The following is a 112,866-nucleotide window of genomic DNA, read 5'->3' as shown; positions in this document are numbered from 1 at the left end:
TACCGTCACAATTTCACAAGAATTTTTTTCCAAAACTTGAGGAACCTTGATGTCACAGCAAGAAATCTATTAATTTGGAAATAGATCAGATTGATGATGATCAATCCAGCTCTGATCAAAGTCTAGACGTGTGAAGTACTGTACATGGTTTCTCTTCGGCACTCTACCATCACAATTTCCCAAGAATTTGTTTTGAAACTTGAGGACCCTTGACGTCACAGCAAGAAATCTATTCATTTGGAAATAGATCAGATTGATGATGATCAATCTAGCTCTGATCAAAGTTTAGACGTGTTAAGTACTGTACACGTTTTCTCTTCGGCGCTCTACCGTCACAATTTCCCCCAATTTTTTTCCTAAACTTGAGGACCCTTGATGTCACAGCAATCATTTCTAAAGAGATCAGTCCATCTGAGGTCAAAGTTTAGACATTACAGGTACATGTTTTCTCTTCGGTGCTCTACCCGTCACAATTTTCCTAGGATCTTCAGGAGATAGGGAAGATCTGGGTTTGAATTTCTGGTTGGGAATCTCTGTGAGGAGTTTGCATGTTCTACCAGTGCATGTGTGGGTTTTCTCCGGGTACTCCGGTTTCGTCCCACATTCCAAAAACATGCTAGGTTAATTGGCGACTCCAAATTGTGCCCTGTGATTGGCTGGCCACCAGTCCGCCTCTTGCATGCATGGCTGGACAATCATGGCAGCTGAAGTCAATAGTTAGACAAGACAGGTACATGTTTTCTCTACGGCGCTTTACCAGTGTCAAAGCGTCTTCATGAAAAATGGATGTCATGTCACTTTATGTCACAGTAAGAATTCTATTGATTTTTGAAGAGATTAGACCCGTTAAGATCAAGGCAGCTTAGTGTTTTCTCTCAGCCATCACAACTCTTCCACATTGTATGTCTTTATGAAAAATTGCAGACCATTATTGATGTATAATGACCTCAAACCTGACAGCGGAGAAACTGTATAGTGTTTGTTTTGTTGCAGATGCTCAGACAAAGACAGGAATAACACTGTAAGGATTGAGGTGACATTTCAGCTATGCTAACTTTTCATAAAAAAAAATAATATCACCCACCTCACACACAAATATGAAATATTTTCCGAGACGCATGCTTTTCAAAGGTCAGCAGCAGCAAGGCTAGATGCATTAGCTTGTGCAGGGGCAGCACGGTGGCACAGTCTAGAGACCCATTTTCAAAACTCTGTTGGAACATCTCTATGTGGGCGTTGCATGTCCCCCCCCCCCACCCCACATCCTAAAAATATGCATGTTAGACATTATATCATTGTTCTGTGTACTAGTTTCCTGTACTGTACCAACATTATTACTGTATCGTTACTAATCACTAAGCACTTTTCCTGCAAAGACATGCAACACAAAGTGCTTTACAGAATTAAAAACAATTACCACAATTAAAAGAAAAAACAAATACAGTAAACCTCGGATATATCGGACTCGGATATATCGGAAATTCGCTCACAACGGACAGATAAAAAAGAACCAATTTTTCTGTAATGCATTTCCAATAAAAATTCATTGCATATATCGGATTTTTTATAACGGATTTCGCCTATTTCGGACAAAATCTCCAGTCCCGTTCCAATGCATTTCCATTAAATTTCCCTCGCATATATCGGATGGCCGCATCGTGGCGCTCCGATTCGCCGAATCGTGACAGGCCGCTATACGATGTCATTTGCAGCGTTTGCAGCGTTGCCTGCGCGTCCAGGTACATTGGAAACATAGTCAAGGAAGTGCCTTTTTATAACGGATAAAATCCCATTTACGCATATACCGGATATAAATCCGATATATGCGTAAAACGGACATTTTCCGGTATACGCATATAACGGATTTCGCTTATATTGGAAAAAAAACAGTGGGAACAATTGAATCCGATATATCCGAGGTTTACTGTACTAAGAAAGCCCCTCCCTCCCACCCTCCATACTAGACACCCCCCCCCCACACACACACAATCGTAGTAGTAGTACTATGTCAAACATACTTTATAATGGTATCTTAAAAATAACAGTTTACCAGTACATATATTTACTAAGAAACTGAAGTTAACAGGCTGTTTGTCCCCCCCAAAAAAGACATCACAATCATGTACACAGAGACCAGACCAGTGACATGACGCCCCTCATTTGGCCCCAGTCTGACCTCCACTCGCTGACATTTCTCTTTCTCATTAGCACAAATGACATTTTGACTTTTTTGGGGGTTGGCGTGTCTCTGGTGGCGCCGCATGCATCAATAATTCAGCAGCAGAATGGAAAATCTATCTTGAAATCGTCAGCCCACGGTGATGAAATTCAGTTCTTATCATGACTTGATTTGATAATATTGTTTATGTTTTTTAATGCACTGTTGCTTTCAAGGTCGCTGTAAAGCTGCCTTTTATTGTGTGGTAGCTTGGATGCATTCATTCATTCATTTTCTACCGCTTTTTCCTCACAAGGGTCGCGGGGGGTGCTGGAGCCTATCTCAGCTGTCTTCGGGACTTGTGGCACAGTCAGTCCCGTTATAAATACGGAAAAACTGCAGAATGGACATCCACCCACCAGGATTATCATAGATACCAGGCTTATCCTTTGTTTTTAAAAGTTTTAAAAATTAGGCATGTTTGATAATTATTGATACCGATAATTATCGGCCCAATATCAGCATAAAAATGCAGATGATATCAGTATCATATTTTTTCCAGATCATGAAAACCGATATAAAAAATGCTGTATACAAAACATAGACGATATGTCATGTTACACATATCGGTATCAGCTGATATCGGTATCGGAAATTGAGAGTATCGGAAATTTTTCAGCGAAAAAGCCAAATAATAAAAATACGTACAAAAATATGCAAAATTAAAAAAATATATGAATTTAAGCCACAAAGATTAATTTCACTCAATAACTAATTATTCATTCATTAATTTTCTACCGCTTATCCTCGCGAGGGTCGAGGGCGGTGCTGGAGCCTATCCCAGCTGTCTTCCGGAAAGAGGCGGGGTACACTTGGACTGGTGGCCAGCCAATCCCAGGGCACATATAGACAAACAACCATTCACACTCACATTCATACCTATGGACAATTTGGAGTGGCCAATTAACCTAGCATGTTTTTGGAATGTGGGAGGAAACCGGAGTACCCTAGCTGTGAGGTCTGCGCGCTAACCACTCGACCGCCGTGCCGCCCACCTGCGGGGATTTGAATAAATAATTCACAGTAAGGGACGTCACAGATCCACATCCTGGGGGACAAAACTTGTCAGAACTGGGGGGAGGCAGCACCAAAACAGTAGAAATAACCAGAATGACTCTAAACGAGCAAAAGTCAAGGACAGTAAAGGAGTCATAGCACGAATACTTCAGTGTGAGTACAAGCCAGCAGTGACCCAAAGGGACCCCAAAGTCCAGCACGGTACGAATACCTAGCGTGAGTACGCCCTGTATGCCCTGATGAGGACATTGACACTTTTGATACGTTCAAGTGTCTGACGCGTTGAACCCATTTGCTATGATTAAAGTTAGCACTCCCCCCCTCCGTAGAGACCCCCGAGGCCCCCGGAGGTGCAGTCCAATCACGGCTGCTTTAACTCCATTACCCTGCTGATGGACTGCCAGCGGCAACGTCTGCTCAGCCAACACTCAGGAGTCCATGAGAGAGTGCCCGGTGTTAAAATCAATAGCATTCTGACAGCTGTGCTTTAGTTTGTGGTCATGTGTCAGTCACATGATAGCTGCTTTAACGGCTTACACCACCCGTTAATTAAGTTTAAGTATGTGGAATCAAACTATGGAATGGATTGGATGGACATTGGATTGGATGTGCTATACATATATATCACTATATTGACAGTTACTATGGTACCCATTATGTCATTGGATGCTCATATCACCTTAAATAAATTAATTAAAAATAAATAAAAAACTTAAACTACATTAGGAAAGCAGGAAGTGAACAAATGTAACAGTTACTGATTGTAAAAGTACCAGTTGGAGGGGTAGGATTTAATAAGCTTTGCTTCTTCCTACTCCTTTTGGACATGTGGAACTGTGAACTGATTATGGGATGCATTCAATTGTAATCTGATGCATCATGTACCCAGAAAAATGATTACGTTTGATTAATGTTCATGTTAAAGGTTAAATAACTGTTAATAGTTATCCTCCCTATCCGTGTGGAAGTGGTAAGTTTTTGGCTATTTAAGTTTAAAGGAAATAACTTGAATGCTACCGTTTAGGTCGCTAGCTCTCTAGTTTGCGAGTTAGCATGTGTCTCAAGACCCTGCAGTTGCGCAATATGTTGTAAATAAAAAGAGTATAAATGTGACTATAGTCGTGTTTTGTCATGTCTACAGGGCTCTAATAATGCTTTGTTCATTTTAATCTGAAAAAAATCATTTGTCTACCCACCAACTATATGTGCTTTCTTAAGTTTTTTTATTATTTGCTGTTTTATTATTATTATGACATTTATTTATTTCTGATTGATTGATTTTCTTTATTCTTGATTTGTTTATTTATTTTTCGTCTTATTTTGTGTAGAAAAATAAAAATGAAGATATTTGAGAACAGTGGAATGTTTTAACAGAGCTTTTATTGTAGAAAATCGGAACCAAAGCACTGAAAAAGTTTGTATATTTTTCTGTTTTTAATAAACGTGTTTTTTTTTTTTTTGGAAAACCTGATGCGGCCCAGCCTTGCCCAGACCCTAGCTCCAGTGGCCCCCAGGTAAATTGAGTTTGAGACCCCTGAGCTTATGTAAGTAAAACATTTGTTTCTTCGACGCAATGGACAATATGTAAAGTATTTGTGATGACAAATGTTACTTTCTTACATGGAAAAATCGTTTTTTGGGCTCTGGAATGGAGGCTTGGGGCGTGGTCTGTATTGATGACATCACCACAGCTTGTTTCTCATTGGTCAAACTGAGAGTGTTACAACTATCACTTTTTTGTTCCGGGTCTGCCTGAATAGTTCTTTATGTTATAGTTTTCAAACAAAATGGCTGTCTCCGACCCAAAAACTCTCCAAAATCCACTGCTCAACACGACTTTTGACCTCATCCACCATCTTGTGTTGGATACAAATGAATGGTCCATCCATGGTACAGTATGACTATGACCAGTGGCGCCCGGCGAGCATGTTAAGCAGCGCCACGGGAAACGTATGCGAAGCTAATGTGCCGCTTCATTAAGGCGATTGTTTTGAAAGGTCACCATGATGATGAAGTCTAGTGAAGATCATATGTTCACCTTTGTTCCTTACTGTGAACACCCGCCATGTCGCATCAAAACATCAGCTCCATCCGTGGAGGAAAATAAAACAGGCCTTGAAATTAGGGAAACCAAAATAATCTGTTCCAGGGTCAAACTGTGGCCTCGATAAAAACTTTTTAACTGTGCTTTTTAACAATGCTTTAAGTGACATTTGAATATTCTTATTGAGGCTGCTTTAAAACCCACAGCATGGGAGCACCATGAAAAGATGGATGTCCCATGTGACCCCGCCCCCAAATTGCCTTCCATATTTACAAATTTGTTACCTTGTCTCCATTAATTGATTCAATTGAAGATATCATTGATATATTTATTTAATAGTATTTTTATTGGGCTGCACGGTGGACGAGTGGTTCACGTGCAGACCTCACAGCTAGCAGACTTGAGTTCAATTCCACTTGTTGATACACTCCGGTTTCCGCCCACATTCCAAAAACATGCTAGGTTAATTGGCGACTCCAAATTGTCCATAGGTATGAATGTGAGTGTGAATGGTTGTTTGTCTATATGTGCCCTGTGATTGGCTGGCCACCAGTCCAGGGTGTACCCCGCCTCTCGCCTGAAGACAGCTGGGATAGGCTCCAGCACCCCCGTGACCCTCATGAGGAAAAAGCCGTAGAAAATGAATGAATGAATGAATTGATATATTTATTTAATAGTATTTTTATTGGGCGCACGGCGGTCGAGTGGTTAGACCTCACAGCTAGGAGACCCGAGTTCAATTCCACTTGTTGATACACTCCGGTTTCCTCCCGCATTCCAAAAACATGCTAGGTTAATTGGCCACTCCAAATTGTCCATAGGTATGAATGTGAGTGTGAATGGTTGTTTGTCTATATGTGCCCTGTGATTGGCTGGCCACCAGTCCAGGGTGTACCCCGCCTCTCGCCCAAAGACAGCTGGGATAGGCTCCAGCACCCCCGCGACCCTTGTGAGGATAAGAGGTAAAAAATTAATGAGTATTTTTATTTAATTACATTTATATTTATTTTATTAAACACAGACTTTCTAAAAATAGAAGTCTTTCACATTGGTGGACCAGCCTGGACCCACCCTTAATTGCAAGTTCCGCCCCCTGTTCATGTATTGAACCTTACTTTGAGAAGTGCCAGCCAACTCCCGAACCATGCCAGAATTCAACCAACTGGTTTTAACAAGAACAACTTTTTCTGACTGTTGCTTTAACACGAGCGCGGCATGATGATGTGCTGCTGAGAGCAGGGGTGTCCAGCCCTGACACTAAAGCTCCTGCTCCTCTCGTTGTGAGCCATCGGAGTCGACACAGCGTCCGCTAAATGTCATACAATTTTCATGCAAATAAAAGACAGCAATTACAGCCGAGTGTATCAACAAGTGGGGATGAAATGTCAGCTTCCTGTTGTCGTATAAATCTTTTAAAAAGACATCAGTCGTCACATGCTGGCTTCAGTGTCATTACAATGTGTGTGTGTGTGTGTGTGAGAGATGACGCCACTGACTGACCTTTCAACATTTGCAGGAGTCCTTTGGTGACATGATGAAGATGGGAGGCTCCCACAAGGAAAAGGCAAGCTGATGCAAATCAACTCCCAAGAGGCCAGTGACAGTTAATAGTTGGCACAGTAGCTATCTGCACGCCATCTTCACTGCTTGGTACGTACTTCGGTTTTGACATCGTGGAATGGTCCATTTTGGGTACAGACTGCTTAGCTTTTCTGTGAAAAACTTCTGTGTGTTTTTTTAAAATATATATAATTCTCAAACAATGCAGAAACATAAATATGCAATAATATACTGTATAGCAGAAGGGTCCGGTTTCCTCTCACATTCCAAAAACATGCTAGGTTATTTAGCGACTCCATATTGTCCATAGGTATGAATGTGAGTGTGAATGGTTGTTTGTCTATATGTGCCCTGTGATTGGCTGGCCACCAGTCCAGGGTGTACCCCGCCTCTCGTTCGAAGACAGCTGGGATAGGCTCCAGCACCCCTGCGACCCTTGTCAGGATAAGCGGTAGAAAATGAATGAATTAATGAAATTTAATAAGCAAAAAAAAAAAACAATAGTTTGAGGCCCCCGCCTTGATATGAAGTTTTAATGTTAGTGCGGCCCGCACAAGTTTGATATGGATGCTGTATGGTATCATGTACCCAGAAAAAATTATTAAGTTTGATTAATGTTCATGTTAAAAGTTAAATAACTGTTAATAGTTATCCTCCCTATCCGTGTGGAAGTGGTAAGTTTTTGGCTATTTAAGTTTAAAGGAAATAACTTGAAGGCTACCGTTTAGGTCGCTAGCTCTCTAGTTTGCGAGTTAGCATGTGTCTCAAGACCCTGCAGTTGCGCAATATGTTGTAAATAAAAAGAGTATAAATGTGACTATAGTCGTGTTTTGTCATGTCTACAGGGCTCTAATAATGCTTTGTTCATTTTAATCTGAAAAAAATCATTTGTCTACCCACCAACTATATGTGCTTTCTTAAGTTTTTATTATTTGCCGTTTTATTATTATTATGATATTTATTTATTTATTACTGATTGATTGATTTTCTTTATTCTTGATTTGTTTATTTATTTTTCATCTTATTTTGTGCAGAAAAATAAATTTTTTAATAAATGCGTTTTTTTGTTTTTTTTTTTGCAAACCTGATGCGGCCCAGCCTTGCCCAGACCCTAGCTCCAGTGGCCCCCAAGTAAATTGAGTTTGAGACCCCTGATGTATGCATGATGGAAATATTCAAGGAAAATTTTGAAAATTAGGTTAAGTGAAAAAAATATAAAAAATAAAGTCAAATATTTTAGAAATACATTCGAAGCGTTTTGATTATTAATTTAAAAAAAAAACAGCAAAAATGGAGGGGGAAAAAACACCAAAGTTCATATTAATAATATCCATTTTCACCTTCTATATCCCAAAGCTGAGATGCTGTTTTTTGGACGGTGAAGCTTAAAGAAGGCAGCAAATGCAAGTTTGCTGTAATAGCTGACTTTTGCCTCCACGGTGTTAATAGTTTGACTTTGTGGTCTTAAGGAACATTAAATGAATTAATGAGCTGCCCAAAGAGGGATGTAGCCTTTCACCTCTGCAGTCTTATTTCTTCATTACGGAGTGCTGATAGTTCACTGTAATGTGGGACAAGTCAACCTGGGCTTTACTTATCCTATATCATCCATCCATCCAGATAATCCATCTTCTAGACGTGGGGTACACCCTGGACTGGTTGTATGTTTTAAAAAAATCCTTCCATTTAGTGAAGCTGGTTCTGATATCTGAAAAATAATAACCCAAGCAATCCCATGGTTCAGGAACAGAAGAGTGACAACACAGGGTTGCCTTCATGTTTCCACATGGCTGTAGCCGCTCGTCGCAGGAGATGATTCACCTGACAGCATAAAGGTTATAAAAACCTGACATTTGTGTTGCTGACATTGAGAAATGCCACGGCGACACAGCGCAGGCGTCTTGTGCCGCCACCGCCTGTGACACTTTTATTCGCGGACAGCTGAAGTTTTGTGGCTATGACAGCACATACGTTATGCTCGAAAAAACAAAGACGCCATCATTACGTTTTTTGTTTCTCAGTGGTCTCGATACTTCATCTTCCTGACAGAGACAATGACATGACCAGATTAATCTCTACTAATAACTCCCTAAAGCAGGGGTCTCAAACTCAATTTACCTGGGGGCCACTGGAGCTAGGGTCTGGGCAAGGCTGGGCCGCATCAGGTTTAAAAAAACAAAAAACAAAAACGCATTTATTAAAAACAGAAAAATATACAAACTTTTTCAATGCTTTGGTTCCGATTTTCTACAATAAAAGCTCTGATAAAACATTCCACTGTTCTCAAATAGTTCAAATGAACTTAAATAGCCAAAAACTTACCATTTCCACACGGATAGGGAGGATAACTATTAACAGTTATTTAACCTTTAACATGAACATGAATCAAACGTAATAATTTTTTCTGGGTACATGATACCATACAGCATCCATATCAAACTTGCGCGGACCGCACTAACATTAAACTTTCATATCAAGGCGGGGGCCTCAAACTAATGTCCTGCGGGCCACATTTCGCGTGTTTGAGACCCCTCCCCTAAAGGATTTCCAGAGATCTTCAGCAACTAAGAGCTGCTTCATGGTCATGACAGGCCATGATGCGCTAATGTTATCTGCCCAGATTGGCTCCACAGCTTCGGCGTCCGTGCATTCCTTCATTCCCGCCTCGACGGGAAGGTCGCACATCAATCTGAGTCTGTGGAGTCTGTCTCACTATCTACTGATATCTTTTGGGGTGAGAAGGTGACCTTTTCATGAAGTTCAACAAAGTCATCATCTATTGTTAAGTCTGCCAAGCGCAGCGTTTCTTTGTTTTCAAAATAATTTGAAAAGTTATGAATGGATTTGGGTGAAATTTTCAGGAAATGTCAGCAATGGAATATGGAAGAACTGATTACATTTTGGGGTTGATCCGAATCACTGTATGGATCTAGGATGTTTTTTTAAGGGATTCTTTTCTTACGTTTTTTGTATTTACGCATATTTGTAACTCCACAAAAAATGGTGAGAGCACTTGGAACAAAAACCAACAAAAAAAAAATCAAAGACTGATCAAAAAATGTATGGTAATTATTTTAAAATGACAACGGTCTTGTCTTTATAGCTTCAAAATTTGGATGCAAAAAAAGCGGGAGAACGTAAGCAAAGGCAAAATATTTTGCAAAAATTTGGGTTCTTAACCAAAACGTGTGTTAACTGGGGCAGACAATAACCAAGGTACCACTGTATATCGAACTATCGCGATAATAAACGCTAATAATTATCGATACCTTTCAACGTGTATTCATTCATTCATTCATTTTCTACCGCTTTTCCTTACAAGGGTCGCGGGGGTGCTGGAGCCTATCCCAGCTGTCTTCGGGCGAGTTCAAAACCCGAGTTCGATTCCACCCTCGGCCATCTCTGTGTGGAGTTTGCATGTTCTCCCCGTGCATGCGTGGGTTTTCTCCGGGTACTCCGGTTTCCTCCCACATTCCAAAAACATGCTAGGTTAATTAGCGACTCCAAATTGTCCATAGGTATGAATGTGAGTGTGAATGGTTGTTTGTCTATATGTGCCCTGTGATTGGCTGGCCACCAGCTGGGATAGGCTCCAGCACCACCCACCACCCACCAACCCTTGCAAGGATAAGCGGTACAAAATTAATCAATGAATAATTAGTTATTGGCACGGTGGTCGAGTGGTTAGCGCGCAGACCTCACAGCTAGGGTACTCCGGTTTCCTCCCACATTCCAAAAACATGCTATGTTAATTGGCCACTCCAAATTGTCCATAGGTATGAATGTGAGTGTGAATGGTTGTTTGTCTATATGTGCCCTGTGATTGGCTGGCCACCAGTCCAGGGTGTACCCCGCCTCTTGCCGGAAGACAGCTGGGATAGGCTCCAGCACCGCCCTCGACCCTCGCGAGGATAAGTGGTAGAAAATTAATGAATGAATAATTAGTTATTGAGTGAAATTAATCTTTGTGGCTTAAATTCATATATGTTTTTAATTTTGCATATTTTTGTATTTTTATTATTTGGCTTTTTCGCTGAAAACCGATATACTCAATTTCCGATACTGATATCAGCTGATACCGATATGTGTAACATTACATATCATCTATGTTTTGTATACAGCATTTTTTTTATATCGGTTTTCATGATCTGGAAAAAATATGATACTGATATCATCTGCATTTTTATGCTGATATTGGGCCGATAATTATCGGTATCAATAATTATCAAACATGCCTAATTTTTATGACATTAGAAACAAAGGAGAAGCCTGGTATCTACGATAATCCTGGTGGGTGGATGTCCATTCTGCAGTATTTCCCATGACCGTCGGAGCGAGTCATCTTCGCTCCTAAACACATTATAACGGGACTGACTGTGAATGGGGCTGCAAATGGGGCCATCTCTGTGTGGAGTTTGCATGTTCACGTTGCATGTTCTCCACGGTTTCCTCCCACATTCCAAAAACATGCTAGGTTAATTAGCGACTCCAAATCGTCCATAGGTATGAATGTGAGTGTGAATGGTTGTTTGTACACTCGGTGATCACAATGTGGAGCGCTGAGGTTAAAAATAAACTCGGCGTGGCCGAATATGCACACGGCATACTGAAAAATGTAGACGAGGCATGACGTCGGAGGCCATGTGTGGCGAGTACCATTCATTTATTTAACACGTATCAGCATGAGGGCACGTTTGCCTCCCACGGCCTCCATGTTGAGCCAGTTTGGTTGGTGCCGACGTGGACGTGAAAGTTCACTGCGAAAGAAGAGCGGGCTTGACGGCACCCTGCCATTCAGGAGAAAGAAGATCCCACATATCAAAAGGTGTGACAGGCTGTCTGTCATCGCTGCAACGAGACAGCAGAGAACACGCGTCACTTCTCTTAACGTGGACCATCGAGGTGCAGCCACACTGCTGTTTCCGCTCTTGCCCACCTGAAATATGGACGAATGAATAAATCATACCACTTTCCACAAATAGAACCCATTCCGCAGACACAGTTGTGGAATCTGATTGATGCTAGGCCATACTATATTCTGTAGTATATTGAGGATGGTAAGTATGCAGCATTGTGTACTTATCACTTTCAGTGCAATATCTGGGTACTGACAGTGCACTCAAAATATCTTCAAACAGCTAAAATAATGTATAAGGCTAAAAATAAGCAATTAGCTAAAAATGTCATCCAATACTTCTCTACAAGAGAGGAGAAATATGATCTCAGGGAAGAAGTACATTTGAAACACTTCTATGCTAGGACTACGTTAAAAAGCCATAGCATTTCAGTATGTGGAATCAAACTATGGAAAATTAAAATTAAAATTAAAATTAAAATTAAAATTAAAATTAAAATTAAAATTAAAATTAAAATTAAAATTAAAATTAAAATTCATTCATTCATTTTCTACTGCTTTTCCTCACAAGGGATAGCTGGAGCCTATCCCAGCTGTCTTTGGGCGAGAGGTGGGGTACACCCTGGACTGGTGGCCAGCCAATCACAGGGCACATAACCATTCACACTCACATTCATACCTATGGACAATTTGGAGTCACCAATTAACCTAGCATGTTTTTGGAATGTGGGAGGAAACCGGAGTACCCGGAGAAAACCCACGCATGCACGGGGAGAACATGCAAACTCCACACAGAGATGGCCGAGGGTGGAATTGAACCCTGGTCTCCTAGCTGTGAGGTCTGCGCGCTAACCACTCTAATTAACACCACACTAATTAAAATTAAAATTAAAATTAAAATTAAAATTAAAATTAAAATTAAAATTAAAATTAAAATTAAAATTAAAATTAAAATTAAAATTAAAATTAAAATTAAAATTAAAATTAAAATTAAAATTAATTAGGAAAGCAGGAAGTGAACAAATGTAACAGTTACTGATTGTAAAAGTACCAGATGGAGGGGTAGGATTTAATAAGCTTTGCTTCTTCCTACTCCTTTTGGACATGTGGAACTGTGAACTGATTATGTGATGCATTCAATTGTAATCTGATGCATGTTCAAATGAAATAAAACCATTACCATTACCAAAAGACAGTGTACCAAAGTGCTGACACAGGGCTAGTGTTTTTGGGTCATCATGTATAGCACGCTGGGTATCCTCCTATATGTTATCAGACCACATATTTAGTCATCCGCAATGCAAAGCTTTTATTATGCAAATCTTAAATAAGGCCCTTCCGTCATCCAAATGAAATAACAGAGACGTCTGCAGGCGTCTTTTATGAGAAGCCCTTCAAGCAGCCAATGGGCTCCATTATGCCATCATTAGAATGGATGAATGAGAATGAATTTGCCTTATCTTCCCTCGCCCTCCAGCGTCATGCTAATGCACGGATATGACCATACTCAGAGAAGAGTCGGCCTGTCTGCTTCTTCCATCTAGATTGCTCTTTGAATACCATCGCTGTAACCACTCTTACACCCAAGTGCGTACATAGAACCTGATGTTCAAACACAACCATTTGTCTTAGCACTGTTGTGATGGAACAAGCAGCAATCAAAGGTTTTTTTTTATTGCAAAAGGAAAACAGCGTGCTCTCCGCGCTGTGTATGAAAACAGCACAACGATGCACGCGAGAATCGTGTTACACTCGTGCTGACAGTCGCAAACGCTGCCACTATTACTGCACGGAACGATGAGGAAATCCATTAAAAGCGAGCGTGTGGTGTGAAATGACAGAAGGCGTTATTGTGCCGCTGTTTGCATAGCGTACCAGATGAGCAGCCCTCAGCCGTCTCCACGCCGACGTGCACGCCCGCGCACCTTTGTGCTGAGGCCAGCCACTTCATTTTGCAACAAATCATTGTGGAGGATTACTACACCACAGCAATAAATCTCTGCAATAAAAAAAGGCTTCACCATGCTAGAATTTAAAGCTCACACTGAAACCTTTGCTCCCACGTGTTGGAAACAAATCAGTACTATTCATGCCTAGAATCGTCACTATCCATTCCACTTCAACACATACCATAAATTCAAATAAATACACACATTTATGCAAGAACTGTTAAAGCCACATATTTTAAAGAGGATCTATTATGCTGCTTCCACTTTTCTGACCTATAAATGTAGTTAGAATGTTGTATTCTCGTGTTAAACCATGCCATAGTTTCAGATAATGACGTTTGCACATTTTGAAGTGAACCCTGAAAGAAGTTTGGGATGGCTCAAAACGCTCAGTTTCAGAGGGCGTTGCAAAACTGTTCCTTTGTGATGTCACAGAGGAGCGGGCTTCCTTATCTGCGTGGCTGTAGGCGCCATACGCTCCCTGCTTTTCCCCAAGCTCTGTTTTTGTGGACATGAACGTGAAATATGCAACATGCTCTCTCTCGTCGGGATCACAGCTCAATGTCTGGAAGTACAGGTAGTGCCCGCAAAAAAAGTGTAATGACCACATTTCCGCTACCGATGTTGTGCCAAGATTGTCTGCAGTTCGTATACGCGGCGCAATCCCGTTTGGCTTCTGAGCTCCACGCCACCAGGGATGCCTCTGACAAAGTGTGTCTGACAATGAGCTGCCAGTAGCTCCTAAACACTTTTTCAATTAGCCCTCCAAATACTTTATTAATTTATTATCAACTCCTATACCCCACTCAATAAACACGGACCCACAGTATCCAGAAGTCCTCGGGAGCGCTTGGGAGTGTAACCAATCACAGCAGAGTGGGCGTACCTAGCCGAGTGCAGGGAGTGGACTACATTAAACAGACGGTTTGGGTTGGAAGCATAAAGTCAATTGAAATACTGCAGGAATAGGTGCAGAATCTGGAAGATCTAGAAAGCTTTCTGTATTATATTGTGTGTAGCTACTCTACAGGAGTCTATAACTCAATACAAAGCGCTAAAAATGAGCATAGTGGGTTCTCTTTAAGAAGGTCTGGTTTGTTGCACTTGTGTACGCAATGCCTCGTGGGTAATGCAGTGTGACGCGTTCAAGCACAACAGTGGTTGTCAGCTAATGATAGCAATTTGGCAAAGTGTAGCTACTAATGCTTCGCTATTATTGAATGTATAGCCTATCACAACAATAACAGGCCAAGGTCATGCACATGCATACCCCCTCCATAAAGGGTTGGGGGTGTACCACTGTGACAATATAGCGTGTGACACTACACTTAATGTCTCCTCCAGCCAATCACCTACCTGTGACCTTCTCCATGATTCCCATTCAGAGTGAGCTTCACCTTCATTAGTGGCCTCAATGTTGTGTCTGACTTCCTGCCAAGTGCGGCGTCCTCGTGTATGTTCTGGGCTGATCTTTGTCCTACAAGCCGGGACAGAAACTGTCAGCCAGATCGGGACATCAAGCTGGTCTAGAGGTGCTGCTCATTAAAATAAAGAAATTTCACCTCTCTGAGGGAGCTTCAGGTCGCTAATGAAGCTGACAGCACTGATGCCCCCAGCACATAAAGCCAAATAAGATCTATTTGAGATATATATAGTTTGATATATTCAAGCCATATTCACATCTAGTCATGGTTACGGCATACATTCATGAATAACTGCCATTTATTTCCAATCATACCCCCATTACAGGAGGCTACGCAGCCTTTCCTCATCAGTATGGATGACATCCACAGCCGCTTGTGGAAAGAAAGAACGAGACCACCCGCAGTTGAAATGTCAAGCAGAGAAGTGGTAATGTCTTCACGCGTCTCACCTTTGGAGAAATAATGAATAATACACTGCAACTTTTAATGTTTAATGTTAATATTTAAATGGTATTCTCTCAAAGCCCAGGGCGTCCAAACGTTTACTAGAATATTCACTACAAAAATGTAGATATTTAAATTTTTTTTAAACAGGTTAAAAAAAATGGCCTCAACCTTATTTTGACATTTATTCATTGATTGATTTAAATTAAGTACATTTTTTATTGTTTTTAATTGTCATATTTTTAACATTAATACACATAATTACATGTCCACAGTGCATTCATGAGCATGGGCATGAATACAAATAAAAAGTACAATTAAATATCAAAATTGCGTCATGAGTACGACAGTTTAGTTCGTTTCCCCTTTTAAGCATTAGTTCCTGTTTTATGCCCTTATTTTGGTAGCACTTCCTGTTTTTCCTGGGTTGTGTCCGTGAGTTTTGCGTTTCCTGTTTCACTCGCACCTGTTGCTAATTTGTGTTCTCCTTCTATTTAGTTCAGGTGCGTTGTTTGTTGTACCTTCCCCTGCTGCTGTAGCCATCTTTGCTGGTGTCCTGCCGCTGCATATCGGCTATCGTTATTAAAAAGGGAACTTTGTACCTGCCTACTGGTGTCCCATCTCAATGCCGAAACACCGCAAAAATCAGGTATTTCACTTGTAACTGTCACGTCCTGGCTGTTTGTCTCCATGACAACTTGCTTATGTTTATCTTCTATGCATTAGTTCCGGTTGTATGCTCTTATTTTGTTAGTATTTCCTATTCTACTTTCCCGCTCCTTTGTACCTGCGTCTCATTTCTTGGTTGATTATTTAGTTCAGCCTTTGGTGTCTTCAAGTTGTCGGTGCTTTGTGCTTCGTATGTGCTTTACAGTATGCCAGTCTGTTAATATACATATACATTTCACATAGTCAATATAGATGAGGAACCTACGTCAGTTTTTAAATATATCAGATACTGACTGTGTCAGACGTTGATATTTTATGAGCAAGTTCCCGGCTTATGTTTATCTTCTATGCATTAGTTCCGGTTGTATGCTCTTATTTTGTTATTACTTTCTAGTCTACTTTCCCGCTCTTTTGCACTCATTTGTCTCATTTCCTGTTTGATTATTTAGTTCAGCCTTTGGTGTCTGCGAGTTGTTGGTGCTTTGTGCTTCATATGTGCTTTACATGTACAGTATGCCAGTCTGTTAATATACATATACATTTCACACAGTCAATATAGATGAGCAACCTAAGTCAGTTTTTAAATATCTCATATTCTGACTGTGTCAGACGTTGATATTTCATGAGTAAGTTCCCAAAATGCCACCCAAGCTGCCTTGAAGTGTTCATCTTTGTCTACCAGTTAAAGAACATGAAGGCCGGGCATACGAACCTCCGCTGTGTTCCAGATTGATCAATTTAATTAAACTGGCTCAGGGACAAGTGGGCCTCCATGAATCACTCACGAGCCAACTCGTTATTTATCACCGAGGCGGATACTTTAGGAAAACCTTTTTATTATCTAGCATTTTAAGACAAATCCAGTAATAAATAATGTTGCCTCAAGATTATAGCATTTAAGGGGCTGATGTCATGCTGCTCACAGCCACTAGGGGTCGTCTTCATGCCGGATGAGTCCAATCCAATAATTGCCAAACATTGTGCCTCGACAAATTTTTTTTTTTTTTTTTTTTTGTCCCGTCCAGCCATTGGGGCAGATAGTATTGTTGATCTAAATGCCCTTACATGCTAGACAGATTTGCTCTGTGTCAGGAAAGGTGTTGGCTACAACTTCCTTGTACCATGAAATTTTATTTGCCGTTATTTGATGTCTTTGTTATGCCATTTGGGACGACCGGACCGGAGCAAGAAGAAGAACAGAAAAGAAGAAGAGAGAGGAGAAAGGTGGGGTCGGGGGGGGGGGGGGGCAGTAGAGGGAGAGACAAAAACAGCAGCAACAAGAATTCCCAAAACAACAACAGTGACAAACAGAACAGTTAAATGTCAATGATGGCTAAGGGTCACACTGGAGATGATATCAGTGGAATGAAACAGTCCAACTTACCAATAGCAATAGTAACAATGAGGACATGACCCATGATAGTAAACACAATTGCAACCATACAGTTACAGTAATTAAAATCTCATTGCTTGACATCATTATTACTGTAATAATAGCATACCAATACTATATAAACATCAGGGATAAGAGAGTAGATTGTATAGAGAAGCACCCATGTGCTGTGAGTGCCCATATGGAGGTGTGTTGTGTATGTGAATGCGAGTGTGTGAATGTGTAATTGTCACTGAGAATGACAAAAGGAGAGAGACTGCCTTCTACCAGCCAGCAAACCCCGCCCCGCGCAGCCAGGTCAAGCCCCCACCGCCAGAGATCCTCCGGCCTCGTGGGTGTGGGCAAAGCCAGGGCCGACTCCCCAAGACCCGCCCCCGAAGCAACTCCCCGAAGAGACCAGCAAGAGGCCATGGAGGAGCAATCCCAACCGGCAACAGGGCGCCAGCAGGCCGGAGGAGAGCCGCACCCCCGAGACCAGCGGGAGACCATACCCTACTAGGGCAGAAGGGCATCGAAGGCCACACACCCGTGGGCACAGGGGCGCCCCTGCCGGCCGGAAGGGAGCCCGTCCACGGCCGGAGGCACCGCCTCCCGCCCCCCACACACCCCCAGGAAGCAGAACCCGGCCCGCCCCAGGTAACCCCAGGCCCGACCACCGACATAGGACCGCCCCGGCCAGGACAGAAGAGGCCCGGGCACACTGCCCCATGGAGGACCGGGCGGTTGAGATGGAACACCCTACGCCAGACCCCCGCAGAGCCCCCCCCCCCCCCCCCCCCCCCCCCCGTATATCTACATGGCCATATACCCACATACACATCCACACATATACATATATATATACATATATATATATAATTATAATAAAACTAATCATTAATTATCTAAGTATTTAAAACACTAAATACATAAAATAAACTCAGACACATGCACACCCCATCCACTCAATACACACACATGCTGTGGACGTCCCCGGGTGGGGCGTCCGGGGCATCACAGGGTGGGGGACCCAGGGGTCCCAGACCCACAACCAGGCCCCGAGCCCAGGGAGGTACGGACCGCCAAGGCATAGCACCCCCAGACTCCCCTCGACCACGGCATCAGGGCTACTGCAGTGTGGCAGACAAAGGAGCGGGCGAGGGGAGGAGGCCCGCACATGAGCAAGCGGAGGGGGCGAGCAGGCGAGTGGTGAGGCGCTCCACTGCGCCGGCCGACATCCACCGGGCAGCTCACCCCCGTGAGGGAGAGCCATAGCTCCAAGTCACGGGGAGGCCACGCACCAGAGCCGAGGAGTTAAGACCAGCGCAAGGCCCCCGAAGGACCCCACCATCCACCGGGAGGGCCAGCCCCCCCCCGCCCCCAGAACCAGCAGCGCTCCGCCCACGTACCGGAGAACCATCCCCAAGACTGGGGATGGGCAAAGACAGGGACAGCGATGCGGCAGAGCATAGGACCAGTGGCAGCAGACACCCAAACGCCCGAAAGAGCACCGCCCCCCCCAGCAGGCCCCACCCCGAGGAGCATGCTCCCCATCCCCACACGCCACCCCGGCCCCCGTACCCACGAGCAGGATCAGGTCCCCTCCCAACACACAGCCCGGTCCCCGCAGCAGCCACCACAGCGCAACAACCCCAAGCCACCACCGTAGACTTCAGGCCACCAGCAGCGCGGACCCCACTGCCTGGAGGCCGGTGAACGCCCCCCCAAGGGCACGTTGGCGCCCGCGACCCAGGACAGATCCAGGGAGGTAGCGCCAACCATGACACCAGGGCAAGCCCCGGCGTCAGCTGGTTCCAGCGGGACCCCCAGGAAGGCCAGGCAGACCAGACCAAAATATCCTGCAGCCCAGGACAAAATTAAAAAAATATTTACTCCAAATAATCACCAGCGACGTATTGAGATGGGTATCACCAGTAAACAGTAGTAACCACACCGTGTGGTTAGCCGTGAAGTAGAATTCTTTATAAATCGAATCTTTTCTTAGTTAGAGCATACATCCATTTTCAATACCGCTTATCCTCAATAGGGTTGCAGTGGTATGCTGGAGCCTATCCCAGCTGTCTTTTGAGCGTGACCAGTGTAGAATACTACATATAATCACAAAGTCTTTGAATGCAACCTTACGTTTGTACATTTGTATGTAGGGCACATAGAAAAGAAAATACAATTTCGAGAATAGTCTGAAATTTATGAGGAAAAAAGTCTGAATATTACGAGAAGTCATAAATTCAGAAGAAAAAAAAAGTCTAAAATTCACAAGAATAAAGTCGTAATATTACGGGTATTACTTTTCCTGGCACCATTCTCACAATACCAGTGTGGCACCGGTATCGGATAATGAAACATGAGTGACGAATAGTGATTTAGGCCAATTAAACGCTCAGAAGGTACATTATTAGCCTGTAAATCCACTTGTTGCTATTCATATATTATGTGTTGGTGTGCTGTGATATTTTTCCTCATGCGCCATAAATGTAAATACTGCTCTAGTCTAGTCCAGATAGTCCGGTTTAGTAGCATAATAACCTCAAAGTCCAGCGGTAATATTCTGTATCTACACTTTATGGCAGCCAGTAAAGATGATGCAACCCCACAGGCCACAAGGAGATGTGGAAAAAACGTTTTGTGGTATGAATATACCTATAAATATTTATATTTCAATATATTTCTTTCAGCAGTTTCTACAATGTGTCATGAGTCGCTAAAACAAATGCCAACTCGGCGCTTTCTGACACAGGCGTCTGTGTGAAAGCCTGCTTGGAATATTAAAAAGCCACTGCAGGCAAGCATCAACATTTATAAGCCAGCATCAGACAAGAGTCAGTAGCTGATTTTCTTTTTTGTTTTGTTTATTCTTTTATGGGAGTTTTCTTTGTGATGGTTAGTTGCCCTCCGCCATCACATGTTTGTCCCGGTGAACTCGACGTCAACCTCCTACCTTCTATTGTTGGTGTACATGCAAAAAACTTAAGGCCAAGAGGGCGTGTGGGTCACATGCTGATTTTTGAGCTTTTTTGAGATTGTTTGTCATGACAGGTTTAGGCAAAATGTCAATTTTTCCGATGTGTGTGTTTTTAGACCACACGTGCACCCCACAGTTGTGACCCAGTCTTGAGACTAACTCACAATACACAAACAGTAAATAACACTTTGTGATGGAAAAAGGCTGTTAAAGACAAATGAGGCCCATTAGGAGACTCGGAAAGTATGTATAGTGTACATTAACCACTTTCAGTTATAACTGCATGATGTTATGATTCATTGTGTGTGTGTGTGTCGTCAGGCTTGAAATGGCTGCCGCAAACTGGCGTGTGGCATGAACGAGGCCTCTGGTTGGCCCACTTGGACCGTTTTGTGCACCAAAGTGCTACTTTGTAATGTGTTACTTAATGAGTCAGCCGTGTGAATGCACACATGACACCTGTAGGTGCAAAACAATTAGCATGCACACACACACACACACACACACACATAAGGGACATGAAATGATTACTGGTCTCTATAGGGTTTTTTTTTTCCTATTGATTTTTGCCTGTGTTGGCCGACTCCCCTAACTTGCATCCCTGTAATTGATCAATTTGAATTAATATTGACCCTGTGTGTGTGTGTGTTCTCCACTCAAATAATACGCTTCAGCAAGCAACACAACAGTTGATATTTTAAGTGTGTTTTACAGTTGCTGCAGCAGAAGCACACAGAAGTACAGAAGTACACAATGCGACGCTTTCAAGACGACTAATGAGGACAAAATTGAAAATGACTTTGCTGCCTTTTTAATCTCACCCGTTTTGATTGTAATCCTTGCAAGCTAGTGTCTGTAAAACCGTCCGTCCCCCTTGAGAGACTTCTGATGTGGGCTCAGCCCTCAAATTTCCCCTGAGGATGAAATGTTTGACCTTCAGGCTGGACAACCTCACGATTATTTGCTACTGTGTGTGAGTAACATGAGTAACACACATCATGCTCGTGGCCATTTAAAACAATGACTGAAAAGTCAATGGAGTTAATGCATGTCCATTTCCACAAAGCACATTAGACCAGTTGGGCAACTCCTATGTAGGGTCCAGGAAACTTGTAAGGGTGTAGAGCTGGTCCAGTGTACCGCGACTGGGACGAAAACCACATTTTGGTTCCACCAACAGTCATACCCTTCTCTCATCACCCTGGAATAGACTTTCCCAGAGAGGATCATTGGAAGAATAGAGGGACCACGACCCCATCTCCCAATGCAGAGGTACTATTCCCAACTTCCACGCAATGTTGAAGAGAGACAGTCCGTCAACATCCAGAGCCTTGCCGAATTCAGGGCAAAACCTGTACACCCCCAGAGCCTTGCCACTGGGGAGCATTATGACCACCCCAGATACCTCAGCCATGGTATATTGCCGTGTGCATGTGTGTCTGTTTTTCTCAGGTCTCCAAAAAGGCAGGAAGAGGTTCACTCTGTGCATTGGTTCAAAACCTAGACCAGTACTTCTTAACCTGGGTTCAATCTAACCCTTGGGAATTAAAAAAAAATTGTTTCATTTTTCCACTAAAGGAGGATTTGGTGAATATGAATATGAAACTGGAGGGGTTCAGTACCTCCAGCAAGGTGAAGAACCACCGATCTCGATGCTTCATGTGTGTATTCAACGGCAAACAGAATGATGCCTCTTTTCGGTCATACAGTCGATTTGTCTCTGCGGGGGGCGGGGCCGCTAGCATACACACAGCAAAAGACTAGTGCTTCAGGAGGAGCAGTGCAAGCTAACGAGAGAAGGACTCCTGCATGCGCTGAGAAGTCAGTGTTACACCCGCAAACGTAATAACTGCCCACAAACGTAATACAAATCTGCAGCTTTGAATGTAATAATCCCGCAAATGTAATACATTTCCCACAAACATAATAAAATTTGCCCACTGCAAACGTAATACTGAAATTATTACATAATTTGTTTGTGGGCGTACATGTGCGTTTTAGTTACAGTATATTATTGTATGTGTGATTTTGTGCGTATATTAGGAAGAAATAATCAAAAGAAATAATAAAATATAATAGTAATAATAATTTTATTAAAACAATTGCAATTATCAAAATTATCTTTTTTAATTGAAAATAAATTATAATTTAATAATTAAAGATTCCTTTAATGTATTCAAATGATACTCTGAATAATATTTTTTCCACAAAAAAAGAATTATCTTGTTAAAATCATCATCCTTCAAATCTACACCTTCTCCCTAATTAAAAGAATAGAACAAATAACAACCACAAAAATCATTATTTTGTCTCATATTACATTTGTGGGAAGTTATAACATTTACAGATTTTCACTTTCCCACATATGTAATAATAGTTATTACAAATGTAATAACTATTACATTTGCAGTAGGTAAATTGTATTACATTTGTGGGAAATTTATTACATTTGCGGGATTATTACATTCAAAGCTGCAGATTTGTATTACGTTTGTGGGCAGTTATTACATTTGCGGGTGTAACAGTCAGCATTTCAAGAAAGGCTGCAAATGTTTGACAGTACAAATTGCCTTTGAGAAAACACATTTATGCAAACAAGTTGTTACTTGTAGAAAAAAAAATGGTCTATTTTCTGAGAAAAAATGATCATTTTATGACCAAAAACCCCCAAATTTGCGTGGATGTGAACTGCATTGTCTCTGCAAATCACCGCTTTTTAAAATAATTTTTCAATGTAATCCAAGTCAAAGAATATTGTGCAGTCGTCTGAATGCAGTGAAGTTATCTGTCTGAATGCTCAGGAGGAAGTTCTAGTGGTTTGTGTTGTGGTTCCAGCAGTGAGATCGCTCTAATAAGTAACAGCACTATGGCGGCATCACCGCCCTGCACCAGCTTCCATACAGGAAGTGGTAATTACTATATTATCTGGCACGGAGGGAAATAACCATGGTCATTGTGTAGGAGAAGATTGTGGTTTTCGCAGGAGGAGCCGGCGTTAATTAGTGAGTCACAGTCACAATGGAGGATCATAAGGGTTTCTCGTATATTGTGCCATGTTTCAGTCAATATTATCCGCCACGGTTCTTAGTATGTTGTGGTGCAGTCGGACACGCCTGTAATAATAATAAACATGCTGTTGAAATTAAATCTGATCATTCTTATCTTTGCAGTGTGTCATCTTGTTGGATGTTGATCAGGCTTTCACGGAGCAGTGTGGTGCCTTCCAGGACCCGTTGCAGTCTTGAGACTACTCGTGTGAAAAGCTTCTTCACATGTTGCAGGTTTATTTCAGCTTCAGTGGACATTGACGCTTTTTTTTTCCTTCTTCTCCATCATGTTCCCAAGGTTCCCTGCGGCCTCCATTGGCCTCTTAGATGACTATTGATGAGAGGCAGGGATCGATACCAATTCACATTAAGTGATTTTTAGGGCGCTTTCAGGCACGGCGGCGAGGAGCAGTCATACCATCAGCATTATGTCCTACAATCAATCATATTGATAAACAGGTTGCCATGTGTGCATTGAGCATGACACGGGTTAGCGTGTGGTATACGAGCTCATGGCCTCATAGGGCGCTTTTATTTATGATATCAATGGATGCTGTATATATAAACAAAATGGAAGAATGTAGAATGCAGGCAGACACTATTTGTGTTAATATGACCATAAATTGGTTAGCGCGCAGGCCTCACAGCTAGGAGATCAGAGTTCAATTCCACCCTCGGCCATCTCTGTGCAGAGTTACCAGTGCATGCGTGGGTTTTCCCACATTCCAAAAACATGCTAGGTTAATTGGCGACTCCAAATTGTCCATAGGTATGAATGTGAGTGTGAATGGTTGTTTGTCTATGTGTCCTGTGATTGGCTGGCCACCAGTCCAGGGTGTACCCCGCCTCTCGCCTGAAGACAGCTGGGATAGGCTCCAGCACCCCCACCACACTTGTGAGGATAAGCAGTAGAAAACGAATGAATGAATGAATAAATATAATTCCTTTAAAATCTATAATAATCCATTTTGGGCCACATGGTGGATGAGTGTTAGCATGTTGGCCACACAGTCAGGAGATGGGGAAGAACTGTGTTCGAATCTCCGCTTAGGCATCTCTGTGTTTCTGAGTTTGCCTGTTGTCCCCTTGTATGAGTGGGTTTCCTCCCACATACCACATTCCCACATTCAAAAACATGCTAGGTTAATTAGCGACTCCAAATTGTCCATAGGTATGAATGTGAGTGTGAATGGTTGTTTGTCTATATGTGCCCTGTGATTGGCTGGCCACCAGTCCAGGGTGTACAACGCCTCTCGCCCGAAGACAGCTGGGATAGGCTCCAGCACCCCGCGACCCTCGTGAGGATAAGCGGTAGAAAATGAATGAATGTTATTAATGACTGCATGGTGTTTGAGTGGTTAGCGCACAGGCCACACAGCTAGGGGACCCAAGTTCGATTCCACCCTCGGCCATCTCTTTGTTTGCATGTTCTCCCCGTGCATGCGTGGGTTTTCTCCGGGTACTCCGGTTTCCTCCCACATTCCAAAAACATGCTAGGTTAATTGGCCACTCCAAATTGTCCATAGGTATGAATGTGAGTGTGAATGGTTGTTTGTCTGTATGTGCCCTGTGATTGGCTGGCCACCAGTCCAGGGTGTACCCCGCCTCTCGTCCGAAGACAGCTGGAATAGGCTCCAGCACCCCCCAGCTTCATCTACTGTAATATAATAATTGCGACAGCCACTTTCATTGCAAATGTTGACATAGTTTCTCCATCCAACATTGCCCCACATGCTGTTGTTAATTAAAGGCCTTCATTAACAGTGATGATATTGCTTCAGATGTTTGCTATTTTGTACGAAGTTGTACAAAGTGGGTGCTAACACCTGCCCTAATGCAAGCGGACTGTAACGTCCGGAAGTGGACCTGAATTGTTCAGTATGCACGTTGAACTGGATCTGCACTCAGCCGTGAACGCCCTGATAAACTGAAAGGTCTGCGCTTCCTGTATCAAACATTTGATCTCCATCATGTTGGGAGGGGGCGGGGCCACAGATGATGGGTCGTTAGTGGGACGTTTCCCTCCTCTTCCCGCCATGCGATCCAGTCTCTCCATCCTGTCACGGTGAGAACCAGCACCATCTCACCCTCTTCCTACACTCCTCCTCCTCCTCGCTCTCTCCGTGCGTGCAGGAAGCAGCAAGGACGTCCTCCTCCTCCTCCTCCTTCATCTTTTTCTCCTGCAGACGATGCGAAGGACGAGCTGCTAGGACAACTTCGACCAGGCTCTCTCTGACCGCGTGAGGCTCGCAGGTAAACCGTTGTTCGATGCCGCTTTTGTGGATGTGCGTGCGGTCAAGTGGAGCTGTCCACTCGCGGCGGTGCTGAAAGCGTCGAGACGAGGAAGTGCACGAGGCTGTTTTTTTTTCTTCTTTTTTTCTCTCCTCTTTCCAAACCGATACAACGCTCGATCGCGTGCACGACGAGTGACAACCACTGTCGTCACGCACGCGCACGGACGCCCAAAGGTGTCTGTCTGCCCCTCAACGACGTGCACGAGCCCGGCTGTGCGCTTTGAGAGGCTGCTCCGATGCAAAGTTTGATCCGCACACACCAGAAGCGTAGGCGCGCGCGGTCCGCGTGCACGACGAGGACTCCCGACGTGCACTTTCCCCCCTTTTCAAGTTAATGCGTGTTGACCTGTGCACGCGTCCACGCACGCAGAGGTCAACACGCACATTGACGAGCACATCTTTTTGGTCTGGTTGTGTGCTAGTTGTGTGCTACAGCATGTGTAACTTATGTGGGCTCATTATGCGTTGGTGTGTGCAGGTTGTGCACTAGTGTGTGTGATTCGGGGGGGGGGGGGTGTACTGATTGTGTGCAATGTGGAAAACAGGTTGTATTTAAGTTGTGTGCATGTTCATCCCAGTTGTGAGGTGGTTGTGTGGGCAGATTGTGTGTGGGTGTGTGCTGTACTGTGCTAGTGTGTGCAGGTGGTGTGTGTGTGTGTGTGTGTGAATTGTTGAGATTGTGTAGTGTGCTGTGTTGCGTTCCCGATGTGTCGCTGTGATTGTTGCTTAGAGTTGTGTCATTGTTGGTAATAATAATTATAATTATTATTAAGTATTATTACACAAGATCATGTGAGGGCACTTTGGTTATCACACGTGAATTATAATTCTAATCCATTATTATTAATATTTATTAAGATAAGATATGCCTTTATTCGTCCCTCGGTGGGGAAATTTGTATTGCACAGCAGCAAGAGTACAGAATCAGTTAAGCAGTACAAAATACACAATATAGAAAAATAAACAATATAAACAACCCAAGTATTAACAAAAATCATTTATTACATATAACTATTTTATTATGCCACTTTCAATATAGTAGACAATTAATTTCAATTAATTTCTCTTCCAGATCTCATCACCTCTTCTTGTCCCTAACCTGTGAATGTGACATCGCTTCGACTAGGCAGGGAATAAAAAAGCCATCATCATGAATTTCGTAATGAAACAAGCTTTGGGAGGTAAGATTTCCCTTCTTTGTGGTGTGCAAAAAAAATGGTGTTTGTCAGCTTTTCCTTGAAAGATATTCCTGCTACTTAAATGATTTTGGTACCTTCCGGGACCTTGACACTCGCTTTAGTACTGCTTGCATGAGCACCTCGCTCATGTGTTGCTGGGGCTTCCCTGGGTGGACTTTAGACCAGAACTGGCCACCTGTTCCAGGGTTTCTGAAATGGACTGGTGCAGGTGTTCTTATCTGCACTTGCTGAGCGCACATTTCCCACCTGAAGGGAAACAAAGATAATAACCACGGCTTGTAATTTGCTGTCTTTTCATTCTAGAACAGGAACTGCAATCACTCCCTGGACGTGGCGTTATTATCATAGCGGATCCTCCAATAAAATCAACCTGTTATCATGTATGAATATGTAGATGGATGGGTTCAAGTACTTTGTGTGTCTTTAGAGAGTGTTTATGTAGAGTACAGTGGAGTCAGCCTCCTTAGCTCTGTATTAACATTAAATGAGACGCAGTTAGAAGTAGCGTTTGGGGAATAAACCATAATTTATTTAACTCCTTTACCAGTAGCTGACCTCAGTGCTTTTAGTTTGGTCTCATCTCATGAACGTAAACCACCGACTGACATGACCAAGGCGACATGCTACTGAGCAGTTAGCATTTGATAAACTGAAAGGGTCTAATACAGTGGTTCTGAAATGGTTTGGCAGACATTTTTCAACTTCTTTAAATTTTATATTTAAAGGGACTCTTTGCAACACAACATGAGCTGCAGAGGTGAGACGCCATCTTTCTCTTTTTTGGGGAAATTTAGCCCATCATTCACAATCCTTATATGAAACATGAACATCTCTTTCCCTTTTCTGTGCGTTCTAGTGTGAGAAAACTAGTTAATATAAGCTAGCTAACAACGAAAGTCATGGGAAATACCTATTTTAAAGGTAAAGCCCTCACAAAAAAATCACCAACAGTGTTCCATTTACATAAATGACTCGTATATTAACCAAGCTACAGCGATATTACCATAAAAACTCTATCTAGCAGACTAACACGACGCCGACACTAGCCTCTGTGTCATTCACACGCTGAAGATTGGACACCTAGCTCTCAATTTCGTGACAAAGACTCAACAACGTGCTCGTTTGTCATCGGCATTTTTTACCTGAGGACTGGAGCACACGTCTTGTGCTGGAAGACACAGCCATTACTAGTACAGCGGCCATTGTAAGAGTTTTCGCTGTATTTATGCTGCTGTTGCTGATGGAATTAGCATAAGTATGTGTATCAATACGCTTAGAAAAGATGCAGTATCTTGACACATTTTCATACTGTAACTATTACATGTTATCATCAGTGTACGTGTTAATGCTTAATCACAACATGTATATCAAACCATGCAATGTTGTTAGTTTTTCTTAAGAGGGCTTCATAGTCAAAATGGGTGTATCCCAATGATGTGTGCATTGTTAGCTAGCTTATATTAACAAATTTTCTCATGTCGCTGTATTTATGCTGCTGTTGCTGATGGAATTAGCATAAGTATATGTATCAATGCGCTTAGAAAAGATGCAGTATCTTGACGCATTTTCATACTGTAACTATTACATGCTATCAGTGTACATGTTAATGCTTAATCACAACATGTATATCAAACCATGCAATGTTGTTAGTTTTTCTTAAGAGGGCTTCATAGTCAAAATAGGTGTATCCCAATGACGTGCATTGTTAGCTAGCTCATTTTCTCGTGTTATAATGCACAGAAAAATGAAATAAATGTGTTTCACATAAGGATTGTGAATGACAAAAAGTGCCCCTTTTAAGGCATATTCTTGTCCAGCAGATATCTGCAGCTGTGTGTCAGACGGACGGCACGTTAAGTCAGCCATAAACATGGTGTAACAAGTGAACAGCACAAACGTGAGGTGCATTCACGGACAAGTTTGTGATAATGCTCCATCGAGTGGTTGCAGTTCACCGCTAAAAAGATGAGAAGAAGAAGAACGGGATTTAGGACACTGGCAAAATGTGCACACTCAGGACAGTGTACTGATTGAAGTGCACTGACGGACGTGTTCCATTTGAGACACAGCGACGGTGTCACATTTGTGACGGTAATAACAACAGTGACATTCCAGTGTTGCTGTGTAAGAATACACCATAAAACATGTCGGCGTGAGTGCAATGTGATGTTTATGTTACAGCTCAAATCTGGAAGGTCTTTGTGCGTGCAGCGTGGCGTTCTTTGTCTCACATTTTGTGTATCGTGTGTGTCTACGGATCGGTACAGGCAGTTGTGTGGTCGAAGGCGTTGTGTGTGAAAGACTCACAAAGAGAAACAGGCCGATTGATGCAAAGTTCAAGCTTAGGAAGAGTATTTGTGGAGAAGTTCACTTCCCTTTCGTCTAACTAACGAGTTCCGAGTGTGCCGTGGATTAACTGTCAGGCAATTATCTCACCCTCTTGTGAGCTACCGAGCACAGTCACACTCCATCTGCTCCCACCCGGCCCGACATTTGTATTCCATTGGTCGTGTCTGTGACGGGCAAGGTCGCCTCCCCTCCGCGACTCGGGGACCCTCCCCGGCCCGCAGTGCAGCTCTTCGGGTCCTGAAAGTGCAGAAGTGTTTTATGTCAAGGGAGGCTGGGAGAGCGTCGGTAGTGTGTGTGTGTGTGTGTGTGCACGTGAACAAACAGCTTGTGTATCTGCGACTGCAGTGCTGCGACACTATGCGGCTGACAACTAGGTGATGTTCACCTGTGGGGGAAAAAAAAAACGGTTTCAAAGGATGCGTGCTATGTTGCATCTTCTGGTAAACTTTCATATTTAGGTTTTTGATAAAAATGTCAACGTGAGAAGCAGATGCCTCATCAAACGTTATGAGGTCCCCTGTGCATAAAAAATATAAGAAAGTGGAGCTGCATAGCGATATAATGTCACACTGCAGAGGCACAGTACTTTTGGAGTTTCTGGTCGTATGAAAAGGTAATATAATAATATAATAGGGTGGCACGCAGACCTCACAGCTAGGAGACCAGGGTTCAATTCCACCCTCTGTCATCTCTGTGTGGAGTTTGCATGTTCTCCCCGTGCATGCGTGTGTTTTCTCCGGGTACTCTGGTTTCCTCCCACATTCCAAAAACATGCTAGGTTAATTGGCCACTCCAAATTGTCCATAGGTATGAATGTGAGTGTGAATGGTTGTTTGTCTATATGTGCCCTGTGATTGGCTGGCCACCAGTCCAGGGTGTACCCCGCCTCTCGCCCGAAGACAGCTGGGATAGGCTCCAGCACCCCCGACCCTTGTGAAGAAAAACGGTAAAAAAGGAATGAATGAATAATATAATAATAATAATAATAATAATAATAATAATAATAAAATACGACAGCTATCTTACAGGTGAAAGCTAATTGACTGGCGTTTCTCGTAGCCAATCAGATATTCTAGTGGGCAGAGCTAGTTGACGTCATCTGCAGCTAGCCACATACAAGTAGATTTTCTAAAGTGAAGGATTTGTTTAATTTCCTTTTCAACAACAGGATGGATACGTTCCATTTGGTGAGTAAAATGCATTCTACATCGTTGCTGATTGGGCTGGGAATGATGTGAAGCATTTGTGGAATTGGGTTCATTTTAAAACCTGACTTGTGTCATTTATCGTAGCTACTAAATAAATATCTGATGTAATGTAATGTGCCGTATTACTCCATTTCCTGTGTATTGTGTATTATGATGTATTGATGGCTGAGGCATCATAGTGACAGCACTAAGATGTTTGGTAATTAAGGTCGGACACCAGCAAAGTGTGAAATTCACGACTTGCCGCTGTTGTAAACAACCCGTGCGTGCATGCATAAAACGTTAATGAGGTTTGGGCCTGTATTTTTTGTGTACTTAGGTGTCCTCCCCCAAGACTACTGCTGCATGCTTGTAAAGCCTTGGGCTGTATAGCTCATTGGAAGAAAAGTGGACAAATGACAAATTGATTCAATCTGCAAGGCAGGAAGAATGATGAGTACAGTGTGTGTGTGTGTGTGTGTGTATATGTGTGTGTGTTTCTGGCCCTCATGGCCTCCATGCTGGTGAGAATTTATCACCCATGGCATCAAATGTACTCGTAAAAGCCGCCTGCATCCGTAACCCACAGCTCCTCCTCCTCGCCAGGCCCCGGGAGGAAAAGGATGATGAGGATGAGATGAAACGGGACAAACTGCTTTTTAAAAATGTGCGGCACGTCGTCAGCCGAGGTTGTAATGTTAACGCTGTTAACGGAGCATGTTTTTTTTCCTCCTCGGACTTTCTCTGGCATCCTCGATCCGTCACTCACTCTTGCTTCTAAGCGCCTCATCATGGCTGGTGCTCCCCCATCCCTCACTTCTGTGCCTTTCTTCTATCCCGGCACAACCCCACCCCCCTCCCTCCCTCCCATCCCTCCCACTGCCACCATTACTGTAAATCTGAAGGGCGAGGCGAGGAAACCTCAATCAGAGAGGCACCAGGGAAAAGTGTGTGTGTGTGTGTGTGTCATCAGGCCTTGTACAAAAACGAAGAAAAAGGGGATGAAAGCACACACTGAAACACTCAAGACTGACCGTTATATTTACGTATATATACACGTATAGTCACATACGGCATCAAATGCAGACACTACCATTTGTATGGCAATCCGCAGCAGTATCGGGCATGCTGGGGGTTGTGGTCCTCAGCAGCCTGTGACACAACAACAAACACAAACTTGTGTTTTTACACCTCGTATACCGTCTGTTCTCCAGAATGTTCACATTCAATAAATAGAAACTCTTGTTATGTGGAGACAGTCTCTCATTGATCGCAGTTAACTGGTTCCAGACCGAACCGTGAAAAGTCAATTTTTCAATATTCATAAATTGAATAGTTTTGTAGTAGAAGAGCATGAAGTACATTTTTTTAAATGCATTTAATAATACATTTTATTTGTATAGCGCTAACGTATTCAAAATACTCAGACACTTTACAGAAAAATGGAGTTGAATAAAAACAAGTAACAGTGTATAAAAGATACGTTAAAATACAACATTCGTTCATTTATACACGGTTAAAATATGAGTAAAAGCGAGGCGGGGCACATGATTACCATGATTAGAGCCCCGTAGACATGAGGATGAAGGACCAAGTAAGAAGCTCAAAACCACTTCCACACTGAATGAGAACTATCAATTACACTATGTCATGTCGTACTTTGCAACTATGGCCGCAGTGCAAGTTGAGTTCATATAATGTAAGTCTATGTCTCATCAGTGCAATATTGCTGATGTCGAGTGTCTGGAATACTATGTAAGACTTGTCTTTCAATATTTTTTGACTAATAGTCCATTGTCAACCACGAAACAGTGATCCTTTTATTCGTTAATTTTTGAGAAAACGCAATCGAGAACTGTGGCAGTCAGCTTACAAACTATTTGTGCCTTCATTCATACTCACGTCTGCTTGCATTAACTGCTAGCACTCGTGCAGCCCCGCTACTAGCACAAAGACGCTTAATAGCCAAGAAGATGCTCACTCTCTTCTTCTGTGTTCATTTCATATATAGCCAATGCGTTCAGACACGTGCAGAGTGAACCCTCTTGTCATCCATCCTGTGTAGCAAAGAGAGATTAAAACATGGCACTGTTCGATAAATCGCTATACCTTATACATTATTGTTACAGACCCATTTACAGCTAATCAAAGTAGTTGAAATCCATCCATTTTCTGTACCGCTTATCCTCACCAGGCAGAGTTGCAATCATAATATTCATTATGGCAGTAAAGATAATTACATATAATTTCTCAATAGTTGTTTACATAACCTGAGTACCAGTAATATTTGAGTTGAAATAGCTATGTAGCGTTCATTATGACACACAGTTCATGTAGCATTTGCTATCAAACATTATCTGTATACAAATAATGATCATGTAAAAGACAATGCATCCCAAGTCAAGGCAACATATTGAAAATGTTTCAGCAATGGGCACATTTTCCAAATCATGAAATAATAGTTCTAGAAATGGAAGTGTGTAAAACATGCATTTCTACAGTGGAGTTCACGACACAAAGCAAAGTCGTCGAACAATTGACTGTTTTTCTACATAAAACTTAGCCATAATACCTATAGTCTCACCATTATTAAAATCTGTTTAAATGAATGTACCACATGCTGTATTATTGTGCATGCTATGTTTTATTAGCATTTATGACTTATGTCCGATTTATGGTGGAAAAAAACTTTTATTTTGGAGGAAAAAATGCACAAATTGACATTTTCCTGAGAGTAAAAAGACGTAGAAACGTAGAAATCCACAAATATGCGGGGTTCTACTGTGTAACCAGAGCAATATTAATATTTTGAAGAGTTTATGTGTTAAGCATGAACTCAGTGTAGTAGTTTCACTTTTTGCTAAGTGTGATGTGCTGGCTTTAGCAGAAATAATTAATTGGTAGGTTTTGTATTTTTAAATTTTGTGAGAGAGGCTAAAAATCAATTCAAAGTAGATATGCAAATAAGTCATACATAAAGTATTATCTGTAAAAAAAAAAAAGAAGCTTATTCGTATTCATCTTATTATTATAATTAGTTGGGCTATTAGCTTCAACATGTCAACGTTTTCTTACTTTCACATTTTTTGCAGTTTTTTTATAGCTGTTTTGCTAAATTTAACAATAAAAAAAAATAGCAGTACCGTACTTAAGCATCAACTGGGGTAGCTAACGTAAATGCAGCTTACCACAGTGAAGGTCCTAATTAGCCATGGGACATCCCCATCCATGTGGCTGAAGGACACTTTGTGTTCTATACGTGAAGGTCACAGAACCAGTGTGGGATTTCAGTCGTCCTTGAGGCCAAGCGTGTCCTTTGACTGAGTCGAAGTCCCCTCAGCTTCTGGATGGTGAAGCTGAGGGGATCGGCATTAAAGCTAATTACGGGCCAATATCGATACCGTCAATGGGCGATCGATGGAAGTATGGAAGTCAAAGGGTAAATACAACCGTTTGTTATGCCCAATATTGTACAATAACAAGACTGTGTATCATACAGAAATGAGGGTCCCACTGCATTGATTTGTTTTATCGTGTTTACTGCACAGAATGTATAAAAAGCCAAGGCCTTCCTGGAAAAAGCATTGATATGAAGATAATATAAAGGATATCACTGCAGCTGAATGGGCTTTCAGGCTTGTTTTAACACGGTTAGTTTTCTAACGCACATATAATACAACAAACTCACCCATTTAATCGAATTCTCCCTCCTCTTTCTCTTCTGGCTGCCTTTCGAAGAGCAGAGACCGGGGTCTCATACGCGCGCAATCACTGGTTTTTGTCATATTTGATTTAAAGAAGGTAAACATGAGATTTGTGTGCAGCGTTGCAGGGCAAGGAGTGAAACATCCCGCTTGTTATTTATCCCTGTCACTTCTGCACGTGCTCAGACTCTTCCAAGCAATTTTCCACCGTTTCGGCCAGTGCTCTTTAGATTCCCAGCAGCAGCAGCAGCACACGGGAAGGCGGCCTACCTTACACGCTTAGATAACATGACATCGGCTTTAAATAACACACGCTTCCTGCCGCCTTTCGTGGAGAGAGCCTTTTGCGCATGGGTGGCCAGCCAGGCCGACAAAGTCAAATGAGATTCTTCACACTTTGCTGGCTTTGGAGCCGACGCAGTTCACTAGAATAAATGTTTCACGGCCAGTATCAGCCCATTTTAATCGCCTTCAGAAGAGGGGAGGCCGTAAAATCCTGATGAATCGATACGCAGTAATGATAGCTGCCGCTTTTTTGACGCCCCCACATTGCACAGCATGATGCCACAGTGCGTCGACCAAAGCCCACCCTTGGAGAATCTTTAAATGTTTCACTGAAGGCTGAAGAAGAAAACGTCAGCCTGCCAATATACGAATTGCTCTTTAGCAGCGATGACATCATTGTTGGGAGCTTGGCCTTTTTCCATTGGTTTCTTCCGAACAGGCTTTCAATCATCATGCTAGTAATGCATAGAACACAATGAGTGAGGGATAGGAAGTGTGTTGACCAATTAGAACGGTCACAATAATTTAATCAACTAACCGCATAATAAATACAAAACAAACTGGATAATTGTGTCTTCCACTATATATTGATATGTGCATGCGTGTTAGTTTTTTTCTCCTCTCTCTTTCTACCAAACAGGCTGGATGACAAGAGGGTTCACTCTGTGCATCTGTCTCAACAGTGTGTTGATTCTATAGTAGCATGAATGGAGTGAATTGAACCCTCCTCTCATAGCCAAATGAAAATTGAATAAACGGGAACGCGATCTGATGTCAATTGCCAACAAAGACCAGTAAAAACAAACAGTATATTAAAAAAAGGGGAAAAAAATGGTTGCGCGAGTGGTTAGCATGCAGTCCACACAGTTAGACCCGGGTTCGATTCCACCCTCAGCCATATCTGTGTGGAGTTTGCGTGAGTGTACCCCACCCCTCGCCCGAAGACAGCTGGGATAGGCTCCAGCACCCCCGCAACCCTTGTGAGGATAAGCGGTAGAAAATGAATGCATTTATTAAATATTTATATTTATTAATGTATAATATAAATTAATACATGATAAATTATTAATATTATACTATTATATATTATATTAATATTATTCTATATTATTATTATTATATAATTTATACTAAATTCATAATATTATGAGAATAAAGTTCTATGCCGCTTATCCTTACGAGGGTCGCAGGGGTATGCTGGAGCCTATCCCAGCTATCGTCGGGCAAGAGGCGGGGTACACCCTGGACTGGTGGCCAGCCAATCACAGGGCACATATAGACAAACAACCATTCACACTCACATTCATACCTATGGACAATTTGGAGTCGCCAATTAACCTAGCATGTTTTTGGAATGTGGGAGGAAACCCACTCATAGAAGGGAACAACAGGCAAACACAGAGATGCCTAAGCGGAGATTCGAACACAGTTCTTCCCCATCTCCTGACTGTGTGGCCAACATGCTAACACTCATCCACCATGTGGCCCAAAATGAATTATTATAGATTTTAAAGGAATTATATTTATTCATTCATTCATTTGTTTTCTACTGCTTATCCTCACAAAGGTTGCGGGGGGTGCTGGGGGCTATCCCAGCTGTCTTCGGGCGAGACTGGTGGCCAGCCAATCACAGGGCACATATAGACAAACAACCATTCACACTCACATTCATACCTATGGACAATTTGGAGTCGCCAATGAACCTAGCATGTTTTTGATAGCATGGACGTGTGCTGTGTTGCCAAAAGTCGAGCATAGATACAGTGCAGCCGCTCTGTTGGTGTCGTCGTTGATTGACATATTCCTCACATCAAGAGTTATCACATCGAGAGTCAGAATTAGACAGGAGTGGAGCATAAGTGATAAAAACCGTTTACCCTCCACTGAACAACAAGCAACAACCACTCAACGTCTCCGTCACTAATACAATCCTGACCTGGAAACTGAAGTTTGTGGAAAAGTGGAACCTGCGCATTCACCACTATGAAATAACGTGAAGAACATTCAGAGTTGTTATTAATATTAATTAATATTTTATACTAATATCCATCCATCCATCCATTTTCCTCCGCTTATCCGGGTCCGGGTCGCGGGGGCAGCAGTCTTAGAAGGGAAGCCCAGACTTCCAGATCACCGGCCACCTCCTCCAGCTCCACCGGGAGGACACCAAGGCGTTCCCAGGCAAGCTGTGAGACATAGTCCCTCCAGCGTGTCCTAGGTCTGCCCCGGGGCATTTTCCCGACTGGGCATGCCCGGAACACCTCACCAGGGAGGCGTCCGGGAGGCATCCGGACTAGATGCCCGAGCCACCTCAACTGACTCCTCTCGATGTGAAGGAGAAGCGGCTCTACTCTGAGCCCCTCCCGGATGGCTGAGCTCCTCACCCTATCTCTTAGGGTGAGTCCAGCTACCCTACGGAGGAAACTCATTTCAGCCGCCTGTATCCGCCATCTCACTCTTTCGGTCATGACCCAAAGCTCATGACCATAGGTGAGGGTGGGAACATAGATCCACCGGTAATTGAGAGCTTTGCCCTCCGGCTCAGCTCTCTTTTCACCACGACGGTCCGGTACAGCGACCGCATTACTGCCGAGGCTGCACCGATCCGTCTGTCGACCTCACGCTCCCACTTTCCCTCACTCGTGAACAAGACCCCGAGATACTTAAACTCCTCCACCTGGGGCAGGACCTCATTCCCAACCTGGAGGGAGCACTCCACCCTTTTCCGACCATGAGAGAACCATGGCCTCTGATTTGGAGGTACTGAGTCTCATCCCAGACGCTTCACACTCAGATGCAAACCGTCCCAGTAAACGCTGAAGGTCGCAGCCCGAAGAAGCCATAAGAACCACATCATCTGCAAATAGCAAAGATGAGATTTTAAGGCCCCCGAACTGGACTAACTATACTAATATTAATATAATAAAATATAATATAATATATGAATGTGAGTGTGAATGGTTGTTTGTCTATATGTGCCCTGTGATTGGCTGGCCACCAGTCCAGGGTGTACCCCACCTCTCACCTGAAGACAGCTGGGATAGGCTCCCGCACCCCCGCGAGCGACCCTCGTCAGGATAAGTGGTAGAAAATGAATGAATGAATGAATATAATATATATATTAATAATGTTAATATTTATAGCGTTGTGAATAAAGACACTGGGTAAAAACAGTCGTGGCAGAGTTCCATAACGAAAAACAAACATTAAGGCATCTTGATGATTTCAAAGGCCTTTGGGAAAAATACTTTGTGGCCTAACGAGACAAAAGTTAAACTTTTTAGAAGGTGTGTGTCCCATTAGATGTGCCGTTAAAGTCACGCCGCATTTTAGGAAAAGAACATCATACCCACAGTAAAATATGGCGGAGGTAGTGTGGTGGTCTGGGTCTGTTTGGAGCAGGGCAATGACCCACAACACTCCCGCAAGTCCACCTCTGAATGGCTGAACTAAATCAAGGCTAGGAGTGACCTAGTGACCTGTAGACAAAGTTTGCAAAAGTCTTTGGACAAATAGGAGCGAAATGCTGGTGTCATGTGATGGACGCTTCTGTTGTGTATTGTCATTCCTGCGTGTTACTATGTAGTCAATCATAATGAATCCCATTCTCTTTGCTCATTTGTACTACCAGCGTGTACAAATGAAAAAGAAACATTATTCCGCTTCACCTGCCTTTTTAGAAACCGCGTCAATGTGAAGATGATGGATGAACTGATGATGCACTTCTTCATCTCGCCCCGAAGGCCTCGCTGTCTCACTTTCTTCTAAAAACATGACAGATGACAGCAGCCAACCTGAAAACCAACTCCCTGACCACATCAAAACACGTCTCTAAGATAAAGTGCAGCAAAGGATTGTACCCCGTTGTTAAACGTCATTGTCTGCAGTTAAACTGTGACTCATAGTCTAGACCAGACCTGGATAAAGTACGACCCGTGGGACACGTCTGGAACTGTGTTAATGGAAAATTAATTTATGTGTGGGGCGGCACGGCGGTCGAGTGGTTAGCGTGCAGACCTCACAGCTAGGAGACCAGGGTTCAATTCCACCCTCGGCCATCTTTATGTGGAGTTTGCATGTTCTCCCCGTGCATGCGTGGGTTTTCTCCGGGTACTCCGGTTTCCTCCCACATTCAAAAACATGCTAGGTTAATTGGCCACTCCAAATTGTCCATAGGTATGAATGTGAGTGTGAATGGTTGTTTGTCTATATGTGCCCTGTGATTGGCTGGCCACCAGTCCAGGGTGTACCCCGCCTCTCGCCTGAAGACAGCTGGGATAGGCTCCAGCACCCCCGTGACCCTCATGAGGAAAAAGCGGTAGAAAATGAATGAATGAATAATCTGGGGGGCCTTTTTTTTTCCTTTTGAATGCACATATTGTTTTTGAGAAATTTGGATCAATAAATAATGTTTTTGCTAAGCTTCTCCATCATATTTAGTTTTACCAGTTGTTCTCAAAACAATAGATTTCCTGCTTCTCATATTTGTGGCCCCTTGGGGAACCTCATTGCCCACCGCTGGTCGATACGCATCCGAACAATCCAGCAAGGTTCAAAATTCAGCTTGTTCCATCGTGGGAATTCCTCCCAGCAAAAATCTAAAGCCTATGGCAGCATTAGTTAAAAGTGTGCATTAATGTCTTTGTCTTTTTGTATTGTGTATTCCTCACCCGAGTTCAATCCCACCCTCGGCCATCTCTGTGTGGAGTTTGCATGTTCTCCCCGTGCATGCGTGGGTTTTCTCCGGGTACTCCGGTTTCCTCCCACATTCCAAAAACATGCTAGGTTAATTAGCGACTCCAAATTGTCCATAGGTATGAATGTGAGTGTGAATGGTTGTTTGTCTATATGTGCCCTGTGATTGGCTGGCCACCAGTCCAGGGTGTACGAAGACAGCTGGGATAGGCTCCAGCACCCTAATGAGGATAAGCAATAAAAAATGAATGAATAATGTCATTTTAGTAGCATGTAGTGGAAATATTCAAGGAAAATTTGAAAATTAGGTTAAGGAAAAAAATTATAAAAAAATAAAGTCAAAATATTTTAAAAATACATTGGAAACGTTTTGATTATTAAATTTTAAAAAAAACAGCAAAAATGGGGAGGGGAGACACACCAAAGTTCATATTAATAATATCCATTTTCACCTTCTATATCCCAAAGCTGAGATGCTGTTTTTTGGACGGTGAAGCTTAAAGAAGGCAGCAAATGCAAGTTTGCTGTAATAGCTGACTTTTGCCTCCACGGTGTTAATAGTTTGACTTTGTGGTCTTAAGGAACATTAAATGAATTAATGAGAATTAGTTAAGTGTGCATTAATATCTTTGTGTTTTTGTATTGTGTTTTCCTCACCCGAGTTCAATCCCACCCTCGGCTATCTCTGTGCGGAGTTTGCATGTTTTTCCCATGCAAGTCCCGTGACGTCTACTTCTAGTTCAGTGTATCTCCAAGCTGCTATTAAGACACTTTTATATTAGAACAATCTCAGGGCACACCGCCATTCAAAGATGTTGTATGAATGGCAACAGGTGGGTTATTTATTTATGTATTTTCTCTCATGCTTTCTGTCAGCTCCGGCCCGAGGCAAATCAGCCCCCAAGCCCGTAGGAGTCCAGACCCCTGAAACCTTCCAGCTAGATCGATTGCATTCAGCCTGAATTCATTCTCCATGATGAGTAGCGATGATACTAAAATATCCATACCTCCTATACCAGATCTTTATGCTCTTAAATCGATTCTGAAATCAAAATATTGACAGTCTGATACATTAAGTCGTTTGAGGTTGTGTATATCATGAACAGGAGCATAGTGACTTGCTGGGGTGTTGTGGATCTTCTGCAGAATCCAAGTAGGTTTCAGTTTGAGGTCACAAACAGACGGGCGGAGACATTTTCCTTCGGGATTTTTTGGGAGACGGCAGAATTCATGGCTCCATTTATCACAGTCTTCTAGGTCCTGAAGCAACAAAATAGCCCCAGACCATCACACTACCACCATCATATTTTACTGTTGTATGATGTTCTTTTTCTATTAGGACATACACCTTCCACAAAGTTCAACTTTTATCTCCTCAGACCGCAGAGTATTTTCCACTCTGTTGAACACTGACCTGAGGCAAATGAGGCCTGCATTTCTTTGGATGTTGTTGTGGGGTCTTTTGTGACCTTTTGGATGAGTCGTCGCTGCGCTTTTAGGGTAATTGTTTTGGCGGGCCACTCTTGGGCAGGTTCACCAATGTTCCATGGTTTCGGCCATTTGTGGATAATTGCTCTCACTGCGGTGTGCTAGAGTCCCAGAGCTCTAGAAATGGCTTTTTCAACCTTCTCCACACCGATAGATCTCCATTTTGGGCAACCACTTTTGTGTTGCATTGTGTTGCCATTGACTAATATGGAAGTTTGTTTGAAGATCTGAAACGGTGTGACACACGTGAAACAAAAACCACTGTAGATGAACAAAGATACTAGAAATAGATCATATTTTAGATATGATCTCCCACAGCAGACAAGACTAGTTTGACAGAGTTTAGCAGTGCACCTCAGGTCAGGTAATTTGTATTTTTTCGAGCGAACATCCTCTCTCTCATATGCATGTGCACGGACGGATGAGCTGGCGGCGTAGTTCCACGAACGTGCACAGACGTTCACGCTTGACTCGCTGTTCTCGCAGGTGTTATTGATTCATGATCCAATTTGGAGCGCAGACGTTCTCTAAGAGCATAAAAATCTGGGTGGCGTGGCGACGACTAGCCATCTGTCATGGAGTTGTTTCTCCAATAAAGTAAGACCGTTATGTATTTGTTGTGTGATTACACGAGCACATGATCGATGGCGTGAGTGTACAACAACAACAGCTGGCGCCCTTTCAACTGCACCCAGCAGGCGATGGGGGCAGGGGGTGCGATGTAGGCGAGAAACATCAAGTAGTTATTAGCTGGTCTGGTTTCACAACACCTAATCACATCAGGGAGACGGTCTTTTCTTTACTTTTTCATTTATTTGCTCTCATTGTGCCAATGTTGGTGCCAACACTAAAGTTAATGTGTGTTATGGTTCCTCTTATTTTCATTTCAAGGATGCTATGAAAGCGCAAAATTAATCAACAAGTTCTTTCATTTTCACAGATGAAACATGAATGCATGGGTGGTTTCCCACCAAGGGTGGCATAGAGAAAATGTAAAAACATTAAAGCTGTGGCGTGTGTGTGTGTCTGGGTAGATTTGATACCTTTTAAAACGGGTCTCAAACTCAATTTACCTGGGGGCCACTGGAGCTAGGGTCTGGGCAAGGCTGGGCTGCATCAGGTTTTCCAAAAAAAAAAAAAAACGCATTTATTAAAAACAGAAAAATATACAAACTTTTTCAGTGCTTTGGTTCCGATTTTCTACAATAAAAGCTCTGATAAAACATTCCACTGTTCTCAAATATCTTAATTTTTATTTTTCTGCACAAAATAAGATGAAAAATAAACAAATCAAGAATAAAGAAAATCAATCAATCAGTAATAAATAAATATAATTAAATAATAAGGCAAATAATAAAAACTTATAGTTGGTGGGTAGACAAATGATTTTTTTCAGATTAAAATGAACAAAGCATTATTAGAGCCCTGTAGACATGACAAAACACGACTATAGTCACATTTATACTCTTTTTATTTACAACATATTGCGCAACTGCAGGGTCTTGAGACACATGCTAACTCGCAAACTAGAGAGCTAGCGACCTAAACGGTAGCCTTCAAGTTATTTCCTTTAAACTTAAATAGCCAAAAACTTACCACTTCCACACGTATAGGGAGGATAACTATTAACAGTTATTTAACCTTTAACATGAACATTAATCATTCATTCATTCGTTTTCTACCGCTTTTTCCTCACGAGGGTTGCGGGGGGTGCTGGAGCCTATCCCAGTTGTCTTCGGGCGAGAGGCGGGGTACACCCTGGACTGGTCGCCAGCCAATCACAGGGCGAACATTAATCAAATGTAATAATTTTTTCTGGGTACATGATACCATACAGCATCCATATCAAACCGCACTAACATTAAACTTTCATATCAAGGTGGGGGCCTCAAACTCGTGTCCTGCGGGCCACATTTGGCCGCGTGTTTGAGACCCCTGCTTTAGAGTATTCTTTCACCATAACGTGTCCGCAAAGACTGTATACAGCAGTAATACAGCTATACTGTATATCCGAGTTTCAAGCAAAGTATCGACTGTGCCTGCGGGAGCTGTCACAGTTTATTTGCTCATACACATTTCAGTGTAGACCTGAAAGTTGGATGCCAAGAAATGGCTGAGTCACAAGTGCTGCTCTTGAACCCTTACAGACGTACCGGGGGACGTTTATGTCATCAGGCTGGAAAAACATGACTTAGAGCTATATAGTTCACGGTAGTTAACATATGTTTGTTTGCAAAAAGATTGCATGCAACAGAATGGCCCGACTAACGCCTTCGTGCACGTTGATTGCATGAAAAGTCCCACAGTATGGTATTTTTCGTTTGTGGAAGCGTTGGAAGCGTGTTGTCCAAAATCAAGCCTCGCTTTTGTAGGTCCTGCTGTAAACGTGTCATTTGTAATTCTACAATTCACGCACTAGACACCGAACAGTCGACCCTCGCTACATTGCATCGCTGTTTAGTGGTTGACTATAGCCTATTAGCCAAAAAACACAAGTCATATGTAGTGTTCTGGTCACTACACATCAGTAATGTTGCATTGGAGAGACACTAAGTTACGTCACATTACCTTAACACTGCCATGGCAGGTCTGAAATATCATCGTAAAAAAGAGTTCTCCCATTTCATGTGGAAGTGGTAAGTTTTTAGCTTGTCAATTTGGTGTAAACAAACAAAGAGAATATAAAGACATTACATATTACATATAACATAAAATTAAGGAGCGTTGCAGGAGGACAAAAATGTTGGCAACACTAGCAAAGCAATGTGATGCTAAAATGCTAACATCTCTAAGACACTCACATGGTAACAGGGACATCATGCTAGGTTAACTTATTTTTTTAAGGAAACTTGCATCTCCCACATCTGTAGCTAATTGACGGATAGTCGGAAAAGCTCAAAATGTAATTTTAGGATGTGTAGTGAAGATTTAAAAATCTTAATTTAAGTGATAATCACATCCTTGATATTTTTCCTTCATGATGTCATGAAGAGAAGTTGGTGCTAAGACGGACTCAAAGGACATACATTACTGTTAGAACATTATTAAAAAGTATATTTTGCATATTAAGGGACTTTTTTAAAGATACTTTTGACACCAGGAGACAAGAACATTTAACGGGGTCTTCATTGGCTGGCTTCCTACGCCCCCAACTAAATCTCACAGAAAGAGCTTTAGCAGTGTTTGCGTAATCCTGCTAACTAACAGACAAACGGCTATTAAACATTTAAACATGACCTCCCACAAGAGCTCTAGCAAATGATAGTGCTTAATACCTCTTACCCTCTCGTTGCAAAGGCAGAATTATGCACGGTGCTCCATCACCATGTGCGAGCACCGTCAACCACGCTGGTGACGGATGCTAAAAATGAACAGATTGACAAACGTTCATTCATCTCACTACAGACGGGCTCCCAGCAGCCACCTCTGCAGTGGCTCTGCTGGGATGAGTCATCTGTTTGCACTGAATATTTGCACCTGCGTTACGCAACGTTGCCTGTTTGAAGGGATTTGACGCGTTTAGCGGCCAGAAACTCTGCCAGAACCGAAAGGACCTCTGTGCCGACAGCCTCTCTAATTGGAGGTCATTCAACATCAGAGGGGTTCTTGGTAAATTGTTGTAGATCTCGCTTGATGACAGAGGTGGCAAGGAACATGGAGGGCAAGACCATTCATTCATTCATTTTCTACCGCTTTTCCTCACGAGGGTCGCAGGGGTGCTGGAGCCTATCCCAGCTGTCTTCGGGCGAGAGGCAGGGTACACCCTGGACTGGTGGCCAGCCAATCACAGGGCACATATAGACAAACAACCATTCACACTCACATTCATACCTATGGACAATTTGGAGTGGCCAATTAACCTAGCATGTTTTTGGAATGTGGGAGGAAACCGGAGTTCCCGGAGAAAACCCACGCATGCACGGGGAGAACATGCAAACTCCACACAGAGATGGCCGAGGGTGGAATTGAACCCTGGTCTCCTAGCTGTGAGGTCTGCGCGGTAACCACTCGATCGTCGTGCCGCCCGAGGGCAAGACCAAAGCTATGTATTTGGTTTAGAGCAGGGGTGGGCAAACTTTTTGACTCGCGGGCCGTTTTGATTTAACAAAATTGACGGACGGGGGTGGGGGGGCAGACTATATATTTTACACCCATAATTCATGCCCCATTCACTCCGTGGTTGCCCTGACCTTCCCAGTTTCAAAAAACAACTAAAACCCCACCTGTTTAAATCTGTTTTTGATGTCTAACTTTTTAGACCTGACTGCTGTGCCCCGCCCTGCTTTTTCTTGTGTTTTGACTGTGTATTGACGAATGAATGTTGTATTTTGGTGTATCTTTTGCTCTGTTTGCTTTCTTTTGTTCAACTCCATTCTTCTGTGAAGTGTCTTTTAGTATTTTGAAAAGCACTATACAAATAAAATGTATTATTATTATTTATTATAATTCTAACAGTCCACCTGGAATTATTGTATCTGTAAAAGTGTCATGCAACCTGCTAGATGTGTTTGTGTCCCTTTTTTTCAGGAGCACTTTGTAAACAGCAGACCACATCAAATAAATGAAAAAAGCTACCTAAACCATCAAAAGGTTGGCTCAAGTCGTGATGCCAGGTTGTATGTTAAGTTTCAATGGAATACTTTGGAAAGTACGGGCGACCCGTATTTAAGCAGTTGGCGGACCGAATGTGGCCCCCGGGCCGTAGTTTGCCCACCTCTGGTCTTGAGACACTCCGACTGTCAGTCAGAGGAAAAGACAGGAAGCACAACTGGAGGTTGCAGAGATGAGGATGCTGAGGTTCTCATTGGGAGTGACCAGGGTGGATAGGATCAGGAATGAATCCATCACAGGGACATTGCATGTTAGAGAGGCCAGACTGAGATGGTTGGGATTTGGTTTATGGATGTAGTGAAGATGGACGTGAGGGTAGTTGCTGTGAGAGAGACAACCTCCATGTTTGAGAGTAAGGATGGTGGCACTGGGCTCATATTCTCCATCTCTCTGCCTAAACACATTGAGTCGATTTGATGCCAAAGAGCTCAATTTTGGTCTCATCCGAGCGTATCGCATTCTCCCAAGCCTCGCCTGAGTCATCCAGATAAAGTATTATATGGATCGTTTACTAACCTGAGAGATTAACTGTTGTCCGTCTGCATACAAAAGGTCCATTTTGGAACCACTGTTGCCTAAAATAACAGCGGTGACGTCGCCAGTTTTGGCTCTCGCTCCCAGTTTGATGACTGCTGGATGCCTTTTTCCCTGGCGAGGGTGCAACCCGACATCTGAGACTTGCCACCTGTTCTTGAACAGCCTCCAAAATGGCCGCCCTCCTCAATATGTCAGCTTCCAGCGTGTCGTCATGGATGCGGAGTGTCTCCCCCAACCACTCCACAGAGAGGAGTAAATGATCCAACCTCCCCTCCCGTGTTCTCCCACACCCTCCCGGTCTTGATTGTCTTTTTTTTTTTTAAGAGACTTGATGGACTCGCATGCTTGTATCTTTACCATCACACAGCAGAAGATATGTAAGATGAAAGCAAGCCGGAATGATGTCCTTTATCTCACAGTCATCATCTCCACGCTGGTTCTCTCCTGACTGGTAAACATTGCTTTTTCTGGCACCTTCTGACCCACTTGGTACACTGTCGCCAATAGCAAAGCCATTTCCTGGCCTGATAACGTTCTACGACAGTCCATAAGTGAAGTGTCATCTAATGTGATCCAGTACAAGCACTCTTATGAAAGATTATGCACGATACAAAGTAGTAATAGTGACTTTTGATTGCTACTGTGAGAGAGGTATTCATTTAACGATGGGGGCGGGTAGAGTGACTTCACCCTTCATTTGCATAATTGGCCGTGACAAGGCTCCGTGTTTGTGTGTGAACAGACAAAAGAAAGCTTTTTTTTGTTTGTGTTATCAAAAATGTGCTGTTTTCAAATATTTGACAGTGATGTTATTGTGTACATTGAATATCTCACTGTATTGTAGTGTGGTGTACCCAGCATGCCTTGCGAACACTTTGTTTAAGTTTGTATTTTTGTTTCTGCTGGGTACGTGTTGTGCTGGTTGTTTGTTGGTTTGCGATGTGAGTAATAATGTGCAATAATAGTAATAACATGCATCCATCCATTTTCTATGCCGCTTATTCTCACGAAGGTCACGGGGGTATTGGAGCCTATCCCAGCTGTCTTTGGGCGAGAGGCGGGGTACACCCTGGACTGGACCTCGCCAGCCAATCACAGGGCACATATAGACAAACAACCATTCACACTCACATTCATACCTATGGACAATTTGGAGTGGCCAATTAACCTAGCATGTTTTTGGAATGTGGGAGGAAACCGGAGTACCCGGAGAAAACCCACGCATGCACGGGGAGAACATGCAAACTCCACACAGAGATAGCCGAGGGTGGAATCGAACTCGGGTCTCCTAGATGTGTGGCCTGTGCACTAACCACTCGATCACCATGCAGCCCTTAATAATAACATAATAATCATAATAACACGGGCTACTGTTGAAGCCATAACCCATCATGGCCAGCTAAAGCTCAACTCTGAACCGCCGAACCTCGTTTCCTGTTTTCCACACACATCTGTCCACCCGCCACTAAGGCCCTTTTAGGGAACACATTTACTGTGACACACGTTGGCAGGACTTTTATTCACGTCTTATTTGCCATTGTTATGTATACTGTATTGGCTAATATAAGTGTAAAGCCGCCTTTTTCGCCATTGATGAAACAAAAAACAAGGAACAAGTCTGTTATCTTATTTATGTCTGTCTTATTTGTCTTATTTTTCTTATTTTTGTGGGTGATATTTGTCTTATTTTCTTTGATTATATCTATTATGTTGGCTAATACAAAAGTAAAGGTAACTACATGGGTGTTATTTCATATGTAGAGGGCTGTTAAAATGTATGTAAATTTTTTTGATGTCATAGCTATGAAAATTAATCCTATGGCCGGAAATTCACTTGTTGTGGTTGAGTCAGCAACTAATTAACCACAATAAACAAGGGACGACTGAGTGCACAAATGATGCGAGTTTATGGCCAAATATGACAAATAGTATTTGATCTTCACCTCTTTTTGCACCTTCATGCTTATTGTCGAGTGTGGTGCTGTGATGTCAATGCAGGACAACTGCAGTCCACCATCCCGCCTGTTAAAAGGCTTTAACTGGTTCCTGGGTTCATGGTTTAACCCACGGTTACTTTGGCAGAGAAACGCTACGCAGATGAGGAATTCTATCAGCGTAGAGGTCGGATGCTAACACGCGCTGGGCCGTCCTGTGCTGAGCTAATGAACGTGTTGTCCTTCCTGCTCCTAATCCTCTGCGCATCCCGCTGCTCATCATATGCCGAGTGCCGTGGAGCGCCGAGTCACACACCCCTTGAATTTCTGTGCTTTGATCCCTGCCGGGCCCAGCCATGCTGAAATAGTTTGGGAGGGGAGACACGCCCGGGCCATGTGGACGAGGGGAGGTGGCCAAAGCAGGGGGTCCGGGACCCACGATGCCGGTGGTAGGATTGGAGCGATGTCAGTTGCCATCTGTCTCGTGAAGATAGTACCTCCACGGTGCGGAATGCAACAGGATGGAGATGTAACATGACCACAAAGGCTGTGCTCCCAGCAAGGCGGAATAAGGCTAGCAAATGCGTCACGTTCAAAGTGACACTAACAACGTTTTTCAAATATCCCATCTCATATCTGATTTATGTTAGTCATTGATGCGCGTACATTGCTTGTGTTGGGAAAGTTCTCATGTAAACATCAAAGATTTATGTCACTGCCTCCTCACCTGATTTGATTTCTGGCTTTATTTGATTAAGGAGGATATTTGTTGGTCGGATGGAGATTGCCTGCTGCTTCCCAGGTCACTGATGATGGGAGCGTTTGATGTCGATGACATTCATTCATTCATTTTCTAGTGCTTATCCTTGTGAGGGTCGTGAGGTGCTGGAGCCTATCCCAGCTGTCTTCAGGCAAGAGGCGGGGTACAACCTGGACTGGTGGCCAGCCAATCACAGGGCACATATAGACAAACAACCATTCACACTCACATTCATACCTATGGACAATTTGGAGTCGCCAATTAACCTAGCATGTTTTTGGAATGTGGGAGGAAACCGGAGTACCCGGAGAAAACCCACGCATGCACGGGGAGAACATGCAAACTCCACACAGAGATGGCAGAGGGTGGAATTGAACCCTGGTCTCCTAGCTATGAGGTCAGCGCACTAACCACTCGACCGGAGTCGCCAATTAACCTTCCGAAAGAACATGCAAACTCCACACAGAGATGGCTGAGGGTGGAATCGAACATGGGTCTTCTAACTGTGTGGCGTGCACGCTACCCCCATGCAGGCCATTTTTAGTAAAATCACCTTTTTTGTTTTGAAATGAAATCCAATCCAGGACGCTCGAGTTGGCTGCAGTTGAAGGTCACATATGAAATATGAATATGAAAACGTGCACACACATGTAGCCGAGCCAACTGTTATGTGATCACTCCTCTATAGTTAGGTTTGGTGTGCACACGCCGATTATTATTGCAGTGGCTCATCTGCAGTTACATTGAACAAACTTTCATAATAGAAAGATTCTAAAATAATTCACAAAAAAAAATCACTGAATCCGATCACTCCTCTGTCATCAGCTTGGGGGAGGAGCTATAACATTAATTTATTTTATTTTATTTCAACTTGAATTTCATTCATTCATTCATTCATTCATTTTCTACCGCTTTTCCTCACGAGGGTCGCGGGGGTGCTGGAGCCTATCCCAGCTGTCTTCGGGCGAGAGGGTACACCCTGGACTGGTGGCCAGCCAATCACAGGGCACATATAGACAAACAACCATTCACACTCACATTCATACCTATGGATAATTTGGAGTCGCTAATTAACCTAGCATGTTTTTGGAATGTGGGAGGAAACCGGAGTACCCGGAGAAAACCTACGCATGCACGGGGAGAACATGCAAACTCCACACAGAGATGGCCGAGGGTGGAATTGAACCCTGGTCTCCTAGCTGTGAGGTCTGCGCTCTAACCACACGACCGCCGTGCCGCCCGACTTGAATTTATTATATGCAATAATGTACTTCCAAAGCTGGTCAGGCTTCCAAAGCAGTGCACACACACCGGGCTTGTGGAGGTGCCGTCCAGCCATTCTTCTTGATGAGTAAATAAATGCATGATGAAAAAAATATTCCTCGCTTTTTTTTTTCTAATGCGCACCGCGTAGGATTTCGGCGCAGCCTTACAATGTATGCAAATGGAAAACAAAAGTATTTTTAGCGCATGAGTGGGACCGTACTTGCGTCACAGTCATATTTCCAGTATCGATCTGATAACATAGCTAGTTAGCTCAATGTCGCCGAGTGCAGTTACGCTCCGGACTAATGCAGAGCATTTAAGGTTTCATTTAGGGTCGGATTTGTTAGTCTGCCTTGATTTTGGGTTGTCTCCCTGACCGGCAAGCTGAGGGAGGGATGACTCATTCAGTCCCGAGGCTGATTCTAAGCTTTCAAAGGATGAATATGCTGCCCACAGCCTGCTCCAGTCTGGGCTTTCTATACGGCTCTGGTGGCACTGCCAGAACACACACACACACACACACACACATGCACACATATCTTGCGGCAGTTATCTTTGTAGTGTTTTTCTTTCTAAGAGTTGCGTTTGTAAAGTCGGGTAGCCAAACATCAGTAGGAAGGCAAAATGAAGTCAACTTCAAAGTGTTTGTTTATAGCTGCCTTAGCTTGCTGCATTTTTGCTACACGGCCATCCTGCATACACTTTCTTCAGTGCCACACTTTTTAAAACAAAACGGGTCTCACTTAAGATGGAGGCAGGTTTGTTCCAGAACACACGTACAAAACATTTGGTTACTTAAGTTTGCTTGTTCTATCACGATTCTGCTATTTTACTGGTTTATTTGTTTGTTTTGTTTTTCACTTTAGACCAGGGGTCTCAAACACGCGGCCCGTGGGCCAAATGTGGCCCGCAGGACACTAGTTTGAGGCCCCCGCCTTGATATGAAAGTTTAATGTTAGTGCGGCCTGCACAAGTTTGATATGGATGCTGTATGGTATCATGTACCCAGAAAAAATTATTACGTTTGATTAATGTTCATGTTAAAGGTTAAATAACTGTTAATAGTTATCCTCCCTATCCGTGTGGAAGTGGTAAGTTTTTGGCTATTTAAGTTTAAAGGAAATGACTTTAAGGCTACCGTTTAGGTTGCTAGCTCTCTAGTTTGCGAGTTAGCATGTGTCTCAAGACCCTGCAGTTGCGCAATATGTTGTAAATAAAAAGAGTATAAATGTGACTATAGTCGTGTTTTGTCATGTCTACAGGGCTCTAATAATGCTTTGTTCATTTTAATCTGAAAAAAATCATTTGTCTACCCACCAACTATATGTGGTTTCTTAAGTTTTTATTATTTGCCCTTTTATTATTATTATTATATTTATTTATTACTGATTGATTGATTTTCTTTATTCTTGATTTGTTTATTTATTTTTCATCTTATTTTGTGTAGAAAAATAAAAAGTAAGATATTTGAGAACAGTGGAATGTTTTATCAGAGCTTTTATTGTAGAAAATTGAAACCAAAGCAAAGTTTATTCATTTTTCTGTTTTTTTTTTTGAAAACCTGATGCGGCCCAGTCTCGTCCAGACCCGAGCTCCAGTGGCCCCCAAGTAAATTGAGTTTGAGACCCCAGGTTTACACTAATGTTGGACATCCAACCAATATTATTGGCATAAAATTAGATTTTTAATTGTGAGTGAGACATTATCAAATCCCACCGTTCACCCGAGTGACAAGCAGAGTGAGGTCTAATTTACTGTTACACAACCAAGTATACCTAGCGAGTTGGCAAGTACGCCCTTGTCCTAATACTTGTGTATTGTGTATTAACTAAAGCTTTGTTCCGGTGTGCGTCCATGCCATGTAGATGGCTTCAGACCAATCCACAGCTCAGTCACTGAAGTCCGACTCAGACAACAGCACGTCGTGTCCTTTGCACGATGCCAACTCCTGCAAAGGAGAGCAACAGTGGGAATAAAACAGACGTGGAAATGATGCCAGCCGACACAATGGCGCTCTAATTAGTTTGCAGATGTGAACTGAATGGCGAGCGCCTCGATTTTGGGGGACGGCTAAATGTGTCTGCGGCCGCAGGAGAGGCGCACGAAATGAGTCTGCTTAGTCCCGCATTGCCGGTAAATCACTGCGAACGAGCACGAGGATTAAAATAAAGCATCTTTCTCACATTTGCAAACACCTCAACAACACTAGCAACATCTCATCAGCACATCAGACAGAATGTGCAATGAGGCCGTGCACATTAAAGCAACCAAGAAAGTTATTTTTTGTAGGTGACGAATCCCAAGCTTCATTTAGCATCCAACATTCTGTTTGATGAACGCGGACCTTCTTGATTGCCAACGTGAATTACGACACGGCAACCGCCAGAGATTCCCGCCTCACGCTGTGCTTCATTCACATCTGGAAGGAAGACTCAAATCAAAAACATTCCAATCAGCTCTTTTTCCGTATTCAGCGAGACTGAAGTAGCTGTACATTGTAATGTTTGGCCTATTGTGACACTTTCTGTTGTGATTTTTATGAACAATGCACTTTAATAAAGAGCCGTGTTGTAGTCACGCTGCCTTGCAGCCATCTACCAGAATGTCAATTGGCTTTTGGGATTTCACCCAGCATTTTGACAACAGGCTACAGTAGTACTCTGTGTATTTTTAAATAGTGCATTTAAGCACATGGCCTACTATGATATTTAGGGGCTTGCACTATGCAATTTAGAAAGCGCTTGGGCGTGCTTGACACCTCAAGTAGTCATAACACAAATAACCGGAATGAAAAATATACGACGAGTGTACTCTACATGAGGCCAAGAGGTATAATTACATCTGGGATGGCTCAAAACGCTCGGTTTCAGAGAGTGTTCAAACACTGGCGATTTGTGATGTCACAGATTGTCTGGCTTCCTTATACGTATGGACATGTGATTGGAATTGTATATAATATAGCCGAGTCATACAATGACCATAATGTGGGGATGTGTGATAATATCACTAAGCATAGAAAACCTGTTTAGGACCTTAACATCATTAGAGACCTCCAGACATAAAATAACACCTCCATAGTCATCTTTACACTCATATTACCCAATATACTAGACACAATAAGAGTAAATAAGCCATTTGTGTTGCTGTAAATGTGTTCCGGTGCTAGGGAGCTGAGTGAGGGGAGCACAGGAAGTGACGCCAAGAGGTTAGTATATCATGTATATTATCATGTTTGGGATTTTTGTGCCTGTTGTGAGATAATTCAAACCTCACCGGACATTACAGTAACATTATAGACACCTAGTGACCAGTGTGGAATCCAGTCCTCCTGATTGGTTAATTAGTTCCAGACCCAACCAGTATGCTTGGTCCTCTGCAACTACATTGGGGTGTGTAATAAAGACATGTCATATATCTAATGGCCTGAGTCAGGAAATGATGGTGAAAGCTAACCTGTAGCATAGAGCTATCTGCAGTAGCTCACAACTAAGACCTTTCAAGTCCTACTGTGGACAAATAAGTACACTGGGGAGAGAGGCCTGTTGAAGTGCACTGAACCCCAATCTGGTCTCTCGTGCACAGTGGTAGTTGTTACAGCTGCAAAAAGGCGGCACAACACGTCTCACTTCCTGTAAGTCATGTGTCCCAATATTAAAAAAAAACAATGGAGTCAGTGGTAGCCAGAAAGACAGGACTGCACTTTCAGTGACCGTGCAACTCCAGAGAGAGAACAGTCAGCTTTGTTATCACGTCGGTGCACACTTCCGACATCAATGGCCGTCTCTGTGCTGCAAGACAAAGGGAGAGGGGCTGTGTTATCGGTGAGCATCTACAGTTGGCACAATAGTGGACGACATGTTGAATTTGTGTCTATTGTGGAGGCGACAGCAGGTTAACAGTATAAAATATGTGATGTGTACGGCAGTAAACGGCGTATTAAATCTTACTCGCCGTCATTCTGTTGACCGCTCGTTGCTTAGTGAGTCATTTGTGGAAAACATTGGTAGAAAATGAATCTGGAAATGAATGAGTGAATTCTAACATTGTACATTTTCGTCAAGATTTTGGCTTTCAAAGGCTGCGGTCTTTCCTTGATAGCCTTTGACAGCGTATTTTGCATTAATGCTTGCTTTTTATATCCCACCCCCATTTCTTCTTTTTGCATTTTGAAGCTCTACTTAGGACCTTCTGAGGATCCAACATTGCACAGGATAAATTCTTGCTATGATTTTTCCACTTTTCTGACCTATAAATGTAGTTAGAATGTAATATTCTTGTGTTAACCGATGCCAAAGTTTCAGATAACAAGGTTTGCGCTTTTGGAAGTGACCCCTGAAAGAAGTTTTGGGATGGCTCAAAACGCTCAGTTTCAGAAGGCGTTCAAACACTGGTGATTTGTGATGTCACAGATTGCTGGGCTTCCTTATGTGGATGTGCGCTTTAGTCCAGGTATGCTCTCTGTTGGGTTTGGCAGTTAGTAGCGCAAAACTGGACAAAATTCCTAAGCACTTGGGAGTGGGCGTGCCTGGAGGCGGGCTTTATTTGTCGGAAAGTCGGAAAGAAGATCTAGGAAGCTTTCTGTGCTGGTTATTGTGTTTAGCTGCTCTATAGCAGTCCACAACTCTGTATAAATGGCTGAAAAATGAGCCATTTGTGGAAAACAGTTGTAGAAAGCATCAACATAAATCTGGAAATCCGTTTCAGAAGGCGTTCAAACACTGGTGATTTGTGATGTCACAGATTGCTGGGTTTCTTTATGTGGATGTGCGCTTTAGTCCAGGTATGCTGTCTGTTGGATTTGGCAGCTAGTAGCACAAAACTCCTAAGCATTTGGGAGTGTGGCCAACCACATCGGAGTGGGCGTGCCTGGAGGCGGGCTTTATTTTTGTCGGAAAGCATGAAATACAGCTGGGATAGGTGCGGATTCTGGAAGATCTAGGAAGGTTTCTGTGCTGGTTATTGTGTGTAGCTGCTCTTTCGGAGTCCACAACTCTGTACAAATGGCTGAAAAATGAGCCATTTGTAGAAAACATCAACATAAATCTGGAAATCAGTTTCAGAAGGCGTTCAAACACTGGCGATTTGTGATGTCACAGATGGGCTGGGCTTCTTTATGTGGACGTGCGCTTTAGTCCAGGTATGCTCTCTGTTGGGTTCAGCAGCTAGTAGCACAAAACTCCTAAGCACTTGGGAGTGGGCGTGCCTGGAGACGGGCTGTATTTGGCGGGAAGCACAAAATCCAAAGAAATACAGCTGGAATAGGTGCGGATTCTGGAAGATCTAGGAAGGTTTCTGTGCTGGTTATTGTGTGTAGCTGCTTTATAGCAGTCCACAACTCTGTACAAATGGCTGAAAAATGAGCCATTTGTGGAAAACATTTGTAGAAAACATCAACATAAATCTGGAAATCAGTTTCAGAAGGCGTTCAAACACTGGCGATTTGTGATGTCACAGATGGGCTGGGCCTCTTTATGTGGATGTGCGCTTTAGTCCAGGTATGCTGTCTGTTGGGTTTGGCAGCTAGTAGCGCAAAACTCCTAAGCACTTGGGAGTGGGCGTGCCTGGAGACGGGCTGTATTTGGCGGGAAGCATGAAATCCAAAGAAATACAGCTGGAATAGGTGCAGATTCTGGAAGATCTAGGAAGGTTTCTGTGCTGGTTATTGTGTGTAGCTGCTCTATAGCAGTCCACAGCTCGGTACAAGGGCCTGAAAAATTAGCAAAACAGTTGTGGATTAATTGGATAATCGATTAATCACTAATTAATTGCTGCATCTCTCATAAATACAATATTTGTGCTATTTCTTTGACTGGCATCTCTACTCAATATGTTGTATAATTTGAATTCACATACAGATATGCTGAAAGTTTTTATGCATATTTTACTGTAGCATCCGTCCAGATACAAAATGGACATTAGCATTTAGAAAATGCAAATGGAGGAAGAAGAGGTCTTGATGAGGAGATTGCAGATGGCAATGAGTCTAATTTACAATTCAGTGACAAAGTCGTGCTAATAGTTGAGAAGTGTCGATGAGTTGGTTTCCCGTTCCTTGCCAGCCTTTTGTCCGCTAAATGATGTCGGTGTGCTGTTGAACCTTCATCCAAAGTGACATCACTTCCCCGACACACTCCGGCCCGGGTTAGCCTCTTAAAATCTCCGCACGCGCAGCTCTTCCCACCTTTTCCCCATTCAGCCCTGACCGAAGAACGAGGCTTTATTTTCCGACTGAGCTGCTCTTGTCATGTGCAATAACGTCCGGGAGTGGCACACACAGTGTAGGAGTTGGTGTGAAGATGAGGCCAGGCACTGAATGCATCACCCTGGCAGAGTCTAGTTGGTGTGAGCATTTGAGAAAGTGAACACGCAGCTGGAGGCGGGATCATAAGAAGTGTTAGAAAGCACAAGCGGTCCTTCTTGGAGCTAGAACTTGCACTTGAGCTGAACTTGTGGAAAGCCCTCAACTGTGGTGATATGGAAATATGATGGTGGCCCAATGGGATGGATGGAACTCGTAGTTCTGGTTCTAGGTCTGCTGTGTGTGGGCAACAATTAAAAACTAACATAATGCTTTTTGAGCCATGGTTCTTCTTGGGGTTGGGAGTGAGGTCTTGCCTCATGTGGAGGATTTCAAGTATCTCTGAATCTTGTTAATGGTTAATGGTGAAGAGCAGTCCTCACCGATGGTGGATGAGCTTTGGGGAAGAACCAAAAGAGCAAGATCGCGGGTACAAGCAGCTGAAAGAGAGGGTGAGGAGCTCACAGTGGACGCATGGAATCCGCCATTTGAGGTGGCTTGGGTATCTAGTCCAGATGCCTTCCTGGTGAGGCGTTCAAGGCATTCCAGGTGCCTTGGTGTCCCCCAGGAGAAATGATGGCCGGTGCATACCTGTCAGCATTTCATTCATTCATTTTCTACCGCTTATCCTCATGAGGGTTGCTGGGAGTGCTGGAACCTATCCCAGCTGTCTTAAGGCGAGAGGCGGGGTACACCCTGGACTGGTGGCCAGCCAATCACAGGGCACATATAGACAAACAACCATTCACACTCACATTCATACCTATGGACAATTTGGAGTGGCCAATTAACCTAGCATGTTTTTGGAATGTGGGAGGAAACCGGATTACCCGGAGAACAGGGAGAACATGCAAACTCCACGCAGAGATGGTGGAGGGTGGAATTGAACCCTGGTCTCCTAGCTGTGAGGTCTGCGCGCAAACCACTCGACCACCGTGTCAGCATTTGTATTTCAAAATAAGGGACATTTTCCGCAAAATATGGGATCAATCTTGCGAATATCTGTCCTGTATTTGATTGACAAATGCGTAAATTTAGCAATTTTTATGGATTTTATTTATAACGGTGGAGAATATTCATGATTATTTTGATATGATTATCACTAGTAAAATGACACTTCCAGGCGAGGTAGAGTAACTACACTGAAATGATGCAGTGATTCACTTGTTTGTTCCACAGTTTGCATGTTGTTGTCCCCCCTGCTTGTGTGGGTTTTCTTCTGCTACTTCTGCTGTTGGGCTAATTGGAGACTGTAAATTGTCCATAGGTGTGAATGGAAGTGTGAATAGTTGTTTGCAGTACAGAACATGGAGCAGCCCAGGGGCCATTTTCAGCCTGCAGCTTGATATTCATTATTCCTTGGCATATTGTATTGTTATTAATGAGATGTTATATGCTTTGTCATCTGGAAAAACAACAACAAAGTTTGGACACCCATGGTCTATACCAGGGGTCTCAAACACACGGCCCGCGGGCCAAATGTGGCCCGCAGGACACTAGTTTGTGGCCCCCGCCTTGATATGAAAGTTTAATGTTAGTGCGGCCCGCGCAAGTTTGATATGGATGCTGTATGGTATCATGTACCCAGAAAAAATTATTACGTTTGATTCATGTTCATGTTAAAGGTTAAATAACTGTTAATAGTTATCCTCCCTATCCGTGTGGAAGTGGTAAGTTTTTGGCTATTTAAGTTTAAAGGAAATAACTTGGAGGCTACCGTTTAGGTCGCTAGCTCTCTAGTTTGCGAGTTAGCATGTGTCTCAAGACCCTGCAGTTGCGCAATATGTTGTAAATAAAAAGAGTATACGACTATAGTCGTGTTTTGTCATGTCTACAGGGCTCTAATAATGCTTTGTTCATTTTAATCTGAAAAAAATCATTTGTCTACCCACCAACTATAAGTTTTTATTATTTGCCTTATTATTTTATTATATTTATTTATTACTGATTGATTGATTTTCTTGATTTGTTTATTTATTTTTCATCTTATTTTGTGTAGGAAAATAAAAATTAAGTTATTTGAGAACAGTGGAATGTTTTATCAGAGCTTTTATTGTAGAAAATCGGAACCAAAGCACTGAAAAAGTTTGTATATTTTTCTGTTTTTAATAAATGCGTTTTTTGGGGGGGGGTTTTCTGGGAAAACCTGATGCAGCCCAACCTTGCCCAGACCCTAGTTCCAGTGGCCCCCAGGTAAATTGAGTTTGAGACCCCTGGTCTATACTCAAAGTATGCGGCCCTTAGTGGAAAAAGTTTGGACACCCCTGATTTATACTTAAACTACTTGTCGTCAGGTGCAATGGATGCTAACATGGCTGCCCCCGCAGACCTCAGGTTCCAACTGTAGTGTTGTTTCTACGTGATGTAAAATTAGAACCTCTTAGCCAGCCACAAGCTTGTTTGAACAGCAGACAGTTGTTAAAGTGTCAGAGTGAGACATCTGTTGCTCGACTGAGAACAAAGACGGGCTGTGTTACCGTAGTAATCCCTCGCCCTGATTACAGGATCATTTTTTTTCCCCGACTATTGCGCTATCCATCACTCCTGCACCACCCTTACATTTTATGTTATTACTTTAACCCTTAAAGGTAGTATAGATAGCATCAAGAGGCTGCAGTTTTATTAGCTGTGGTGCATGTATAGTAGCTTTGTTGTGCGAGCACGTCCAGATCTTTTCCACAGGGGACCGCATAAAGGTACATGAATGTGAGAAACATGGTTTTATTTCATTTGAACATGCATCAGATTACAATTGAATGCATCACATAATCAGTTCACAGTTCCACATGTCCAAAAGGAGTAGGAAGAAGCAAAGCTTATTAAATCCTACCCCTCCATCTGGTACTTTTACAATCAGTAACTGTTACATTTGTTCACTTCCTGCTTTCCTAATATAGTTTTAAGTTTTTAAAAAAATTTTAATAATTTTTTTTATTTTTGTCATGTACCTAAAAATGTCATCCAATACTTCTCTACAAGAGAGGAGAAATATGATCTCAGGGAAGAAGTACGTTTGAAACACTTCTATGCTAGGACTACGTTATGCTAGCCATAGCATTTCAGTATGTGGAATCAAACTATGGAATGGATTGAGTAAGGAAATCAAACAATGCACAACGATGAGCCAATTCAAGAAACAATACAAGCAGTTGATGTTTGCTAAATACAAGGATGAAGAGTCTTGAACCAGTCATGATGTGCTATACATATCACTATATTGACACGCACTATGGTACCCATTATGGCATTGGATGCTCATATCACCGAGTACTTTGGTACGTGATAAAAGAAAATACAAAAAATATATAATATAATACCATTACCAATGTTGTGGTCTGGGAGGGTTTCATTGTCACTATAAATGTGCTGCTTTGAAATCGAGCATCAAACTTGATAATGGTTTTATTTCATTTGAACATGCATCAGATTACAATTGAATGCATCACATAATCAGTTCACAGTTCCACATGTCCAAAAGGAGTAGGAAGAAGCAAAGCTTATTAAATCCTACCCCTCCATCTGGTAATTTTACAATCAGTAACTGTTACATTTGTTCACTTCCTGCTTTCCTAATGTAGTTTGAGGTTTTTTTTTTTATTTTTTTTGTATTATTTTTTTTATTTATTTTAGTCCCGTACCAAAGTAGGAGGTGATATGAGCATCCAATGCCATAATGGGTACCATAGTGCGTGTCAATATAGTGATATGTATAGCACATCATGACTGGTTCAAGACTCTTCATCCTTGTATTTAGCAAACATCAACTGCTTGTATTGTTTCTTGAATTGGCTCATCGTTGTGCATTGTTTGATTGTTGTGCGAGCACATCCAGATCTTTTCCACAAGGGACCGCATAAAGGTACATGAATGTGTGAAACACGCTAGGGTTTTGTTGGAGCCTATACAAGCTGACTTCGGGCGAGAGTACACCCTGAGTTACATGGATGTTAAAATAAGGCAGCCATGTCACATTTACTTTTATTTTTGAATACTCAAAGCTTTACTGAATTACGCTATGGAAAGCTTTCTCTGTAATTGCATTTGCCGCTGATAACTTCGTATTTGCATTAGTGATTCTCCTCACACTCATGGCTTCCACCATTAGAGGCTCCGTGTGTGCTTTGGCTCTAATAATACCTGGCGGCGTCCTGGCTGACCTCACCTTGACAGCCTCCCTTTATAGTCGCACAGCCTTCAGATGTGTTTCCGTGCAGATGTTTGCTCAGCTCCATCGTTTGGATGTACGCTCACTGACTTGTTTGAAGGCAAGACCGCAGATAACTAATAACAGGAAGCCGATTCTACTTCTCCGTCTCGGAGGTGGAATGAGGACAAATTGCATGTAGCTCAACTCCATCCTCAGCTTCTGGTCTAACTCCGTCATACTGTGGTTGGAGAAAGACTGCACTTATTCACCGTTTAATTCGCTTTCATCTTTAGCTTCATATTCAGGAATTCATCTTTTTTTTTTAATTCCAAAAGCTGACCTGGATTCGCACTTTATTTTTGAACGCCGTTTCTCCGCAAGAAGCCTTTCAAATTGGTGCGGAGGCAGGGGGAGTCTCTGCTCGCCCGATGAACATCACAGGTCTATCTAGCAATGCAACGCTGTTGCTATGTGGGCCACGCCGTGCTGCTCTTATGGAATCAGTGATGAGAACCCAGTGATGATTTTTCATCTGCGCCTCAGCCTCCACAAAGGAGGAAGCGCTGAAACATAACAAGGCTATCCTCTTCCTAACAACAATTCTCCTAACTTCGATCTCTTTTTTTTTATAATACATCAACACTTGAAGAGGAGACTAAAAAACATGTTTGGTGCCCAAAGTCCACCTGAGTTGTATTCAAGTACGCCCACCAAAGTACATCACTAACCATGACTCCCGCTAGCCTAAGGCTGGGCTGCACTGTTTTTGTTTCCAGAGTACATGTTGCGACTATATTACACTTCCTGTCCCTCGCTTAACTCGGTAGGCATCTGTTCTGTACCAAACTTTTCTATTTTATTAGAAGTACACCCACCTAAAGTTGTTTTCAAGTATGAACTAAGGCACTCCATGCACTTTTTAACAAAGTAGTACATTGTTATCAAGTATGCCCTTATTGACCGACTTCTGTAAAAAAAAGCATATGTCAGTAAACACTAGAGATAATTATCGGTATCGATAAAAGCCAATATCGGACATCCCTATTAAACACCTTTTTTGAATCAATCACAAATAATGATCAGTGTTCGACAACAAATCCAACATGTCTGCTGTGTTACATAAGGTTGTTAACAAAGTGACCCAGGCTACATGGATTGATGCCATCGTGTTTGATCACACTTATTGCTAATTAATTACTAATTATTACTAATTATTACTTATTTCTACACATTTTGCCTAGCTATGCCTGGTTGAACTTTGCATTGACTTGACGGCAGCTCTCTGCTTGCTGGAGTTATCTGCCTAGCTTCTGGTGACTTAGTCCTTGAAGCACAGTGACATTTTGTTTTTAAAAGAGATAACCAATGTGATAGGGCTGCATGGTGATCGAGTGGTCAGCGCCCAGGCTTCACAGCTCGGAGACCCGAGTTCGATTCCACCCTCGGCCATCTCTGTGTGGAGTTTGCACGTTATCCCCGTGCATGCGTGGGTTTTCTCCGGGTACTCCGGTTTCCTCCCACATTCCAAAAACATTCAAAATTGTCCATAGGTATAAATGTGAGTGTGAATGGTTGTTTGTCTATATGTGCCCTGTGATTGGCTGGCCACCAGTCCAGGGTGTACCCCACCTCTGGCTCGAAGACAGCTGGGATAGGCTCCAGCACCCCCCACGACCCTTGTGAGGATAAGCTGTAGAAAATGGTAATGGTTTTATTTCATTTGAACATGCATCAGATTACAATTGAATGCATCACATAATCAGTTCACAGTTCCACATGTCCAAAAGGAGTAGGAAGAAGCAAAGCTTATTAAATCCTACCCCTCCATCTGGTACTTTTACAATCAGTAACTGTTACATTTGTTCACTTCCTGCTTTCCATAATACAGTTGAAGGTTTTTTGTTTTTTAATAATGTACCTGGTACTGAAGTACTCGGTGATATGAGCATCCAATGCCATAATGGGTACCATAGTAAGTGTCAATATAGTGATATGTATAGCACATCATGACTGGTTCTCTTCATTTACTGTTTTATTCTGAAGAGTATATTATTTAACAGTTTATTTCCCATGTATTGATATTACACCGAAACATGCATCAAATTCAATTCAGGTTTGTGTCAAATTGGGGCCCCACATGGAATCATGGAAATAGAAATGATCTGCTCCATTTTCCTACTTTCTGCAGATAACTTCCTGTCCAAAAGGATTGTGTCCAAAAAGCCAAAGAAAAAGGGATATTGATCCATTGATCTGCTGTTAATTCCGGAGAATTAACTTGGTCATATTATACTAGTACTGGCATCATTCCGTTTTTGAAATCTTTGTTTGAACCCTTCAGAACAGCCTGCTCGCCACCAATTAGCTTTCGTTCACGTACGTAGTGTCGGCATTTCTTCAAAGTAACCAAATAAAAACATCACCACGCCCAAAAAACAAAGCGATGCAAATGAAATCAGGTTGCCTGGGTGACAAACACCAAAAGAAGTTGGTAATAAGGCAGAGAGGTCACAGGTCATCTGGAATACCTGGAATAAGCAACGCCGCTGATTAAATCGACCAAAATAAAAAAACAAAACAACAAAGCAAAGAATCAATAACAATGCGCTGCATGTTTGATAATGAGAATAAATGTACCCCACTCCCCACGAGGTGGCATGGCAAATGTTTTATTACACGCCATTACATCATTACAACGGAGAAGGAGACGGGCTGCAATTATTGGAGAGGAACTGACGCACAGCGTGAATCATGTGTTATTTTTACTAATAACTGTCGTGCTGCGTCCAGGCGGGACGGTGCGGAATAAATCACATCCGTGCAGTCGCTCCGCTTTAAGAAACATTGTGATGCTTTCAGCTCGTCTTCTCCTCACGTTTCTGCATACAAGGACAAAGTCGTGGAAATCTACCAATCTTTTATTGGCTGCCGTGGGTCCCATTGGCCACAACTTTAAGTACATCTCCTGTTGCGGTATGCTAACCTGACTGAGCAACAAGGTTGTGTCTGTTTTCCTCTTCTTTCGCCTCCAAGTAGTCAGGAAGAGAGTTCACTCTGTGCATTGGTTTTAGCACCTTGGCGTGTTTGTGCCATAGGTCATATAAGCGGGGGGAGGCTGGGCAGATAGCATACACACAGAGTGCAGAAGAGTGTAACATATCTGAAAGTATATTCATTCATTCATTTTCTACCGCTTTTCCTCACAAGGGTCGCGGGGGTGCTGGAGCCTATCCCAGCTGTCTATGGGCGAGAGGCGGGGTACACCCTGGACTGGTGGCCAGCCAATCACAGGGCACATATAGACAAACAACCATTCACACTCACATTCATACCTATGGACAATTTGGAGTGGCCAATTAACCTAGCATGTTTTTGGAATGTGGGAGGAAACCGGAGTACCCGGAGAAAACCCACGCATGCACGGGGAGACATGCAAACCGAGGATCGAAGGTGGAATTGAACCCGGGTCTCCTAGTAAGGCCTGCGTGCTAACCACTCAAACACCGTGCAGCCATATTACTTTTTCCCAAACAATTTTCCAAATATTAGAGCATTATTTTGGTATTAAATTACATTTTACTCATAATATTCCACGTTTTTTTTATCATTGAATATGACTTTTTTTCTTTTGGTATTGTGACTTAATTCTCTTACAGCTGTTTTCTACTTTTTAAATTTATTCTTGTATATTTTTTTATTGTAATATGACAACTTTTTTCATTAATTCATTCATTTTCTACCGCTTTTCCTCACGAGGGTCGCAGGGGTGCTGGAGCCTATCCCAGCTGTCTTCGGGCGAGAGGCGGGGTACACCCTGGACTGGTGGCCAGCCAATCACAGGGCACATATAGACAAACAACCATTCACACTCACATTCATACCTATGGACAATTTGGAGTGGCCAATTAACCTAGCATGTTTTTGGAATGTGGGAGGAAACCGGAGTACCCGGAGAAAACCCACACATGCACGGGGAGAACATGCAAACTCCACACAGAGATGGCCGAGGGTGGAATTGAACCCTGGTCTCCAAGCTGTGAGGTCTGCGCGCTAACCACTCAACCGCCATGCCGCTGAAAGTATATTAGCAGATTATATTTTTTCATTGTACTTTTAAGAAAAGTAATGTTAAAACAACCCAATCTCATATATTGTTTAGTACTAGTACTCTCTGTCGTTGAGTAAATAATCGCCCCCGGCCACTACAATATGTGGAAATGGTGTTTTGTTTTGTTGTATTGGACTTTATAGGATTGTGCAGGTTCACCTAATATTGTATACGTTCCAATATTACATTATTGTGTCATATATTAGAGAATTTTTGCTTTGTAAACATCCCAGTGTTGCCTCCAGTGGAAGCACACAGACAGTCAGAGTGTGAACATTCAATATTTATACAGTACATAACTCACCGGGTCAAAATGTCCCATAGCCGAATGTAAACGAGGGGTGGAGGCTGGCGACTGGTCGTCAATCTCTTGTTTGATTAATGCCATTAGGTATCATTGAATTCAGATTTATCACCCCCCACCCCATCCGGCTCGCCCGCCCCTTGATGGATGAGTGCACTCAGACAGTGGAAGGAGAGGATGAGACCCGGGTGATTATGCGTGGCGGGAAGCCACACATCCGTGGAGCTAATTCGCAGGCCGAGCCTCTCCAAAGCCGTCGGGAGGCATAGAAGGATTGAATGGAGGCTCCCGGCATTAGCATAGAGGCTGGCTGGGAAATTGGAGTCAAAGGCATAACTGTGGGGTGGGGTTGGTGGATGGGGGGGGGCACATATTTTGGTGTTCGGGATCAAAGTATGAGCGTAATGTGATGAATACATAGAAGTGAAGCATGCAGCTGGCTTGGCGCCATCGATGCATAAGGTGACAACGACTCGTTTGCATCATTTATGCTGCGTGCTAATATTTCCTTTTAGCTTAACATGTGATTTGTATGCAATCTTATAAGGCAGGGGTCTCAAACACGCAGCCCGCGGGCCATATGTGGCCCGCAGGACACTACTTTGAGGCCCCCGCCTTGATATGAAAGTTTAATGTTTGATATGGATGCTGTATGGTATCATGTACCCAGAAAAAATTATTACGTTTGATTAATGTTCATGTTAAAGGTTAAATAACTGTTAATAGTTATCCTCCCTATCCGTGTGGAAGTGGTAAGTTTTTGGCTATTTAAGTTTAAAGGAAATAACTTGAAGGCTACCGTTTAGGTCGCTAGCTCTCTAGTTTGCGAGTTAGCATGTGTCTCAAGACCCTGCAGTTGCGCAATATGTTGTAAATAAAAAGAGTATAAATGTGACTATAGTCGTGTTTTGTCATGTCTACAGGGCTCTAATAATGCTTTGTTCATTTTAATCTGAAAAAAATAATTTGTCTACCCACCAACTATATGTGCTTTCTTAAGTTTTTATTATTTGCCGTTTTATTATTATTATATTTATTTATTTATTACTGATTGATTGATTTTCTTTATTCTTGATTTGTTTATTTATTTTTCATCTTATTTTGTGCAGAAAAATAAAAAGTAAGATATTTGAGAACAGTGGAATGTTTTATCAGAGCTTTTATTGTAGAAAATTGGAACCAAAGCGAAATAGACCTCACAGCTAGGAGACCAGGGTTCAATTCCACCCTCGGCCATCTCTGTGTGGAGTTTGCATGTTCTCCCCGTGCATGCGTGGGTTTTCTCCGGGTACTCCGGTTTCCTCCCACATTCCAAAAACATGCTAGGTTATTTGGCCACTCCAAATTGTCCATAGGTATGAATGTGAGTGTGAATGGTTGTTTGTCTATATGTGCCCTGTGATTGGCTGGCCACCAGTCCAGGGTGTACCCCGCCTCTTGCCCAAAGACAGCTGGGATAGGCTCCAGCACCATCGCCCCTCGCGACCCTCGTAAGGAAAAAGCGGCGAAAATGAATGAATGAATGAATGAATGAATGAATGCTGAGGACAAGTGGTTAGCGTGCAGGCCTCACAGCTAGAAGACCCGAGTTCCATTCCACCCCCGGCCATCTCTGTGTGGAGTTTGCATGTTCTCCCCGTGCATGTGTCGGTTTTCCCTGGGTACTCCGGTTTCCTCCCACATTCCAAAAACATGCTAGGTTAATTGGCCACTCCAAATTGTCCATAGGTATGAATGTGAGTGTGAATGGTTGTTTGTCTATATGTGCCCTGTGATTGGCTGGTCCAGGGTGTACCCCGCCTCTTGCCCGAAGACAGCTGGGATAGGCTCCAGCACCCCTCGTGAGGAAAAGCGGTAGAAAATGAATGAATGAATGCTTCTTAGTGTCCCAGATTTGGTGATGATTAAGCTAAACACTTTAAAGTTACAGTTGTATATTTCATCCATTATGCTATTTGAGAACTGTCCAGTCAGTCCATCTGATTAGGTATATAATGTATAACATATTGCATATTTTCACACATATTTCAGGAGCAGAAGCATTTCCTTTCACAAATGAGTTTCCGTAATGTTTCCACGTGACCGTCGTCGCGGTACATTAAAAGTCGATAGCAGGTGGTTGCTTCATGCTTTGCTTCTTCAGGCCATTCTTCAGATTTTTTTCTTTTTCCAAGGTTGAATGCTTGTTGATTTGGTACGCTGAGCCGCCAGCTGCCGACCGTTTGATTTGAGGGGGGATGACAGGTGAAAGCGTTCCCGCTGCTTCACATATAGAGCAGCATCCAACAAGCTGAGGATCATTCCGAGTGTTTCACGTTTTGTTGCAAGTGGAACAATTCTGTCTGCTTCCTGTTGGTTTACATTTGTTTGATTCCGTGTTTGGAACTGTCAAGTCAAGCTGGTCCAGTGTAATTGTTTGTCCTGCACGTGAAGACGAGGGAGGCTTGAAGGCAACTGGAGCATCGTCAGGCCAGCAGCTAATGTCTCATTCACACATAGACCTTTCAGACCTAACTTGCACCATACTCTATCTCATCAGATGTCTTTACCAACATGATCATGCTCACTTATGTTTATTAATTTAACACAGGGGTGTTCAACATGCAGCCTGGGGGTCACTTTTTCATCTCGTTCTAAGAATACATTAACAAAAGTGCAATCTAAGACAAAAAAGTTGACATCTTAATGCAAATACAGTAACTAGGGATGGCTCAATTCAAAGGCCACACGGTGGTTGAGTGGTTAGCATGTCGGCCACACAGTCAGGAGATCGACTGCTATGGCATCTCCGTGTGTTCAGCATGTTTAGTTCCGGAGGAGACAGCCTAGTGAGATTCTACCACAATTGAGCGGTCCGCCAGGGGAAATACTTCCCCAAATAAAATAAATATACCTTATCCTCACGATGAGAACATTTCATTGACATGATGTCAATTTCCATGTTCTGTGGTTCCATTAACGCAGAAATTATAGGGCCCAAAATAACCCACCATGGGGCCAAAGAAAAATGACAAGTGTTAGAATAATCCTAATTTGTACTTCATAACAATGGATAAAGGTGAGAAACAAGTACAGATACAAGAAACAATACAAGCAGTTGATGTTTGCTAAATACAAGGATGAAGAGTCTTGAACCAGTCATGATATGTTTTGTCCAAGAGGACCTAATGTCTGTTTTGGTCAAGTAGTTTGTAAAATAAATTACCCGCAAAAAATGCTACTTATACTCCAGGGGAACTTATGTATGTTTTTTTTGACCTAATTATGCATTTTTGGCCTTGCGCGACTTATACTCCGGAGCGACTTATAGTCCAGAAAATGTATATGTATATATATATATATATATATATATATATATATATATATATATATATATATATATATATATATATATATATATATATATATATATATATATATATATATATATATATATATATATATATATATATATATATATATATATATATATATATAATTAATAATAATATATTAATAATATTAGAGAACAGGCTAAATAGGTGTAAGATATGCTAACACAATGGTTATTCAGCTACACGAAAAATAAACAAGAACAAAAAAGGTGTCCAGTGTTTATGGAACATAAACACTTTTTTCATTTATAAGTCGCTCTGGAGTATAAGTCACAGGAACAGCCAACCTATGAAACAAAGTGCTACTTATAGTCTGGAAAATACGGTATATCAGTATATTGACAGTTACTATGGTACCCATTTTGTCATTGTATAATCACATCACCTTGTACTACGGTATGTGACAAAAATAAAAAAATTAAAAAAATACAGACAAAATTTTAAAAAACTCAATGAGGTCATAACAGTTACTGATTGTAAAAGTACCAGATGGAGGGGTAGGATTTAATAAGCTTTGCTTCTTCCTACTCCTTTTTGGACATGTGGAACTGGGAACTGATTATGTGATGCATTCAATTGTAATCTGATGCATGTTCAAATGAAATTAAACCATACAGATACCACTCCCCCTCTCCTGTTATCAGTATGTTGCATGTTACAATATCAGTATGGCATCCTTACTGTTAACACAATGCGTTTCACATGTGTATTTTGATTTCAATGTACGTCTTCACATATTGGATTGTTTTTTGTACGCTCTTTTACAAAATGCCGCCCTACCTTTTCCACTTCAGTGTGGTAGATGGACGAATATTGACACAAATGAATGTGCAGCATAGCCAACTGTATTGTAATTGCTCCTCCGCAGTTCACATTTCACAAGCTGTCATACTCAAAAGCAGTTCCAGTTTGTTCAAATGTCCATTAGCTTGTTTACTGGATTGTGAAGACCTGCATTATCTGTGTGTGTGTGTGTGTGTGTGTGTGTGTGGTCGGCCTTGTCCTTGATGCGACCTCGACGGTGATAAATGTGGCCTGTCTCTTTGTGTCGCGCCGGATGAGGCTGTCTTCTAATGATAATGCTCGCAAACAGGACTGATGCTCGCCTCTTGTACCCCTGAGACTCACCGAGATATTTTGGGTCAGTGGTGGGCTGCATGTTCTTTATGTCTCCTCTTTACTTCACACTGTGAACAAACACTTTGTCTATTAGATGCAGAAAAATGGGTCATAAATCCCAACTTAAAACTGTATTTTGGTGGAAAATGCATCTTTTAATGGCTATACAGTTTGGAAAAAACACGTTTTTTTTTCCCCATAGGAAATAACTGAATTAAAAATGGTCTGTTCCAGAGTCAAACCATTGCCTTGGCTTTGGTCAATACTTAAATACTTAAATAAATTCATATGAAGCTCTTCAGGTTCCAAAAAGGAGCATGAAAAGTGACTTTTTTTTTTTTTTTACACCCTTTCAAGGTCTGGCACTCGCAAAAAACACGACGTGGGAGTGGAATCACACCCACGGAGCTCTTTGAGCATCACCATGCAACTGCGACTTGTGCATGACCTTCAAATAGACGTCGTAATAGCCTACCGAGCTGCTTTGATGATTTCAGTATTTGAAAGTATTGGATAATGACGCTCATTAGACTTTTCTAGTTGATAGCTTGTGAAATCTTTACTGGTCCATTTTGAAACAAAAAAAACTCTGCACTTTCGGTGCAAGTGCACATTATTATTATTTTTATGATGTGGCTTTAAGCAGCACGCCGTGCAGCAGGCGCGGTAAATTAGCATATTGATTTGGTGTTGCAGAATAAAGAGTCCAATTAAAGTCAATTTATTCTGTTTTTATCTGGGAAAAACAAGTGAACATGCAACACAATTGATTCCCTTGGCCAGCCAGTTAAAGACTAACACAAACTCTAAGCTATATAAAGAACATTTAGCGTCTGTTTACCCCCCCCGTTCTTGTACTCCTCCATTCTCAGGCATGAATATCAGGCTTGGTGTGCAATGGCAGTGGCGGACATGCATACAGAATGCAGGAAATCAACCTAGCTATAATGCCAGGGAGAAAACAGAGCTTGGAAAACCTCTTGGTCTTCCTGGTGAATATTTAAATTTAGCATTTTGTTCCATGACTGTACCCAAAATGAACCAAACCGAAATACGTCCCAAACGCCGACTATGGCGTACCTTCACACCTCAAATGATGGATGACATTGGAAAGCAGTGTCTCAATTGGACTACAGTTGAGCCCAGCTTTTCGTGAGTAATTGATAATTTCTGAGTAATTAACATAAGTAATCAAAACGGCCATAAAATGTAAATTTTCCTCAAACCCTCTGATTTGGAATCAACATTTGCAATAAAAGTCATTTATTGTCGGAATTATTAAATGACATTAAGCTCCGCCATCCTTCCGTTCTCTCTTCAATTGCCGTTGTTCACTTGGGACACAATCCAGGTTTAAGTCTCTACATAGGCCTCATACAAAGTTAAAATGTATAGGTACTCAGTTGCACGGAGGACGGGTGGTTAGCATGCAGGCCTCACAGCTAGTAGACTCTGGTTCACACCCTCTGCCATGTCTTTGTGGGGTTTGCATGTTTTCTCCGGGTACTCCGGTTTCCTCCCACATTCCAAAAACATGCTAGGTTAATTGGCCACTCCAAATTGTCCATAGGTATGAATGTGAGTGTGAATGGTTGTTTGTCTATATGTGCCCTGTGATTGGCTGGCCACCAGTCCAGGGTGTACCCCGCCTCTCGCCCGGAGACAGCTGGGGTAGGCTCCAGCACCCACGCGACCTTCGTGAGGAAAAGCGGTAGAAAATGAATGAATGATATATTATGGGGCTGCACGGCAGTGAGTGGTTAGCACACAGGCCTCACAACTAGGAGACCCGAGTTCAATCCCACCCTCGGCCATCTCTGTGTGGAGTTTGCATGTTCTCCCCGTGCATGCGTGGGTTTTCTCCGGGTATTCCGGTTTCCTCCCACATTCCAAAAACATGCTAGGTTAATTAGCCACTCCAAATTGTCCATAGGTATGAATGTGAGTGTGAATGGTTGTTTGTCTATATGTGCCCTGTGATTGGCTATTATGGGTGGACATTCACCATTTGGAGCGTTTTGGGTGCAACATCCAAGTACGGACAGTGCCTTGCATTTTGGCATACTTCAGTACGGAAGTGAACAAAATGAGAGACAGCCTTTTTAATCCTGTTGGACTCACACAACATCTCTCTTCTACTTCTGCGCTATTTTCACTTTTATTCAGTCACTTTGTGGTTGTAATTGGCCGATTAACCACATTAAGTCATCCATGGTCTTTCTGCTTTGTGCGTTCTCAGGGGAGACATCCTCATGTGGTCTCTCACCCAGGAAACCTGCAGCGTTCGCACACAAACACAAGCCACACACGCCGGCAATGAAGAGTCGTACATTTTGTTCTTATTTCGCAGCACCCGCCACTGAGACACGCATACAAAAATACACACAAAGTCTTTCTGTTACAGGAAGTCTAATCCAAAGAGTGAGTCGACCATCCATGACTCCTTTTCACACACTTCTTTACAATCCTGCTCTTCTTCCTGCTAAGAGGCGGCGGTCTCCTGCTAAAATGAGTCCCCAGTTGAGCCACAAGTTCCCACAAAGCCGTCATGTCCGACACTCGTCTTCAAAAGTAAAGTAGTCCCTGATTCTTCATTTTGGATCATGTTAAGACTCTGGAACCCAAGATACAGAAACACTTCATTCATTCATTTTCTACTGCTTGTCCTCACGAGGGTCGTGCTGGAGCCTATCCCAGCGGGGTACACCCTGGACTGGTGGCCAGCCAATCACAGGGCACATATAGACAAACAACCATTCACACTCACATTCATACCTATGGACAATTTGGAGTGGCCAATTAACCTAGCATGTTTTTGGAATGTGGGAGGAAACCGGAGTACCCGGAGAAAACCCACGCATGCACGGGGAGAACATGCAAACTCCACACAGAGATGGCCAAGAGTGGAATTGAACTCGGGTCTCCTAGCTGTGAGGTCTGCGCGCAAACCACTCGTTCGCCGTGCAGCCCCCAGAGACACTTCAAGTAACAAAAATATTTATTTGAATACAAAATGGTCCACAGTAAGTCTAAACAAAGAAAAAATGATGCGAGGACTTGAAGACAAGACAAAACAAAACTAAAAATGAAAGACACAAAACACTGCTGGCTAGTTAGTCAAGCAGTCAAGCAGGCAAAACCAACAAGTAGAAACAAAAAATACCGTAAAAAATTAGTCAGACAAGGCTAATACGTTGCCGAGCATGAAGAAGCTTCAGGGGACAATCTGGCAAAGTTCAGCACGAGCTGCCATGCTTAAAACGCCAACATGATAATTGGCAGCAGGTGGGACAGAGAGCCACCCGCTAATCAGAGGGTGCCCTGTAACAAAAAGGTGGAAGAAAGCGGCAACACAGATCACGACCGATCATTTGTATGTGTCCGACTTTGTGGAGGTTTGGTGGAAATTCCTATGGTGGATTCGAATTTTCCTTCATTTTCCAGATTATTTGTCAAATGGTTTTGCAAGAACAAGACAAAGAAGTGAGTAAATATTGGCATCAAACAACAGATGGTCCATATTTGCACACTCAGGAACTCGGTACAATGGACCATGGTTAGTCTGGTTGGCGAATTAATTAACTGAATTAACTGAAACATTCATTTATTCATTTTCTACCGCTTATCCTCATGAGGGTTTCGGGGGTGCTGGAGCCTATCCCAGCTGTCTTTGGGCGAGAGGCGGGGTACACCCTGGACTGGTGGCCAGCCAATCACAGGGCACATATAGACAAACAACCATTCACACTCACATTCATACCTATGGACAATTTGGAGTGGCCAATTAACCTAGCATGTTTTTGGAATGTGGGAGGAAACCGGAGTACCCGGAGAAAACCCACGCATGCACGGGGAGAACATGCAAACTCCACACAGAGATGGCCGACGGTGGAATTGAACTCAGGTCTCCTCGCTGTGAGGCCTGCGCCCTAACCACTTGTCCACCGTGCAGACTACTCTGTGTATTCCTTCATTCATTTGCTACCGCTTTTCCTCACGAGGGTCGCGGGGGTGCTGGAGCCTATCCCAGCTGTCTTGGGGCGAGAGGCGGGGTACACCCTGGACTGGTGGCCAGCCAATCACAGGGCACATATAGACAAACAACCATTCACACTCACATTCATACCTATGGACAATTTGGAGTGGCTAATTAACCTAGCATGTTTTTGCAATGTGGGAGGAAAACGGAGTACCCGGAGAAAATGCAAACTCCACACAGAGATGGCCGAGAGTGGAATTTAACTCGGGTCTCCTAGCTTGTGAGGTCTTCGCGCTAACCACTCGACCGCCGTGCAGCCTAACTGAAACATTGAAACTGAAAATGAAAATGATGTAAATCCAATTCATCCATTGCGAACACCCAAAAATATTAATGGAATGTGGAAGAACCGGAACTCCTGACCCTCAAACCTGATGATCTGGAATATAAAATCCCAACAAGCACACTCCCAGTTGTTGTACAAAGACTTCCCAGAAGCTCTATATGTGTCTATCTTTACCTGTGGTTGTCATGGCAACATATCTCGCCATCAAGTGAACACAGGATTGCAACTGTGAGTCTCGCTACACAAAGGAAATCCATCAAATAATCCCTGACCTTGGGAAAGCACATACTGGATTCTCCTCAATCTCCGCCAAAGACACGATACCGTGAAAGATCATCACCCTCCACACTGTCAGACAAAGTATGTCGGTGCCATCCCATTGACAAAGTACCTCGAAAGAGAGTACATACTTTTTTTTTGTAGTCCCTCAGGCTCGGTAATTGTTTCTTCCGGATTTCCTGGTTTTGTTCACCGTTCCACAGATTCCACAGTTGGGCGACGTCAAGTCTTTTGGGAAGGACGTGTGTCTCGCGCTGCCGCACAGCATCTTTGTCGCCATCGCACAAGCTAATTAGCCTTGAACATCAAGATTAGCGGCGCGTAGCCTTGGGGGAGACACGCAAGAGCAGGTGAAATATGAGAGAGAATATTACGTCTGAAGTGCATTCATCTGCATTTGGTGATTGACGATCGGCGTCGCCAAGCAGAAAAGAAGTACTTTGTGGATATTTAGAATTCAAGACTTTCCTTTCCACTCAGGACATTACCATACGGCATCAAACGCTCCCTTTTCCATTTGTCAAGCAATGGCATTTCAAAATGATTACTTAGTTGATGAGAAAAATGTCACCATGGCGGGATTGGAGCAGGGTAATCCTGCTTGCAATTTGTCCTCCTTATATATATTAGAATATATTATCCCAACAAGTTTCGGAAAACCTCCTCAAGCTGAAAGCGAAAAAGTCAAACACAAAGTTTTCGGTCCCAATCAGCACATTTATTGTCCCGGAGTGAAGCCCGATGCAAGGCGTGCTTGCAGGCGTTTACTCATGAAAGTCATTGCAGGAAGTTCTGCTCTGTTATGGATTCACAGGCCAAACTCTCTGGTAAGAAACGATGCAAGAGTTGGAGTAAAAGTCATCATACTTTACTGCGGCCATGTTGATATTGTAAAAGAAAAAGTAGGACACATGTAGGATTACAAAATAAAAACTTTCATAGAGTGATGACATCGTGCTAAGTTTTGCCTATATTGCATTATTTACTTTAATATACGGTAGTCGAGTGGTTAGGACACAGGCCTCACAGTTAGGAGACCCGAGTTCAATGCCAGTTTTCTCCGGGTACTCCGGTTTCCTCCCACATTCCAAAAACATGCTAGGTTAATTGGCCACTCCAAATTGTCCATAGGTATTAATGTGAGTGTGAATGGTTGTTTGTCTATATGTGCCCTGTGATTGGCTGGCCACCAGTCCTGGGTGTATAGCGCCTTTTGCCCGAAGACAGCTGGGATAGGCTCCAGCACCCCCGCGACCCTCATGAAGTTAAGCGGTAGAAAATGAATGAATGAATGTCATCTTTCATTTTCACTTTCAAAGTTGTGTAATTTCCATTTGTGGCTTCTATATTCTCACAGGCAATTTGTACTGTCCTTCAAACATTTGCAGCATTTCTTGAAATGCTGGCTTTTCAATTGTATTAAAGAGAAGCATTTCTTTTGTGAGGATTTGTGTGAACACACACAGTTTTGCACACTTTTTTTGTACCAAGCGTCTCCATGTGTTGACTGTCTGGATGAAGGCTGTGCATCTTGGTGTGTAACTTTTTGCCAGATGGGGAAACTGGGTCAGGTGTATATGCTTGAGGCGGCTAAGTTTTTTATTTTATTGCCTTTTTTTGTTGCCACCACTTTCCAACAATTTCTGCATAATTGCTCATTTGTGTCCATGAGCTTCATAAACATGCTAGGTTAATTAGCGACTCCAAATTGTCCATAGGTATGAATGTGAGTGTGAATGGTTGTTTGTCTATATGTGCCGTGTGATTGGCTGGCGACCCTCGTGACGGTAAGCGGTAGAAAATGAATGAATGCTCCCTATGAGACCACCTTGCTGCACTATGTGTGTGTATGCCGGCGGCCCCGCCTCCTCCCACAGAGACAAAGGGACTTTATGGCCGACAAGAGGTCTCACTTTCTTTGTTCTATGGAACGCCGTTGTTCTAAGCGTCTCGGTGTTCAACCAATGCAGACAGTACAGATAACAACCCATGCACATGGAAATATATGCAATATATAATTTCTTGTGTCCTTCATTACTTGTTATTGTTAGTAATTGTATTATTGTTCTTGAGATAAAATATTTAACATAAATATGGCACCTTTTCTTATTGCAGTATTTGTGTGGTTGTGTGTACTGTGATTTGAGGCACAGCGCTAGTCTCCACCATCTTGTGAAATCTAATGACAGCCTGAAACTTTTACACACTACTATGTATATGTATATGTACGTATATGTATATGCATATGCATGGCCGTACTTTGTAGTCACAGAAGTATTGTCACAGTCCGTCGCATACATGACTAAATCCTCCATGTGATCAAAGCGCCCACACAGGATGTTGTCAGTTGTCGGCATACAAAGAGTTCATTAACGCCACACGGGGTCAACATCAGCGCGGCCGTTTTATTAACGCGTCGTCACCCCGCTTGTAAGACGATGGACGGATGCTGTCAACACCGCTAGTTCCAAACCGTAGCCAGGAACCTCAAGGTCGCTGCTGTCACTTCAATTTCAGGGCTCAAGCAGACGATTGTGTGGAGTCGTTCCTCGGGGGGGGGGGGGCTGCCGGGCTTCTTTCAGGGAGGCAGTTACACCTTTCTCATACATCCTGTGAGAACGGGAAGCTCGGTTTTCGTTACAATCAATTTGTTTCCAGCGGGTTGGAAGTGAGCAGAGAGTGGTGGAAGTTCAAGGTTCGTGAGAGCGACGTCGGCGAGGTGGCTTGGTTCCAACCGCTCGACTGGAAAACGCCAAACTACACACGCAGACCATCTGGATTTGTCTGTGGAACCTCAGCATGACACGGGATGTGATGCACCTTTTATTAGTCTTGCAGTGGGGATGTTCAGGAGGTGTGGAGGATGAGGAAGAGGATGAAGATGCAAATGTACCATATTACTCAGCTGACCCAGTGAGGATAAGAGGCATAGAAAATAGATGGATGGATGTAATTATATTGAAACTACTTCTTACTATGAACTCTTAAAATGGGAAAATCGCACATTAATTCTAATATGCACCAATTATATGATAATAAATAAGTCTAATTTTTGTATATACTGTAATTTAGTACAGTAATTCCTCATTTACAGTGTTTAATTGCTTCTAGTTATTGAAATTGTTTGATGCTGATTGTTGTATGTATGACTGCACGTGTGTCGAGTGGTTAGCACGCAGGACTCACAGCTCAAAAACTCGAGTTCAATTCCACCCTCGGCCATCTCTGTGAGGAGTTTGCATGTTCACAATGATATTTAGTGAAATTATTTACTTGAAGAGAATGATACTTGAGTGATGGACAGTTTACCTTACTAATGTCTAAAGAATGTTAAACCGAATGTTTAATAAACAATTAATTCAATTCCACCCTCGGCCATCTCTGTGTGGAGTTTGCATGTTCTCTCCGTGCATGCGTGGGTTTTCTCCGGGTACTCCGGTTTCCTCCCACATTCCAAAAACATGCTAGGTTAATTGGCGACTCCAAATTGTCCATAGGTATGAATGTGAGTGTGAATGGTTGTTTGTCTATATGTGCCCTGTGATTGGCTGGCCACCAGTCCAGGGTGTACCCCGCCTGTCGCCCGAAGACAGCTGGGATAGGCTCCAGCACCCTCCGCGAGAGGATAAGCGGTAGAAAATGAATGAATATTGTATTTATAATTCATGACTATCAATATTTATTCCCTTATTTACAAATGTTTGCATTATATGGCACAGGTATTTATGTTATATTTCAGATTTTGCATGTTCTCCCCGTGCGTGCGTGGGTTTTCTCCGGGTACTCCAGAGACATAAATGACAGATTTCCATATATTTGTGTATTAACAGCTCCAAAATGAACTGAATATGTCCATCAAGCTAAAAGATACCACACAAGTCTAAATATCTATTTGTCTACTAGAGTCTTCAATAGTAGTAGAGCTCACACTGTGTTGTTATGCGCAATGATGGGTTGCGTTCAAAGACATCACGTAATTCAGAGTCCAAAGTTGCAGTTGATTAAAAAACGGTGCCGTTCAATTTATTTAGCAAGTGGGGGGCAGTTACAATACTGCCAAGGCTGCTGATGTTGAAGGTGAAAGTGGGCTCTTCTATGTCTCCTAAAGTCACATATTCTTTGGTTACTGTTCCAGTCAGAACAAAACCAGTTCCATATTAAAGAATACCTCACCCAAATTGGTATGACCGGAGTGCAAAGTTATGATTATGAATAATATTAGTGCGTCTAAAGATCACAGAATGGCGATAAGATCATAAGGTCAACGTCTAAATTGGTCCAATTGTCTAGTTATCAGAGTCCCTTTCAGCCTTTTGGTCCTCGGGTCCTAACCCGAGGTCCAAGTGGACACTTTGCATGAGGAGATGTAAATTCCTTTTGAGAGAATGAGTAATAATTTATTGCCGTGCCTTTCATCTCGACGCCCACCTCATCGTCTCCGTTGGCAGGGCCGCTCTTGCCTTTGGTTCAAGTGAAGGCCAGTTGCGTTTGTGTTTGACTTTGAGGGCCTTTAAAGAGCAGCGCCTCGGCTTTTGAATGATCCCAAAGTAGAACGTGCGCCTAACAGCTGAGCTTCATTATGGTTTCATGGGCAGCACGGTGGAGAGTGGTTAGCACGCAGACCTCACAGCTAGGAGACCGGGGTTCAATTCCACCCTCAGCCATCTCTGTGTGGAGTTTGCATGTTCTCCCCGTGCATGTGTGGGTTTTCTCCGGGTACTCCGGTTTCCTCCCACATTCGCCCGAAGACAGCTGGGATAGGCTCCAGCACCTCCCATGACCATTGTGAGGATAAGCAGTATAGAAAAAGGATGGATGTTAGTCACAATGATATTTTGTGAGATTATTTACTTGAAGAGAATGATATTTGAGTGATGGACAGTTTACCTTACTAATGTCTACAGAATGTTAAACCGAATGTTTAATGAACAATTAATTCAATTCCACCCTCGGCCATCTCTGTGTGGAGTTTGCATGTTCTCCCTGTGCATGCGTGGGTTTTCTCCCCACCTGAAGACAGCTGGGATAGGCTCCAGCACCCCAACCCCCCCAACGACCCTCGTGAGGAAAAGTGGTCCAAAATTAATGAATGAACAATGGTTTCATGTCTCTCCCGTGCCAGGGGCCACCAAAGACATGGGGAAGATGCTCGGAGGGGAGGAGGAGAAGGACCCCGATGCTCAGAAAAAGGAGGAGGAGAGGCAAGAAGCACTGAGGCAACAGGAGGAGGAGAGGAAGGCCAAATATGCAAGAATGGAGGCAGAGAGAGAAAACATCCGACAGGGCATCAGGGATAAGGTAACTGACACTTATCAACACTAACATGAGAAGATGGAGCCCATTTAAGAGACAGAACTTGAACACACCGTCACGGAATGTAAACACGGAAAAACATTTAGAAACTGATATCTATTTATTGATCTGAACCGTACAGACTGACCTCCAAAGTGAAACCAGCGAAATGCAACAAAATGAATAGCAGTGAAGCATGCAAGCATACTCGACATTCAACAGTCAAATCAAAAGGAAAATACATTTCTGGGTATCACAATAGATGAAAATATGAGCTGGAAACCTCATATTACAAATATACAACATAAGGTGGGGGCGGCACGGTGGTCTAGGGGTTAGCGCGCAGACCTCACAGCTAGGAGACCAGGGTTCAATTCAACACTCGGGCATCTCTGTGTGGAGTTTGCATGTTCTCCCGTGCATGCGTGGGTTTTCTCCGGGTACTCCGGTTTCCTCCCACATTCCAAAAACATGCTAGGTTAATTGGCCACTCCAAATTGTCCATAGGTATGAATGTGAGTGTGAATGGTTGTTTGTCTATATGTGCCCTGTGATTGGCTGGCGACCAGTCTAGGGTGTACCCCGCCTTACGCCCGAAGACAGCTGGGATAGGCTCCAGCACCCCCCGCGACCCTCGTGAGGAAAAGCGGTAGAAAATGAATGAATGAATGAACATAAGGTGGCCAGAAATATTTCAATATTGAACAAAGCAAAATTTGTTCTCAATCAGAAATCACTCCACGCTCTTTATGGCTCTCTGGTTCTACCATATCTTACTTATTGTGTGGAAATATGGGCTAATAACTATAAAAGCAATCTTCACTCGCTAAATGTACTGCAAAAAAGGTCAATAAGGATAATTCATAATGCCGCCTACAGAGAACATACTAACTCCTTCTTTCTAAAATCACAAATACTTCAACTTGCTGATATAGTTCATCTTCAAACAGCTAAAATAATGCATAAGGCTAAAAATAAGCAATTAGCTAAAAATGTCATCCAATACTTCTCTACAAGAGAGGAGAAATATGATCTCAGGGAAGAAGTACATTTGAAACACTTCTATGCTAGGACTACGTTATGCTAGCCATAGCATTTCAGTATGTGGAATCAAACTATGGAATGGATTGAGTAAGGAAATCAAACAATGCACAACGATGAGCCAATTCAAGAAACAATACAAGCAGTTGATGTTTGCTAAATACAAGGATGAAGAGTCTTGAACCAGTCATGATGTGCTATACATATCACTATATTGACACGCACTATGGTACCCATTATGGCATTGGATGCTCATATCACCGAGTACTTCGGTACGGGACAAAAAAAAAAACCTTCAACTATATTATGAAAGCAGGAAGTGAACAAATGTAACACTTACTGATTGTAAAAGTACCAGATGGAGGGGTAGGATTTAATAAGCTTTGCTTCTTCCTACTCCTTTTGGACATGTGGAACTGTGAACTGATTATGTGATGCATTCAATTGTAATCTGATGCATGTTCAAATGAAATAAAACCATTAACATTACCAAAATGGGGGCCCCGCCCCACTATTTGAGAACATCGGATTTAAACACATGGGGCAACAGGAACAGGCCTGAGATGCTATTTCCCTCCACACCCGTGTTTCAACATTACATTTGCTGTCCGAGCAAAAAACACTGCATGTTCTACAGTCACGTACGCAGTGATAATGACCCCCATGCTAATGTGAGTCTCGATTATGTCTTATTTATGTTTCAAATTGCTTATTTTCTGTATTTACATCTACTATGTTGGGTAATCGGAGTGTAAATGTGATTATAGGGTTGTTATTTCATGTCTGGAGGGCTCTAATAATGTTAAAAGCCATACTGTAGTTACAAGGTTGTAATTAGGTTCCATACTCTACTTCCTGGAAATCCACTTATCACAGTCCTGGTCTGAAACCAGATAAACCGGTTTACATTGTTGATGAATACACTCAATGTTGATTATATTTTGAATTGACTTTTTCATTTTTTTTATATATATATATAACTACATAAAAATATATCTACATGGCGAAGTCACAGTGTCACAGTTGTTTTGAAAGGGAAGAAAGAAGCGAGCCCGCCATGCAACAGCGCGTCTCGGGGACGCGTGGCAAGGGCTTGACTGAGCGTATCTGTCGTCTCTCTGAGCTTTTGTTACTCTGGAATAACTCTGAAAGGCTGAGTGGGGCAGATGGCAGCGTAACGAGACGGCGGGCGGCAAGAAGCGCAAACATGGAGACAGAAGGCAACACAGAAAGACATGAATCTTTTGGGGTCTGTGGGGTTGGGGGGGGGGACTTATATATGGATGTCATGTGAAACTTTTTGTTCTGCCTGTTCTTTGTCAGTTTAGTCGCAACAATCCCGTAGCAGCAGCGTTTCACTAAAAGCCTTCAGTTAAGAAATAAGTGCTATGATGAATATGATGTAATATATGCAGTGGGTCCCCTGCCATATTATAGTAGGGCCTCTTGACAGTCCATTATGCTGAAACATGGACAATGTATTCATTTTTTTTTTTTAATTCAATCTTTCACAGTTAATGCAATATGTGTCAAAAAGCTAATAAAACTCTTAACAGTGCATGTATGTATACAGTATGCTGTATATCAGCCATCACCAAATGGCAGACCTCAGTCCGGATACGGATCCAAGATGGCACTTTACGTACCCATAGAGTAATGACTTCAGTTATTACTGTTGACAATGAAATAGCTTGTTTACTTGTCCACAAGGAAAATAACGTTGCTTGGAGCAATTACATAAACTTACTTGATTTTAATTGAAGGTATATACGGTATCATAAAAAGATAATAATGTAGCCGATTGGTGTAGTAATGTTAACGTATTGTGTCGCTATTGTGCCAAACAAAATAGAAGTAATTAGACTGATTGTATGGCTGCACGGCGGACAAGTGGGTAGCACGCAGGCCTGTGATCATACTTTACTGCGGCCATGTTGACATTGTAAAAAAAAATTACGTGGTATTATAAAATAAAAACTTGCATAGAGTGGTGAGTTTTGCCTATATTGCATTATTTACTTTAACATACGCAGTCGAGTGGTTAGGACACAGGCCTCACAGCTAGGAGACCCGAGTTCAATTCCACCCTCGGCCATCTCTGTGTGGAGTTTGCATGTTCTCCCCGTGTATATGTGGGTTTTCTCCGGTTATTCCGGTTTCCTCCCACATTCCAAAAACATGCTAGGTTAATTGGCCACATTTGCCCGAAGACAGCTGGGATAGGCTCCAGCACCCCCCATGACCCTTGTGAAGATAAGCGGTATAGAAAAAGTATGGATGGATGTTAGTCACAATGATATTGTGTGAGATTATTTACTTCAAGAGAATGATATTTGAGTGATGGACAGTTTACCTTACTAATGTCTACAGAATGTTAAACTGAATGTTTAATAAACAATTAATTCAATTCCACCCTCGGCCATCTCTGTGTGGAGTTTGCATGTTCTCCCCGTGCATGCGTGGGTTTTCTCCGGGTATTCCGGTTTCCTCCCACATTCCAAAAACATGCTAGGTTAATTAGCGACTCCAAATTGTCCATAGGTATGAATGTGAGTGTGAATGGTTGTTTGTCTATATGTGCCCTGTGATTGGCTGGCCACCAGTCCAGGGTGTACCCTGCCTGAAGACAGCTGGGATAGGCTCCAGCGACCCTCGTGAGGATAAGCAATAGTAAATGAATGACTGGATTGCCGGCAAATGACGGCAAAGAAAGGCTGACAAGCTGTTTAGTCTGCAGTTATTTTAGTCTAAGTGATCCCAGGACGACCCTACGGCCCCTCTCTCTCTAAACACACACCCGAGCGTGTCGACGCAGCAGAAAGCGGGGTCGTCTTCCTTTAGGATATTTATTGCTCCACAATCCCATTATAAGCAGCTCAGGGGGTGCAGCAACCGGGTCACGGAGGAGTTCATCTCATTTTCCGCATCTCTGCCTCAAGATCAAGGCTCCTGTTGCCTGTTGACCAGCCTGGGCTCGGCGTCGTGCGCCTCGCTCTCCTGCATCATCAAGCACAATGTGGTGTGGGAATTAAACAGTAACACTTGCGTCACGTAGATACCACCCATAAAGGCACTGATTGGTCGACTTTTAGTACATTCTCTAATTTTGGATTAACATTTGCAATAAATGTGACTGACTAGTCAGTCGGCTTGGAGAAGATTATTATTTTTTGCTTATACGACTCATTCAGAGGACAGACAGCCCACTTTTGCGAACTCCTCTAAGTTTGGCTCTACTTTCTACTCTCTTTAATTACCATTGTTCACTCACAACAGGAAGCTAACAAGGGGAAAAGTGCTATAAAAGAAGGGGTTTCCAAAGTGCAGCCCAGGGGCTATTTACAGGAAATGCCTCGCTGTACATTGTCCAAGTGAAACAAAACAAAAAAAATTGTTAAAATTGAAAAAATATATCAAAAGTCACAATGTGCACAATGTACTTTTGGGAGATACTGTTTGTACACAGCAGTATTCATGCAATAAATACGTATAAACCAGAGGTGCAACAAAACTATTGGTCTATGAATGGAAACAATACCGTAACCCAAATGTAGATGTCACATGACATTCGCTGTTGCTCCTCTGCGGCAATGATGAAATCCCCGCAGGCTGAGGCAACAGCCGGCGTCTCTAACGGCATGCAAAACTGCATCTTTCATCTTTATGAAGTCAGCGCTCATATGCATGTACATACAAAAAAAATTTGCAGTGGCTAGTTCTATTCAAAGAGTCAATTGTGCCACATTTGACCTGAAATGTTTTTCTACACTTTTAACTATTATATATAATATATATATACTATATTATTATTTTTAAATGACTAGAAAACTCTTATTATTAAAGGGAAGCTGCGCTTTTTTTTATTTTGTCTGTCAATCACAATCCTTATGTGAAACATGAACACATTTCTTTCCCTTTTCTGTGCATTATAACATGAGAAAATTAGGTAATATGAGCTAGCTAACAATGCATGTCATTGGGATGCATCTATGTCAACTATGAAGCCTTCTACCAACGTTGCATCGTTTCATATATGTACAGGTACATGTAATAGTTGCAGTATCTTTCCGTATTTTTTTCCTAGGCACATTGATACACATACTTATGTTAGTTCCATCAACAACAGCAACATAGATACAGAGACGAAACTTAGGACGTCCACTCTCCTTGGGATGGTTGTGTCTTCCAGCACATTACGTGTGCTCCAGTCCTCGGGTAGAAAATGCTTGTTGAGTCTTGTCGCGAAATCATCTGTTATGATAATAATATCACTGCAGCTTGGTTGATATACAAGTCAGTTATGTAAATGGAACACTGTTTTTTTTGTTGTTTTTTTTGTGAGGGCTTTAGCATCAAAATAGGTATATCCCATGCCATCTGTTATTAGCTAGCTCATTCTAACTTGTTTTCTCGCACTAGGATGCACAGAAAAGGGAAATAAATAATCATGAATTATGGGCAAAATAAATAAAGGAGGAGTTTTTCCTCTTTCCGAATGGAATCTTTCTGAATGACTTTTCCGAAAACAATAGTATACATGGAAAGGAATATTCCAATCTCTTGTCTACATGCGTCGCTATAATCAACCAGAATAGTCAATGGGGCATGCGCAGTAAAACGTAAACATCAACATCACGTGATACCGGTTTCCCCAAGTTTTTCTTTCACTTGTTGGAATAACTCCGTATTGCCAGTTTTTCATTGGTAAAGTCTTGAAATTTAGTTTGGATCTAAAACAAACTTTCCTTAGCAGTCCAGTGCTGATTGCTCGCCTCCATTTTTAAAACCGAAGAACGTCAGGAGCTGATTGTTATTGTCATATCAGATCAAATTCAATCTTGCTAATATTATCTTGCCAATAAACAACAGAAGAAGAAAAACACCACAAAGAAACTTTCCATTTGAGCAGGTACAAGATACATCAATCGGATTGGGGAAAGGAATATTCCACCCCTGGGAATCCCATTATATATTCATTCGGATTGGCACTTTTCTTTGGGAATGAGGTATATACAAAGGTTACATTCTTTCCATTTCAGCAAGTCAATGAATGTAATTGGAATATTTGGCTCCATGTATACGTGGCTACTGACCCAGTATCAAAGTGTATTTTCTGTATATTATATAGTCTTGTAGTGCCGCCATTGTTGCCATCTGACAACAGGACTCTAAACCCATGGAGGTACCTTTAGACCCCTCTGAGTCACAGCAGTTTTAGCCCCGGTTAGGGGTCACCACAACAAGTCAGTAGGCCAGATGCCCATCCTGACACAACCATGGCCAGGAATCCCAAGAAGCCATGCCATGTATCATGAAAGACAGAAGCATGTACCATTAAACCACCAGGGATCAGCAGTTGGATTTTTTTGGGGGGGGCTGCATGCGTCCGGAAGCACCTGCATGACTGACTTGATTGTGAAGCCCGGCCGCACGTGTTTTTAACGCATGAACATGCGTTGTCTCTGTGCTTGCTGTGCAGTACGGCATCAAGAAGAAGGAGGAGAAAGAAGCGGAGGCGGCCGCCGCCATGGAGCAGGCCTCCGAGGGCAGCCTGACCCGTCCCAAAAAGGCGGTCCCCACCGGCTGCGGCGACGAGGAGGAAGAGGAGAGCATCGTGGACACGGTCATGAAGTTCATCCCGACTCCGCTCATGGATATGTTCAGTAAAAAGTAACCGCGCTCTCGGCTGAAACCTCCATACTGCGCTCATGTCCATCCAACCGCTCTTCTTCTTCTTCTTCTCTTCTAAATGTGCTGCAACTGCACAATGCTCCTCTGATAAAAGGGGGTCCTAGTTTTATTTTTGCTTTTTAAAACATGCGTCCTGCCTGATGAGAAGTTTATCACCCCTACTTTTATTTGTAAATACATTCCAAACATAAATAATAATATATAAATATACGACATATAACACATAGATGAGTACAAGCCATATTTTTAACTATCCAAATCATTCTCCTTTTATGTTCTTAGTAATATTTGATACACACGGGGTGCGTGGGTGCGCTTGGGTGCGCCTTTTCCTGTGTCACTTGTTAGCCGTGAACGTGCGACAAAGTGAAGTCCATTACGTAACAAGACCGTGGTTTGATGTCCCAGCAGACGTTTTTACTTGGCATGATTTGTGACACTGTGATGTAGTCATCAACTCTTTGAGGCAATAACTGCTTTTTCCACTTTTCATTTCGGTATCGGCCTCCATTGTTGACTTCAAATGTTCTTCCACAGAAGCGAGGGGTGGTTATAAAAATGTACACAAAAAAAAAGACATAAAGTTTGTCTCCAAGCAGTGAAAAGATTGTTTAAAGATCTTTTAGTTGTCGTCCTGTGGCAGCCCCAAGTGGTTCTGCTTTGTCATTTTCACCGCCTCTTTACTTTTGCGCCGTTTTTTTTCTATAAAAGGAAACAATAAAAAAACAAGCAGAAGCTTCAAAAGCGCAGACAGACAGTGGCAACAGTGCAATATATTGTTTATCATGTCGACAATGACAATCTTCATTGTTGTGTCTTTAAACGTGAAGGAATATATATATGTATATATATATAACGTTACTCCATGAATGTTGAGCACACCGTCTTTAAAAAGTGAAGTGGTACAGCCTTTGTATTGTAGTTAGCATTATTATGATTATTATTATTATACTCATAAGCTGAAGGGTTATCAAATCGTAATCATTCCATGACATCTGTCCAAAACATTCCAGCTATTTCAGACATTCCGCCAGTCCTGTGGCCTCAGTGTGAGCCTAAGGCCATGTCCGCACCAATGAGGATATTTGCAAAAAATGCATATTATGTCATCCAAAAAAACTCGCCAGCGGATCTCTGTACATTGTGCATATTTTTATGCATATTTTGGCCAAAGCAGAAGCCTGAAAAAGTCAAATGCATGCATAAATGTATAAAAATTGAACTATATTTTGCACCCGTTATACCACTGGTGTCAAACTAATGGCTCACGAGCCAGACCTGGTCCGTATATCGTTTCATGTGGCCTGCAAAAGCCTGGAAAAAATTTGCGTCAATATATCACTTTCTTGCTTAATGGATTTTTAACATAATTTTAACAATAATAATATTATCTGATCATTCCCAATATTTTTTTTCGCAATCAAAAATAAATAATTTGGTTATCCATCAATTATCACCTGCACGGGCAATTGTATAATAACATAATTATACATTTAGCATCATATGTAGCATATTCACTGGTACAAGCGGCCACAATAACAATAACAAAAACGCGTGTGTCACATAATATCAAAAATATGTACATAAGGCTTTTTTGTGCTTATGACCACAATTGAACGAAACAGCGTGTACTCGTTTAAAAACATTTATTGAGTGGCTTATTAGCATTTTGTGCTAGTAAGTGTCGGGTTTTAGCGATATTTTCCTATTTCTTTTATGTCAAATAATTGAAGAAACACAGTAAGAATTGTTAAATTATACATTTTTTCACTCTATTAGAGCGTTACAATTGTGTTGAATGGCTTTAGCATGACCTATTAATGGCAAAAATAGAAGCTAGCTAGTTAGTTACTTTTGAGGGAGGGTTTGAAGCCATATCCTGGGTTAGTCACATGATATTATAGTTCAGTTATCACCCCCTTTGCTACATTTTCAAAAATTAATTCATAAATTATCACAGTTTTGTGGTAGACTTCCATTACTGCCGCTACACAAAACATTGAGACATTAGCTAACATTACATTAACTTAACATTGCACGAAGTTAGCAATGGCATGTCCGACGTGATAGAGAAAAAAAAAAGGTTCTCCTCCCATCCCGTCGGGAAGTGGTAAGTTTTCTGCTTCTAACTTTCGAAGAAATCAATTCCAGGCTAGCTGGTGAGGTCATTAGCATGTTAGCTCGCTAGCTAGTGGCCGTCTGGAGTCACTGCAGCATAAGAGTTGCTCAGTGTGTAAACATTAACAATAGAGAGTCAACAGAGCTGTAATAATGTTTAAAAAATGTATTCTATACTCTTATCTACAAAAATATTCAATTTATTAACATTGAATGCTATATCGTGGGTCTTAATTACCCATTAATTACTCTAAACGAGGGATGACTGTACAGGACTCTGAGCACAAATTTGTAAAGGGACAATTTAAAGTAGTTTCTTATAGTTTAACATCATTACTCGTGGTTCTAGAGGTTCTACATGGTTTCGTTTTACTCAACCGTGCACAAATGCGGAATCCTGGACATTGGGTCATTTTCAGACCGGCTGTTTTTAGCGCTAAAAACCTACATTTATGTCAAAAAGTCCCAAGCACCTATAAAAATATCCATGTTAGTGTGGACATGGCCTGAAGCTACACAGCATTATACACCAATACAGAGAATAACACAGTAGAGTAGTGCAGTACTTCCCAATCTATTTTATATTAGTAGTACTATACATCAATGGCACAGATAGATAAACAAAGATACATTATTTGGAGTAAATAAATCAGCATGATCATTTTACGATTTGGCGTAGCGTATGTCTGAAATGGACAAGTTATAACCTGCGTTTGTCATTTGCATTTTTTTTTTTTACCCTGCAGAGTCACAAATGTGAGAAAAAGTACTACTGGCTTTCAATTCGGGATGCACCGATTGATGCATTCCGATACCGGAGCTGCAACCATGCTAAAAGAATATCAGCAAAGATAGCTGGAAGAACATCCGCGAATGTAGCTTGATGCGTTCACAACCACTCAGACAACACAGAACTTTTAATATCGCATCTTGTTGATTTGATATAAGGAGGGTGTAAACTCTTTATAGCAGGGGTCTCAAACTCAATTTACCTGGGGGCCACTGGAGCTAGGGTCTGGGCAAGGCTCTTTTTCCAAAAAAAACAAAACGCATTTATTAAAAACAGAAAAATATACAAACTTTTTCAGTGCTTTGGTTCCGATTTTCTACAATAAAAGCTCTGATAAAACATTACACTGTTCTCAAATATCTTCATTTTTATTTTTTCTGCACAAAATAAGATGAAAAATAAATAAACAAATCAAGAATAAAAAAAATCAATCAATCAGTAATAAATAAATATAATAATAATAATAAAACTAATAATAAAATAAAATAATAAAAATAATGAAATAATGGTGAGTAGACAAATTATTTTTTTCAGATTAAAATGAACAAAGCATTATTAGAGCCCTGTAGACATGACAAAACACGACTATAGTCACATTTATACTCTTTTTATTTACAACATATTGCGCAACTGCAGGGTCTTGAGACACATGCTAACTCGCAAACTAGAGAGCTAGCGACCTAAACGGTAGCCTTCAAGTTATTTCCTTTAAACTTAAATAGCCAAAAACTTACCACTTCCACACGGATAGGGAGGATAGCTATTAACAGTTATTTAACCTTTAACATGGACATTAATCAAATGTACAAATTTTTTCTGGGTACATGACATTCAACTTTCATATCAAGGCGGGGGCCTCAAACTAGCGTCCTGTGGGCCACATTTGGCCCACGGGCTGCGTGTTTGAGACCCCTGCTTTATAGCGACCTGGAAGTTGTGTGCGGTGTTAAAACAAACCGATTTTGCGATGTTCTACTGTTTTGTGCGGCTGTGAACGCATCTGGCGGAGGACGTACGCTGATATTCTTCCAGCTACAAAGCTTCCAAAATCTGGTCTCCATCCCCAAGTTGCTCAAACTCAAGCTTGTATCGACCGTGGTGCCAGCGTTGTGTATCCTACAACCTGCTGTGGTTTTACCGTGCTAGGAAACTGCCTTTGTGCTCAATCGGACGCGCGAGTCGTTACTAGAGACGTCATCCAGTTAAACCAAAGAACACTTAGATGACATTCTCTTGTCTTTTTTTTGGTTTTGTTTTTTTCTGCATATCTCAGGTATTCTACCAATTGGCTAACATCGCGTCCTGGATGAGCTCTGTACGAATTGTAATTCTGTCGTCGTTTCTCGTGCGACTACGTTCCACAAAAGCTACTACTGCCCCACTTTTACGCAGAAAATTTTGTAACGAGTCCAAACTCCTGTGCCCTTCTTTATGACATAAGACCACCTTCATATGTATTTTTTTTTTTTTTGAATAATTTTTGGGGTTAGTTACGCTCCAGATGGCTACTCGGACACTGCCTGGACAAACTGTCTCATTAATGTCATAAGAAGAGAAAAAGACGCCGCTTATAATAAAAGTACTCTTAGATGTGACTTGAATGTAACCGTCCTCTTGCATCTGTCCTCGACTTAGCTAGCGCGCTATTTTTGTATTTTTGTGTTCTCGTCCTCTAGCCGGTCTTGTTTCCGTCCTCTGGTAGTTGGTGGTTGTTCTTAATTTTTTTCGGTTAAATTCCTTATGTGTTTTGGATTTTTTTTTTTTTTTAAAGGTGCATTCATTCTTTTTCTACTGCAAAGTCTTCTCACTTCTTCTTCTTCTTCTTCCTTATTCTGTCCAGAAAAATGTATGCATGCTCCGTGGTGTGCGATTGTTGATATAAGCGTTTTCGGTGTCCTGTCTGTGTTTTCAAAGCGCCACCTTGTTAGCCTCACTTGCATGCCATTTGAAGACAGATATTTTAGTCTGTAAACCTACATGCAAAAATATAAACACATAAAAAAAAATGGAAACTCACCGCGCACTCTGAGAATAAAGTGATTTCCTAGAAGCTGTCATTGTCCTTTTGTGTCTCTGTGCTACTTCGATGCATGTTTGACGCCCAATGGAGACGTTTCTTGTGAAACTTTGTTTTTTTTTTTTATTTGTCGGAATTCAATAAAAAGCAAAAAAGGGCTGTGAACGGATTGGAATGTGTTGTTGGGATGGTGATCTTTCCTGGTATTGCAGTAGAGCAACGGGGTCCTGAACTTTTTGTTCATTAAACATGCAAAAACCTGCTTTGTGTACTGAACCTCCAAGTCCGAATCCATGGTTTTGTGCCATATTGGGTTGGGAACGAGATCCTGCCCCAAGTAGAGGAGTTAAAGTACCAACTCTTACCTGTGATTATGAGCTTTGGGTAGTGATGACAAGATTGTGATAATAATAATAATAATAATACATTTTGGCGGCACGGCGGTCGAGTGGTTAGCGCGCAGACCTCACAGCTAGGAGGACCAGGGTTCGATTCCACCCTCGGCCGTCTCTGTGTGGAGTTTGCATGTTCTCCCCGTGCATGCGTGGGTTTTCTCCGGGTATTCCGGTTTCCTCCCACATTCCAAAAACATGCTAGGTTAATTGGCCACTCCAAATTGTCCATAGGTATGAATGTGAGTGTGAATGGTTGTTTGTCTATATGTGCCCTGTGATTGGCTGGCCACCAGTCCAGGGTGTACCCCGCCTCTCGCCCGAAGACAGCTGGGATAGGCTCCAGCACCCCCGCGACCTTCGTGAGGAAAAAGCGGTAGAAAATGAATGAATGAATGAGTTTTCCATAGCCGTGGCCATGTTCTTGAGATTTCTTCAGCCCGCCCGCCCCGTTAGCCGAGGAGTCCGGTCAGCCGTGGAGCCAGCTGCTCCGTGTAGACCTCTATCTTACAGGGGAGTACCAGGAGGTTGGAGTCTGAGGAGCGAGGGGGACGCGGGGGGATTGTGTGGATGGAACAGGTCTGTGAGATATGGGGTGTGTCAGATCATGGAGAGCTTTGTAGAACCTTGAAGTGAATACGTTGGGGAACAGGAATCCAGTGAAGGTTTTTAGGACAGGGGTAATGTTTTCCCGGGAGCGGGTGGTTGTGAGGAGGCGGGAAGCGGAGTTCTGAATATTTTGTAGTTTATTGAGGGTTTTGGAAGGTGTACCATAGAGAATACTGTTGCAGTACTCCATTCTGGAGGTATAAGCAGCCCTAAATGAGTTTCCCCCGTAGGGCGGCTGGGCTCTTCCTTAGAGATAAGGTGACTGTCATCCGGGAGAAGCTCGGAATAGATTGGGAAGTGGCTCGGGTATCTGGTCAGGATGTCTCCCGGACAGGGAAGACCGAGCTTAGCATATTCGCTTAAGAAAAACTGGCAGCATGATATTTTAAGCTGTGTAGTGAAGCCTGGTATTGGGATTATCTAGCCGAGGGCGTGTCAGTCCATGTGGAAGGAGGTTTTTCCTTCAAAAGTGGAGCAAACGATGAGCGAGATGATAGATTTTTCTCACCCTCAATGCTCATAAACAAGCTCCGGGGATAAACATCATAAAAAAGTCACTTTTACATAACCGGCGACCTTTAAATAAGCAGTATAATTCCTGCGTGCTTGTTTTTGTGTCTGTGACAGACTTCGGGGTCCTCATAGATTTCACTGTCGAGGTCCCCTTGGTCCACTCGAGCTTGTCGAGCGCTTACGAGGATCTCTCTCCTTCTCCTCTGCAATAAAAGTCGTCTCCCAGCAGGAATGGGAGCTTTAAATCAATTCCATTAGCATTCATAGTCTGAGCAAACCCAGCGAGATGTCTTTGTGCGCTCTCCACAACACTCCAGCTGCTCGCCGCCACCGCCGACTTCTACACGGCAACGCTCGGCGTCCATTCAGTCCATCAATTCAATTAAATCTACTGACTGGCTCGCCTGTGAAGGTTTAAAAGAAGTTCATCAAAATTCAAACAGTTCCCAGTAATAACAACAACATCAGGGGTCTCAAACTCGCAGCCCGCGGGCCAAATGCGGCCCGTGAGACGCGAATTTGAGGCCCCCACCTCAATACGAACGTTTAATGTTAGTGCGGCACAACGGACACAATTGACGCGATTTTGCCCCGCCCATACTGTTACCCTACCTTGTTACCCCCGCCCTGTTTTGCTTTGGATTAGCAATGAAGCTAAAGGCTTATGACGGTGGGTACAAATAAATGCAGGAAATGATTTGGAAAAAAAAAAGGTAAATACACGTCACAAGATAAAGCATCTCATCAAACATGTTGTTAAAGTTACGACGCGAGTACGATGCTAACTTGCTAATTGGGTTTCATTAATGTTTATGTTAAAGGTTAAATAACTGTTAATACTGTACATTTGAAAAAAATAATTTCTCTACCAACTGTTTGTGGTTTCTTACGTTTTTCTTATTTGCTGTTTTATTATTATTTTACTTATTTATTACTGATTGATTGATTTATTGTCTTTATTCTTAATTTGCTTATTTATTTATTATTTAGTATTTAGTATTTATTTATTTATTTATTATTTATTTTTCATCTTCTTTTGTGTATAGAAAAATAAAAATTAAGATATTTGAGAACAGTGGAATGTTTTATTAGAGATTTTCTTGTGGAAAACCGGAATTAAAGCACTGAAAAAGTGTAAGGTATAGCAGAAGCAAAAGCATTGATGATAGTTTTTTTATTTATTTTTTTCATAAATAAATAAAAAAATAATAAATTTTTAATAAATGCGGCCTGTCTTCACCCAGAACCTAGCTCCAGCGCCCCCCAGGTAAGTTGAGTTTGAGACCCCTGAACAACATTGTTAGTTTGCAATGGATCTCAATAGATTATTAGGAACTTTAATGGCAGTCACATGACCTCTGATGAATATTCTCATATCAATTTCAGCACACGTCTCCCGGGATGTCATTTCTAAAAAAGCGTCCTAAAAAGTGTAGTCACATGACCCCAATTTAGTGAGAATTTAGTGAACGAGAAACTATCTAACAAGCATCTGTGCACAGACCTGCATAGTGCATAATATATGTTTGCATCAGTAATAAAGTACATGAATACTGCATGGGCCAGTGTTGTATGAATACTTCATGTTCCTCCGTCAAGATCAGAGAGGAACCAACAGGATGTTTTGCTCGTCTATAAATACTGATTCCTTATGTTAATGTTTCCTTGGGGGAGGCTGTCAAACAAATCTCACCGCAAATGCAATTAATATGCTCCTTAAAAATCATAAATACCTCAATATTAGTCTGGAGGCCGTTTGTTTTTATTGGCATTGAACCCTTTATTTAATCACTCCTCCATCACATACTAGCCACGTTTACATGGACCTAAATATTCCAATTCCATTCGGGTTATTATTATTATTATTATTATTATTATTATTATTATTATTATTATTATTATTATTATTATTATTATTATTATTATTATTATTATTATTATTATTATTATTATTATTATTATTATTATTATAACGGAAATAATGTAACTTTTGTATACACCTCATTCCGAAAGAAAAGTGCCAATGCGAATAAATATATAATCGGATTTCCAGGGGTGGAATATTCCTTTCCCCAATCCGATTGAGGTATCTTGTACCCGCTCAAACGGAAAGTTGTCAGGGTGCGTTCTTCTTCGTGGTGTTTTTCTTCTTCTGTTGTTTATTGGCGGTTGGCAAGCAGCTTTCGTGTGCATTAGCGCCATCTGTGGAACAGAATCTAAACCAGGGGTCTCAAACTCAATTTACCTGGGGGCCACTGGAGCTAGGGTCTGGGCACGGCTGGGCCGCATCAGGTTTTCCAAAAAAAGAAAAAAAAAGCGCATTTATTAAAAACAGAAAAATATACAAACTTTTTCAGTGCTTTGGTTCTGATTTTCGACAATAAAAGCTCTGATAAAACATTCCACTGTTCTCAAATATCTTAATTTTTATTTTTCTGCACAAAATAAGATGAAAAATAAATAAACAAATCAAGAATAAAGAAAATCAATCAATCAGTAATAAATAAATATAATAATAATAATAAAACAGCAAATAATAAAAACTTAAGAAACCACATATAGTTGGTGGGTAGACAAATTATTTTTTTCAGAATAAAATGAACAAAGCATTATTAGAGCCCTGTAGACATGACAAAACACGACTATAGTCACATTTATACTCTTTTTATTTACAACATATTGCGCAACTGCAGGGTCTTGAGACACATGCTAACTCGCAAACTAGAGAGCTAGCGACCTAAACGGTAGCCTTCAAGTTATTTCCTTTAAACTTAAATAGCCAAAAACGTACCACTTCCACACGGATAGGGAGGATAACTATTAACAGTTATTTAACCTTTAACATGAACATGAATCAAACGTAATCATTTTTTCTGGGTACATGATACCATACAGCATCCATATCAAACTTGCACGGGCCGCACTAACATTAAACTTTCATATCAAGGCGGGGGGCCTCAAACTAGTGTCCTGCGGGCCACGTTTGAGACCCCTGATCTCAACCTTTCTATACGCCATTCACAAGTCCAGTTTCATTAAAAAAGAAAATCCAATTCAATACAGTTCAATTCCTCTTCTACCTCACATCGCTGACTCATTGTCACCTAATAGAAATGGTAATTACAAACAGATCCAATCGTTTCCCTGGGGGAGGGTGAGCATGCTTCGACCCGTCCATGCACCATGTTTGGTGGGTGTTGATTAATCCTATCCATCCATCTTCTATGCCGCATATCCTCAATAGACAAACAACCATTCACACTCACATTCATACCTATGGACAATTTGGAGTGGCCAAGTAACCTAGCATGTTTTTGGAATGTGGGAGGAAACCGGAGTACCCGTTATGAGGCGGTGAAGAAGGAAGTGAGGAGACACAAAAACATCCCATTTTCATGAAACATCTGGACCTCCTTATTGTGCCTCCCGAGTCCTTCCTCTCATCTCGCCCCCAGATGTGACCGTTTGATCCTTCCGTGAAAACCAATTACAAGCAGTGGGAGCACTAATTGTCTCAAACTTAATTTAAGACGCTCATTTGTTCCGCAGTCAAGAAAGCTGATCTTCAAGTGAATGTGTTGCTTTGAAATTGAAAGGCCGCTCGCTGGTGCTGATGTTGCTCCTGAAGTCGGATGCTTTGAGAGAATTAACTGGAGATCATCACAAGCAACCCTTACTCTCTTTTTCACTTACATGACTGAAATTCATCAATCAAATACAACCCTGTGTTCCATCTGCAGGCCAGACACGGCTGACTGTACGGGCGAAAGTATTGGGACATGGACAGGAAGTGATTTAACAGCTTCCACTCGTTTACTGTATATCTTTTCTCTCCGTTCCCTCGACGTTGGAAGCATATAAAAGGATAAGATGAAGAATTGCAATGTTGAAATAATATTGAGATTTTATATTTCATATATATAAAGTACAATATCAATTATCAATATCAATGTATTTATTTTAATGTATTTATTGATATGTATTCTTTTATTTATATTATTATTAATGACTGATATGCCGGAATTTATATTGCAAAAAACTCTCAATTTCCGGTACCGATATCTACCAATATCTATACTGATATATATTTATATACTATATATCGATATACTGATACCGATATATATATAATATGACATATCTCTTGTGGTGGAATGAACACATGTGGCATGCAGCATTTTTTTTTATCTGGAAAAAAATCTGATACTGGTATCAACCGATATTGCATTTTTATGCTGATATTGGGCTGATAATTATCGGCACTGATAATTGTCAGATTTCATTTTTAAATAATTATTACATTATTTGTAAATCATAAAATGTTAAGTAATTTAAAATAAATATATTGCATTATTATATGAATATTATATATTAGTAGATACATTTTAAAAAATTTAATTAATGTGGAATTTAATGTATAAATAAATGCTGTATTTTTGTATTTAGTTAGTAAAATTATAAAAAAAAATTGTAAATGTCATGGGCTGATAATTATCGACACTGATAATTGTCAGATTTCATTTTTAAATAATTATTACATTATTTGTAAATCATAAAATGTTAAGTAATTTAAAATAAATATATTACATTATTATATGAATATTGTATATTAGTAAATACATTTAAAAATGTAATTAATGTGGGATTTAATGTATAAATAAATGCTGTATTTTTGTATTTAGTTAGTAAAATTATAAAAAAATAGTAAATGTCATTTTGGTAGTTATTTGTATAATGTATGCGGTTATACCGTGTATGTATTCAGTATAATACAGTATTAATACACTATAGGTTCCTTTTGGTGAACTGGGTCGTTCTGCTTTCAACCGAAGAAGTTAGCAGTCAGATATAAAAAAAAATAGGTCAGAGAATATGTTTAGTTTTTGGCCCTCTCCTTATCTCTGACACCATATGGACGCTCGTCTCTGGCATAAATCACCGGGAATAGATTTATGCGATTTATATTCCGCATTTTTGTCTTGGGAAAACTGATAGGAGAGACGATGGAGATGCTGGAAACATCTGTCCATGAAGCTGCTAAGTGCACTTTGACTCACTTGGACTGAGATGAATGTAAACTGTGGATGCTGTGAACATTGGGAAGCTCTAAATTCACCCTGAGGTCGTATCATTTGGAATTCACTAAACATTATCAGGAAAAATACGCCTCCAGATCCCTACATCAGCTAAAAGGGGCTTTGTGTGCATTTATTTTATATTTTTATTTGATAAGAGTTGCTTTATAATTCCTTTTTTTCTCCAAACTAACTGAGAAATTCACATTTTCTATTTTTACTATGATCATTATTTATTCATGTGCATGAGTGTATTTCATGATTATTCATTTGTCTTTACTGACTGCTTGGTAGAAACCAAGCAAAGCTTTTGATACCATAGATCAGGGGTCTCAAACACGCGGCCCGCGGGCCAAATGTGGCCCGCAGGACACTAGTTTGAGGCCCCCGCCTTGATATGAAAGTTTAATGTTAGTGCGGCCCGCGCAAGTTTGATATGGATGCTGTATGGTATCATGTACCCAGAAAAAATTATTATGTTTGATTAATGTTCATGTTATTGGACAGATATGGAATAAGAGGATTAGCATTAAAATGGATTCGAAGTTACCTAAACCGAAGAGTACAGTATGTTAGTATGGGCAATTATAACTCGGAACATTTGCAAGTAACCTGTGGGGTCCCCCCAGGGCTCTGTGCTAGGACTGACATTTTTCTCTTTATATATTAATGATCTTTGTCATGTGTCAGACTTTTTAAAACCAGTTCTTTTTGCCGATGACACTAGTTTGTTTTCCTCAGGAAAAAAATCTTGATAAATTGATCCACAACGTATCATCAGAATTTTTTAAGATTAAATTACGGTTCAATTCAAACAAATTATCACTGAACATGAACAAGACAAAATGTGTATATTATTGGAAAATAATCAAAAAACAAAGAGATCAAAATTTCAATTGGAGGAGCAACAATCACACAAGTTAATGAAATCCGATTTTTAAGTGTAATTCTCGATAGAAAATTAAACTGAAAATCACATGGAAATTTTTTTTTTCAATTTTTAGCCATTTCCTAAAACTACACAGCAAAAAAAATGGCAAAAATGTTGCAATTCTCAGTAAAGCAAGACATGTTTGAACCTGTAAATCTCTTCACATCCTATATTCCACACTTGTAATGCCATATCTAATAATGATAATAATAATGATAATAACAATAATAATATTACAATGATAATAATAACGGGGGAAAACAAGACTGTGGCATGAACATAATTATATTTTGCAAAAAGGCATTTATAAGCTTTTGCTTCAGCCTACTCCTTTTGGGCTTGTGATCAGATAGTTAAATCCAAATGTAAATAATGCAAAGTTATATTTTGATTGATGTAAGAAATGCACTGTAATTTTTCATATATTTGCCCAAATAAAATTTTTAAAAAAATGCACAAACAACTAAAACCAAAACGGAGATGTCCCTGACAAGGTTCGGTCTTCATCACATGTAAATCACCTGGAAATGTATTCCAAGTCACCCAGGTGCTAAGGTCCAATTACATCTCCGCACATTTAATCAGAGTAAAACAGATACCAGCGCTAGTTTTCCCATTCCCTTTGTGAAGATGATATTCCATCATCCTGCTCATTTAATTCCCATTTGACACTTCCTTGACACTTGTATTTTTCCATTGAAAGTACACGCGCTATTCTTGGGCCTCATGAATATTCAAATCCGCCATGCACACCATGATTAGAATCAAAGTGTTTAATAATCACGTCGTCGTGAAATGCCTTTAAGCGCTTTGGAAATAAAATTTTTATTCGCAGTCTCTCCACGGATTTTATTCGTTTAGAGGCGACAATAAAACGATCAAAGATGGCTACAATTAGATAGTTACTATATAGATTCTTATTTTAGTCTTTGGTTAACAGATTCACCTGTACTATATGTGAACACATATAAGAAAACGAGCTAGCTAACAATGCACATCATTTGAGCTATAAATGTTGCATGGTTTGATATCATGCATTAACACGTACACCGATGATAACATTTATTTTGATGACAATATCACATTGTTATGCTAGTTCTGTCAACAACAGCAGCATAGATACAGCGACTCTCATTGGGGTGGCTGTATCTTCCAGCACATGAGGTCCTCAGGTGAAAAAATTCGGATGGAAAACGAGCATCTTGTTGAGTTTTGGTAGAGCTACGTATCCACTCTTCCGTCTGTGAATGATGCTGAGACGAGCGGTTAGCAAGGCGTCATTTTTTTCCACTAGATAAAAATAGTTTGTGGCGGCACGGCGGTCGAATGGTTAGCGCGCCGACCTCACAGCAAGGAGACCCGAGTTCAATCCCACCCTCGGCCATCTCTGTGTGGAGTTTGCATGTTCTCCCCGTGCATGCGTGGGTTTTCTCCGGGTACTCCGGTTTCCTCCCACATTCCAAAAACATGCTAGGTTAATTGGCCACTCCAAATTGTCCATAGGTATGAATGTGAGTGCGAATGGTTGTTTGTCTATATGTGCCCTGTGATTGGCTGGCCACCAGTCCATGGTGTACCCCGCCTCTCGCCCGAAGACAGCTGGGATAGGCTCCAGCACCCCCCGCGACCTTCGTGAGGAAAAGCGGTATAGAAAATGAATTAATGAAAATTAGTTTGTCAGGAAAATATCAGGGAGAAAATACATTCATATACATTTTAAGCATAACTTTCACTATGACACAAATGTAACCTTATACAGTAGTCAAAATATCGAAACTATGCCACAACATAAACATTCATTCATTCATTCATACCTATGGACAATTTGGAGTGGCCAATTAACCTAGCATGTTTTTGGAATGTGGGAGGAAACCGGAGTACCCGGAGAAAACCCACGCATGCACGGGGAGAACATGCAAACTCCACACAGAGATGGCCGAGGGTGGAATTGAACCCTGGTCTCCTAGCTGTGAGGTCTGCGCGTTAACCACTAGACCACCGTGCCGCGAGTAGGAATTATTATTAAGGATTATTTTCCCTTTGAGTTTATGACAGTAATGTTAAAAAAAAGGTCCACTGTGTAGTCCTTATGAAACATGGATGCAGGACACACACACACATAAATATTCTCCTCTGCAAGACTGACTTGTATTCTGTCGCTTCTGGTTCTGGATCCGGTAGAGTCAGGAGCTCACCTGATGCAACATTTACTTTGAATTCCCCCGAATAAATGAGCGCACGGCAACAGCTTGAAATAAAAATAATATTTAAATATAATGGGATTTAATGGTGAAAATCCACTCAGCCATTCAGAGTCCAGATGTGACGGGAAGCATGAAGGCGTGCAGAGAGGAGCGCACACACACACACAGTCTTGGACCCTTAAGATGTAACACACACACACCCACACACACACACACACACCCAGCCCACCACAGTGACGCATGACAGCTGCCAACATCCTCTTTTTCCATCTTGTCACACACTGATTGAGGAATTAGTTGCTAGCATGTCATGCATTGATCTTTGTCTAGCAGGCTTCTATCTCCATCCATACATTTTTTTTACAGCGCTTGAACCTATCCCAGCTGTGGCCCAATATAAAAATATCATTTAGCAAGAAAATCAGTAGTAATTTTATAAGAATGGAATCAAAATATTAAGATAAAATATTCAAATTGAATGAGAATAATTTAGCCTGAGGGCAAAGTGCAGCCAAGTGGAAACTGTGGAGTATAATTTTGGTTTTGGGATCGGGTGCGTCTCCAACGTGGTCACGCTTTGCTGTGGCAGACAGAAGCAGAAAAAGAAGGCAGACATGTTGGCCTACTTCTACTCCCACAGGGAAAAGGGCTCAATCAATAATTTAGCAGAGCGCTGGAGTGCTTGAAAGGCCATGTGTGTGCCGCTGCCTCCAACGCCCAAATCACGCTCGCACAGTCGTGTGACCCGGGATCAAGCAGTGGGCGTACGGGGACCCGACGGGATGGCTCGTTGCTGTTGGGATCGGTGACACGTTTTGGACTTGTAGACTGTAGTACTTCTCCACCCATGTGTCCTTATGGCTGCGTTTCCTTATACGTGGATCATTTAAGAATGAATGCTTCTCAGTTTTGTTATAGAGGCCAAAAAAACTATTATTAATATCAACTTATCTTTTTGTAATATTTTGACTTTAATCCCATAATATTTTGACTTTACAGCCATAATATTAGAGCTTTTTCCCTAACCTTATTTTCCAAAATTTACATTATTTTGATTTTTTGGTTCTCATTTTATGAGGTTTAAAAAAAACTAATGTTGTTTTTCTTCTATGTTAACTAAAATGACATTATTTCTCCTAATATTACAAGTTCATTCTTGTAAAATTGCAACTTTTTTCTTATTAGAATGACTTTTTTCACATTTTGACTTTATTTTCAACGTCTGCTGTTGTTATTTTTTTTAAATATTCCAGCTATTTCAATGTTCTTCTGACTTTATTCACATAATATTTTGACTTTATAGCCATAATATTAGAGCTTTTTCCCTAACCTTATTTTCCAAATTTTACATTATTTTGATTTTTTGTTTCTCATTTTATGAGGTTTAAAAAAACTTTTTCTTCAATGTTAACTAAAATGACATTGTTTTTCCTAATATTACAAGTTCATTCTTGTAAAATTGCGACTTTTTTCTTATTAAAAGGACTTTTTTCTCTTCACATTTTGACTTTATTTTCATAAATTTACAGCTGTTTTTTGTCAACTTCTGCTGTTATTTTTGAAAAAATATTCCAACTATTTCAACGTTCTTCTGACTTTATTCATATAATATTTTGACTTTATAGCCATAATATTAGAGCGTTTTCCCTAACCTTATTTTCAAAAATTTACATTATTTTGATTTTTCATTTCTCATTTTATGAGGTTTAAAAAAAACTAATGTTGTTTTTCTTCAATGTTAACTAAAATGACATTATTTCTCCTAATATTACAAGTTCATTCTTATAAAATTGTGACTATTTTCTTATTAGAATGACTTTTTTCTCTTCACATTTTGACTTTATTTTCATAAATTTGTAGTTTTTTTGTCAACTTCTGCTGTTGTTATTTTTAAAGAACTATTCCAACTATTTCAACGCTCTTCTGACTTTATTCCCATAATATTTTTATTTTATTCTTGTCACATTATCACTTTTTTCCCCCAGACAGGATTTTCCAACATAACATCTTTATTCATTATTTTTACTTGCTTCTCATTATTTTATGACTTGAAAAAAATACATATTTTAATTTTTTTCTTTAACATTTAAACTTGATACTATGAAAAATACATATTTTCCATTTTCAACGTTATTTCTATTTTCATTTTCTTCTTTGATTTTGACTTTATTTTAAATGGCCCCTGGGCCGCACTTTGGACCTCCTGGTGTACTCTATGTACAATTTTTATTATGGTGGTTTATTATGGTGAGATGGCAAATATGCCGTACTTCTCACAGGGATACACTTATGCACTCAAAATGCTCAGTGCAAAATAGTGAAGTTTGCAACTTAACACAGTCTCTGTGTCTGTTAGCTTGTCCCGCCCTCATTGTGTCGAACCAATCAGCTGCGTGTTGTATTTTAGGCGCTGATGTTTCGTAACAGGACAAAAACAAAAGCGAGACATAACACGGGTTGATATATCACAGCACAGCATAGCAATCCCGACGTGCAGCACATAGTATGCCCCCTGGTGGATGTCAGCAGTAACATAGGTACATGGTATATTAGTATATATATACATACAAGTAGTGAGGTAAAAGAGCCGCCATCATTTGCATTTTCCGCATGAATGCATAATGTATTCATCATTTTAGAAAGAATACACGTTAAGTAAGGCCACACGCATGCTGAGAGCAGTAACGCACGTACCTCACTACAAAACCAGATGAGAATCTCCTTAGAAAATATAATATATAGTGATATAAAATATAGTGATGTCACCCCTTAAAAAAAAGATGTTCATAGCAACAGTGGCGTTATGAACTTGTCAATTATTCATTGGTACCATAAAAAGATGATGAAAAAAGGGAGAGAATTAATGATAAGCCCCACCTTTAGCCGGGCTATCAATTTGTTACCATCAATAATTCAGCACAATCTTTGTGGATCGGACCGGATGACATCCCGTTATGATCACACTGCTCTGGGCTTAAAGGGGACCTATGATGCTTTTTCGACTTTTCTGACCTATAAATGTAGTTAGAATGTTGTAGTATCCTGTTAAACCATGCCAAAGCTTCAGATAATGAGGTTTGTACATTTACATACAAGCTGAGTTGGACCAATCACAGCAGAGTGGGCGTGCCCAGAAGCAGGCTACAGATGTAATAAATTCAAACAGACCGTTTTGGAAATCTAAGGAAATACAGCTGGAATAGGTGCAGGTTCTGGAAGATATAGAGAGCTTTTTGTGCAGGTTATTGTGTGCAGCTGCTCTATAGGAGTTCATAATTCAATACAACAGCGCTGAAAATTAGCATAAGAGGTTCCCTTTAAGGAAGAAATACACAATGTTTTCTAAAAAAGAAAAAAAATACACAACTTTTAAATGGAGAGTATTTCATCTGAAATATACAACCTTTTCTATAAAAAATAATAAATAAACAAAAACATTAAACTTTTTTCATGAATAAATATTTTACAAATATTTCTGTAAAATATACAACTTTTTAAATAGAAAATGTTTTTCTGTAAAATATAAAATTTTATATAAAAAATATTTTTTTTCTCAAAAATAAACAAAATTTGAAATAAAAATAAATAAATACAAAATTAAAATAATACAAAATAATACAAAATAATAAATAAAACACATTCATAATAATGAATACATAATTTTGTAAAATTTACAACTTCTTAAATACAAATATCAGGGCTATCAATTGATTAAAATATTTAACTGTGATTAATCACATTTTGGTAACAAGTAATTAATCGTAGGGATGTAAATCTCTTTTGAGAAATCTTGAGCCTTTTTCATTAAAATATATGACTTTTTTTCCCTTAAATTTACAAATGAGGTCTTAAACATAAACAGCAGTTCCCTCAAAAATAGAAGAAAATTTATCGCAATACTTTTTTCTCAAAAAGTTATTTCCCAGAAAATATGATATTTCAAAAAATATTGTGAGTATAATATTTATTGTGATAGTTAACTTTTTTCTCAAAAGTGTATTTAAAAAACTCCCGCCATTCACAAAAAATTCACTTAAAAAAAAAAATTCCAAACCTAGATCAGCTATTTACATCTGCACTAAAATGGATCCTGCCTTCTCAGTCACTCACACTATGGGGCCACTTTGAGGACGGCGGGGACACTTTGAGGACGGCCCTTTTCTGTTCCCGGTGCACAAAGCAAGGTCATTAGAGGCCCGCTTGGGGGAGTTGGGTGTGGAAGAAGTGGACCAGCTCCAGTGAGCTCACAAATGGACACTCCAATATCTTGTCAAAAGTCTCCCCAGAAGGGTGGAAGCTGTTCAAGCTTTCATCAGAGGAAGACATTTCTCATTTAGAGGAAGAGCGTTTTTGTAGTCCACTTGCGTGTCGGACAGGCCGCTCCATCTGTCAGGAGCTCAGCGAGACATGAAGGACGGCACACAGTGAGAGGCTACAAAAAAAAAAAAAAACCCTGCAGCCATATTTATTTAACACACACCTGACAGCAGAACCCCTGATGCTGACCCTTCGCTGTCATCGTGTGTGTTCCATTTTTGAGTCTTCTCTTTTCGTTCTCCATCAAGCGGCCTAATTAGTCTCTGCGTCACGTTTGATGTGACGAGCAAAGCAGCCAGTTGAGGACTCGTTGACGTTGTCGAAGATAACGACCATTGGGGTTTACCTCCATCAGGGATGTAGCGGTCGGAAACACAGAATCGCATGGATCCTCGACATCGAGGGTGTCCAAAATGCGGTTCAGCGAGCATCTGAGTATTAACGCTGCATGTTGAATTGGTTTTAGAAAAGGATGAGTGTCAGCGAGGTGTATGGAGACAGGATGTTACGTAACATTCAAAGCAGTAAGACTCCAGCGTCACTGTTTGTGTATTAGCAAAGTTAGAACTAGCACACATAAAACTTTGCCTGTACGCTTAAACTGGAACAGATTATTTCTATTTACAACATTTCCCAACAAATATGAGCCTCCAAACATATTCCAATGTCTGGAAACTTAAAATAAATCGCAACATGTATAGTTTAATAATGGAAAATAGTACAAGAGACTCATTATAAAGTAATACAGAAGCTATGAGACAGGCTGCAAACTTTGATGAGCTCACATGAAGATAAGAGGAATTAAGAATGAAACGGCAATAAAGGAATGTCATAAGTGAGCCATATTAAAGATCTACTGATGTTGAATAACTCCAAAAAATAATAAAATTGGCTTTAACGGCAATAACGATGGCTGAGCATACAGAAGACTTTTATTTCCTTTTCATAATAAAACAAACTTCCACAGTTTAAGTCGTTCACTGGAGTCCCAAAGCTTTAGAAATGACTTTGGAACCTTTTCCAGACAGATTAATCTCAATTAATCTCAGTTAAGTTATGTTTTAACCAGCGAGCGATCACTTTTTCACACAGATGTCACAAAAATGTATTTGAAAACTGTATGACTTTCTTTTAAATAGAAAGCATGTAACTGTTTTCTGTCAAATACACACCTATTTGTGAATCATATTTGTAGTTATAGTTATAGTTATTGTGTAGTTGTAATTTAATAATTTTATAATTTTATAATTTTATAATTTTATAATTTTATAATTTTATAATTTTATAATTTTATAATTTTATAATTTTATAATTTTATAATTTTATAATTTTATAATTTTATAATTTTATTATTTTATTATTTTATTATTTTATTATTTTATTATTTTTTAAATAATATGCCACTTTCCTATCAAAGATATAGATTATTTTCTCCTATAGAGCAGCTACACACAATAACCAGCACAGAAAGCTTTCTAGATTTTCAGAATCTGCACCTATTCCACCTGTTTTAATGTATTCCATCCACGACCCGCCTCCAGGCACGCCCACTCCACTGTGGTTGGTCACACTCCCAAGTGCTCACAAGGACTTCCAGATAGCTGTTTGATAATAAATGTCAATTTGTCTTTTAAAAATATTGTCTTTTAACATACAGCCATATGTGTTGGAGCCCGAATCCAATCCGAAAGTAGAGATTGGACAGTCCCATTTAACGTTTTCTACAATATCGGGGAAAAAATGTAACGTGGTCATTACATGTAGAGCCATGAATTTTGGTGGGAAATTGCCATTTGCAACTCCAGAATCGGTCAGCTTGTAATTTGCATCCAGCTCCCTGTATGCACACTCTATAATGTTACACAGTTTGGACACTAATACAGTATATATTGTTACTTACTGTTTGCATGTTGGGTTACTTGGCCACTCCAAATTGTCCATAGGTATGAATGTGAGTGTGAATGGTTGTTTGTCTATATGTGCCCTGTGATTGGCTGGCCACCAGTCCAGGGTGTACAGCTGCCTCTCGCCCTAAAACAGCTAGAATAGGCTCCAGCATACCCGCGTGGGTCCCTAGTGAGGTTATACTACATTTTTGTACATTTATTGAATTAGCAGCAAGCTCAATGTTGACCTCTGTTCCACCTCCCTCATCACCACCATCATTACCATTCCCCTTCCTCCATAGAAACAGAGGAGGGAGGGGGGCGCGGGGGGGGGGGGGGGGGGGGGGGTTCTGTGCTGCAGGGGTAGATCGACTCTGACTTTGAAACATTTAAGTCAACGCGGAGCAGGCGGGTGTGTCTTTCTGTTTCTCATGTGGTGTGCGGCATCAAACCACCGACATGTTTCTCTTTCTCGTCACGTTCCGCTTCTGCGACGACGTTTGAAGCTCAGGGAGGAGAGGATGATTGACGTGTGTGTGTGTGCCTTCCTCGGTGACTTGTTTGTGTTTGTGCCTGAAATAGACCAATGAGTGTCGTTGCAGTAAGACAGGTGCATTGTAGGACATAGCCTGTATTTATTGTCCATGTGGACAGATGGACAACACGGGGGCCGCCTTCACGTACGTTCACTGCAGTGGTCTTAAACACATTCTGTGTGCAGTCTGGGGGAGGCCACACCCACTTTACTGCAGAACATTCGGATGTTGAACAGACACACACACACACACACACACGGCTGACATTTCAGCATTTAGTTCCTATCCAAGAATTCAATAGGTATAATTTATGTAGTATGTGAAACAAAGATGTCAATCATATATCACATATGCTGTATGTCAAAGTAATTCACCCCATGTTGGAAATTACACCTGCTTGCATAAACCGTCAAAGGTAGATAATCTACAAAAGAAATTCCAAAAAAATAAATTCATATAAATATAATTCTCACAAACTATCATTGTGACTAACATTCATCCATCCATTTTCTGCGTGCTGGAGCCTATCCCAGCTGTCTTTGGGCGAGAGGCAGTGTACACCCTGGACTGGTGGCCAGCCAATCACAGGGCACATATAGACAAACAACCATTCACACTCACATTCATACCTATGGACAATTTGGTAATGGTAATGGTAATGGTTTAATTTCATTTGAACATGCATCAGATTACAATTGAATGCATCACATAATCAGTCCACAGTTCCACATGTCCAAAAGGAGTAGGAAGAAGCAAAGCTTATTAAATCCTACCCCTCCATCTGGTACTTTTACAATCAGTAACTGTTACATTTGTTCACTTCCTGCTTTCCATTTGGAGTCGCTAATTAACCTAGCATGTTTTTGGAGTACCCGGAGAAAACCTACGCATGCACCGAGAGAACGTACAAACTTCACACAGAGATGGAAGGTGGAATTGAACTCGGGTCTTGTAGCTGTGAGGGTGTGCACTAACCACCCCAACACTGTTCAGCCCTCAAACAAATAAATGATATAGTTAGTATGTATAGCAGTATAAACTGCTATGGTCTGTGATGATAAACCATGCAATTAAACATGAAATGATGTACAGTATGGAGTGGATATAGTATATAATAGTATGAAGCGTATTGTTAAATGAATAAAAGTGTCAATCAAAAGCGAGCATCATTATCTTTGGCTTTACAGATGTCACTAGATGCTGCAGGTGTACTGAATGAAGTATTATTTACTCCGTCTAAATTCGCCATCTCCGCTTTTCATCATTTCCACGCGTCACAAATCAAACACGTTGAAATTGGAGTTATGAATGAGGCCACCTGGGTCCCGCTCTCACACTCAGACCTTTGTGCTCGTCATCTTGCGGACCGTTCCGATGAGGCGTGATGACAAGGATTGCACAGAACAAAGAGGGGGTGCGGGGGTGCAATGGGAGTATTTTAGGGGAGCCATATGTAAAAAGATCAGTCTTGAGTTTGTTTGCTAAATGAATTGAACTTAATTACCAACAATATCACTGACTGTGGTGGTGTGAATGGTTGTTTGTCTATATGTGCCCTGTGATTGGCTGGCGACCAGTCCAGGGTGTACCCCGCCTCTCGACCGAAGACAGCTGGGATAGGCTCCAGCACGCAGAAAATGGATGGATGGATGTTAGTCACAATGATATTTTGTGAGATTAATTGCTTGAAGAGAATGATATTTGAGTGATGGACAGTTTACCTTACTAATGTCTACAGAATGTTAAACCGAATGTTTAATAAACAATTCATTCAATTCCACCCTCGGCCATCTCTGTGTGGAGTTTGCATGTTCTCCCCGTGCATGCGTGGGTTTTCTCCGGGTACTCCGGTTTCCTCCCACATTCCAAAAACATGCTAGGTTAATTAGCGACTCCAAATTGTCCATAGGTATGAATGTGAGTGTGAATGGTTGTTTGTCTATATGTGCCCTGTGATTGGATGGCCACCAGTCCAGGGTGTACCCCGCCTCTCACCTGAAGACAGCTGGGATAGGCTCCAGCACGCCCGCAACCCTCGTGAGGATAAGCGGTATAGAAAATGGATGGATGGATGTTAGTCACAATGATATTTTGTGAGATTATTTGCTTGAACAGAATGATATTTGAGTGATGGACAGTTTACCTTACTAATGTCTACAGAATCTTTCTCTTGGAACTCTACCTTGGAGGCCATTTTTGTCCTGTAGCTTTCCTTCACAGGCCTTTACTGAGACAAATGAGGCCTGCGGTTCTTGTTGTGGGGTCTTTTGTGACCTCTTGGATGAGTTGTCGCTGCGCTCTTGGGGTCATTTTGGTTGGTCGGCCACATCTGGGAAGGTTCACCACTCTTCTATGTTTTACCATTTGTGGATGATGGCTCTCACTGTGGTTTGCTAGAGTCCCAAAGCTTTAGAAATGGCTTTATAAACCTTTTCCAGACTAATAAATCTTAATTAATTTCAGTTAAGTTATGTTTTAACAGTGGTGCAATCCCTTTTAAAAACATTTAAACATTTAAAAACTGCATCTGGTGTTCAGTTGTGTTATCATTGGCTGCTGTTTACATTTATTTGATGATATGAAACAGTTTTTCCACAACATTGAAACAAAAATGCGTCTACAATTTCTCTCAAAAACCTCATGAAAATCCAAATCCCGCTGTAAACATAGCCACTAGCCCAAACAACAAAAACATATTTATGTATGGGATTTAGAGTGAATACATTAGCATGTTGTTCATTTTCTCATTATGTATTAGAATTAGAAAGCCTTCATGGATCCCCGAGGGGAGAAGTCTAGTTATGAAACCGTGGATGAAAACCTGTGTGCAGTAGGGAGGGACTGTGTCCACCGTGTACATTAGAACCGTCAGCTTGGTTCCGCTCCAACAGCACGCCTCAATTAAAACACCATAAATTGTTATTAGGCTTGGATTCGCTCAGTCAGTCTGTCTGCGTCTGCTCACTGTAGCCTGTTGGGATGCAAAAGCAGGAAACAATTCCATAAGAGATGGGAAAATTGCACCTGAATTGCCCACTTCTCCCTCAGGACTGCGGAAGATGGATTTACTTATTATGGTGCATGTGCTTGCCAATGCGGATCAATACGTCCCGGTGCGAGTGCAAAGTCTGTCCCCGGAAAACCTCGCCATGCTGGCCTACAAACCAGGCGGCATAAATTGGAAGCAAACCAAAAGGCATCGACGTCCCACCTTCCCTATGAATGGTGAGGCAGAAATTTAGCACGTTAATTAACCGCAAATAGCTTTGCACTTTCTTCTGTGTTCTGCATAATAGCCTCATTTCAACCTGCCACATCCGAATGGTCTCATAAACACAATTAGCTTTTAATTGTGGCCCAGAAACCTTGTAGGGAAAGTAGCATGCGGTAACAGGAAGTGGTTTAGGCCATTAAAGCAGGCTTTTGCATGCACAGCCATACATAGTAGTACCTGTATACCTGCATATGAAAAAAAGAAAAAATAGGGAAAGTAAGGGAATATTTTTCTGGGAAATTAAGGTTAAAAAAAAAAGCAAAATAAAAGACAATGAGGTTAAATAATTCATATTTTCAGGGAAAATCTGGAATTTTTTCTGGATAAATTAGTAAAAATAAGGGAAATTTCTGGAAAAATGTGCGCAATTCAGGGGAAAAAATTACAGAAAAAAATAAGGGAACTTTTTCAAGGAAATTCCCCTGTCAAAAATAGGGACATTTTTCTGGAAAATTAAAAGAAATACAATTTTTTTTCGAGACAAATAAAGGACATTCTCAGAAGGGAAATAATGGAATTTTTACTGCAAAAAATAAAGGGAAATTGAGAGAAAAAAATCTATGGAAAAATAGGGAAATTTGTCTGTAAAATTAATAGAAAATAAGTTAAAATAAAGCAATTTTTCTGAGAAAATAGGAGATTTCTTTCTAGAAAAAAAAGAACAATTTTCAAAAAAAAATAAAGAAATAAGGACTGTGGACTTTCTAATGCACGATGACGTCATGCAACCTGCAAATACACACTTATATATTTTTTTTTTCTCTCAAAAATTAAGAGAAATACATTTTTTTGTAGACAAATAAAGGACATTCTCAGAAAAAACAAACGGAAATATTGGATTTTTTACAGCAAAAAATAAAGGGAAATGGAGAGAAAAAAATCTATGGAAAAATAGGGACATTTTTCTGTAAAATTAATAAAAAAAACAAGTTGAAATAAAGGAATTTTTCTTAGAAAATAGGAGATTTCTTTCTAGAAAAAAAAGAACAATTTTCGAAAAAAATAAAGAAATAAGGACTGTGGACTTTCTAACGCACGATGACGTCATGCAACCTACAAATACACACTTATATTTTTTTTTCTCAAAATTTAAGAGAAATACATTTTTTTCCTAGACAAATAAAGGACATTCTCAGAAAAAACAAAAAGAAATAATGGATTTTTTACAGCAAAAAATAAAGAGAAATGGAGAGAAAAGAATCTATTGAAAAATAGGGAAATTTTTCTGTAAAATTAATAGAAAATAAGTTGAAATAAAGTAATTTTTCTGAGAAAATAGGAGATTTCTTTCTAGAAAAAAAGAACAATTTTCGAAAAAAATAAAGAAATAAGGACTGTGGACTGTGGACTTTCTAATGCACGATGACGTCATGCAACCTGCAAATACACACTATACTATACACACACACACACACACACATATATATATATATATATATATATATATATATATATATATATATATATATATATATATATAAGGAAGTCCGCCTCTCTGTGACATCACAAAGGGGCAGTTTTACCACGCCTTTTGAAACCGAGCGTTCAGAGCCATCCCAAATTTCTTTCAAGGCTCACTTCCAAATGCGCAAACCTCATTATCTGAAACTTTGGTATCGTTTAAAACAAGAATACAACATTCTAACTACATTTATAGGTCAGAAAAGTGGAAAAAGCATAATAGGCCCCCTTTAAAGTATGATACAGCATACTAAACAGGAGGGAGTCGGGTCAGTATGGGGGAGGTAATCTTTTATTCTCAAATAGAATACTTCCGTGAGTACACTTCAATCAGTACATTGTGTACTTACCCGCTTCTTCTTCTTTTCATCATTGGGTGAGCATTGCCACCAATATTTACATCATATCTGCCATCTTTCTGTCGCTTCTGGATTGTAGAATAATTAAAAACCAATTTGTCATGAGTGTATAGTCTTATGGAGAACATGTGTGCGATGTTTCATCCTTATCTCCACACAGCCTTCATTGTGACGCTTCCATTTGCAGAAGTGGAGGTGCAGCATTACGCGGTGATGGAGCACTCACCTTGTTCCAAGCCGAGCACTCGTATCAGCACTTTATGGGCTTCTTTTTTTCTTTTTTTTTCTGTGAGAATAGCACAGAGCTTTGTAGCTCACAAGCGCCCGGGAAGTCTCTTTGTACATTATCTCGGTGCTCCACACCTGCCTTATCCTGGCTGCTGAGGGGCTAATAAATATACCTGCACGTGCCTGGAACACCTTCTTGCAAGCACAATCCCATTTGCAGCCCGCAGCTTTATCACCTCCGTGTCCTGTCAGTCTTCTCATGCAACACCGCGTCCTGTTTTGTGTCA

General features: G+C 41.5%; 1 protein-coding gene across 2 annotated transcripts; it reads left to right on the top strand.

Annotated features, from left to right (window-relative positions):
* The first annotated feature begins 16,141 nt into the window (after positions 1-16,141).
* Positions 16,142-90,827, top strand: LOC131105977 (complexin-2-like). Of its 2 annotated transcripts, XM_058054576.1 has the most exons (5): positions 16,142-16,160; positions 25,769-25,835; positions 26,949-27,057; positions 78,968-79,143; positions 85,658-90,827. In XM_058054576.1, exons 3-5 carry the CDS (start codon positions 27,027-27,029, stop codon positions 85,850-85,852), a joined length of 402 nt encoding a protein of 133 aa, XP_057910559.1. In that variant the 5' UTR covers positions 16,142-16,160; positions 25,769-25,835; positions 26,949-27,026; the 3' UTR covers positions 85,853-90,827. The 2 variants fall into 2 exon arrangements, with proteins under 2 accessions (XP_057910559.1, XP_057910568.1); XM_058054585.1 differs by lacking the exon at positions 25,769-25,835.
* Positions 90,828-112,866: the final 22,039 nt, after the last annotated feature.

Source organism: Doryrhamphus excisus, chromosome 2, assembly GCF_030265055.1.
Source record: "Doryrhamphus excisus isolate RoL2022-K1 chromosome 2, RoL_Dexc_1.0, whole genome shotgun sequence".
In the NCBI taxonomy this organism is placed as follows: domain Eukaryota; kingdom Metazoa; phylum Chordata; class Actinopteri; order Syngnathiformes; family Syngnathidae; genus Doryrhamphus; species Doryrhamphus excisus.
This window is presented reverse-complemented; position numbering and strand designations above follow the sequence as displayed.

Excerpts from the sequence above, each read along its gene's own strand:
- LOC131105977 (XM_058054585.1), top strand. The coding sequence starts at position 27,027 with ATGAATTTCGTAATGAAACAAGCTTTGGGAG. Across the intron at positions 27,058-78,967 it reads AATGAAACAAGCTTTGGGAG|GGGCCACCAAAGACATGGGG; the intron begins GTAAGATTTCCC and ends CTCCCGTGCCAG. Across the intron at positions 79,144-85,657 it reads GACAGGGCATCAGGGATAAG|TACGGCATCAAGAAGAAGGA; the intron begins GTAACTGACACT and ends CTTGCTGTGCAG.